Consider the following 108,487-nt stretch of genomic DNA (forward strand, 5'->3'; position numbering starts at 1 on the left):
TGAATGGAGCCATGATACTACGATTCACCATACGGAAATACTCGTGCGCACATACAGCGAGCTTGAACATGTATTTTGTTAAAAAAGCAACACAGCGGCTGCTGCAAAAGAGAGAATTTGCGTGGGAGAAATTTGCTTCAAGAGTAAATGCGTAAGTTCCAATATAGTGCATTAATATATTTAATCATAAGTATAATATTACTGGTGAAATGGTATTTAACCTGTAATCTATTTCATTTAGGTGCAGCCCTGTGTGTGAAGAAGTCCTAGGCTACTAATCCCATTCTGAGGCTGCACCACCATCATTAACAGAATCATAATTCATAATCTTTTATTTCAAAGGGGTTTACATCGTTCACCTGCAATCCTGTGGAACTCCTTTTAAATGGCTCTCACTGGTTTGTGTCCAGGGAACACTGACGGCACTTTGCTACACAGTGGCTTTACTGATATGCTCCGCATCACCAATGTTGTGAAGAAAACTGCCGTTTGCAAAAAAAACGTAATGCGACACAAATAATGTGCTGGCATGTAAGAGCATGTCCGTTAGCGATATGAGGACGGATAAAGTTACGTAGGCTACATAACTGATCGACTGGGAAGAAAAACGATACCGCTCAAATAGGTAGGCTAGTATCTGGAAGTGATAATGCCATCTATAGTCGGGGCCTCAGTCTCATCTCCCGACGTATGGTTAACTCCCTGCGAAGTAATACAGCTTCTTCATCAACGGGATCGTCGACAAAAGGAAATGCCGTGTTTTGAGAAAAATGTTCCACCAAAACAAGTTCCTTCCCGAGGCTATTTTGCAGCGGCACCGGCGCTTTTTAGCCCTGCTCAAGACTATTGTGATTGGTTTAACCCTTGTGTGGTCCTTCGGGTCCCAGTGACCCGAAGGACAACACAAGGATTATGTACTTCCCTTTACTTTGTTGAGAATTGCTCTCTAAATCCTGTTTCTTGTAAAGTAAGTAAGTAAAGTTTATTTCTAGAACACATTTAAACACAGTTTAAGCTGACCAAAATGCTGTACAAACAAGAACTAAGGTGCTGTATTAACCCTTGTTTAGAGAGCAATTCTCAACAAAGTAAACGGAAGTACATAATCCTTGTGTGGTCCTTCGGGTCACTGGGACCCGAAGGACCACACAAGGGTTAAAGAAATGCCGATAAACCAGAGCAGGTTTTCTCCCCTCCCAGAATGCTGTGTGAACTAGACCCTCCTCCGCAGCGCTGTGGAGGAAGGTCTGGCAAAGCGAGACTACATGAAAACTGAAACAGTCATTTTGATGCTTAGGCTACATGTTTATTGAGGTTACTTAGCGTCCGCGTCAGACAACTCTCCTACGTCTGTGAGCGGCGGGGGGGCCTGCGAGGTCTTCTACGTCTGCGAACGGGGCCAGCGGCCTCTCGGCGTCTGCGTGGCATCGTCATAAAACAAGCTCTGGGTGTGATGGGTTTGTATTTATATAGCATTCCAGGCTGGGTCCCGAACACAGCTAGGGCTGGGCAGGAGGAAGGAAAGATCTCAAATAGCCACTCCTCAGATATCAAGAGAGAAAGAAATGCAAAGAGACCGAGAGGGTGAAACTATTCTCTTGAGATCAAAAGAAAAAGAACGTAACAACATATGAAGAAATAGTAAAAGAAGATAAAGAAAATTAAACAAAAAAAGAACGAACAAGCGACGGTTAAGCAGGAAATGATGCACATCGTAAAACGTAAACGTAATCCAGACAGTTAACAGCCCTTGGTGTGTCCTGTTCAAAGGTCAAATTGTCACATGGAATTTTGCCTCTGTGGGATCATAAATGCTGATGTCACATGTGTCAACTGTGACGTCATCAGTGACATCACAAAAGATAGACTTGAGATTTTATAAATGGGATCCCTTACTACTTACCTTTTCTTTTTTAAACAATGGCTTTATTGGTTTTCCATTGCACTTATAATACTGTTATTGTGTGGTACATACATTATTAGTTTAATGTGATTGTCAAGACTTTCTGACATTTGCACTGTGTCTGATCTATGTCACCAGACTGATCTCAAACTAATTAATCGCAAAGTACTCGAAACATAGAACTACTGCTGTTGATCTCTGTGAGAAATCGTTGACTTCATCAGAGGAACTACATGATGACCCCGATGTCATGTTCTTGCTCAAGTCCAAATCTGGTCTCTTGCTTTCTTCTTTTTTGTTTTTTCTTACCTGATGTTGATGTGAAATGGAAAAAATGAACTGATGAATTTGAAACCGTATTGGCGCCTCTGTCTCATACACAAATATCCAGATGCCATCTTTTCTCACTAGTCTTCACTTGTCCCCCGCCCCCATAAGAAAATGCAAATGTCAGGATGTCTTGACAATCAGATTAACCAAACTTCCTAGAAAATGTCTCTATTTCTCACTGCTGATCTAATTTACCTGGTAATGTCACTTGGTCCTAGTTCCATCCATCCAGCCGACTCATAATGATGATGATTAGTAAGTGTCTTGAAAGCTCAGAATTCACGAGTTGTTACCATAGACTGTAAAAATGAGATTGAGACATCTACAATTATGACTAGAAACAATGCAATTGAAAATATCCACAAATGTATTGTTGGTATATGTTTTTCATTTTGAATATAATGAATATATTTAAATTATGACCAGTAACAGTTGGATTGTAGATGTCTAATAATTCTAGTTTTAACTATAAGAATTCTATTACATAAATCTAGCATGTTCATTCTGGATCAGAAGAATGACGTATAGCCTATTTACATAGCCCCACATAATTGACGAAAGTGACGTCATTTGTCCTAGGAAGAATGAAGTTGTGGATATCTGAAATCACAATTTTGTGACACAAATTATTGACTTCATCAGAGGTCAGAGAACACACTTGCTGGCAATATATACAGTATCAAAATCTCTGTATAATGAGAAAAACGCACAAACTCATATGCAAATACAGCTTTCAATACACAACAACATAAACATTCTAGTTTTAGTTTTCCCAGATTGGGTCAGCTGACATCCCGACCCGAAGAAATACCCAAAACAGCTGGATGGATGGAACTACGAACATCACCAGGTAAGTTAAATTATTATTTAGAATTTCTTTTTTAAAACATACGCAACATCATCATCACTTTTTCACTACTACCGATTCTTTATCTTTTTTTAACAATGTCTTTATGGATTTTTCATTACACTTAGAATATAATATATAGAATATCCTAAATTAAAATTATGACCAGTAACAGTTGAATTGTATGTCTATAAATGTAGTTCTAACTAGTAAGAATCCCATTGCATAAATCTGGCATGTTCTTTCTGAATAAGAAGAATAATGAGCAAGAACAGGGAGCCCTCATGACCATAGAATAGTTAAAACGTTCTACTTTATTTAGTTTTTTAAATTAACATCCACATATACATATTAGGTAAGGAAACCCCAAAAAGAAGAAAAACATCTGAATTTTGACTCAGCATGAACAAGAACAGCGAGCCATCATGACATCAGTGTCATCATGTAGTTCCTCTGATGAAGTCAATGATTTCTCACACAAATTAACAAACTCAATCAACAGCAGTAGTTCTATGTTTGGAGTACTGTGTGATTAATTAGTCTGAGATCAGTTTGGTGTCAGCGATTTGAGACATTGGACTGTGCCAGAGTCAGATTAAACTAACTTCAACACTTGTTAAAACACTGGATATTGTAATGAAACAATAAAGTCAATGTTAATATAATAAAATAATGGGGGGGCGTTCATATGGTGGACGCTAACCACAAACAGGTGACATCACCACGTTAGTCAAATTAATATATAATACAGGAAAACATTTTTTAAAGGTGGTTGGGACCGAAATCACTCTGTGTTCACTTATTCACTACTTCCTATGTAACAGATCAATAGTTTATTCAATAGTGAGCAGTACATTGAGATTCCAGACACCAATCATCATCATTATGGAGTCATCATCGCTGTAGACTGGATGGATGAAACTAGGAACAGATGAAATTACCAGGCAATTAGATTAGATTACAAACATTGTTTTCTTTGCAGTTAGCTTAATCTTAATCTCATTGTCATGACTTCCTGTAATTTGCTCTGTCCTATTTCTCAATCTCTGACACCAAACTGATCTAAAACTAATTAATCACAAAGTACTAACATACAACAAGTGCTGTTGATTTCTGTGAGACATGGGAGGACCTGCGAGTCCTTCGACGTCTACGAACAGGGTGAGCGTCGCTTCTGCGTGTACTAGGTTATCCAGTCAGTGCCCTTGATCAAGGCACTGGCTCAGATCTGGAGTTGGTCCCCGGGCGCTGTCATTGGCTGCCCACTGCTCCCTTGAGGGATGGGTTAAATGCAGAGAATGAATTTCGCTACATGTACGTGTATGTGACAAATAAAGTACCTTATTATTATTTATTTATTTATTATTATCAAAAAACAACCTGTTTGTGTCTAAGTGACTGATGGGAGCAACAATTTTTGGAATTGCTCTAGTATTAAAGCTTTAGTGCGTAATTTTTTTATATTAATAAACATCCGTTACATTCAAGCCATTGCCACATGAGTTGCTACAAAGCTAATTAAGACTATCAGCTCCACACAACTCTCTCTGTATTTCTCAGTAGGACTATGTTCAGAAGATTGTGGCGTCTGGCGACTTTTGCGTGCAGAAACTCAAGTGAAGATAATGACCTCTTCTGAAGAGTCCATCATGTTTTTTTAATCCTCCGTGTCTCCTTGGCTACCAGCAACTGTGTGGAGGAGGAGGCGCGATCACGGAAGGCTTGTATCATGCGGATACACCGATCGATTCCAACCGACGTGAGAGGACGCTGGCGCTGGTTATTCGCCGCTTCTCCGTCTGCTATTCATCTGCTATTCGTCTGCTATTCTCTTGTGTTTGTGTTCGCTGTACCCCCTACCTCTGGACAGCCTCTGTACCTCTGGACAGTCTCTCTGCTGGTTCCCGAAGCCGCCTGGGGCTCCTTGACCGGACTCTTGCCTCGCCGGTTAGCCGCCGCTAGCTGCCCCCGTTCACCAAACGCGTGGCGGCAAATCCTAGCTGCTTCGGCGGCTAACCCGATTGCTGACCTCCTCCTCATAGGCAACCTCCACCAGATGCGAGCCGCGACCAAGACTAGACATTCCTCTCCTTCGGTCATGCTGTGGATCATTTTGGCAATCACCTCATTCATCCATCTCCACCTCCACCTCTGTGCTCCTAGCCCACGGCTAACCACTATCACGGAGCTCTCCGTCCCTCCGCTCGGCATCATGATCAAATATTCAACTCTGCAACTGGTCCAATCTCCAACTACTCCATTCCATCCTGCATCCCAGTCATCAAACAGCTCGGACTTCTACGCCGACGCGCGCATCCACAGAAGCTCGCGCCGCAAGTTTGTTTTCTTCCACCACGGACAATCCATTCCATCCATCTGGTCACCTGCACGCTCTGTTGCACCTGTCCCACGTCATCAGAATGCTTCACCCACTGGTTCACATAGGGCTGAACGCATCATCAGGCTACACAGAAAACCCGGACCGGACTGCAGTGCTTTCCCCACTTCACATACACTCAATCATACTCTCCAATCATTTGCTAATCGGCTCACTGTCCCCCCTCAACTGCAATACCCCCACACCCCAACGACCACACGCACTGCTAACCGGGACAACCTCAGATCTCTCCAGCCTGCCCCCATCCCACCACCCTCTCACCATGCCAACTTTGCCCTCCTCAACACCCGATCGCTCAACAATAAAGCCCCTGCCCTCCATGAACTAATCCTCGACAACACTCTTGACTTCCTTCTGCTCACCGAAACCTGGCAACAACCCAACGACTTCTTCTCCCTCAACCAAGCATCCCCCCCTGGCTACAACTACATCTGCAAACCCCGCCCCTCCCACCGTGGAGGTGGCCTCGCCCGCCATTTTCAATCAGAACTTCCCGGATCACAGAACTCACCCTCCCCTCAGTATCATCGTTTGAATATCTCGCCTTCAAAACTCTTTCCTCCATGACAGTCATCCCCATTTACCGGCCACCTAAACCAAATCCCTCCTTCCTCTCTGATTTTACTGAACTCCTCACACTAGCCTCATCTCTCTCTCCACGTCTGCTGCTACTCGGTGACTTAAACATCCACATGGACTCCCCCACATGCAAGCTCTCATCAGAATTCAAAATTTTACTGGATAACTTCTCTCTCACCCAACATGTCACATTCCCCACCCATGAAAAAGGTCACATCCTCGACCTGGTCTGCTCCACCAACCAACCAGTGCTCGACCTCCATCCATGCCTCTTTCCCCTCTCTGATCACAAACTGATACGGTTCACCATCCCTTCTCCAACCCCACGCCCCTCCTCAGAGAAATCCCCTCCGCAACCTCAAATCTATCAATCCCCACCATCTCTCTGACCTGCTCTCCACCACTCTCCACCTGGACCCAACCCTCACCTCACCCGATGACCTCACAGACCACCTCAACTCCACCTTGTCTACCTCCCTCAACACCCTGGCCCCCCTCAAAACAAAACTCGTCACTTTTAACACCTCTTCACCCTGGTACACACCTGCACTCCGGAAAATGAAACAAACTGGCCGCCAACTTGAACGTCTGACAAAGAAATCATCCCTCACAGTCCATCATGAAGCCTATAAATCCCATCTCATCGCCTACAAAGATGCCCTCATTGCTGCCAAATCTGCCTACCTCTCCACCATCCTCACCGACCCCTGCCAAAACCCCAGAACCCTCTTCTCCACATTGAACAACCTCATCAAGCCTCGGACCAACAGCCTCCTTACCTCTACTCCGGATCTCTGCAACTCATTCCTCCACTTTTTCACTGACAAAATCAATCTCATTTACAAATCCCTATCCCGTGTATCTGACCTTCCAGGATCTACTCCAGCACCTACCTTGGACCCTCCTCTCTCCATCCCTCCAGACCTCCCGACCCCTCCTCCACACTTCCTCCTCTCCCAGTTTAACCCAGTCACTCCTCCTGAAATCTCCAAACTCATCAGCTCTTCCAAACCCACTACCTGCTCCCTTGACCCCCTCCCCTACTCCACTTCTGAAGTCCTGCCTCCCGGTCCTATGCCCCTACCTCACTAACCTCTTCAACTCCTCACTGTCCCTTGGAACTGTCCCCTCTGCTTTCAAAACTGCCGCTGTCACCCCAATCCTTAAAAAACCTGGTCTGGATCCCTCCTCTCTCAACAACTACCGCCCAATATCCAACCTCCCCTTTCTGTCTAAAACCCTGGAACGCATAGTCGCCTCACAACTACAAACCCATCTTCTTGCCAATAACCTATTCGAACCTCTCCAATCTGGTTTTCGCCCACTACAGCAGCACAGAAACCGCTCTCCTCAAAGTCCTCAACGACCTCCTTACCTTTGCTGACACCGGTTCCCACAACATCCTCATCCCTCCTCCACCTGAGTGCAGCCTTCGATACTGTGAGCCATAACATCCTGCTCACCAGACTCAAAGACCTCGGTATCGACGGTACTGCACTCAGCTGGCTCCACTCCTACCTTTCCAACAGATCCCATTTCATCTCTCTCCACAACCACATCTCTGCCACAGCCACAGTCACTGAAGGTGTTCCCCAAGGCTCCGTGCACTTGGCCCCCCTCTTCTTCATCATCTACATCCTCCCTCTTGGTCAGATACTCCGCCACTTCAACCTGGACTTCCACTGCTATGCTGACGACACCCAGATCTACCTCAGCACCAAATCCCCCCACAATCCTCCCTCTCCCACATCAACTCCTGTCTGTCAGCTATTAAAACCTGGATGCAACACAACTTCCTCAAACTCAACAGCGACAAAACAGAATTCCTTCTGATCGGCTCCAAATCCACACTCAGCAAAAACAATAACCCCACTCTCACCATCGACGGCACCATTGTCTCCCCATCTCCCCCAGGCCCCAACCTTGGCGTTATCTTTGATTCCACCCTCTCCCTTGAGCCTCACATCCGTCAAGTCATTAAAACCTCCTTCTTTCACCTCCGCACAACACCCCGAAAATCAGACCCTCTCTCACACCCCCGCTGCTGAAAGACTCATTCACGCCTTCATCTCCTCCCGACTGGACTACTGCAACTCACTTCTCTTCGGCATCAGCTCTACCAACATCAACCGACTCCAACTGGTCCAGAACTCAGCCGCCCGCCTCATTACCTGCTCCAAATCCTGGCACCACATCACTCCAGTCCTAAAACAACTCCACTGGCTTCCCATTTCCCACCGGATCACCTACAAAATCCTGATCCTCACCTATAAAGCCCTCCACCATCTGGCCCCCTCATACCTCACTGACCTCCTCTCCCCTTACCAACCCTCACGGTCCCTCAGATCCACCTCAGCCGGTCTCCTCTCCATCCAAAAGTCCAACCTGTGCTGTTTTGGGGACAGAGCCTTCTCCAGAGCAGCTCCCAGGCTCTGGAACTCCCTCCCCCAAGAGATCCGCACCTCTGAGTCCCTCACCATCTTCCAGTCCCGCCTCAAGACCCATCTCTTCACCTCAGCCTACCCATAGTCCACCTGCCCCCCTCCCTTTTTCATCTGTATCTTGTTTTGTTCTACTTGTTTTGTTTGCTCGTTTTGTTTTGTTATGTTTTTATAATCTACCCTGCCCTGTAAAGCGACTTTGAGTCCATGAAAAGCGCTATATAAATTCAATTTATTATTATTATTATTATACACAGACAGAATTGTCATTACGTAGAATTCCTCATGGGGGAGACAGAAACTATGCACTATAGCTTTAAGCAAGATATAAGCTGCGATGTAACGTTGATGGGCAGTTGCACACCTTCAGTTATCATCCACTAAAAGTGCTGTTTTACCACTGACAGGCTCAGATTGTTATTCTAAATGTCTGACAACATTATGGAAAGGATCCCAACAGAGATAGGAATTATTTTTTCGTATTTTTGTTTAACACAAAAGGGCTCCAAAATTGCCATCGCCAAACCCACCAGACTCCATTTAAATAAACAGTAATTTTATCATCATAAAACACACTTGGTCTTAGTTCGTCTTTCCACTGTTCCAACGATCACCACTCTGGTTTGTTTAATTTACCCATTTACATGGGAACATACAGTATACTGGCTCTATTGCACCTCAGTAGCTTACCTGGTTGAGCCTCATGTGTAAAGGCTCGGTCCTTGCCGCAGTGGCCGCAGGTTCAATTCCATCCTGCGGCCCTTTGCTGCATGTCATTCCCCCTCTCTCTCCCCTTTCACATCTCCAGCTGTCCTGTGTAATAAATATTCTTTAAGAAAATTAAAATATACTGCACGCTAAAAGTATTATTTATTTAAATGGAGTCTGGTGGGTTTGGTGATGCCGATTTCAGAACGGTTTCTGGTTAAACAAAAGGTTTTATTATCGATTAATCTGGTGATTACTTTCTTGACTTATCGATCAAGCATTTGGTTTTTATTTAAATTTAAATTTGGGGGAAATGCCCACAGAGCCATTGTTTTTATTGCCTGTTTTAATCCACTTGTAATACAAAATTATTTATTTTACTATCATAAAAAAACAAAGCACACCAGCAGATATCTACATTTTAAAGCTGTAGTTTCAATAAGATTAACTTTCTGTCGCTCGACTAATCCATTTATTGACTAACTGTTTCAGCTCTAAACGATCTGCTTTTAGAAGAAGCAAGAAGAACATATTGATATTTTGAAAGTCGATACCATGACGGACCTGCTGCTCACTGTCTCATCCTTAATGAGCTCCTGTGATGGATCTATCCCAGAATGTTTAAAGGGTAACTACCATTTTTTACAACCTGGACTCTATCTTCCTATGTTTTTGTGTCTTAAGTGAGTGATGGGAACAACAATCTTTGACATTGGTCCAGTATTAAGCGAGATCGCTGCAGTCGGCAGCGGCGAAACAAGCTACAATGTAAGTTAATGGCCACTGACCAACAAAAACCTGGTCTAAAGTCAATAACTCAGCATTTCATTGTTATTTTAACAGCGCATTGGTAAAATGCGCCTAGGCTTGTGCACAGCGCGCGCACACTGTGCTTGTTACACACACATGCATAACATTAAAAATAAAAATATTACAATGTAAAATAGTATTATGATATGATCTGCTCGCGCGCTTTCACTTCACGCACGAGCAGATCCATTTCTTCACCTGAAAATCTCTCCTTCCTGCTCAGCATATCCTCCATCATAACAGCAATGTGCCAAGGTCCAAACGCGCCTGGCTTTTAAAGGGAATGGGAGATGACCCTCTGATTGGTTTATTGCATTACTCCCAAAACACACCTATGATTAGTTAAGACACTAAGTACAACCCTTTTGAACCATGCGCCTGGCGCACAGACCCTTTTTCCCGCCATCAAACTAGCAAAAGTCACCAATAAAGGCTTCTAAACCAAATACTACACAACCGGAAATGTTTCAAGAGTAATGGGACCTGGAATTGGGGAGATTTATTATTGGCAGCCAAGATGACATCTTTTACTGCCGTTAGCATGTAGCTACATGAGACAATGTTAACACCACATTAGCTTAACAAAAAAACCACTCCAGTCCTACCTGAATGCAGAGATCTGAGGAGCAGTTAATCATAGTCTTTATAAATCGACCAGAGTTTAAAATGCCAACACAAAGAAAGCGGAAGGTGGACACCTTCTTTGTGTTGGCATTGTCTGCAGGATAAATCCAGACAGCTAGCTAGACTATCTAACGTACACACGTTCCACCGAAACAAGTTCCTTCCCGAGGCTATTTTGCAGCGGCACCGTTGCTCCATCCGGAGCTTAGCGCCACCCAAGACAATTGTGATTGGTTTAAAGAAATGCCAATAAACCAGAGCACAGAGCAATAAATCCCATCGCAGAATGCTGTGTGGACTAGCCAGACCCTCCTCCGCAGGGCTGTGGAGGAAGATCTGGCAATGCGAGACTACCCGAGGCCCAAATCTCAGACACAATCTGTTAATCGCGCGTCAAAAGATCAGTGCCGTTAAAAACGGTGTTGGTGTTCTCATTATTGCGATAATTTTGACAGCCCCAATACATACTGTATCTGTAACTGTATCTTCTCCTTGTAATCTGATTCATGCTTGATTTGTTCTAGTTATGTTCGCTGGATGCAACTCACCGGTTTAAAAGAGATCGGACTGTAACATTCATTGAGGAAATGTTTGCTTTACAAAAATATAAAGAATCAGCAGATTTGAACCAGTTTAACCAGTTCACCCTGAAGCAGCCGGGGTCAGTCCGTCTTTGACTCTATTTTCTGGTCATACGATCCATCAGATGGTGCGCTCAATTACGGATAGATTTCCAATACCATCATGCTCCAGTTATTGATTAGAAACCAATTTACCATGGGACCGCTCGGCCAGGAAAGACGACTGTGTTTGGCTGTCAGACTGTGATGAAGCTCCTATATCAGACATTAGGAATGTATTTGTGTCTATGAAACAATCCGATCACGATTGTGATTGTTTTATGGTTCATACCATTTACTGCAGGGGTCTCCAACGAGCAGTCTGTAACGAGCAGGTTTCCAGTAGCTCGTCAATAGGTTGACAAACTGAGACACAAAATTATATATTATATTATTATACTTTTATATTAAAAGTGAGGTAGCTAACTTTGTGGGCCATAGATGTGTAAAGTGGTAATTTTTTTCTTGGACCCTGATGGGAATATTTTCAGTGATGCAGCTAACTATGTGGGCTAAAGAAGTGTAAAATAGTCCTTGATGTGAAGATAAAGTGCTCAAATTATGCTTTTTGGCTTTTCCTCTTTCCTTTATTGTGTTATATATCTTTTTGTGTAAATTATAGGTTTGCAAAGTGAAAAAGCCCAAAGTCCAGCCCAAAGGGACTTACCATTTCCAACAGAAAACACTGTTCACAAACTGCTCCAAACAGCTCTATTGTAGTCCAGCCTTTACTTCAGAGACAAATGTGGTCACTTTGTAACACACGTTATAATGCTCGCCTAGCTGCTAGCATGGCACACCCTCATACTCTGCTTCTGACTGGCTAGTAGTCCTTACCTAGCTACTGTCAGGGCACGCCCTCATACTCTGCAACTGACAAGCTAGCAAAGTACTCTATCCATCACTGTGTATTATATGAAACGGTAGGTTGGCCCTCACTCAACACAAGACGGCTCAGACATTGGTTGACCTTTGTATATAAATCAATAACTGGACACACTCCTTCATATTTAACTAAACTTTTAACACCTAGTAGATCTGAATACAATCTAAGATCAAGTAGATACATACTGTATGATGTTCCACAAACTAAAACAGAGTTTGATAAAACTGCTTTTAGTTACAGTGCTCCAACTTCATGGAATGAGTTGCAAAATCAGCTAAAACTGAGTCCTACTTAAATCAAATATACCAACATGTTTGCGCTTGTTTTTAAAATGTGATTTTCTGTTTTCTATTTCTTATTTATTGTTGCTGTCTATCCCTGTTACTTGTTGTCTGTTAAAGTGTATTCTTTACGTGCTGCCTTCTTGGCCATGGCTCACTTGTAAAAGAGATTTTAATCTCAATGTGACTCTTTTCCCTGTTAAAATAAAGTTAAAATATATATTTTTTTAAACTGCGCATGTGCGACTCCCAACACAGAAGTGAGATGTCTCACTCTGTAGCTATAACAGAGAGCTCAACACACAGGGTGAAAAGAGGAGCTGCAGCAATGTGCAGTACAACAAAAATATGGTAAAACATGTTTTCTGAAAATTAAACCACATAAACCTATTCTGATATAACCGCTAAATACAATTATGAACCTGAAAATGAGCATAATATGAACACTTTAAGATTGTCCATAAGCTTTGGGTAATGCAATTTCAGCAAACTGTAGCTTCATTCAGCTTATATGTGTGTTATGTAAATAAATGTAAGCGATGTGATGCAAGTAGCTCATGGCCACTTTCGTTATTTTAAAGTAGCCGTCAGATGAAGAAAGGTTGGAGACCCCTGATCTACTGGCTTGACCTCTGGGCTGGGTTAAAATAATCAGTTTTCCAATTAAATCTATATTTGTTTGTTAAGTCCCCAGAATTAATCTTTTAATATGTGCCTTTTCACCATGGATGTGGTGAGTTGACCCCCTTTTTGGGGCATTATAAAAAAAACATTTGACAGATTGCTTCTTGCTTGTACAATTTACAGCAGAAGTTCTCTGAGAATCTCTTTTACATCCGAGCAAAGTTGGTTTTGTAACTGAAATGTCCCTAACCTAATTGATATTGAATCAAAAAGTAATCGAATCAGCACCTTGCAAATTGGAATCAAATCGTTTCGGGAAATCCGTGACGATATCCAGGCCTACTGTCCTCTGCGAGTTGATTCTGAAAGCAGATATGAGCTCGGAGGACAAAGCGACACGAAGCAGTGTTCAGTTCACAATGTTCTAAAGGTTTATTGAGACACATGAATGTATACACTCAGGGTGCGATTTGTGGGGGTAGGGATGCGTGGGATTTTCCCCTTTCTGGTCTAAACAGCCTCTGTTGAATTATTTGTATCCCCAGTGGGGACAAAATGTAGCCTGGTCCTACCAGACTCTGGTACATTAGTCTGGTCCTACCAGACTCTGGTACATTAGTCTGGTCCTACCAGACTCTGGTACATTAGCCTGGTCCTACCAGACTCTGGTACATTAGCCTGGTCCTACCAGACTCTGGTACATTAGTCTGGTCCTACCAGACTCTGGTACATTAGTCTGGTCCTACCAGACTCTGGTACATTAGTCTGGTCCTACCAGACTCTGGTACATTAGCCTCGTCCTACCAGACTCTGGTACATTAGTCTGGTCCTACCAGACTCTGGTACATTAGCCTGGTCCTACCAGACTCTGGTACATTAGCCTGGTCCTACCAGACTCTGGTACACTAGCCTGGTCCTACCAGACTCTGGTACACTAGCCTGGTCCTACCAGACTCTGGTACATTAGCCTGGTCCTACCAGACTCTGGTACATTAGCCTGGTCCTACCAGACTCTGGTACTCTGGTATGCAACGTTTTGTTTTTATGGGTCAAAATTTTAAATTGAAACTTTATGGTCGTCTTTTTCCCGATGTTTTTGTTGATTGGGCTTTTTGACTTTTTTTTAATGTGTTTCCCCCGACGTTTTTTAAGCTTTTTCCGACATTTTTGTCACTTTTTTCAATGTTCTTTTTTTGCCATCTTTTTTCAAATCCTATAAAATTTTATTAAACACCCAAATTCAATGAAAGAAGTGAACTGATCCTTTATTTTATTGAGTTGTTTTTGACAATTTGGTTAAAGAAAACCCCAAAATGGGTCAAATTCGATCCGAGGACAACAGAAGGGTTAAAACAGGACTTTTTTCAGAGTTTTTACAGAATGTCATATCGTCTCCATATTTTGTCCTATAAATTTTCTTTCATTAATCAATGCTATTGGTCACCCTTTATGTCGGTTAGTAGGGTTTACAGATAGTTTTCACTTCCTGAAAAACAACAGTTTTGGACATACACGGTTTTTACCTGACAGCAACAACAATTTGTGCGTGCAAAAGTCAGTCTGGGTGTAATAAAGCTTACTCAAGTGACAGCTACGGTCTATTGGTTTGCCTACGAGACGACAGTGAAAGAAATATCAATGAATGAGCTAACAAACCTCCAGTTATCAGGAAAACAGACTGCTGACTGACCAGATCTCAGTCTGGGAGGAAGAAGAGAGAGTGAAACGGGGCTGGATAATTAGGAGAAGCAGGCTGTATCCCCAAAGGGAAAGAGGAGAGCCAGCTCTCCGCGCATGCAGCTATTCGCACCATCCCTCCATCTCTATCTCTTTAAGAGCCGAGGGAAGGAGTGTGTGTGAGTGTATGTGGGGGAGGGGTATTGGCTGGGGTGGAACAGTCCTGTAATGAGCAGATTTTAGAGAGAGAGAGGGAGAGAGAGAGAGGCCAAAAAAAACAAGAGAGGACAGATGACTTGGTGGAATTGTGATACAACAAGAATCCAGGTTTTAGGCGAGCGCTGAAAACGGAGAGGACAAAGGGAAAGGGAGAGGAATAATTCTTTTTTTTTTCTCCTTCGCATCCTCATCTCCAAGGACAGGCTCGTCTTCAGATCACAGCGGAGCAGAGGGGAGATATTCCCTCTCCGTTATGTCTGCCGAGGTGTGTGTGCCAGGCTGAGGCTGTGTGTGGTTATGGATGTGTGTCTTTGAGCCTTGTTTCCAGGCCATGCTATAGAGCTCCAACTTCTTTTCTTTTTTTTTTAATGGCGTACCAGTGCAGCAGCATCCCCGTCCTGTCTCCCTCTCTGTGTGCTGGTGCGGCAGGGATGTGTTGATGCTGTAATGTCTGATTGAGCCGAGCTCGGCCGCTGCTGCTGCTGCTGCCATTGCTGCCGCCGCTCTGTGGGCCTGTGGGACTGCTGGAAAAAAGCCTAGGCCTCGCTTGTCTGGAGCGCCCCGCTGCACCGGCTGAGGCGACAGGCCGGCTGCGAGGCTGCTCGGAGCAGGAAGGTGGAGGAGGAAGTGGAGGAGGCGGAGGATGAGAAGCACTCTGAGCCTGCATGCCCATGGGAAGCAGCATGCACAGCAGCTGCTGCGTTCGTCACTCCAGACCCGTCGCTGAGGCTTGGACTGCTTCTCCATCGGAAGGCGATGCTCTCCGGGCCGCGTCCTGTTGCTTTCAAAACGAGGAGCTGGTGTTTTAGGTCCTGAACTAACAGGAGAGGGAGAGTCGAGGCCCTGCACCTCCATGCTACCGGATTCAAACGAGGCCTCCTCCCTTTTTGGCTCCTCCTGAGTGAACCAGGCCTTTGTTTTTTTCTTTTTCTTGACATTCTAAGGATTTGCCTAAACCTGTTTCATGCATGTCCACTGGAGGCAGGTTTGACTTTGATGACGGGGGGTCGTACTGCGGGGGGTGGGAGCAGGGTAAGGCCCATGGACGAGGGGTCTGCACGGGGCCCCAGGGTCAGGGCGAGTATGCGGGCGCCTGGAGCCATGGCTTTGAGGTCCTGGGCGTGTACACGTGGCCCAGCGGGAACAACTACCAGGGCACCTGGGCACAGGGCAAGCGGCATGGGATCGGAGTGGAGAGCAAGGGCCGCTGGGAGTACAGAGGGGAGTGGACGCAGGGGTTCAAAGGTCGCTACGGGCAGCTGGAGAGCACGGCGAGTGGGGCCCGGTACGAGGGGACGTGGAGCAACGGGCTGCAGGATGGATACGGCACTGAAACCTACTCCGATGGAGGTAAGGCTTCTAAAACTCATTTTCTGTCAGAGCCAATTTGCCCTCCCTGTATCTTCTCACAAACTCCAGTTTAGAGATCAGATGTAGTCCCGTTGGACTTCTCCGAATAAAACATCACTACTCCCGTTCCACAGATGGATTTTCAGGCTGAAAGTGGAGCGACTCGCTTACTTAGCCTGCTGCTAAAACCCACTGTAACACATCTCCGATGTCGGCTACATAAATAACATGTAGGTCACATCCACATGCATGGATGGATTACTGAGCAGGCCTACCGGGCCCAGGCCTGGGGGCCAGAGGGTTCAGGGGGCCCACATATTATACAGTGTGCTGTAGTATTTAGTATCTGTGCAGAAGAGTGACGGCGTGGATCTGCTGTGGCAGGAAGCGTTAGACAGGAGTCAGACAGCCTCTGCTTATCTCCAGCATGAATTAAATATTCAGGATTATATAAAGTACATAAAGTTCATCTGCAGTGTTTCACCCAAAAGCACCTGAGAGTTCGACTGCACCTGCAGAGCTAAACTGAAAGAGACACAAAACAACCACAAAGAGACACAAAATGACGACAGAGAGACTAAAAGTGGCTACAAAGAGACACAAACAACTACCGAGAGATGAAAAACGACTTAAAAGAGATGCAAAATGCCTACAGAGAGACATAAGATGACTACAGAGAGATGCAAAAGGACTACAAAGAGACAAAAAGTGACTACTGATTAACAACGCAGCCACGTCTCTTTGAGTCTGGGCGTGTTGCGCCGGTGTAGCAGGGTTGGGGCCATCTGACATGTCGCGGTGACCAGGAGCATATAATCATATAATCTGTCCATGTCGTCCACATGAATACATATGGGGGTCTGCTGCCTCTGGCCGACTGACCCCTGATTATTATTATTGCTAATATCATTAGAAATCAGGCTGTGTGTGTTGATGTTGAGGTTCTCGCCACTTCTTGTGTTTAGAGCAATTTATAAAAACAAATCCTTCACCCCTCTCTCCTCTGCATCACACCCTCTGTCGCCATGGTAACGCACAGACAGCGGGTCAGCGTGTCACTAGAGACCAGAACTTGCCTGCGCTTCTGCCTCTCTGATTGGCTCTCGGCCTCCGTCAGTCTCGCGTGTAAATCTAGGCCGTTTGATAACCGATTCTGCGCGGGACCCGGATGATGGAAGCCAGGTCAATGAGTGATGCAGGTGGAAGTGTGTGTGTGTGTGTGTGTGTGTGTGTGTGTGTGTGTGTGTGTGTGTGTGCTGCATTGAAGGTGGAGGTTGTTTTTACCGGGAGGTGCACTAATGCTCACGTCCTCACACACCTGCTGTTTTAACACGAGACTGTAAAATATAAAACAAAGATGGTGAAGAGAGGAAGACATAAAAAAAAGACTGCGTCACGCGACAGCTCTGCTTCTCTCTTCCGATCACGTGGAAGACCGCCGACAGATGAATATAGAACGCACGAGCTGACACATTTTCCACAACCCAATAAACGCTGTTTTACACACATACACACACACACACACACACACACACACACACATACACACAGCACTTATTAAAAATGATAATAAAAACATATCATAAGCCACATGAAGTTCATTTTTTGTTCTTTTTGTGCTTTTATTTTCTGAGAAGCTCGATAGAGTAGAGCGTACATTGTAGTAGTATTTATGTTGTATTTTAAAATTGTCTGTTTAGTTTTATTGGGTTGTGAACTTGTCTTTGGTAAAGACTGGAGGTAGGACTTGACAAGCCTAGGCTTGTTCTCGTCCCTTCTTGAAGGAGTCCAGAGGGTGTATGTTATTCATTCTTTTTATTCTTTTTGTAATTCTTTTATTCATTTCATGTTTTGTTTTTTTAAATTGTTCAATGTAAAGATTTTATTCATTCAATCTTTGTGCACATGCAGAGGAGGTCCGCTGAGCGCGAGACTTTCAGCACCGCAGACAGCTCCCGATCGACAGACTGATCAATGTTTTTAGTTTGTGGAGCCTTAAAAAGCTTTAAAAAAAGAAAATAAATGTTGGTAAATAAGATGCAAAGGCAACAGGAAAATACAAAGAATTACCTGCAAAAAAAGTTATAATTTGAGGCTTGAGTTTAGTTGGTCAGTATCCACAGGATTCACCTAATAACAGATGTGTACCAATTCCACACAACATACTAATTATATACAGTTTATAGCCCGGAAAAATGTAAACCTCCATGTATCTTTTAGGGTTTTGTTTCAGCACCACGGACAGCTCTAGTCTCACACTACACAACACAGTATCAGTTATTAAAGTGTTAAAAGTACTCTGTTTAACTATTCTGAACTAACAGGAAATTATGCAAGACTTAAAGATGCAGTAGGTAAGCCTTATAAAACTAACTTTCTGTCATATTTGCTGAAACTGACCCTATGTTCCAGTAGAACTACATGAAGCAGGTCATTTAAAAAGAAAAATCTGGCTCCATCAGACCAGGGGGGGTGTCTAACTGCGTGTCAATCACTGCTCATGCACACACATTCAGTCTCCCTTGTTAGCGGAAGGGGGGAGGGACTAAGAAGTTGTTGATGTTCAAATTTTTTTGGCTAAGTCCTAGAGCTTCCCAATCCTACCTACAGCACCTTAATGTGAACAAAAATGCAAATTTAGAAAACTATTGCCATTTAAACAAAAGGATTTCCCAAAGATTTAACTCTTAATTATTGTTTTCTGCTTACTGAATATTATACAACTGAGTTGTAAGCTACTTATCTGAATCTTGTGTGAATAACAGCACACTATGAAACAAACAATGATGACACTGTAGTATCAGTTATTTCGCACAAAGATTCTCTATAACTGAAGATTACATGCTGTACCTTTGGTATTAAACAGTCAACACTTCCTGTCTCCTAAAGGGGCGCTGCCTCATTTAAAAGTGTAGGGAACGTCATGTGGATGGATGAAAAGTTATATTTGCATAATTTATTAATATTTTCTTTTGCTAATATTAGATATTTACACAGCTAAAAGACATATTTAGCATTATGAACATTTGTTTCGACACGGCGTTCGCAAACTTGTTTTTGACGTTAGCTTCTCTGTGTTCTCTGTGTCTGTCCTGAGACAGAAACGGGTCTCAAACAAAGTTCATTTTCTCCTGAAAAATGCCATTTCAGTGTCAGAATGTTCTGGAGATATGTCGTTTGTGAAAAATGGGGCCAAGATTTACTTTGGTGACTACGGGGGAAAAGTATCGCTCGTAATCTGTGTTCACGTCCGCTTCTCCCATTGGAATCAATACACTCAGGACCAGCCGCTAGTCTCCTAAAGGGGCGTGGCCGTGGAGAACCCCATGTGACAGACACAGGAAGTAACTCTGAGCAAAGAGCATGAAATATCTATAAAAGCGGAAGTGAAGTGCTCTTGTACAGCACAGAGTCCATCACTGCAATGTTTCGTGAAGCTAAGCACCAGACAGAGCCACGGTGCCGCTGCAAAATAGCCTCGGGAAGGAACTTGTTTTGGTGGAACATGTGTACGTTCAAAAGTTGTTTTAGTCATGCAACAGGAAACTCAGATTGGACAGATAGTCTAGCTAGCTGTCTGGATTTACCCTGCAGAGATCTGAGGACTATGGTTAACTGCTCCTCAGATCTCTGCAGGGTAAATCTAGACAGCTAGCTAGACTATCTATCCAAGGTAGGTAACGGACATCTGGCCGATAAGAGTGACATCCGGCGTACTACTGTAATACTTACTTACTGTGGCTTATTTGGAGATGTTCAGGGCGCGACGACACACAGCCCTTTCGTATGCCTTGCTTATGCAGCTCATGTTAGTTCCATCCTCGGGCACGTTTAGCGATCCCACTGATGCTTACCATGCTTACTTTGGGGTCAAATGTGCTCGGCCACTGTTTAACTGGGCCAAGTGTGAGTAAGCCCTTTTACTTCGTCACCTTACTTCCTGCTTTGCTCCTGTCATAATTACTGTGGCCACTAAAGTGCACCGCCACTAGAAATGTAAATAAGAGTCGTAATTGCTGCTTGAACAAAATGACTCATTGGGTTGTTTTTCATGGGAAGGACAGTCTCATAAAACAAGGACATAACTCTGACTGTCTCTGTGTCTCTGTTTGTCTCTCAGGAACCTACCAAGGCCAGTGGCTGGCCGGGATGCGTCATGGCTATGGCGTGCGGCAGAGTGTACCGTACGGCATGGCGGCGGTCATCCTCTTCCCTCTGCGAACATCCATAAACTCCCTCCGCTCCGAGCACAGCCACGGCCCTCCGGCTGTGCTGGAGGACGGCTCCGTCACCACGCCCACGGATGGAGTGGTGGCTGGGCTGGCTGGGAGCCCTGTGGGGCGGGGTGGGTTCGCTCTCACGGCTCCCAGTGAAGCTGAGCGCCAGAGGAAGAGGAAAGGTCGCTTCCGGCAGTCCATCCTGAGCGGCCTGAAGCTGCGCCGCTCTGAGTCCAAAAGCTCGCTGGCCAGTCAGCTCAGCAAGCAGAGCTCCTTCTGCAGCGAGGCCGGCATGAGCACCGTCAGCTCTGCTGCATCTGACATCCACTCCAACGCCAGCGAGAGTGAACAGGGCGCCCCTGTGGACGCCACCGTCACTGAAATGTACGCTGGCGAGTGGCGGAGCGACCAGAGGGCCGGCTGGGGTGTAAGCCGGCGCTCGGACGGCCTGCATTATGAAGGGGAATGGGTGGGGAACAAGAGGCACGGGTATGGATGCACCACCTTCCCTGACGGCACCAAGGAGGAGGGGAAGTACAAGCAGAACACGTTGGTGAGCGGAAAACGCAAGAACCTGATCCCACTGAGGGCCAGTAAGATCAGAGAGAAGGTGGATCGAGCTGTGGAAGCTGCGGAGAAGGCTGCAGACATCTCCAAGCAGAAAGCAGAGATCGCCATGTCAAGGTAACAGGTTCACTTTTTAACCACGCTGGAAGAAGTATTCAGATCCTTTACTTCAGGAAAAGTACTAATACACACGGTGAAAAATAAAAAGTAAAAAGTAAAAGTCCTGCAAAAAACTTTACTTAAGTAAACGTTTGAAGTATTATCAGCTTAATGTACTAAAAGCCTTAGTGCGTAACTTTTTGATATTAATGAACATCCGTTACATTCAAGCCATTGCCAAATGAGTTGCTACAAAGCTAATTAAGACTATCAGCTCCACACAACTCTCTCTGGATTTCTCAGTATGACTATGTTCAGAAGATTGTGGCGTCCGGTGACTTTCCCGCGCAGAAACTCTGGTAGTGAAGATAACGACCTCTTCTGAAGAGTCCATCATGTTTTGTTAATCCTCCGTGTCCTCCTTGGCTACCAGCAACTGCGTGGAGGAGGAGGGGTGGCTTGTATCATGTGGACGCACCGACAGTGTTGTTAGTAATTAGAATTCCTCATGGGGGCGACAGAAACGACGCACTATAGCTTTTACTTTTCAGCAGCGGTAGAAGAAGTATTCAGATCCTTTACTTCAGGAAAAGTATTAACACACACTGTGAAAAATACTTCAAGTAAAAGTCCTGCAAAAAACTTAAGTAAAAGTTAAGTATTATCAGCTAAATGTAGGCTACTTAATGAAGGCTACTTAAAGTAAAAGTATTGATTGCGCAGTAAAATGTTCCCTGTCTAGGGGTGTAAATCACAGGTTTTATAATGATACAATATTATATTGATTCTTAGGACAACAATACAGTATTTACTGATATCACAAAGTCTGCCACGGTACGATTTCGATGCATAAGCCCATTTAACACAATCAGTTACATTTATTTTTATATATATATATAAACAAACTACTCTTTACCAACATTTTTCGGTTTAGTTATGACGTTGTATTTCCACCACCACTAGGGGCGCTATTTTTCTCCTGTAGGTCGTATTAGAGTAGAGTATATAGAGTGTAAAACTCAACTTCACTAAGGGCCACATTGAAAATGAGAGTCACATCAAGGGCCAGCCATGTAGAGTTTATTGACATGCTTTTATTTAATCGTAAAAGTAAAGTCTTTTTGATTGTATTGTTGCATGTCTCATATACTCTTCTCACATACAATTTGCTCTGCATAAAGCCCTACAAAAGTCAGTAAAAAAGTTCCTTAGCCATCATAGAATTTTGCAAATCAAGCACAACAATGAATACATTTTTTAAAAGCAGGCTACCCGACAACCTGTTTCACATCCTGAATATGCAGACTCACAGTTTCAGTCAGCAAATCTGCCAAATTCTGCTTTGAGTTTTTACGTAATTGCAGTTTGAAAAACAGTTTCCTGTCTTTTTGGTTACCCACACAACTAGGCAGGCCAATATTTATTGTGAGCCTAAATTGATATTAGGGTAGAATCAAAAGTATCGAGGCACCGGTTTTGGCCTGCGGGCATTACGTTTGACACATGTGTATTAGAGTTTAGGACTTGTTGTTTATCCTGTGTGACTGCAGTGTTTCCCACTGTGCTGCATTTGACACTATTGACCATACCATCCTGTTACAGAGACTGGAACATTTAGTTGGCATTAAAGGAATCGCACTAAGCTGGTTTAAGTCCTATTTCTCCGATCGATCTCAATTTGTTAATGTTAACAATAAATCCTCCAGGTACGCTAAAGTTAGCCATGGCGTTCCACCTGCTTGGACCAATTCTATTCTCCTTATATATATATATATTGTGTTGTTTCCTAATAATATTACCTAGAGGAAGCATATATATATGCTTCCTCTAGGTAATATTATTAGGAAACACTCAATTAACTTTCACTGTTATGCGGATGACACTCAATTATACTTATCAATCAAGCCAGACGAAACCAGTCACTTAGCTAAACTTCAAGTATGCATTAAAGATATAAAATCACAGATGGCCTACAATTTTCTGATGTTAAACTCAAACAAAACTGAAGTTATTGTGCTGGGCCCTAAACACCTCCGAACCTTGGAACGCTGGAATTGTTGGGTCTTTGTAAATTATAGAGTGTGGTCTAGACCTACTCTATATGTAAAGTGTCTCGAGATAACTCTTGTTATGATTTGATACTATAAATAAAATTAAATTGAAAAATTGTTCAGGATGAGCCACGCTCGTGGGAAGGCGGAGGCAGCTGAAGGCGTGGCGCAGAAGGCCATGGAGGAGTGTCGACTGGCCCGGATCGCTGCCAAAGAGCTCTCTCCCTCCTTTCACATCTACGGCAACGGTGAGTGGAAAACAAACACAGAAGTGTGTCCAATTTTAGGTCCAGTAAATTCACAGCTTTCACACGTGCTGCTCTGATTTATCTCCGTTATTTCATTTGTATGTTTACAATGCAGAATTACATTAACATTTAACAGTGTCTTTGTTTTATTGTAAACACTGTCTTAATACTGTGTAAGCAGATAGATTCGCTTGTATTTAATGGACATTATTTAGAGACTGTTCTCTCCTGAAAAACACCCATATAAGTTGTTTGTTCGAGCAGCAATTACGACTCATATTTAGTTTTATAATGTTGGCGCCCTCTAGCGGCCGTAGTAATTATGACGGGAGCAAAGCAAGAAGTAAGAGGACGAAGTGTAAAGGCTGTTTTATGCTTCTGCAATTTAACTACACGTCGCGGCGACGCACGTCTCTCGGCCGTGGCTTGGTAGCGTTGTTTCCCCCCCCCCCCCGACTCATTTCCTGGTTCTCCTTCTCCATGAACATGAGATCAAGGAGAGGGTTAACTTCTTCCTGCTCCAGATTTCCCACCATGGTCAGAAAGAACAGAGGAGACACTTTGTTTCTCTCACCACGACTCTGGAGTCGCTACTCGCTCCGAAGCTAACCGCCTTCACTCTCTCACTTCTCCCTCGCTCTACCACACACTCCACACACACATGCCGGCTCGACGCACACACCAATGCGCAAGTATAAACTTCAGGCCATTTATGTAGGCTACAGCGAAAGCTCTGCGTGGAGCCTCCGCAGAACCATAAATCAGCCTTAAGAGCAGCAGGTTGGGGGGGGGGATGTGTCAAACAAACACAGGTCACCCTGGAGACAGCGGTTTGTGTCTTGTTTGAAATTAAAAGTCAACGCCGAGTTTTGTTTTTGAACTTTTAGAGCACAAACAGAGCCACGTCACATTCTCGCGTCGCGTGTGTAACCGGAAGCGAAGTAACGTCTGATTTTTAAACCCAAACATGAGTAAGTCATTTTGTGCCTAAACATAACCAAACTGTGACCGTTTTACAAGTAAACAAAGTTTAATTTTTGTACTTTACGGAACAAACAACATTTGATTCGTTGTTAACATAAAAATATTGATTAGTGCAGGTTTAAATGTATCCACCACTGTAGTTTGTTTTACAGTTTAGCTAACATATATATGTGAAAATGAAGAAGTAAATGATAGTAACACCCTTTCCTATACAAATGTAATTTATGTTTTATGCTTTTAGTTTCACTTACATTTAGGAATATGATTCTCAAAATATGTGTTACTTTTTCTTTTTTCCCTTTAGGTTTTATTGCCAAATCTCTGCCCACTTTTATGTTGCTTCTTCCCCCCCCAGAGGGATGTAACAATTAGTCATAAGTCGTGACTAAATAAAAAAGGCAGCAAATTGTGAAAATGATGGAGTCACCTTCATGTATAAGTACCAGAACCTTTACAGATTTATTTAAAAATATAGCAGACATGTGGATTAAAGTGTTTACGTACATATTTTGATCCAGATACAGAGCATTAAAACCTCTGAGAATTCAAACTAAATTGAGTGTATTCACTCAGTTAATCCTCTCTCAGCCAACAGTGACTGCCAGCACAAGGTCCAGTTTGTATGCAGCTTTTCTCTCCTTTTGTTACCCTGCATGCTAATAACACTGACACACACACACACACACACACACACACAAACACACACACACACACACACACACACACACACACACACACACACACACACACACACACACACACACACACACAGTAGGTCTGATGGACTCGCTGTGGATTGATGCCAAATCACTTCACTGGTGTTATTCTCCAACTGTTTTTGTAGGGCTCGAATGTCAGAGGCCCAAGCACCAGGACGCCAAGGACAAAGACCACGAGGTGATCTCGACAGGAACAGACAGTCCGGAGCTGTGCACGCCGGACACCACGCCGCCTGTGATAACACCTGATCTCAGCCCCGTGCTGAGCGTTCCCACCTCGACCCCCCACAGCCCGCCCAAACACGGCCATCGCCCCAGAAATGCTTGCTTCATGCGCCAGAGCGCCGTGGACGATCAGGGCGGGGCTGAGATCCAGGTGCTGGTGGAGGGGCGGGGCATGGATCTGCCGAGGGGAGGGGCTAACAATTGGACTGATGACATGTATCCGGACCGCGGAGGCAGCAGCCGCTCCACCACACCCTCCCTTCTGGAGGAGACGGAGGGCCAAGTGAACGGCCACGAGCAAGCCCCTTTGTCCAACCACAAAACGCGGGAGAAATCCTCGTCCAATCACAAGTCCCGGGAGCACGCCTCCTCCTACAGAGCGTGGGAGCACTCCTCGTCCAACCAAAAGCCCTCCAAGCAAGCCTCTTCCAATCACAAGTCAAGGGAGTACTCGTCCTCCAATCACAAGACATGGGATCATTCTTCCACCAATCACAAGGCCTGCGAGCACGCCTCTTCCAACTACAAGCCGCAGGTGCACATTTTATCCAATCACAAGGCCTTGGAACATAACATGTCCAATCACAAGACTTCTGAGCATGCTTCTTCCAATCACAAGTCCCAAGATTATATCCCCTCCAATCACAATTCAAAGGACCACGTCTCTTCTAGTTACAACCCTCGAGAGCATGTCTACTCCAACCACCATCCAAAGCAGCACAACCCCTCCAACCACAAGCTAAACGAGCATTCTGTAATCGACCAAAGGCTAGATGCCGTCACCGGTGGGGGCTGGACAGCTGAAAGCACCCTTAGGTGGAGCCCTGCCCACTCGCGCCTCACGGAGCAGGACGAGGAGAGGATGAATGACTATACGGTTGATATGAGGCTTCAGTGTCCGGACTCGCAGACATCTCGGGGGCTGGGCCCAGAGTCCCCGGCCCCCAAAAACAACCGGCTGCGATCCCGAGGCCTTCGGCCGGTCAGAGAGGGATCCATGGACTCCGTACAGATGCTGGACAACCTGAATGTGGGGGCAGAGCTGGAGGAGTGGCCGCTGCACAGGGACCTCACCCTCTCCCCACCCCTCAAGTCTCAGCCCATCACTCTGGAGCAGGAAGGAGAGCATCTCATTCTCAAATCAAACTCAGTGAGACATCACAGTTACTGTCTGTCTATCTGTCTGTCTGTCTGTCTGATTGTTTAGTACGGATCCACATTTTCCACAATCCCTTTAATTGCGGAAGGTTAAATATATAACAATTGAATCATAAATAATCATTAAAGGAGTACTTGGAAATACGCAAATTCACCTTGATGCCAAAAGTTTGATACTTCCACAACTTGTATTCTTTGCTAGGTCTGCAACAGATTAATAACAAGATTATTTTCCCGATTAATCAATTACTTTTTACGTTTGTTAAAATGTCAGAAAATGGTGAGAAATGTCAATCAGTATTACCCAAAAGCCCAACGTGACGTTCTCAAATGTCTTGATTTTGCCCACAACTCAAAGATATTCAGTTTACTGTCCCAGAGGAGAGAAGAAACTAGAACAATATCCACATTTAACAAGCTGACGTCAGAACATTTTTCAAAATTTATTCATTTTCATAAAGAATTACCCAAGCCATCAATTATCAAAATAGTTGGCAATTAATTTAATAGTTGAGAACTAATCGATTAATCGTTGCAGCTCTAGATAATTATAACAATTGAATCATCGATAATTTTCAAAGGAATAATCTTTACGTCTCTGTTTTTGCATGCAGATTAAACGTTGCTTAATAAGAAAGGATTATTACAACCAATAATTTATCACTTTTTTTAACTTCCATTTCTTTTAATATGGTTTTAATCAATTTGCAACAGTGGAGTCTTTGTCTGTTTTCTATTTCCCAGCCTTCAGTTGAGTTTGAATTGGAGAATTTGTGCATTAACTGAACTAATTTCTTCTTTTCTTCTGTCTTTTAGGGCTCCAGCTCTATCCTGGTGGTTATGGTCATTTTACTCAATATTGGAGTAGCCATTCTTTTCATTCACTTCTTTATTTAAGCTTATACAGGTATGATCTACTAAGACTTATTGATAACTACGGTATATTATATTATTACTTACTGAGACGGACATTCTGCCAACTCGACTGGAGCCCGCAGCTCGAGTGACGGACACAGCAGAGCCTTTCTATTGTTGCTTCTGGTCTTTTCACCTCTGTTGAAGCCCGTTTCAGTTTTCTCTGAAAGCACCGTTTCCTTTTCAAATGCTTATTTTGAGCTTGCAAACCATAGAAAAGAAAGTAAGAAAGTTTAAAAAAAAGAAAAGAAGAAAAAAAGTGCAGCTTTAAACTAGCGTGGTGTATCGGGACACACGTGCATGGGTGTCCATCGGTTAATGTGCAATGGACTGGAGATGGCACAGGCAGTTTTGCCCATTTTTCCATCACTTAAGACAAGAATATAGCAACCGCTGTTTCCTGGTTATCGTGAGAAACATGCAAACCAAGATCATGACACACTCCGTCCTAAAACCCCACAGACAATTACCCTTTTTGCCTTTTAACCCTTTCCCCCCTGTTGCCCTGCCATCCACAAATCTCTATAACCCACCTATTCGCACTATGCGCTACATACAGAACTATGCTGCAACAGTAGATCCATTTTAAAGGGCTCCGTCATTATTCTTTTCTTTTTTTTCCACTACGAACTATACACGCAACCATTGCATGAGGCTGTGTGGGGGTTTTAAAAAGTGCATTTTATATCCCTTTAACATCACTGTCCTGTCCCCATTTGTACGCTCTCCATCCCCTGGTAGTCACTTCCAGAGATTTTTTTTGGGGAAAAAAAAAAATCAGCCGCCACGCCAGCTCACGTGTCCAGTCGAAATCACAGAATCTGACCGAATCAGATTCATCAGCGACCAACAACACACTACAAGACCCATGAGTCGAAAAAGCCTCGAGGAACTTCCTGAATTTATTAAGTGAAACACATTCGCACGCAAAAAAAAACCAACACATACACATTTAACTGCTGACATACTGGGGAGGGTTCGGCCTTGCCCCTTTGTACAGCCTTGAGACTGTTAAGTTATAACCACTAATTCTACTATATATGTGTATGTGTCATTATTATTCAAGTTTGTTACTTTTTTGCAATTTGCAAGACAGAGAGAATGCTGAGTGCCTCGTATTTATTCATTTTCCGTCTCAAATTTATTTAAAAAAAACCCGACCAGAGATAATAAAACACCCAGGCTAAGGGGAGACGAAAAGCCTTCAACATTTAGAAAGGTGACCCCCCCCCTCCCCTCCCCCCCTCCCCTTCCCACCCAACACACACACACAGGTTTGTGGCACTATCTTTGTGGGGACCCGTCATTGACATAATGCATTCCTTAGCGCCTTACCCTAACCTTAACCATCACAACTAAATGCCTAACCTTAACCCTTACCCTAACCTTAACCATCACAACTAAATGCCTAACCTTAACCCTTACCATAACCCTAACCCTAACCTAATTATATCCCTGATCCTAAAACCAAGTCTTAACCCTCAAACTGCCCTTTAAACTTGTGGGGTCGAGCATTTCGGCCCCACAAAGCTGTCGGGACCCCACAAGTATACTGTATTCCCAGCTTTTGGACCCCACGAATATAGTTAAACAAGAACACACACACACACATATATATACACACACACACACACACACACACACACACACACACACACACACACACACACACCAGCATAAAACCCAAAGCCCAAATTTGCACTGAGGATGTAAAATGTCTTGTTTTGTCCACAACTTAAAGATATTCAGTTTACTGTCACAGAGAAGAGAAGAAAGTAGAAAATATTCACATTTAAGAAGCTGGAATCAGAGAAACCGATTATTCAATTATCAAAATAGTTGGCAATTAATTTAATTGTTGACAACTAATCGATTTATCTTTGCAGTTAATTGACATATTTGGTGGTTTAGGGGTCCTCCCTCGAGAAAATGTGTTGTTTTTCCAATTGAAAAAAGCACCAATTTCAAATCATTTTGGACCGTTCTTATCACCATATCTGTGTTTAAAACGTTGGAAAAGCTAGAGCAGATGATAAATAAATAACTACTAAAGACAAAACTTGCTAAAGAAGTCCACTGGGGACCAATTACCATCATCAGATCTGAGAAAAGACATTTAGTTAGTTTAGATGCTCGCATTGATTTTCACCTTCATTAGGTTTGGGTGGAAAACACTACGCACACACACACACACACACACACACACACGCACCCACGTGCGCACACAAGGGCGCGCACCGCACACACACACACACACACACACACACACACACACACACATCCATCCTCCCTTTCACCCTGAAATGGCATGCACTGTTTTCTCTCTCTCCCAGTCGTCCCCCTTTTGGACCAGTCAAAAAGGGAAAAATGGGGTTTCTACGGTGTCATTTCCAGACACGTTTTGGGCCGGATGAGATTTTTTTCAGCATGTTTGTTCAGCCTGCTCAATCTGGTGTCAGTTTGTGAGTTTCTCCCTCTCGTCTCTCTTTTATTCCAGCAACACAAGGCTACGTGAGACACGGAGAGCAGTGTAAAATAAAACGCTAGCTTTTAAACTCTCAGCGGATTACCGAAACGTCCCCGAGTTTATGAATGATATTAAAAAGAAACTCTCTGCTACTGTATGTTTTATACTTCGCACCCAGTGGCATCATCATGTTGTGACATCATTGCATGCCCGAGCATGCTCTTTCTTACTCTTTGGTTTATGAGGTTGTTTCGAAGTTAATGTGGAGAAAATAATGAAATGTTTGAAATGAATGACTTTGGTGTGGTTCATTGTCTCGCCTTTCCAATTTAATGATTCAGTGAAAGAGCATAAAACATCCAGACTAAGAGGAGACGAAAAGCCTTCAACATACACTTCAAACAGGCACAATACGTGTAAATATTATTTGGTTTACACCACTGTTAATCTTCATGACCATTTAGAACGGTGTATATTAACTTCTAACTTTTAACGTCTTGCAATACTGACCTAATGTTTAATTGAGAACTGAAGTGTGTTAAGCTCTCAGTTAACCCTTTTTATTCCTCTTTTAAACTAAATAACTTTTAGTCAAATTGCATTACTAACATTTTTGTTTCCTACACATACTTTATGTAGAAACTAACTGGTTTTAATCCCTTAGATTTACACCAGGGCTACATTAAGAAAGGTGACCCCCTTAAATATGTTTTTATAATGCAGCAGGTTAACGTTTACATTAAGAATTGACCCCCAAAAAGTTTATTTAAAGTACTTCTTTTACTTATACATCCATGGTGAAAAGGCAGAACTACATTTCTGTAGTTCATTCCAGTGATGAAAACCACGGTTATTCAAGGTTACAGTAGCTGATATTACTATTGTTTGACAGCAAAGAGACCTACAAATATCTCTAATTAAATTTTTTTATATATGAAGAGTTTATTTGCAAAATGAAACATATCCGGTTGTTTTTATTTATTTAGCTAAATTATAGATTTTTGCATTATGTAATCCAGGGAATATCAAACTGATGTTGGGTTGTTTTGATAAGATATCTCAGTCAAATGTCAATCAAACTGTTGTTGATTTATTCATTTTAAGAATGGCTTTTATCCAACTTTTGAAAATGAACTCTTCATATATTATTGGCACTTAGACAAGACCGAATAAAAGCAAAGAGTTCAGTGTTGCATTATCTGGTTTAGTAATGAAAGTTCCACATCTGTAATCCTAATGTTGATCTTAAAGGAATGGTTCAACATTTTGGAAAATACGCTTATTCCCTTTCTTGCCTCCTGTCTGGACAGAGCCAGGCTAGCTGTCTCCCCCTGTTCCCAGGCTTTATGCTAAGCTAAGCTAACTGTCTGCTGGCTGTAACAGACAGAGTTGAGTGTGGTATCAATGTTCTCATCAGTGGTGGAGGAAGTATTCAGATCCTTTACTTAAAGTGGCCATATTATGCTCATTTTCAGGTTCATAATTGTATTTAGAGGTTGTACCAGAATAGGTTTACATGGTTTGATTTTCAAAAAACACCATATTTTTGTTGTACAGCACATTGCTGCAGCTCCTCTTTTCACCCTGTGTGTTGAGCTCTCTGTTTTATCTACAGTGTGAGACAAATCACTTCTGTTCCATCTTTGTTGGGAGTCGTACATGAGCAGTAACTAGGTAAGGACAACTAGCCAGTCAGAAGTAGAGTAGGGCGGGCCCTGACAAGCAAGCTAGTGTGATCCAAAACAAAGCCGCTTCAGCCCATTGACAGTGAAATAAATTGACACATCGTCATAGACTTTGACGGAGACCAGTGAAGTTAATTAGAAGGAATTAATTAATATTAGAATTAGAGATTAGAGGAGAGCGCGTGTAGCTGACCATGAGCGTAGGAGCAGTTGCTGAAATATTTTGTTCCGATGCTTTCATGGACTCTCTATGGGCTTCTCCCTTGACTGTATGCCTCCACGTCTCCCCGATTGCCTGCAAGCTTCTATACATTAATTAATACAGTAATTTCTCTACTGTGTGACAGAAAGTTGCGTGGTTATGAAACAATCGTTAGCCTATTTTTACAAAAACGCCTGCTACGGGGCTATAATTTGAGATACAAGGTAATGGAGCCTTTAATACGTTGTTGTGTTTCTTTAGAAATAAACAATGGACATATAGAGTCTTTAAACGCTTCAGATGTAAAGTTATTCGCTGTCAAAGTGACGCCAAAATGAATGGGAGTCTATGGGATGCTAGCGGCAGGTGATGGCTTGTTAGCCTCAGAGTCTCCCCATAGGAGGTACGCTTTCCGAATGCTCGCTTACCCCCTTGCTTCAGCCAGTAACCATGGCTTCGGCTCAGGGTAAATGCTAGATTGAATCCGCTAGACGTGTTGACGTAGTTAGGTTTAGGCATGGGGAGTGGTGATTGGTTAGGGTAAGAATACCAGGGTAAGCCAATCAGAGGCAGAATAAGGCGGGCCACGAGGCACGTCCTGTGACGTCGGCACGTCTAGCGGATCCAATCTAGCATCTACTTAGGCTCAACTGTACATGTTCAGAGCCGAGTCTGAGCCCGAAACACAGGCAGAACAACCCGAACCAGCTTCACAACCTAGACTGGAGCAAGACGTTTCAGAGTGGTAAGTTATTTAAATGTTGACAAATTAATTAAATTCCATTTTATTTATAGTATCAAATCATAACAAGAGTTATCTCGAGACACTTTGCAGATAGAGTAGGTCTAGACCACACTCTATAATTTACAAAGACCCAACAATTCCAGTAACTCCCCCAAGAGCAAGCAGTTAGTACAACAGTGGCGCGGTAAAACTTCCTTTTAGGGAGAAACCTGGGACAGACCCAGGCTCTTGGTAGGGGCTGTCTGGCTGTGCCGGTTGGGGGTGTGATGAACAGTGGCAATATCAGTCACAATAAAGATAATGGAACTAAGACTATAAATAGTAGTTGTAGTAGTTCATGGCGTAGCAGGGCACAGCAGCACGTAGCAGGGCACGGAGCAGGACCACCATGATTTAGGTGCCACACTAATCCATGGAAAACTGCGAGGCGAGAAAACATTAAGACTCCGGGGAATAAGCTCCCCAGAGCTAAGTTAGTAACAAGCATTTCTGGGGCATGAATGCACACAGATAGCCAAGGAGGATACAAAGGATTAAAAAAACATGATGGACTCTTCAGAAGAGGTCATTATCTTCACTCCAGTTTCTGCGCAGGAAAGTCACCGGACGCCACAATCTTCTGAACATAGTCCTACTGAGAAATCCAGAGAGAGTTGGGTGGAGCTGATAGTCTTAATTAGCTTTGTAGCATCTCATTTGGCAATGGCTTGAATGTTATGGACGTTCATTAATATAAAAAAGTTACGCACTAAAGCTTTAATTTTTCACATTCACAGCATGAAATCGGTTAACAGTTATCTTATCATCTTTAAGTTTGTTGATGACACGATCAGGTACATTTCGTTGCGTTTTCAGGAAGATGAAGACCTCCTCGGCAGCCATTCTGACTGCGACTCAGATTGGTTTTTCATACACACAAGATACTTTCAGGTGGTCATGACAAGAAAAATTACCCATGTCCCTTTAGGGGCTCCGTAATATAGCCTACATAAAGTTTTGAAACAAAGTTTACACTTTGCTCATGCGCACCTGAAAGTTTTTCATGCACCTCAGAAAAAGGAAAAAAATCCCCATGTCCCCCTTAAGGGGCGCCGTACAATATATGTCAAAATGCTGCAGAGCATTGTGGGATGTGCTGGGACGAGTGCACTCTGTCCAGATGAGCTAAAATAAATCAAGTAAGCTCAGATCTGTTATCCATGCACGGTTCACAGGAATATATTCCAGAGCTGTACTTTTGCAGCATCTACACTGAAATACAATAAAATCAGAACACTTAACAAGGTAAGTGAAGGCAGCACGGCCACATTATTCAAACCACTGATCTTTAACAACAAAGATATTGTTTACAATACTGCAGCCAGCCATAATCTAACTTTCCAAAATGTCACGTTTTCTGTTTTCAGTCAGACTGCTGCACTATATAATTTTAATGAAAAGTTCACTTTAATATATATATATATATATATATATATATATATATATATATATATATATATATATATATATATATATAAATAAATAAATAAAAGAATACACTTTAAAGGGACCATTGTTAACTGTAGCTGTAACTCCAAAATAATGAGGTTTGTGTTTTTTTGCACTGAGATGCATTCAAGATATATTAATATAATAAGGCTATATATATATATATATATATATATATATATAAAGTAGAACCACTTCAACTTTGGCAGTGACTAATCCATCACTTTTATAAAGTAGTGGAAGAAATATTCAGAGCCTTTACTCTAGTAAAAGTATATCACACATTTAAATACTACATTACATGTTCACATCCTGCTTTTAAGTACTATCAGCTAAATGCACTTAAAGTTAGAAGTTAAAATACACATTATGCCATGTAAGTAATATTATTTTATATTCGATTAGATTATCATCACGGATGCATTCATGTGTAAGAGGAATTTCAATGTTGCAGCAGGTGCACGTTTCCTATTTTACTGTTGGGTAGTTTAAGGTACTGAAAAACTATTATTTGTTGTATATTTTCTCATCATAGGTTGATTTAATTATAGTGACAAAATAGCTGTTGTAGCTCCAGAAATATAAGGTTCGTGGGTCCTTTTTCTGGACAGAGATGATACATTCCAGATATATTAATAATATAGTACGCTTTTTTTGTTGATTTGGTAATGGTGTGTAATGACAGGTGAGACTTTCCAGCATTAGATTGAAGGAGAGAAACACTCCCCCCTACTGTCATATTGAAGAAATATATTTGCTAATATCTTTTCGGCTCGTATTGTGTTTGTTTGAATGCTCTTCAAACTAAGTCAGAGAGCAGTATATCTCCACCTCGGCTTGTTTTGGGGGCTCTTGGGTGTACCTCCAGCAGGGAGCGGCTGTAGAGCCAGCAGCTCCGCGGCGACAGCTCACTGCGTGGCGGTTTCCGGTGTCCGTCCGTCTGCAGGAGGATGGCGTCCGGCTTCAACCGCATCCCCTCCACCGCCGGTCCTCCGAGTCCTAAATATACCTAAGGTTGTCGAACTCAGGCTGAAGACGTCAGTGAAAACCATCGATAAGCGGCTCCAGTAAGTTATCATGAATTTTTTTTTTGTAAATGGTGTTTTTTTGGCAGATGTGCGAGGCTCCGCTGAAGGAGGTGGGTTTCCCCCCGCAGCTCCGGGGAGGCCTAGTCTGATTTGGGGTCCGTTTGCAGCGAAGGCTCGAAGACCAGTTATTGTGGCCTTTCGGCGAAGCGACGGTCGCTCACAGGCTGCGTCGCTTCGGTCGCGTTTGCCTATTATTAAGTTATAATGTGATGTTTATAGCCCGACAACACCGGAGATTAATATGTTTCATGATGTGAAATAGCAGGAGATAATCTCGAAGGAAGTCCAGTTGTTCAGTAACTGCTAGCCGTTAGCTGTTAGCTTCGCTTCGAAAGCTAACCGCTAACGTTTGGTAGCCACATCCTGAAACAGTAACAGTACCATTAAATAACCATGTATGAAAAAACAAATATCTCCAGCTAAATGATATGGATCTAATAAAGATATTTACACGGTGTAGCTAACGTTTAAACTACAGAGTTAACTAAGAAATGGGACTATTGCGTGCCTGATTCGCTTTTCAGGAAATAGACCGAACCCAATGCTGGGTTAGCGTAATTTTCTAAATGTTATTTTTTTTGCGGGTTTCCGTTTAAGCACACACCACAGGAAATAAACATCATTTTGAGGTTTTGGGCTATTTTGCTTCCTTAACATGTTTTCTTACAGACTAATAAAAAAAAAAAACATACACATTAAGGGGTTTTATTTTACTACAACTTGTCTATTTGCGTCTGTAAATTTCCCCTAAATTCACCAAAACTTAGCATTAGATAATGCTAGCAAGTTTTAGGCCACTCAAGCTGGCATAGGTGGTTTGTGTCAGTTTTATTCCTACCACAAACAAGACTTGATTTACACCAATCACACACATTATTCTGACACTGGATACCGGACCTTCCCTTGATATAAATAAAGGAAAGACAAAAAAAAGAAATAGTAAACATAAGTTTCTTTGTGATTGTTGCTGTCTCTTACATTGTTATTTATAATGGATCACGTTGGAAACTGGCAGCTCATCCACCCTGCACTTTCGTATAACCACCCTGCATTGTATTTACTCACATTGCAACTATTGTTTATGAATTAAACTTGATATTTTGTTGTGTATGTTTTTTCCATTTTTTTTAGGTTTTCTCACCTATCTCAAAGGACGTGCAGAAACACAGATATAGAACTCAGCTACTCTGTGTGCTGGTTACCATTTCTAAAACCACATCACCCTCTTCAGTTCAGCACTGAAACCCCCCTCGTCTGCTGAGAGCTGAATCCCTTCATGCGAAGTGGAAGAATGACGGAGGCGTGGCAGCAGCAGCAGCAGCATGCAGTGGCTCCACCCTCTGTTGTACACACACTCCCCCAGGGAACTGACAACCCTCTGGGCTGCACTGTGTACGGAGTCGTCCTGCAGCCAGATACTTCCCTGCAGGTGGCCCAGCATGGCCAGCAGCACTCTGTTCAAGCCCAGCAGCCCTCTTTACAGGTAGGGGGCGAGAGAGGGCACAAGTGTGGAGCCTGTGGCCATGACATATCTCACCTGGCTAACCCTCATGAGCACCAGTGCATGGTGAACCAAGACAGATCCTTCCAGTGTACCCAGTGTATGAAGATATTCAGCCAGGCGACAGACCTGCTGGAGCATCAGTGTGTGCAGGTGGAGCAGAAGCCGTTTGTTTGTGGTGTGTGTAAGATGGGCTTCTCTCTGCTCACCTCTTTGGCCCAGCATCACAACTCGCATGGCAATGGAAACAACCCAATGAAGTGCTCCATCTGTGAGAAAACATACCGGCCGGGTTCTGGAAACGTCACCCCAACCTCGTCAGCTGCCAACCCCCAGCAGCCCTCCACTGGTGAGACGTCCAGTGGCGGTGCAGCGATCAGTGCCTCGTCTCCTCCTGCGTTTGAGGCCTCTGCCCCAGACCGGCCGTATAAGTGCTCCGTGTGCCATAAGTCCTTCCGGCATTTGTCAGAGCTGACCCGCCACGAGAGAGTACACACCGGCGAAAAGCCCTACAAATGTGACACTTGTGATAAAAGCTTCAGCCAGTCTTCACATCTGGCGCACCACCAGCGCACGCACAGCTCCGAGCGGCCGTATAAATGTGCCGTGTGCGAGAAGAGCTTTAAGCACCGCTCTCACCTCGTGCGGCACATGTACGCTCACTCCGGCGAGCACCTTTTCAAGTGCAATTTATGCGAGATGCACTTCAAGGAGTCGTCTGAGCTCCTGCACCACCAGTGCCAGCCGGAAGGGGAGAGACCTTTCCGCTGCGGTTCTTGTGGAAAGAGCTTCAAGCGCCCGTCTGACCTGCGGCAGCACGAACGCACTCACTCGGAGGAGCGACCTTTCCAGTGCGAGGAGTGCCAGATGAGCTTCAAACAGCAGTACGCTCTCGTACGCCACCGTCGCACTCACAAAAATCCAGCCGATCGCCCTTTCAAGTGTAACCTCTGTGATAAGGGGTTCCTTCAGCCATCCCACCTGCTGTACCACCAGCAGGTTCACGGTATGGAAAGTCTGTTTAAGTGTGCGTCCTGCCAGAAGTCTTTCAGCCAATCAGGAGAACTGCTGAGGCACAAATGTGGCGGCGAGGTGGAGAAGCCCTACAAGTGCGACGTGTGCGGCAAAGGTTACAAAAAGAATTCGACACTGCAGCGCCACCAAAACTCTCACTGCACAGAGAAGCCGCTGAAATGCTCCCTGTGCGACAAGCGCTTTGTGTCGTCCTCCGAGTTCGTGCAGCACCGCTGCGACCCGACCCGCGAGAAGCCGCTGAAATGTCCCGACTGTGAAAAGCGATTCAGGTACTCGTCCGAGCTGCAGCGCCATCGCCGAGTTCACACCGGCGAGAAGCCTTTCAAGTGCGCCAGCTGCGACAAGAGCTTCAAGCAACGCGAGCACCTGGCCAAGCACCAGAGCGTGCACTCGCGGGAGACGCAGTTTAAGTGTGTGTGGTGCGGCGAGCGTTTTGTTGACCTCACAGCTCTGCAGGAGCACACAGTCCAGCACACTGCTGAGGGGGAGAGTTTCCCCGAAGCTCAATGCATCCCATGAATCGAACTGCTCTTAAGTCCTGGGCAGCAAACATGACATTCACCTTCAAAAGCAACGTGTGCCAGCCTCCGCTCTCCCATTTGTAGTTTAGAACATGCACCCATTAATTATGTTTAACGATTCTTAGTTTCAAGACTCTACTCGGTAAAATCACAAACACCCTAAATCAGTAGGGGCGATTTAGGATCCCTCGTCTTATTTTGGAACACATGGAAAAAATCTTGAACAGAATGGAAAAAGGCATGAAATGTGTGAAGATCTTAGTTTAGTTTAGTGCTGAGTGTGGGACCTTTTTCTGTGGTTGCATATGAGGGTCTGTTTTCTAACTCTTGATTACGTTGTTGAGAAAGATGGACAGAACTTCCAGACAGCTGTCAGATGTGCGTGCTCGTGTGTAAGCTCCTCAGAAAAATCCATGTGCCTTTTTTTTACCGATCGCTTAATTTTGCGTTTTCGTTCATTTCATGTCCAGTTTAGCCGGAAAAAAACCCCCCTCCCATCGTATACAGCGGCTGGCTTGTGCAGCAGTATCTTTTTTCACATACTAGATCTTAGGTAGTATCATCTGTTTGTGCATGAATATTTATCACACTTTAATATCACTGTTGTATTATAGGTTTGGTTTATTTAGGAAAACATCCTAAGAAGAAGAAGAAGAAAAAAAAAGTGGATTTGTGAAAATGTATAGCCCGTGTCCTATGAAATCTGTGTTGTTGCATCTTTGTATTAAAACAAATGACATCTAGGTAACTAACCCATACCTATCATGTCATACAAACACTTGACATGTGCAATAATAGTACATGCACAATGTAATACTGTATTTATGACTACTGATTCATGGCATAGTCTTCTCTGTTATATTATAGATTGTGTGTATACGCTTATGTAAACATTGAAAACTGTATAGTGCTTATGTTACCTGCTTTTGTATTCACTATGAATGAGCTTGCAGTATTTTGCAAGTACTTTTAGTTGCAGTTCCAGGTGGATTATCACAAGTTTTAACCCGACAAGACTTCAAAGCATTATATTGCTCACTTGCCACAAACTAGCTGCATTAGTTAACTGTGCGATAGATTTAACAAAAGTTAATGTTTTATTTTTTTGTTTTTTTTTCTTGTTTTGGAAGAGAATTGGCCTTGTAACATCCTCTCGGGATCCTAGCCTCGTCCCGGTCTAGACCGGACCTTCAGCAGATTCATCCGAGCAGCCTCAAAGTTGCGATCTATGTGTTGGTTTATGCCAGCGCGTTAAGTGAAACAGTTGTGTATTTTAGTTTACTGTGTGGATTTCTATATTCACAACATTTGCAGTATATTGAAAAGAAGGTTTTTTGGAGTTTAGAAATCATGGGCAAAGGGAATGACAGTGGGTGGGATGGGACTGTGTGGTTGTGCCATGGTTGAAGTCCTGGTAAGTCTGCTTCCAAACCTCCTGTTGGAGGTGAACGAGTGTAATGAAGCGTTGTATTATTTACACATATGGATATCAATATAGACTCCTGTTCATACTGTATACAGACAATTAAAATAAACCACCCTTATGAAAACAAAGGTGTACATTATTTTCATCATAGCTAAGGTAATTCTACTAATTGGTTCAAATGGATGGTAATTCTCATTATTTATGAATGATCTGTAAAATGGCAAATGCCTGTTATTGTTTCCCAGAGTTCAAAGTGACATATTCAAATGTTTTGTTTTGTCTGACCCAACAATCTAAAACCCAAAAATATTCAGTTTACTTCATATAAATCAGACAAAAGCAGCAAATTGTTATATTGAAGAACCTGGAATTAGCAAGTGGTTGGGGGTTTTGGTTAAAAAATTTATAAAACTAACAATTGATTATTAAAATAGTTTCAGATTAACTCAACTAAACTGCCACTGCCTTGGTTGATACAGACATGTAGATTTATTGTAAATACTGTAAAATAAATAAATATTAAAAGTAGGTATGTGTGAATACTTGAAAGGGCCCAGATGTTGCTGCATTAATGTCTTCAGTTGAAAGCTGACGTTGCTGTCTTTGATAAAAGTGATCACGTTTATTAAGCTGTTTGTCAATTTCTAATTACATTTTTCAATATGTAATCACAAATTCTTGCTAAAGATGAAATGTTCCAAAACTTAAAACTGGCAGTGCAGCTAAATTCTCCACAAAATAAGATTACCAAGCATTACTCCTAGCAGAGATGGTTTTCAAAGCCCTTTTTCTTGTTTTAATTGAAAGATTAAGTTCTATTTTTTTATCCTTTAAGAAAACAGTAAAGAGGCTCCAGACAATATACATTTATGTATATGTATATACTAATATGTAATAACATTAAAATCGACATGGTAAAGTTGTTTATCTTTAGGTTTGTGAACATTGTGGAATCCAAAAAGGCCCTTATGATAATATAGAGATACAGATATTTATGGTATTTTGGGGCTTTCTTGCTTTTATAAGATAAGGTAAGATGTACTTACAAATTTGTTTTGGACTTCCGCAGCTTTACAAAGACAACACAAAATACAGAAAATAAGCATCTCTCAACACATAGTCTCATGCAACACAAAACATGCTCTCATATACAGTACATTAGACAGATACCTATATAGTAAGCACATTAACTCCTTTCAGTATCAGGGATGTGATATATCAAATGCTATAAAACTAGGGGACATTTTCAAGGCCCCAGCACATTCAGGTATCCTCGGAAAATGAGAGGGCGGGCAGGTTAGAAAAGAGGCAGTCAGAAAAAGCAATTGTTGATAATAATAAGCAGGATGATAATTGGACACAGCAACCTAACAACACACATCACATTACAAGGAAACTGGTTTTTGGGATCACTGTGAGTTCCTAAATACCGTAGAGCATGGGCTGGTTAGTTGCAGGAAATATGTATCCGAGAGAAAGGACATGATGGAAGAAATGAAACGATTTGGCATAACCGAAGCAGGAGTAAAGAACATACTGGGGAAAGATGCTTGGTCAGCTTTCTGGAGGACTGATCAGGAAAATCTGACATGCAGGAAACTGTAAAAAACAGAAGATGGCAGTGGTGCAACATTAAGGATGCAAGCTGATACGTTGTGAGATGCGTCTCTGCCGCCGCCATATTGAGACGGAGTAAGACCCGTTCTGACCGTAGAGACTCCTAGAAAAAGACCCGACTTTACAGTCTATGCTTTTGTGCCGCTTTTGGATGTTCCTGCGAAGTAATTGCTAAACCTAAGAAACGTGGAATAACATTTCACTGATGAAAATGTGTTATAATATTGTACTGTTATGAACGTGTTGAATTTGATATCACAAAAGGTAACGTTAATCCTTCTTTAAAGCCAACATGAAGTTAAGTGTCTTTGCTTATACTTAATTACACTAATGCTAGATTGTCTGTAAGGTATAATAAAGTTAAGTAAATAAAGTATTTTTTATTTAATTAGAAATATATCAGTAAGATGCTGACCATTACATTTGTCTTGTGTGTTATTGAAGTGGCAGCTCCGTGCCGAACTGCAGTTGCTCAATTGGCCACTTTACAGCAGAAATAAACATGTTTACAGCCTAGTACAACAGAACGGTTTTGGTCTCTATAGCTAGTTTCCCCCTTCATGACTAATGTACGGTGGTGAATTTTTATATAGGCTATCCTAACTCTAAAGCGGCGCACTGTTACTATCTACACAATATAATGTATTTTTTGGTATGAAACCCCACATTTAATTTAACCAAGTATCATCTATCATAAATTCATGTCTGGCGTTTGTAGCACAGCAATCCGCTTGAAAATCGATTGGAAATTCAGCGAGAAATTATAATTTTTATTTACTGATATGCATAGGAGGCGCGGCTACTCCGTCCCAACATGGCCGCCGCGTTGACGTATCGCTTCAGTGAACAGCAGCCTCTTTGATTCACTTCCGGGTGATGTTTACTGCAAAAGGGAAGAGCATCCTGGTTCTGCTAACGAACCGCTGCTAGATGTACGTCCACCACCCATCCGATGAAATTAATATATCACCGATACTGCTGACATACACGCCCACGTTATCAATAACTAACCCTGGAGGTGCTACATCAGCTGCACCGGAGAGCAACGGACCGCTAACGGGGTGCTAACGAGTTATCGTACATGTCGGGCGGACTTCGCCTGAGCTCGGATATTTCTACGACGAGGTTAGCGGCTAACTTTAGCCCCGTTATTGATTTCACATTCACTCAAATGTCGACACTAATGAATAGTTTATAGTCCATAAATGTGTATAGAATGTGTACATACACGACTTACGATGTATGTAAATCTGTACGGCTGCTTTCAAGGTTCACATTTTGTGATTTTAATTTTTTGCTAAGTAAGCTAGGTCACGTAACGTTCACTAACGTAACGTAACGTTAAATAGCGTTAGCTAGTTAGCGTTAGATGAAGCTGGTCCTCGCAGATTCGATTAAATGTTGAGATAATTTTGGCAGGAACCAGCAACATTAATGTTAGCGAATCTTTCTTTTAAGGGAAGACACTAACGTTACAGGCAGAAACATATATCTTTCCATTTTGAGATTTTGGGCTATTTTGCTTCAATAACATGTCTTCTTTCAGACTAATTGGGGGGGAAAAAACATCTAAATTACACATGTAGGTGTCTATTTTACTACAGTTTATTTATTTGTTTGTAGTTTTCTAAAAAAAAAAAATGTCAGAAAACATTTAATACAAAAGATAGTTTTTGTAAGAAGTTCCATGGTGATATTATGAGTTAATATTTACACTATTCACCTGTAGTGTATATAGTAGTAGCTTTGTGGCTGGTAAAAACGCCCCGCATATTTTTGGGGGATTATATTTAATGTTTTTTGGGTAAATAGCTTTGAGGCGTTTAGGGTTATAAAAGAAGAGTGTCCATGTTAATCTGGTTCAGGTTTGACGTGTCTGAATACAGTGTTTTTTTAAGTTAGGCCTGGTTTAATTTAGTGTATTTATGTCATTCTGGACCAGGTTTGACATAAAAAAAAAAACAAAAAAAAATATAAACTCAAAAACACACACAAAAAAAAAAAAAAAAAAAAAAAAAAAAACAAAAGATAGTAGTATACAGCTGTTATACATCATATCACATCCATACAGAGATAGTAGTATACAGCTGTTATACATCATATCACATCCATACAGAGATAGTAGTATACAGCTGTTATATATCATATCACATCCATACAGGGATAGTAGTATACAGCTGTTATATATCATATCACATCCATACAGGGATAGTAGTATACAGCTGTTATACATCATATCACATCCATACAGATAGTAGTATACAGCTGTTATACATCATATCACATCCATACAGGGATAGTAGTATACAGCTGTTATATATCATATCACATCCATACAGGGATAGTAGTATACAGCTGTTATACATCATATCACATCCATACAGGGATAGTAGTATACAGCTGTTATACATCATATCACATCCATACAGGGATAGTAGTATACAGCTGTTATACATCATATCACATCCATACAGGGATAGTAGTATACAGCTGTTATATATCATATCACATCCATACAGGGATAGTAGTATACAGCTGTTATACATCATATCACATCCATACAGAGATAGTAGTATACAGCTGTTATACATCATATCACATCCATACAGGGATAGTAGTATACAGCTGTTATACATCATATCACATCCATACAGGGATAGTAGTATACAGCTGTTATACATCATATCACATCCATACAGAGATAGTAGTATACAGCTGTTATACATCATATCACATCCATACAGGGATAGTAGTATACAGCTGTTATATATCATATCACATCTATACAGGGATAGTAGTATACAGCTGTTATACATCATATCACATCCATACAGAGATAGTAGTATACAGCTGTTATACATCATATCACATCCATACAGGGATAGTAGTATACAGCTGTTATACATCATATCACATCCATACAGGGATAGTAGTATACAGCTGTTATATATAATATCACATCCATACAGAGATAGTAGTATACAGCTGTTATATATCATATCACATCCATACAGAGATAGTAGTATACAGCTGTTAAAACATAATAAAATATATGACACACTGGTATCGGCCGATACGCAAGTTCAGGTATCGGTATCAGGAAGCAAAAAACGGTATCAGGCCATCTCTAGTTTGTTCTGACAGTGTTTGACATGACATATCTGTCTCAAACTGTTCCGTCTGCTTTTTTAGACGCTTCATCCAGTTCAGGTTTGACAAGTCAAAGTACAGTTGTTTTCAGATTTATATTGGTTAAAGATTGCCCCTTTTTCTGTTTTCTCAAATAGCAAACGGAAGAAAAAGAGCGTCCATGTTTATCAGGTCTAGGTCTGACAAGTCTAAGGACAGTCAGTGTGTCTTAAATTAAAGTCCAGTGTGGTGTGGATGGTGAGGAAGCAGTGATATTTCCATCTTTTTCTGTTATCTGATGAGGGGATTATGATAAAAAGGTCCGTGGGCGTCGGGAGGCTGTGTTCTCACAGAATACACAATTTTTCAGGACACTGTGTCACAAAACGGGCTGTTCGTTCTGTCTGACAAAGGTATTTTTAGACCGTGTTTGAGGTCTCCGTGTTTACCTAGTTTAGGTACGGTGGTTTTTCAGGTTTTTGTCGTTGTCTCATATGGGCCTGATGGAGAAAAAGCAGCAAATTCAATTCTTCTTCTTTTTTCTGTGTTTACAAACAGGATAACAGTTCCACAAATCTGAAACTGGGTTTCAAACTGTCTGTAGAGTCCCCGTGTCAATGTAGTCCAGGTTTAACAAGTCCAAGACAGGGTTTTTAGTAGGGCTGGGCTATATATCGATATTATATCAATATCGTGATATGAGACTAGATATCATCTTAGATTTTTGGATATCGTAATATTGCATAAGTGTCTTTTCCTGGTTTTAAAGGCTGCATTACAGTAAAGTGATGTCATTTTCTGAACTTACCAGACTTTACTAGCTGTTCTATTATTTGCCTTTTCCCCACTTAGACATTATGTCAACATTACTGATGATTATTTATCTAAAATCTAAGTGTGAAGATATTTTGTTGGAGCACCAATTGTCAACCCTACAATATCGATATCGAGGTATTTGGTCAAGAATATCGTGATATCTGATTTTCTCCATATCGCCCAGCCCTAGCTCTAGGATTTAGATTTTTACGTTTCCGATGCCGGCCCGGTACTGTGTATCCTGGCTGACACCAGTCTGGGCAAGCTTCATTCACAGCCCATTTCCAAACGGCACCAACGGACGCCGCTCAAATGCCTCTGGGCGCAATTGGATAGTCCTTCAACCAATCAGAGCAACGATCCTGGTGACGTAGCAGCGACCGCGGCATCAACGGGCTGCTGCGCTTCGCTGGCCGTCATGTTGAATGTAAACCAAAAGCTGCTCGCCGTCGCTGCGCTATCGTCATCGTGTAAAGCCCGCCTCAACGGTTGTGATTGGTTCCTCGATTTGGAAAAATTGGAAATGGCCAGACGGACTTGCAAAGCAAACCTCAAATTTGCCAGAAGTTCGTCAGGCTTTTCCCAGGCTATGTACTTCTAAAACGATTCCAATTCCTAAACCTATTCTTGAGAAAACTGAAAAAATGACATCAACGATGTAATATGTTTACTAGCGATCGCCTGCAGTGAACGGTTAATATCCTTTTACGTCCGTTTTGGTGAGCCCAGAGGGGGAAATATGGCATTTTAAAAGTAGCCTACATTTACGGTAGCTAGCTAACGGTAGACTACAGAGAGAGGGGGATATTTTTACGTTCGTTTCGGAGCTACGGAGGGAAAATATTTCAGTCGACACATCAAGTGGAACCGAAATGAGGAACCGAAATTTGCTAATCCGATCCGATTTCCAACGGTTGCATAGGAACCGGGTTTCGGTACCCAATAGGGCTTTGACTCCGAACTTCGTTATTCGAATATAATTCGAATATAAAAAAAAATAATGATATTCGAACGAATATTAGCCAGCCCTTAATATTCGAACCTGTTATGGGCATTATTTTTTGTAAATGCGTTTGCTTGTAAACGTTGTTTTTGCTTGTAAACGTTGTTGCTCCTCAGTCACACAACAGAAGAGAAAGGTGACTGTTTCGGCGGCCATAGGAGAGAAATACTGGCGCTGTCTTTTCTACAGAAAGTCGCCAGATTTGTCGCTAGTCGCTTTTGTGAAAAAAAGTCGCTAAGTTGGCAACACCACACACACACACACACAGACACACACACACACACACACACACACACACACACACACACACTGGCTCGACGCACACGAGTATAAACATCAGACCGCTTACGTAGGCTACGGTGAAAGCTCCGAACTTCCTGTCGAAAGCACACCGTTTGTGTTTAATCCAGGGTCTGACTTAATTTTTTTTTTTTAATGAAGGCATTTAAGGGTAAAAATATTATTAATAAATATTCGAATATATTCGAATATTAATATACAAACGAACTTCGAATATGATTTTTGGGCAAAAGTCAAAGCCCTAGTACCCAACCCTAGTCTCTACACCTGTTGGGGAGGTTTTTCCTCGCCGCTGTCCCGCCAAATGCCTGCTCTTTGGGTAATTGTTGGGTCTCTGTTAATGATCCAGTGTGGTCAGACCTACTCTATCTGTGTGTGTCCTCTGTGTCCTGAGGTAACGTCTGATATGATTTGACATCTGATATGATTTGACACTGAATTTTCTGAATGGAGGAAAATCCCCAAGTAGGTTTTTGTAAGAGGGTTAACGCTGTTACTCTACTGCCTGTTTTTAAAAACGTGCGACAACAGAATTATACAAGTACAGCGGCAAATAACAATTATTTTCATTGTCAACTATTTTCTCGATTAATCGATTAGTTGTTTGGTCAAAACTGTGGATCAGTGTTTCCCCAAAAAGGCCAAGATGACGTCCTCAAATGTCTTGTTTTTGTCCCCAACTCAAAGATATTCAGTTTACTGTCCCAGAGGAGAGAAGAAACTAGAACAATAATCACATTTAACGAGCTGACATTGGAGAATTTCTAGTTTTATTATCATAAAAAAATGCCTCAAACTGATTGAGTATCAAAATTGTTGCCGCTTAATATAATAGTTGACAACTAATCGATTAATCTTTGTAGCTCTACGATTACTTGATGCATTGATCAGTCAATTGATAAAAATGGCAACTATTTTAATAATTGATTACAAGTTTTAGTCATATTTTTTTTTAAGTTTCTCCTGTTTCAGTGTTATGAATGTGAGGATTTTATGCTTTTCTTTGTCATGTATGCAAGTCAATTAAAGATGGTTAGGTTTTGGACTGATGGTCAATAAATAAAACCAGTAATTTCCAGGGCTGTGCTCGATTGAAGAAATTCTTAGTCGACTAACACTCATTCAATTGTATCGACTAATCGATTAGTTGATTTAATCGACAGATCTGTAAATCTGAGTTTCTCCGCAAAGAGGATGCAAAATGACCACTTTAATTCTTGTGTTTACCAGAGATGTGCTCGTACGTTTCTCGGAAATAAGTCATTCAGCATGAAAAAACATAGCATAGCATAAAACATGACTAATGGACTAAAGAAATCTAAGTTGACTGAGACCAAAACGACCGATTAGTCGACTAATCGACTAAGAGGGAGCAGCCCTAGCAATTTCAATACATCATCTTGGGCTGAGGGACATTATATCCTTTTATTATTTTAACATTTTACAGACCAAATGATTCCTAGCGATAATAATGAAATTATTTATACTTGTATAGTTAGTTTAGGGTGACCAGATTTCCCGGAACTAAAACCGGGACACTTGTGCACGCACACGCTTTTTAACGTGACCATGTGCCAGCCCAGGTCAGACATAGACACAGACAGATTAGACACAATTTTGCCAACCGCACACATAGGCCTACTGCTCATATTCATGAATTGTCTTGGTATGAATCCTACATATCTAAGAAATAATATTAAAAGACATTGAGTGAGTTTGGTGGGGGACCAACTTTATTTTTCAGAATTAAAACATTCTTTTGGAAAATGCACCCCACTGAACTTTGTGAAAAGGTATTTTTCATTGCATGGCACTAAACGAATTATTTGGAACTGCTGCCACAGGCTTGAACTAAAGTTATGCTAACACTTTACAGGAAAGGGCACATGAATTATGAATTCATGCATGAATTAATTCATGATTTTCTGCATTACTTCATTCCTTTATGAATCACCAGTATTTGACATGAGTTCACAGCCTCTGATTCATGACCTCATGCATGAACAACACATCAACTGAAGCATTAGGTAAGGTGGGTACATCGTTATGCACAAGTTGTGTTTGAATCAGAATTAAAAATTAATAATAATAATACATCATAATGATGTGCCCACGTACCTAATGCTTTAGTTGTGTTGTTCATGTATGAGGTCACGAATGACCGACTATGAACACGTCAATTCCTGATGATTTATGGGATATTAAGGAAGCCAGTAACACAAATCGTTAATTACATAATGCATGATAATACATACAGTACAGGCCAAAAGTTTGGACACACCTTCTCATTCAATGTGTTTCCTTTATTTTCATGACTATTTACATTGTAGATTCTCACTGAAGGCATCAAAACTATGAATGAACACATATGGAATTATGTACTTAACAAAAAAGTGTGAAATAACTGAAAACATGTCTTATATTTTAGATTCTTCAAAGTAGCCACCCTTTGCTTTTTTTGATAACAATGCAAACCCTTGGTGTTCTCTCAATGAGCTTCATGAGGTAGTCACCTGAAATGGTTTTACCTTCACAGGTGTGCTTTGTCAGGGTTAATTAGTGGAAGTTTTTCCCTTATTAATAAAAAAGCAAAGGGTGGCTACTTTGAAGAATCTAAAATATAAGACATGTTTTCAGTTATTTCACACTTTTTTGTTAAGTACATAACTCCATATGTGTTCATTCATAGTTTTGATGCCTTCAGTGAGAATCTACAATGTAAATAGTCATGAAAATAAAAAGGAAACGCATTGAATGAGAAGGTGTGTCCAAACTTTTGGCCTGTACTGTACATCAATTAATTCATGCATTAATTCATGATATTTAAAGTAACCTTACCATAAAGTGTTACCACTGTTATTCTAACCAACAACACACACACACACACACACACACACACACACACAAATGTAATCTCATTTGATAGAGCAGATAGCTTCCCTATTGGAAACATTCATTCATTCCATATATTGCGCACAGGTGTCCGCAAAATTGGCCGTGTGACGAGTAGTGCCTTTTAAGGTGGGAATGGTCATGTGAATCTAAGCTGGGCTTTTATTGTGAAGGGTGGACACGGAAGAGCCAGCGTTATGGCAGCACACACACACACACACACACACACACAGAGAGAGAGATTGACAGATTTATTAGAGACATAACAATGGTAAAGAATTCCATGTTTTCGTTGCTGTAATTACAGCCTTCTGTTGCCTGTCTGGTGGCCTATGTATGTGACTCTAAATTGTGTTTTTAATTGACTACACTGATATGATGAAGTGTTTTTGGATTGTAAAACTTCCCATGTTGAAAGTCTGTGCTCTTCCTCAGCCTCTTCTCTCTCTCTCTCCTTCCTCCCTGGGCTTTCAGCAGCTGGCGGGTCTTCATCCCATCCTGCCTAACATCCTGCTCAGGCGCTTCACACACTCGGTGATCGTAGCTCTGTCAGTCTGCACGGCCGCTGCGTCAGACCGGCCTGACGCCTTTCACCAGAGGGCGCAAGCAGCCAACGCCGATGGTAAGGACCGCACCGGGATCTTCTTAGAGCCTCATTTCCTGGAGAGTCGCTGCGCCGCCTTCCAGTATCGAGCCAAGAAGTACTTAGCGGGAGGGGACGGTCCTCGACACGGAGCCGCGAAGCTAGCGATGCCCGGATCCACGCCGGCCAGCAGCAAGGCTCGGGTGTACACCGATGTCAACACACAGAAGAACAGAGAGTACTGGGACTACGACGCACACGTGCCAAACTGGAGGTACAGTTACACTGCCGCAGCGCTCTAGATTCAGCGATTATCGGTGTTAGGGCTGAACGATTAATCGTGTTCAGATCGAAAATGAGATTTGAGAGAATGCAATGAGCTAATTGTGAAGACTGAGCAGCGTGGCCAGCAGATGAGACTGTGGTCGTACCGGGCAGCTTCCAGGTATGAATGTGGAACTGTGTGACTGTGACAGGTCGTCGTTGCAAATGAGAAGTTGTTCTCAATTGACTTACCTGGATAAATAAAGGTTAAATAAAAAATAAAATTTAAAAAAAAGACTGCGATTAACCCTCCTGTTGTCCTCGGGTCAAATTTGACCCGTTTTGAAAAAGCGTCTATACAAATTTGGGGTTTCTTTCAACCAAATTGTCGAAAAAATAACATGGATGCTTCCATACAACGCTCTTCACAAGTAAAGTAAGTGATCAGTTCACTGCTTTCATTGAGTTTTTATTTTCAATTTCATAGCATTTGAAAAAAGAACGTTGGAAAAAGGGACAAAAATGTCGGAAAAAGATTCAAAAATGTGGGGGGAAAAAATCTACAAAAATTTGGAAATAGTGACAAAAGAAATTGGGGAAAAAAGTGGCAAACGTCTGGAAAAGCTTCAAAAACATCGAGAAAAAAGGGACAAAATCAGGGAAAGCGACAGAAGTGTAGAAAAAGACGACCAAAACGTTGAGAAAAAAAAGTTTGGATTTAGAATTTTGACCCAGAAAAACAGAAAGTTTCCTGGAAATGTTTAGTTGAATGTTTGTTTGGTTTAACATTTTTTATTTCTCTTTTCCTAATTATATTTTCTTTATAAGATAAATGCGGGAATACTGTTGCATATCGCAGATTGTTTACAGAAATGTTCTAGCTCTGTGGATCTTTCTTTTTATTTTTGACTACTTTAACAATTCATGTTAAATATATGGTGCAACATGTAGCTAAGAGAAATCGCAAATCCAATCGCAATATCTGGCAGGAAAATCGCAATTAGATATTTTTTAAACAATCGTTGAGTCATAATTAGTGTTCAGCTGTCGGTCGGACAAAACAAACACTTTCAAGAAATCACTTTGTGCTCTGGGATCCTGTGATTGTCTGACGTTTTACCAACTGAACAATTATTAGATTGATTGATGAAATAATTAAGAAATTAATAGATGACGCAAATCCTCATTAGTTCCCAGAAGTGATTTTCTTTCAGGTTGAAACTACGGAATATTTTCATTATCAAATAATCTTTTATTTATTTTCATGATTCAATTACTAATCTTTTAGTCTGTAAAGTGTCAGAAGATATAAAAATAAAATAAAAATGGCTGTTATAATTTCCCAGAGCCCATGGTGACGTCTTTGAATGTCCGATCAACAGTCCAAAACACAAAGATGTTGAGTTTACAATCCTTTAAAACTGAGAAAAGTAGCAAATCTTTGTATCGGAGAAGCCGGAGCCAGCGAATGTTTGGTGTCTTAAATGACTGCTTGTCTTCTGACTGAGGAGCTGGTTGTTTGTGGTCATGATTTGGTTTGTCCTTGGTTTAGTTTCTGATAAATGTTTCCACTCTTTCTCAGCAATCAAGACAACTATCAGCTGGTGCGTAAACTGGGTCGAGGGAAGTACAGCGAAGTATTTGAGGCCATAAATGTGACCAACAATGAGAAGGTGGTGGTGAAAATCCTCAAGGTGAGCCGTTTACGTCTTCTTTTGGCGCCTTGTAACTTTTATTATTTGAGCTTTTCTTCCCTCGTTTCCACCTGACGGAGTTCAGCGGTGAGTCTACGTTTTAAGTTTCAAGTTCATTTCATTCATAAAGCACTTTAAGAGCAAACCGGTTTTCCACCAAAGTGCTTCACAAAGACAAAAATATACTCACACGTACACGCACACACACACACACGTACACACACACACACATACACGCATACATACACACACACACACACGCATACACACACACATGCACACACACACACATACACATACATGCATACATACACACGCATACATACACACACACGCATACATACACACACACATACACACACACGCATACATACATGCACACATATAAAAAACACACGCATACACACACATACACACACACGCATACACATACATGCATACATACACCACATAAATGCATACACACACACGCATACATAACACACACATGTACACACACAACACACACATACATACACACACCATACATACACGCACACATACACACACACGAATCACACACGTACACACACATGACACATGCACACACACATACACATACATGTATACATACACACACACATACATGGACACGATACACACACACATACACACACAGATACATACACGCACACATATACACACACAACACAACAACACACACACACACACACGCATACACATACATGCATACATACACACACACATAATGCATACACACACACGCATACATACACACACACATGCACACACACACACACACATACATACACACACTCATACATACACGCACACACATACACACACACGCATACATACACACGCATACACACACGCACACACACGCATACACACACAATACATACACACGAACACACACACATACATACACACTATAACACACACGAACACGCATACATACCGACACACACCATACATACACACACACGCATACATACACATACACACATACACACACAACAACACAACAACACACATACACACAACACAACACACACACACAACACAACACATACCACACACAGATACACACACAATACACAAAATACACATAAAACACATATACAATACATACCAACAACATACAAACAACAACAAAATACACAACAACACACCATATACAAACAAACATAAACATACAACATAACAATACAATACATAAACACAATAAAATACAAACACAACAACAACACACAGGCATACATAAATATAAATATGTGTATTAAATGTGTGTATTTAACCACTTCGCTTCCAGTCCGCCAAGAAGAAGAAGATCAAACGGGAAATCAAAAAATTTTGAGAACTATGAGAACAACATCATCAGTACCAAAGACCGGTGGTGAGTCCGGTTCCTGACCACCGTTGCATGTGCAACCCACCTAGGTTGTGTGTGTGTGGTGTCCGTGTGTGCCTGTGTGTGGTGTGTGCTTGTGTGTGTCGTGTGGGGGAGCCGTCAATAACAAATTCGAGATAAACTGTCCCAGAAATATTACATAAAGATAATATGTCATCGAGACCATTTGCCAATATAATGATAATGTCCAAATAATAGCAACACAATACTACTACTAACTCTACACTACAGGTACACCTTTCAAAGATCAATACACTTTATTTCTAAAGAAATTAAATGAAGAATTTAAATATCCACAATATGTCTTTGATCCCTTATATTCGCCTTCACGCTGATGTACAGGTGGAGTGCCAGGTCTACCAACAAACATTTAAATAATATATAATAAAAAAATAAAATCTAAATGTATGCTAGCTGCCAGATGGCCAGTAAATGTACCAAAATAGTTCTGTTTTTCAGCCTTCATTTTGGCTAAGGTGCGGGCTCTACCTCTCAGGTGGAGCTTCAGGTAGGGGCAAAAAATAATAAAAACAATAAACATACACACAAACACAAAACAAACACACAAACAAACAAAAAAAAAAAACAAACAGAAATACAACACAAACACACAACACACACAAACACAAACACATAACAAAACAAAAATATACACAATAGACACAAAACACATAACAATACACAACTACATCACTAACAATAACACACACACTTTCCACACCGTACCGAGGACAGCTGTGGCCTTGTACCGCCAACGTTCGGGCACACACACCCACCAAACCCCCCCAAACCCCCCCCCCCCCCCCCCCCCCACCCCTCTGTGTGGGTTGAAAAAAAAAAAACAAAAAAAGAACCCACCAACCCCAAACCCCCCCCCAACCCCCCCCCCTCCCCCCCCCCCCCACACAAACCACACACCAACAAAAAAAACCCCCCCACCACAAAAACACAACCCCAAAAAAAAAAAAAAAAAACCAGTGGGTGGGTGGCTGCTGCTGTGTGATGTGCCTGTGTGAAGCCCTGTGTGGAGGTGGTGGGGGGGGGGTGTGTGTGTGTTCTTGTGTGTGTGTGTGTGTGTGTGTGTGTGCTGTGTGTGTGTGTGTGTGTCCCCTTGTTCTGTGTGTGTGGCGTGTGGCGTGTGTGTGTGTGTGTGTGTGTGTGCGTGTGTGTGTGTGTGTGTGTGTGCCTCTTGTGTGTGGGTGTGTGTTCTTGTGTGTGTCTCGTCTCTGTGTGTGTGTGGTGTGTCTGTGTTCTGTGTGTGTGTGTGTGTGTGCTTTGGTGTGTGTGTGCCCTGTCCTGTGGCCTGTGTGTGTGGCGTGTCTTGTGTGTGTGTGTGTGTGTGTGTGTGGTGTGTGTGTGTGGCGCGTGCCCTCCGTGTGTGTGGTCTGTGTGTGTGTGTGTGTGGGTGTGTGTGTGTGTGTGTGTGTGTGTGTGTGCTCCTGTGTGTGTGTGTGTGTGTGTGTCTTCCTTGTGTGTGTGTGCCCCCTGTGTCGTGTGTCTGTGTGTGTGTCTGTTGCCCGTGTGTGTGTGTGTGTGTGTGTGTGTCTGTGTGTGTGTTGTGTCTCTGTGTGTGTGTCTGTGTGTGTGTGTGTCTCTGTCTCTGTGTGTGTGTGTGTGTGTGTGTGTGTGTGTGTGTGTGTGTGTGTCTGTGTGTGTGTGTGTGTTCTCTCCACCTACCTGCTGCTCTCCTCACTTAAGCCTGGTCTTGTCCTCTCTTTGCAGTCCAGAACACCAGCGCTTGTCTTTGAGTGCATCAATAACACAGATTTTAAGGTACTTAAGTTTGGCCGACATCACACGTGCGGAGCTGCCATTGATATCCATTATTATTAACGTGCATAATAACCCTCCAGTTCATGCTGTGCCCGGTGTCTTGTTATTGACGATTTTTCTGAACATTTTCTACTTCATGTCGTTCCACAGGAGCTTTACCAGAAGCTGACAGACTACGATATCCGTTACTACATGTATGAGCTGCTCAAGGTAAAAACATCTTGTTTACGTCACCAATCATTCATTCATTTACTCACGGTTATTTACTGGGGGTGTTAGGATTTCAATTTTAAATAGAAAATCCATCAAAATTAACTTTCAAAAGCAAAATCACACACACACACACACACATGCACACATGTTTACAACAAAGGTAAAGCATGTGGGCTCCGACGGGACTCCATGGTGCGTTCATGTACATGTCGTTAAACTAATAGTGCATACAACTGTGCCGCTAAAAAAACCTTCGAGACATTATTTCAAAGAACCCTTCTGCCATCTAGTGGCTGTCAATGCCGCTGTCACTCCCGAAAAATGTTTAAAATGAGTCGAATCGTGACCTTAAAATCAAAAGTCAAATTGAACCCTGACACCCCTGTTATTTGCCCCCTTTTTTTAAATAAAAACTGTGAACGTGACAGTTGAATTTGTGTGGTGACGTTTTTAGGAGTTATCTGCTGCGATTGACAGGAAGCAGAGTGCAATGTAATGCTGAGAAAATTGGAAATATATGGAGGCTATGGAAGGTTTGTTGTAACTAAATTAGTGCTGAACCAATTAAATGGAGCGAAACTGAATCAACAACAACAGCTCTGATAATTTCATATATCATTTAAGTCATTTAGCGAAGAAAACATCTGCTGTTTCCAGCTTCTGAAATGTGAAGATTTGCTCTTTTTCTGTTGTTGTTTTCAGGGTTCATACGTTTTGAAAAAACCTGGAAAAGTATGGAATTTGAAAAATGCAAATTCCAGGCCTGGAAAGGTTTTGGAAACATAAAAAGACCCAGAAAGTTTTGGAAAAGTCATGGAATTCTTTTGATTGTGATTAATAAATGTATTTCATGTCGTCCTAACCTCAGCGTTCTATACGACTCCCACTATGAACCAAAGACATTGTCATTCATTTTGTAGTTAAACCTCTGAGGGTAAACTCTTAACACAGATTTTTATTCTTATTGTATAATGTCGACTGACATTTTCAGGAACACATCAGTCATGGAAATTTTGCCGAAAAGTATTGGTTAAAATGCGTATGAACCCTGTGTTTTGTAACTTGAATATCTGTCAGATTTTGACTGTTTGTCACAAAAGAAAACGAAAGTAATTTGAAGATGGTTTTATAGAATATCAAAAAATCATGTAAAAAAATTTTTTTATTGATAATGACAATAATCTGCGGAGTTTGTTTCCTTCTTATCTTCAATGAGTCCGGACTTTGTGAAGAAAATAAGAAGTGAAAAGTGGCCCAGTGAAACGTACTGGGAGGAAGAAGCCCCAGGGCAGAGCAGATGATGGTTGCAGAGCGGCTTTATTTTCATTTCATTTTCATTTTTCATTTATTAAACAGGAAAGGATTAAAAGTAACATGAAGTTACAGTTAAAACGGGCCTGACTCAGTTTAAAAACTGGTTTCCAGCAGGCTCCTGTTCTGCAGAGACATAGAACATTGAACACAGTTACGGCACACGAGGACAAGGACACTTGTACGGGACATTAGCGTGGGCTAGACACATACAGACAACTAGAAACAACAATACAGACAACTAGAAACAACAATACAGACAACTAGAAACAAGACAACAGAAACAACAATACAGACAACTAGAAACAACAATACAGACAACTAGAAACAACAATACAGACAACTAGAAACAACAATACAGACAACAATACAGACAACTAGAAACAACAACTAGAAACAACAATACAGACAACTAGAAACAACAATACAGACAACTAGAAACAACAACTAGAAACAACAATACAGACAACTAGAAACAACAATACAGACAACAATACAGACAACTAGAAACAACAACTAGAAACAACAATACAGACAACTAGAAACAACAATACAGACAACTAGAAACAACAATACAGACAACTAGAAACAACAACTAGAAACAACAATACAGACAACTAGAAACAACAATACAGACAACTAGAAACAACAACTAGAAACAACAATACAGACAACTAGAAACAACAATACAGACAACAATACAGACAACTAGAAACAACAACTAGAAACAACAATACAGACAACTAGAAACAACAATACAGACAACTAAAAACAACAATACAGACAACTAGAAACAACAATACAGACAACAATACAGACAACTAGAAACAACAATACAGACAACTAGAAACAACAATACAGACAACAATACAGACAACTAGAAACAACAATACAGACAACTAGAAACAACAATACAGACAACAATACAGACAACTAGAAACAACAATACAGACAACTAGAAACAACAATACAGACAACTAGAAACAACAATACAGACAACTAGAAACAACAATACAGACAACTAGAAACAACAATACAGACAACAATACAGACAACTAGAAACAACAATACAGACAACTAGAAACAACAATACAGACAACTAGAAACAACAATACAGACAACAATACAGACAACTAGAAACAACAATACAGACAACTAGAAACAACAATACAGACTTGGACAACACATGAACAATCAATGTGTGCAAGTGTAACTGTTGAGAAGGAACAGTTTGTCTGCCTTTTCGAAATATGTGATGATGGTATTGTTCTGATGTGATGGGGAATGTCGTTCCAGATGTTGGCGTATGTATGAAAAAAGGATTTCTGTCCATAGTTGTTTTTGTATGGGGGGAGGGGGGCCTGGAATGAGTGCCTGAGAGACTGACCTAGTGAGGCGTACTGGCCTCATATTGTGTGTCGGCAGAAGTGCAGCAAGTGCTGGTGAAGTGCTGTTTTGAATCTGAAAATAAAATGCAATAGCGTGGCTGTTTCTGTAGTTCTGGTCAGTCAGAGTGTGTGAGTGCAACTTTGGAAGATTACTGTGGATCTTGAGAGCTCGATTGTATAGTCGTACTATTGGTTCAGTAATGTCCTTGGTGGTAAGAGACCAGATTGGAAGACAGTAGGACATTGTTGAAAACACAATTGCATGCAAGTAGACCGGCTTTAGTGTTGAATAGTGTGTGTGTGTGTGTGTGTGTGTGTGTGTGTGTGTGTGTGTGTGTGTGTGTGTGTGTGTGTGTGTGTGTGTGTGTGTGTGTGTGTGTGTGTGTGTGTGTCTGTCTGTCTCTCTTCCTTCAGGCTCTGGACTACTGTCACAGTATGGGCATCATGCACCGGGACGTGAAGCCCCACAACGTGATGATCGACCACCAGATGAGAAAGGTACCGAGCAGCGTGAGGCGCACTTAACAGGCTTTCATAATGAAATGATGCACACAATTCATAAAACCTTCAAACAAACCACGGCACCATCATAGGATGGAAATGCTTGAATATTTAAAACGACGGCAGCAGACAGGAAGCTCCAGGCTGCAGCCGTACGGTCTTGCAGATTTTTGTCCAACTAGTGTGAAACGCCAGTCGTGCGTGCATTAGAGCCTGACCGATGAAGGATTTTTAAGGCTGATAGCAATGCAAATATTTGGTGATTTAAAAATCTGATATATCAGCTGATATATATAAATAATATTTATATATATTTTTTTTTATCCAGAAATGTGTAACAAAATATAAACAGATTTCCTTAACATTAGTTATCTGTAGTTATTTGAGTTGTCACTAAAATATGATAATTCAGTTTAAAAATAAACTAATTTGTTTTATTGTCATAACAGAACAGAGGAACATCGTGTGTGTGTGTGTGTGTGTGTGTGTGTGTGTGTGTGTGTGTGTGTGTGTCTCAATTAAAAGTGCTCTATAAATAAAGTCTGATTGTGATAGTAGTGATGAAATGTCGTACATGTTTTATTTCTCTAAATCCCCGCCTTGTTCTCCCTCTAATGGTTCATCATTTTGATAATTTAACATTCCTGAGAGCTCCAAGTCTGCATTCTCTTTGAAGCGGTTTGAGTTTTGAGGTGCTTTGTTTTGAATTAAAAAGGAAGAACAAATTACTTTTATTTTTATTTTTTTGGGAAAGTTCCTAAAGTTTAACCATGCACGAGCCTGTGACATGAACCAGATGAAGTGATGAGTGTTTCCTCTCTGTGTCTCAGCTGCGTCTTATAGATTGGGGTTTGGCAGAATTTTACCATCCCGCTCAGGAATACAACGTCAGGGTGGCCTCTCGGTATTTCAAAGGCCCTGAGCTGCTAGTGGACTATCAGGTATTTATTTCAGAGGGTGGAAAAACACCTTTCAAAACGTTGCATAATAATTGTTGATGTGTGATTTCCTTTCCCCCCCTCCCAGATGTATGACTATAGTTTGGACATGTGGAGTCTAGGCTGCATGTTGGCCAGCATGATCTTTCTGAAGGAACCGTTTTTTCACGGCCAGGACAACTACGACCAGGTAACGGCTCCGATAAAGGTTCATGTTCGCTCAAGCTCGCTCTTTAAGTCGTCTTGTCACCTCTAGCTGAAATCAAGAATCACATATTGGGGCAGAAATGTATTTGTTTTCATATATTATACTTTGTAATTCTAATGAAATGTATCGGCAGGATGTAGCTGATGAATTTAGGGCTGCAAACAACGGTTATTTTCATTGTCGATTCATCTGTTGATTATTTTCTTGATTTAATAAGTTTGTTTGGTCTATAAAATGTCAGAAAATGGTGATAAATGTGGATCAGTGTTTCACCAAAAAGCCCAAGATGACCTCCTCAAATGTCTTGTTTTGTCCACAACTCAAAGATCTAAGAGAAGATACTAGAACATGTTCACATTTAAGAAATAGGGCTGCACAATCGATCAATCGATTGATTGAAATCGCAACATGTGTTATATTAAATGCGCGTGTATGTTGTTTTCCAGCTGGTCCGCATCGCTAAAGTTCTCGGCACAGATGAGCTCTTCGGTTACCTGCACAAATATCACATAGAACTGGACACTCGCTTCAAAGACCTGCTGGGACAGTGAGTACCAGGATGTTCACACCCAATAGTTAACCAGCAGAAATATTTCTTTAACATTCAGATGCATTTAAAACCACTTGAAGCTAGGGCTGGGCAATATATCGATATTATGTTAATGTATGGGGCTAGATATCGTAATATACTGTATATATATTATAGTATATCTGATATGACTTTTTATTTTATTGTATTTTCCTGGTTTTAAAGGCTACATTGCATTAGTGATGTCATTTTCTGAACACACCAGACTGTTCGCTGTTCTATTATTTGCCTTTACCCCCACAGTTATTATATCAAAATAACTGATGATTATTTATCAAACATCTCACTGTGTGCATATTTTGTGTCAACCCTACAATGTCGATATTGGGATATTTGGTCAACAATATTGGGATATTTGATTTTCTCCTTATCGCCCAGATGAAGCCCAGGCCCGCTGTCCTAGTAAGTAAAGAGTGAGTTCAGTCATGTGACATGTTTCTGTGTCCAGGCAAACGAGGAAGCGCTGGGAGCAGTTCATCCAGTCGGAGAACCAGCACCTGGTGAGCCCAGAGGCTCTGGACATGCTGGACAAGCTGCTGCGCTACGACCACCAGCAGAGGCTGACGGCGGCCGAGGCCATGCAGCACCCCTACTTCTGTTAGTACACACCCCTACACACGTCTGGCTGGCAGAGCCACCGCTAAAGCTAGGTTTATGTGTCAAAAATATTGAATTGTTTTCTCACTACTGTAACCAGTTTATTACAGATTATTATAAGACCTCATAAATAGTTCACGAAAGTTTAAAAAAATAGCAGGTTTTGCCTTTTAGCTGCCAAGATAGTGATTTCGTCAAATTGAATCAAAGAGTTTGAGCCTGAATTTCAGTCGATTAACTGGTTACTTTCATTCTTAAACCTTCTTGGTGTGAAAAGAATTGCAGCCGACTTAAAGCTATAGTGTGTAGTTTCTGTCTCCCCCATGAGGAATTCTAAGTAATGACAACAAAACTGGGCGCGTCCACATGATACAAGCCTTCTATAATCTCTCTGTTATAATCACACACACACACACACACACACACACACACACACACACACACACACACAGTTGCTAGTAGCCAAGGAGACACGGAGGATTAAAAAAACATGATTGACTCTTCAGGTCATTATCTTCACTTGAGTTTCTGCGCGGGAAAGTCACCGGACGCCACAATCTCCTGAACATAGTCCTACTGAGAAATCCAGAGAGAGTTGTGTGGAGCTGATAGTTTTAATTAGCTTTGTAGCAACTCATTTGGCAAATGGCTTGAATGTAACGGATGGTCATTACTATCAAAAATTACGCACTAAAGCTTATACTAATATGTTAGAGTGTTTTCGGAGCAGGTGAGGAATCATCTTTCAGTATTCACAACATTTGCATTTAAATGAGAGACGATTAATACTCTGACACCCTTACAAGTTACATCAACCCTATAATAACCCATCTTTTTGTGTATGTTTTCTTCTTTTTATGGATTGTGCTGCATAAAACCTTAAAACCAAACTGTATAAACACTTCAGCTGAACACACGTTACCAGTTAACTTCCGGCACCAGGACAAAGACATGCTCTTCTTTCAGCTGAGACCAGGTGGAGTTTGTCAGATAAAATGTGCGTTTGTCCCTCAGATCCTGTGGTGAAGGAACACGCAAACGCCAACACAGACGGCACAAAGGCCATAAGCGGCTCCAATGCGACATGATAACCAGAGAGCAGGTAACGCACACAGCACGTTTGTTTTAAACTGAATGTGTTTAACGTATACGCTCAGTATGTTTGGTACTAGCTAAAACTAATGCAACACTCCTTCATGAAAGTTACGATGTTCAGTTTGTGTTTATCGTTTTGAAGGCTACAGTTTGTGATGCGGTTAGAATGGTGTTACATTATACGGAGGGGTGTTTCTATTATTTTGTCCACCCCATTGTTAATGAGGGTAGACTAAAAAACAGGAACACCTCTCTGTATAATGCAACACACTCCCAACATTGCTACGATAATAAAATCAGATGATCAGTGTTTAATCTCCGATTGTTCTGTTTTCCTTCTTTGTTCCTCTTTCGTCCAATCAGGAAGAATCTTTGTTACCTCAACTTGTGACCTTTTCGTGGCAGAAACGTCTGCCTCCACATCAACAGCCATACTGGAGCAAGATGTCAATTTTGCAGCATACACAAACACGCACGGATTAAACTTCTCCCAACAAAGCCCGGGGGAGTGGGGGGGGAATCTACGCTGCTGAAATCAGATCTGAGCCCCTCCTCCTCCTCCTCCTCCTCCCTCCCTCCCTCCCTCCTTTCATCTTACTCTTCCTCCTGCCTCCCAACACTCCCCTCTAACTGTTTTTAAAATGAGCAAAGTGACTGTCGTTGGATCAGTATCAAGCCGGTGTTGTGCTGTAAAGACGTTTGTCCGTCATTACGACGCTGTGGTGACCCGAGATCCAGTTTTAGCACTGAGTGGCATGGCGGCTCTTTTCTGCTACGGATAGAACAAAAGCTATATTGAAAGAGAATAAACCATTTTTATTTAAAGATGTGTGTGTCTGATTTTTATTTTAACTCAAAGTGTGAAATTCTTCCTTCCGTTACCATATAAAAAAAATACATCAAATGGCCGTCCCCACAGACGAAGGGCAGGGCTCAGACAGAGATCAGGGGGAGGGCTCAGACAGAGCTCAGGGGGATGGGTTAGATGGAGCTCAGGGGGAGGGCTCAGACAGAGCTCAGGGGGAGGGGTCAGACGGAGCTCAGGGGAGGGGTTAGACGGAGCTCAGGGGGAGGGCTCAGACAGAGCTCAGGGGGAGGGGTTAGACAGAGCTCAGGGGATGGGTTAGACGGAGCTCAGGGGGAGGGCTCAGACAGAGCTCAGGGGGAGGGGTTAGACAGAGCTCAGGGGAGGGGTTAGACAGAGCTCAGGGGAGGCTCAGACAGACTCAGGGGGAGGGGTTGGACGCCAGAGCTCAGGGGAGGGCTCAGACAGAGCTCAAGGGGAGGGGTTAGACAGAGCTCAGGGGAGGGGCTCAGACAGAGCTCAGGGGAGGGCTCAGACAGAGCTCAGGGGGAGGTTGGCGCAGACTCAGGGGAGGGCTCAGACAGAGCTCAGGGGGAGGGGTTAGACAGAGCTCAGGGGGAGGGGTTAGACAGAGCTCAGGGGGAGGGGTTAGGCTGGTTACACACTGGATGTGTTGCGCGAGCGTGTCATCTGCGTGGCGTTTCCGTTTATATTTCGGCTCCCATGTTAACAGGTTAGAGCTTGCACACTTCCTGCGAATACGAATCGCGCCGAAAACTCATGCCAGAACCGACGCCCATTTTTCACGCGACACGCAAGCGTGTTGGAAGCGTTTCCAGGCAAAATAGAATAGGAAAAGATGTTTATATGTCATTTAGACATAAATGACATGTTTGAAAGTGTCTAAGTTTTGATATAAAAATGATTTTCTAATATCGCACCTGTCAATACAGAAGGAAATATTCTGCAGCCTATCTTGCCGTAAATACTGCCGACGTTGTCTTTGCTGTAATCAAATCAGTATATATTTATGTTTAACATGGTATTTAAATTTTATCAATGGGAAACATCCATGTGTACAGACAAGGCTAGCAGCAGCAGCAGCGCCGCGTCAGACATGTTTCTGGTGTGTAAAGACAGAAAAATCCACGCCGCGGACACGCAACAGAAACGCCACGCTCACGCCACGCAGCCAGTGTGTAACCGGCCTTAGACAGAGCTCCGAGGAGATGGTACTTTTAAATCTCGCTAGCTTTTCAACATTACCAACTCTGCCTTTAAAATACCAAAAGTTAAAGTACTCATTATGCATAATGGTCTCGTTCAGTGTTGAATTCTGGAGCTCCCAAGGTCCTGAAAGATGACTTTCTTTTTGTCAATCTCATGAACACAAGGAACATTTTCCAGGTGAATTAAGTTTGTCAGCTGTGTTTGTTTTGATGCTTCAAGAACCAGACCAGAGACGTCACTAAGTGTGTGCACTTTTTAATAAATAAACTGGAACTTCAAGGTGTTGTCCAGAACATAAAACACGTGTGCAACATTCGTGCGTTACAAATAGGTGCATTCGTTTAGGCGAATCCAGGCCGAAGGTTTGATGAGGTCACCACCTGCTCAAATTTAAAACTGCTTACCAAATGGCTGAAATTGTAAACACAGCAGAGTAAATTTCAATTACATGTCAATATTCAAATCCAAAGTGTTTAAAATGCAACACAGGAGTAGAATTCACCTTTTGGTCATGTGGTTTTTCTTTGTAAGTTTAAAAACTGGAACTACTGCGGCTGTTGAGCGCACATCCTGGTTTTAACTCTGCTCACAGACGGCTTGGCCCAAAATGAATGCCCTGACTGACATCTGAAGTTTTTTTGTGTCAAACACAGTAAGAAGCAGCCTACAAACACACAGATAGCTACAGCAGATGAGCTCTACACCCATCGAAGGCACGCCCACAACGCCCCCGCTTCCCCCTCAGCTTCCCCCTCAGCCAGTGACCCGTGTCTGGGTGAAGAACTACGGAGACTCGCTGCAAAATGCCCCTTTTGGCACTTTGTCTACATGTTTAAAGGAATAGTTCTACATTTTGGTGGCGAGTTAGAGGATAAGATTGATGCCAATATGAAGCAGCAGCTAGCTTAGCCTAGCATAAAGACTGGAAACAGCTAGCTTAGCTCTGTCAAAGCCCGTGGCAAAGTGGCAAATTGAGAGTACGCCAGGGCAGGAATTTAATGTGGGTCGTGAGGGCTTTGGCTGTATCAGTTTGGCCTTATGCCCCACAAAAAATGATATGCCCTGCGGCAAGGGTAAGACTTTGGGTTCAACGTTTAGGGGGTTGAGATCTCTACTTTTGAGCATAATTAAAAATTTGAACGTCAAACACAATTTTCTGCTGAATTTTTCTGCAACAATGTGTGCCTTTTCTGCATCAATTTATGGTTCAAATACCTTTATGTAAAGGAAATTATATTTTTTTTTGGGGGGGGGCGATGGGTTGTAACCGCCACATCCCCCTTATAAATTACACCTATGCCCTGCAGCCATAGTGGCCTTGATGCTCCGCCCACACTGCCCACAGTTTTATCTCCTGGGAGGGGTTTGGAAAACTGTCAATTGTCGTTTTTTAGATTTCGGACGGAGCCAGACGAGCCCGCTTTCTAGTCTCTATGCTTCCGCTACATATTGAACACACAGACATACTAATCAGTCACTTAGTAGTCTTGGACTAGGGATAGACAGATTATCGGCCCTAGACGATTATCGGGACGCTTTTTTCAGTTTGTAGATTATCTGTATCGGCATTTTATTTGCCTGATAACCGATAAAGTCAAGTAATTAAAAAGAGTTCTACTTTGGTTCCGCCACAGCTCTGTGTCTGTCCCTCCGATTTAAAAATCTTTTTCATTTTCACTGTGAATGCATATCGGTTCCAAATATTGGCTATTACTACTAATAATCAGTATCGGCCTTTATAAGCCAGAATCGATCGATCCCTACTTTGGACACATTATGTTAACTCTAACGAATTGTTTATCTGTGGCGAGAGGGGATAGAGCTTACATCATCACTGGCTGCTCACTAAAGGTTTTTAGTGAATGTCTGCAGGCTCCTGAACTTTCGTCGATTCAATCTTCGGCACCAGAGACAAATGTACAAACAATAACAATCTTCTCTTAACTTTCTGCAGCACGAAATGTCCGTTGATGTAGCGAGAGAAAAGTCTGGCTTCTGCAGGGGGGGGAGCTCGGGGACAGGGTCACCATCACAGTAGCATATTGATATTAAAAGACCACCAAGGACACGGTTAAGACAACACAGCTGATTAGCTCCTTAATAACACTGATATATTTGTTTTTAAAAGCACCCTGGGGAATGTTTGAACACTTGACTGAGTCCACTGGCACTTGATTTGTTTTTTTAAAGGTCCCATGACATGCTGCTTTTCGGCTTTTTGTGGCCTTGACCAACTGCCACTTTGCTCGTTTGAAAGCCATGATGTCTCTCTCTCTCTGTCTCTCTCTCATGGGTGGGCCAAATTCTCTGGGCGGGTAAAGCAGAGAAAGGGGAGGTAACCTTGCATAAGGAGAAGATTCCAGATCGGCCCATCTGAGCTTTCATTTTCTCAAAGGCAGAGCAGGATACCCAGGGCTCAGTTTACACCTATCACCATTTCTAGCCACTGGGGGACCATAGGCAGGCTGGGGGAACTCATATTAATGTTAAAAAAACCTCATAAAGTGACATTTTCATGCCATGGGACCTTTAAGATTCATGGTCTCAGCTACAACTTCCCCCGGAGTTTTTGAAATGTGTGTCCTTGGTGTCCCTTTTAAAAAATGCAATCTAAGGCAATAAAAACAATGTCGTCTAAAATAAAAAGGTATAAAGCTAATACCAGAGACATTCAGTTTGTTCTCTCAAAAAAACAAAAAAAACAATACTTAAATAATTGCATAAATAAAGCATGAGATTATGTTTGATTCTGTACGCGAGGTGTCAGCTGGATGCAGTGGTTAGGAGGGAGTCTACATAGATCGTGTCGGTTACATCGCGGAGTCGCAGTATTGAGGTAACTTCATAGTAGGAGGAACGGCGAGTGGGGGGGGGGGCATGCACGAGGCCAAAACAAAACGTGGAGATGTAGAAAGAGGTGTTAGTGTGTACGTCCCTTTTTGTTCGTTATCATTCAAGTTTTACAAAAAACTAAATTGCTCGTACAAGTAAAGCATTGGGTAATACTGGATGGTTTTATACGGCATTAAACGCACCGCGCTACAGTCCGTTTCCTGCCGGGAGGAGGGCGGTCAGGGCAGCAGGTGTCGCAGCGTCGCGTCGTCCAGTTCGTTGACGGCGACGATGTGGTCCAGGTAGCGCAGGTAACGCTCCGGGTCTCGCATGAAGTGCGGGATTCTGGTCCGGGGGAGCACCGCCAGATGACGCAGCCTCTCCACGTCTTCAAAAGACACCTGAAGAGGTGAAGAAGAAGAAGAAGGTTCAACAATGGAGGGAAACAGAAGACAGAAGTTGACCTTAACCCTTGTGTTGTCTTCCCGTTGACCATGCAACTCGCTCGATGGGGTTTTAAGCCCCCAACGTCGACTTCAAGGCAACCCTAACCATTGCCTAATCCTAGTGCCTTCCAGGTAGCGTTGCCTGGAAGACAACGTTGGGGGCTTAAAACACCAAACACCATGCAACTTGTTGTACCCCCAGGTATAAAATTTTAATTAAGTGCTTTTTTTTTATGTTTCTGGGGATTTTTTTTCAAGATTCCCTTTTTTTTTTTCTTTTTTTTTTTTTTTTTTTTTTTGCTTTTTTTTCCCCACTACCACCGAATTCACCACAAACATCAAGTTGTTACCGCTAGTTTTATACTTTTTTTTAGAATTCATGATCAATAAACCTCATTTATATGAAATTATACCTCATTTTTGAGTTAAAAAAATCTGAAACGAACTATTTTGACAAACAGTTACGATTTAGGGGACAATCATAGACCGTCACAGTTTAGTCAGGACACTGTTTAGAAAGGGAGAGATTTCATAGTTTTTTTCAAATGCTATAAAAATTGAATAAAACACCCAAAATTCAATGAAAGTAGTGAATTTATCCTAAATTTGACCTGCGATGAGCGTTGTATGGAACCATCCGTGTTATATTTTGGGGCAATTTGGTTGAAAGAAACCCAAATTTCTGATGCGGAAACTCAAATTTGAGCCGAGGACAAAAGGAGGGTGAAAGGTTTATTAGTAAGTGATGTTAATCTAATACACTTTCTGTCAAATTCAGCCAATATTTCCTCACGGTCACCTGCCTAGCACTACGTTTTCTGTGTGCTAAAAGAAATAAAAATATATCTGGTGTTAATATACAGGCCTGGCTGTGTAAATGCAAAACAAACAGAAAGGAGCGCACGTGTGTGTGTGTGTGTGTGTGTGTACCTGTTTTACTACATTCGTGGGGTCCAAAAACCAGGGACTACAGTATACTTGTGGGGTCTGCACAGCCTCGTGGGGACCAAAATGCTGGTCCCCACGAGTTTAAAGGGCTGTTTGAGGGTTAAGACTTGGTTGTAGGATTAGGGTTAGAATTAGGTTATGGTTAGGGTGAGGGTAAGGGTTAAGGTTAGACATTTAGTTGTGATGGTTAAGGTTAGGGTAAGAGTTAAGGTTAGGCATTTAGTTGTGATGGTTAAGGTGAGGGTAAGGGTTAAGGTTAGACATTTAGTTGTGATGGTTAAGGTTAGGGTAAGGGTTAAGGTTAGACATTTAGTTGTGATGGTTAAGGTTAGGGTAAGGGTTAAGGTTAGACATTTAGTTGTGATGGTTAAGGTTAGGGTAAGGGTTAAGGTTAGACATTTAGTTGTGATGGTTAAGGTTAGGGTAAGGGTTAAGGTTAGACATTTAGTTGTGATGGTTAAGGTTAGGGTAAGAGTTAAGGTTAGACATTTAGTTGTGATGGTTAAGGTTAGGGTAAGGGGCTAGGGAATGCATTATGTCAATGATATGTCCCCACAAAGATAGTAATACAGACTTGTGTGTGTGTGTGTGTGTGTAGGGTTTTCCACCCAAACCCAATGAATGTAAAATCAATGCGAGCATCTAAATGACTTTCCTCACATCTAATTGTAAGTAATATGATGGTAATTGGTAGGGATGCACCCAATCCAGATATTTTGGGGGTTCGGCTGACTCCTCCTCCCATCCTCAGTCCATGAACCCAGTGAACACATGAATGAAGTAAACAGGGACTGTCCTTCCTTTGCCGTACCTCAAGTTGCTGCATTCTGGCTGCTGTCTGGAGATTCCTTCATGCACAACTCGTATTCTTTCAGAGGTTTGATACCAGATGTTGTAACAGCGGCCATGTTGTGTATAGTTTAGGGTCCTCGCCACCACCAGACCAATCAGCATTGAGCAGATTGAACATGTAGCTGGACTTGAATGGCCTTCTTCTGACTGAAAGTACTGCCAAACAACAACTTGTTCTGCTCACCAGTTCCATGTCCAATATTCGGCCAAATCCTGGATTCGGTGCATCCCTGGTAATTGGTCCCCAGTGGACTTCTTCAGCAAGTTTTGTCTTTAGTCTTTTGGGAGTTATGTAGTTAATATCTGCTCTAGCTTTTCCAACGTTTTAGACACAGATATGGTGATAACAACGGTCCAAAATGATAACTGGAATATTATGTGCATGTAAACATCATCCAGTCAGTTAGAAGGGAGACGTTTCTGATCCATCCAGTCTTGTCTTCGCCATTTCCACTTCTCGTCGATCTACTCGGGAATTTTCTTTTTTCTCCTTCCTGTCCTTTAGAGCTGCCCCATCTTATGTTGTGTATGTATAGTTATGTGTACTGATGTGCTGTGTATATTTATATGTTTTGTTTATGCTTTTGTATCTTCTGTTAAAGCACTTTGTGAGCTGATGTTTTTAAAAAGGTGTTATTTTTATTATTTTTATATTATTCTGCCTCACAGAGACATGAGTGACAGCAGGTTGAATCTGACCGCTTCACCGTTTATTCTTTTATTAAAAAACCTTTTCCATCACAGAGTTTTCTGAATCAACAGATCAGGAAGTTGTGGCTCTCACCAGAAACCCGGTTCTTTACCTAAAGCGGCCTGCAGGGGGCAGAAGCTGCCCAATATCTCCCTGAGCTCAGACTAGAAACCTCTTTAACCTGTACCACAGGCTGCATTACGTTAAAATACTTCAAAACAAGCAGACGAGACATTTACATGATTTGCTTATTTTGTATATATATATATATATATATATATATATATATATATATAATTTATTTTTTTAACTATTAGTGCAGCGGTTTAATGTTAGGCATTAGTTATATATATATATATATATATTTTTTTTTTTAACTATTAGTGCAGCGGTTTAATGTTAGGCATTAGTTATATATATATATTATTTATTTTTTTGACTATTAGTGCAGCGGTTTAATGTTAGGCATTAGTTATATATATATATATTTTTTTTTAACTATTAGTGCAGCGGTTTAATGTTAGGCATTAGTTATATATATATATTATTTATTTTTTTGACTATTAGTGCAGCGGTTTAATGTTAGGCATTAGTTATATATATATATATTATTTATTTTTTTGACTATTAGTGCAGCGGTTTAATGTTAGGCATTAGTTATATATATATATATATATTATTTATTTTTTTGACTATTAGTGCAGCGGTTTAATGTTAGGCATTAGGCATGCATGCAGTGGTTTCTTTGCACCTAGTCTCTTGTTATTTGAAGGTACTGACACTGACCTTGCCCAAACAAGTCAACATCTTGAAGTCGATGGTGGTGCGATGTCGGAGGATTCGGAGGATCCCGTCCAGATAAACCTGGTCCTTACTGAAGCAACCTGAGAGCCAAACACACGACTTATGGACTTACTGTAGAACACTGGAACACTTTGGTTTACTCACTCAAAGCTCTCACTTTTATTTATCAGTTTTCACAATGATGTATTATTTGTCATAAACGTACATTTTATGGCAGAGAGCTTGTGTGGGACTGTAACAGGATGTGTGTGTGTGTGTGTGTGTGTGTTTCTCTGTCTGTGTGTGTTTGTTTCTCTGTCTGTTTGTGTGTTTCTCTGTGTGTGTGTTTCTCTGTCTGTGTTTGTGTGTTTCTCTGTCTGTCTGTGTGTGTGTGTATGTTTCTGTGTGTGTGTGTGTGTGTGTGTGTTTTTTCTGTGTGTGTGCGTGTGTGTGTGTGTATATATGTTTCTCTGTGTGTGTGTGTGTGTGTGTGTGTGTATTTTTCTCTGTGTGTGTGCGTGTGTATATATGTTTCTCTGTGTGTGTGTGTGTGTGTGTATGTATAAATATATGTTTCTCTGTGTGTGTGTGTGTGTGTGTGTGTGTGTGTATGTATGTATAAATATATGTTTCTCTGTGTGTGTGTGTGTGTGTGTGTGTGTGTATGTATGTATGTATAAATATATGTTTCTGTGTGTGTGTGTGTGTGTGTGTGTGTATAAATATATGTTTCTCTGTGTGTGTGTGTGTGTATGTATAAATATATGTTTCGTTGTGTGTGTGTGTGTGTGTGTGTATGTATAAATATATGTTTCTCTGTGTGTGTGTGTGTGTGTGTGTGTGTGTGTGTGTGTGTGTATGTATAAATATATGTTTCTGTGTGTGTGTGTGTGTGTGTGTGTGTGTATGTATAAATATATGTTTTCTGTGTGTGTGTGTGTGTGTGTGTGTGTGTGTGTGTGTGTGTGTGTGTGTGTGTGTGTGTGTGTGTGTGTGTGTGTGTGTGTGTCCACCTGGCTGCGAGGTGTCCGTCTGTCCCCTCTTGGCTCTCAGGCAGTACTCCCAGCGGACGTCGGGGTCCTGGACGAAGCGGGCGATGTGGCTGAAGAGGCGGCTGAAGCTCATGCTGGTGGCGTGGTACACCGTGTAGTACAGCAGGGCCGCGCGCCACAGGTACGGCTGTTTCCGTAGCAACACGCTGTGCAGGCTGGCCAGGCCCTCCTCCGTGGGATTGGCCGGTTTGAGGCCGAACTGCTTCCTGCCCTCGGCGGTGGACCACGGCTGCAGGTTGTTGTTCACCCCTCGCAGGTAATGTGTGCCTGAGGACACGATTAACAACCGCAGAATATCAATCTCACTATATCTTACTTTGTATTTATTCTATTTTATCTGATCATTATTATATATTCATTTTCAGCTATTTTCTTTTCCTTTTATTTTGATCATTTACATTTTTCATGAATTTGTTTTATTTTATATTATTTTTCATTGATGTATTTTCCTTCTATTTTATCTAATTATTATATTTCCTTCTTTCATTTTTTTTGAATTATTATTACATTTTTCAACGTGTTTTGTTTTTATATTATTTTTCATTTATTTGGAGTATATTTGTTAATTATTTGTGTATTGCTCCGTGGTATTTTTATGTTTCGTTTTTAATAACATTTGCAATATATTTTTTGATTATCTGAGGTGGCTTCGCCTATTTCACACACCTCCATGGCATATTACTAATCCATACATAAACTGTGTACATTAACTCAATTTCCAAGTCATAAAACTCGTAGTTACGATTACTCTGATAGGACATGAACGCAACGGGAGCTTTGGGCCCTTATTGTATATTTTCATGATCCCGATGAAGCGCCGAGTGAAACATGATGCTCTCGCCAGCGTTAACAAAAGATGCTTCATTATATTTTTATGGTTTTTGAGTGTGTGTGGTCTCTTACTAAAAGATCACCGTATGTTAATAAAGGCATTGAAGTAGGAGGGGAGGACAGCATCCAACTGCGTGCGTGCGTCTCTCTCTCTCTCTCTCTCTCTCTCTCTCTCTCTCTCTCTCTCTCTCTCTCTCTCTCTCTCTCTCTCTCTCTCTCTCTCTCTCTCTCTCTCTCTCTCTCTCCTCCCCCCACCCCCCCGACATGGGGTGACACCCACCCACCGCCACAAGTTGCTTCCTAATCGGTTGGAAACACTGTACACATACTTCACTCTTCACTCTCCGGTGTCTTTGTCCGTGGTAATTACCGTGCGAGAAACACACAAAGGAGGAACAGAAGAAACAAGGTGTTGTGGCTTCAGGCTGCACAGCTGGATCGTGTGTCAGTCGGCTTGAAACTAAACCGTAGTATCATGTTACCATGACTGTAGTATCATGTTACCATGACTGTAGTATCATGTTACCATGACTGTAGTATCATGTGACCATGGAGTCTGTGATGTCACGTTCAAACGATGAAGGCGCCACAAAAGGACCACTCAGACCGTGATCCGTCTTATTGTTTGGCTTCCTTTAGATGAGCATTACCACCTCACAGAGCTGTTTACGTGGCTGCAGACGCTCAGCCTTGTTTGTATGTATTGTAATATTATTCATGTACCGCAAGGCTACAGTTTTTACAGTATTTTTAGTGGCTGCTGCGAGACGCAGGTTGTCTGTCCCTCTGAATCAAACTTCCGAGAGCCGCCGTCATTATTCGCCGACGTTCAACAATCAGATCAGTTTGTTGTTTATTTTTTTGTGGAATAATTTTACATTTTAAAGATTTAGGTCATGATTAAACATGTATCAAGTTTTAGGTCAGACGCGTCGATGTTATTTCATATACTGCAATAATAAATAATACTATAAAATTACTTTACTTATCTTTTATATTATACTTGCTATATTATATATGTCTGTCTGTCTATACATATATACATATATATATATATACACACACATACATATATATATATATATATATATAGACATACATATATATATATTTTCAATTTCAATTATTTTCAATTGCTCTATATGTCATATATATATATATATATATATTTTTAAATTTCAATTATTTTATATATATATAGACATATAGAGCAATTAAAAATAATTGAAATTGAATATATATATATATATATAGATAGAGCAATTGAAATTATATATAAAATATATATATATATATATATATATATATATATATATATATATATATATATATATATATATAGCAGAATTGACATTAAAGTTGACTTGACTTGAAAATCAGCATGCTAACATTATAAGCAAAGTTACAGGTTTCAGCGGTGATCCAGAATGAAAATCTGCGGATTTTAGCGGATAGTTTTTTTGGCTTGGGGTGGCGATGTGTTAAGTGTTTTATTCAATTTGTTTTTTAAATTTGTTTAAAATCTGTGAAAAACATTTGTACAATTCTGCGTCTGCAGATTCCGTGTGGCCCCGGTTATAACCAAAATGGATTCAGATGTGATAAAATGCGGCTGAACCATGCTCCTATTATGCTCATTTTCAGGTTCATAATTGTATTTAGAGGTTATATCAGAATAGGTTTACATGGTTTTATTTTCAAAAAACACCATATTTTTGTTGTACTGCACATTGCTGCAGCTCCTCTTTTCACCCTGTGTGTTGAGCTCTCTGTTTTAGCTACAGAGTGAGACATCTCACTTCTGTTACATCTTTGTTGGGAGTCGCACATGCTCAGTAGCTAGGTAAGGACTACTAGCCAGTCAGAAGCAGAGTATGAGGGCGTGCCCTGACAGTAGCTAGGTAAGGACTACTAGCCAGTCAGAAGCAGAGTATGAGGGCGTGCCCTGACAGTACCTAGGTAAGGACTACTAGCCAGTCAGAAGCAGAGTATGAGGGCGGGCCCTGACAGTACCTAGGTAAGGACTACTAGCCAGTCAGAAGCAGAGTATGAGGGCGTGCCCTGACAGTACCTAGGTAAGGACTACTAGCCAGTCAGAAGCAGAGTATGAGGGCGTGCCCTGCTAGCATTATAGCGAGCATTATAACGTGTGTTACAAAGTGACCATGTCTGTCTCTGAAGTAAAGGCTGGACTACAGTAGAGCTGTTTGGAGCAGTTGGTGAACAGTGTTTTTCTGTTGGAGATGGTAAGTCCCTTTGGGTGGGGGGACTTTGGGCTTTTTCACTTTGTAAACCTATAACTTGCACAAAAAGATATATAACACAATAAAGGAAAGGGGAAAAGCCAAAAAGCCTAATATGACCACTTTAACAGCCACTGAATCCTTAATATTGAAATATTTTATCTGAATTTATTTGTTCTGATTATGACATTTCTTGATTTGAAATTTCAAAAGCTGAATTTTAAATTATTATTATTTTTTTTCCAATGGTCACGAATTTAGTCCAAACACATATACAAAAAATGTATATGGTTGCTCAAATTCAATTAGTGAAATTAAGATCCCAAAAATTCAAGATGAAATAATTCACATAGCAACATCCGGGCTACCCAGGACAGGACCAACTGACTTTGACTGACGATGTATTTGAATTTGTTGATCTGAATTCGACCAATCAAATTTAAGCAGCCTGAATCTTTTTTTCTTTTTAATTCTGAATTCTAAACCTGAATTTTTGGATCTGAATATGTGACCATTCAAAAAACATATGTATTCAAATTCAGCTTTTGAAATTGCAAATCAAGACATTTTCATATCGTAATTCCAAAGAGGTGAATTCAGGACACCTAAATTCAGTGGCTGTTAAAATGTAAATACTTATGTCTCTCATTTGCTTCCATACGTCTGCGTGAGCGGCAGCGTACCGATTTCGTGCCGCAGCATCCCCTCCAGCCAGTGCTGGCGAGCTCCGGCCAGGTTGATGGTCAGAGTGGGACGGCAGCTCTCCACCACCATCACCGCCTGGGACAGCAGCTCGTCAGACAGACGCACCACCACCTGAAACCACACACAAGTCAAGCCAACTTTATTTATACAACATAAGTTGACACAAAGTGCTTTACAACCAAGGCAGGTGGTTTGAAATCTGCCTTGATAGACAACAGGGATTTCCCCGCCATTATAAGGCTTAGGTGCAGCACCCGAGGCCTTTTGGGCATCGCCTTAGCCGAATGACTGTAACTAAAAGACTTTTCTAAGATCTAATGATTGTAGTTGGTCCCCAGTGGACTTCTTTAGCAAGTTTTGTCTTTAAGATATTTGAGTGTTATTTATTTATTATCTGCTCTAGCTTTTCCAACGTTTTAGACACAGATATGGTGATAAGAACGGTCCAAAATGATGAAAGTCCATCCATCCATCCATCCATCCATCCATCCATCCATCTTCCCCTTTCCCGAGCCACAGTAACCAGCTCTGACTGGGGGATCCCGAGGCGTTCCCAGGCCAGGGTGGAGATATAGTCCCTCCATCTAGTCCTGGGTCTTCCCTGAGGCCTCCTCCCAGCTGGACGTGCCTGAAACACCTCCCTAGGGAGGCGCCCAGGGGGCATCCTTACCAAACACCCAAACTACCTCAACTGGCTCCTTTCGACGCGAAGGAGCAGCGGCTCTACTCCGAGCTCCTCACGGATGACTGAGCTTCTCACCCTATCTCTAAGGGAGTCAAATTCTCCAGTCACCTGTGAGGCCTCACAAATTAGCCTTTCTCATCACCCCTCATAACTTTACCATCCCCACTACCACCTCATCTCTCTCCTCACCTAAGCCTTTCAGCTCCTCTTCGTTTAACTGCCGCCACTGCTGCTGTTCCGGGCAAGTCTGCCTCCCTCCCTCCTCCCTCCAGCCTCCCTCCTGAGGAAACCCATGTCGGCCGCTTGTACCCTGGATCTCGTTCTTTCGGTCATGACCTCCAGCCTTCATGACCGTAGGTGAGGGTAGGAAAAGAAACTGACCGGTAGATCGAGAGCTTTGCCTCCTGACTCAGCTCTCTTTTCGTCACAACGGTGCGATAAAGCAAATGTGATGCTGCTCCGATTCTCCGACCAATCTCCCGCTCCATTGTCCCCTCACTCGCGAACAAGACCCCAAGGTACTTGAAAATGATGTGAAATTGCACATTTTCTTGAGGGAGGACCCCTAAAACACACTCGCAATAAACATGCACCTAAGTCTTCCACAAACCGAGGGGAAACACTCCACAACATTGCATAGATAAAAAGTACATAAAAAACACAAAACAACAAACAATACAAAATATAATACAAAACCAGTGACATGAAGACACCAAAGCCAAGTCACTCAAACACCACCCATCATCACCATCAGTGACATTTCCCTCATCCTCTTCCTGATTGGATTACACCCAGTTACACTTTGTACATTTCTGTTTAGATTGAACAGACTGACTGAACAAACGCTCCCCACCTTAGGACAATATTAACTGTTACACACTGTGGGATCGTTGCCGTGTCACTTGACAGGTTTAACTTCTTCAGAAACAAGTTCAAAGTGTCAAGGTGCTTGTTCTGTCCGACCAACCAGTCTAAAACTTAAAAGTTTATAGTTTAGAGCTGCAACGATGAGTCGACTTATCAATAAGTCGATCGATAGAAAAAGCAACTTTTTTGATTATTAATTGAAGTCATTTTTCATGCAAAAATAGCAGAAAATGCTTTTTTTCAGTCACTCAAATGAGAGTTGTCCTGCTCTTTTCTGTTTTATATCATATTAAACTGAACATCTTTGGATTTTGAACTGACAAGACAAGACCTTACATTACCTTGGACTTTGAGAAACTGGAATGGACATTTTATAGACCAAACGATTCATCGATTAATGGAGAAATGAATCGGCAGATTGATTGATGAAACGCAAATAATCGCTAGTTGCAGACTTAATTTAGTTTATGATTACATTCTCTCATTTGAGAAGCTGCGACTGCAATTTTCTGGCATTTTTTGCTCATTAAAATCGACAAATTGTTTCAGCTCTACTGTACTTTGAAACGTGTTCTTCGCTGGGCCGTGTTTGTGAGTTAGTGGTCGCGTGTGCAGGTTCACGCGGCGCTGCATCAAACAAACAGGAAGGTTAGCGGGGGACTTCAGCAGACGCCTGGGGGACAGGGCCAGGCAGAAGGAGGGTAAACACAATCAACTGCCTCTGAATGACGCCGCCTTCACACTGGCAGTTGAAATCAGCTCCGATGCGGCTTCGAAACGACCGGATGTCATTCATTTCCTGTGGAGATTCACAGACCGCATGGCGAATGGGTCCGAACCGGGTCCGAACGAGTGCGGTGCGAAAAAAAATCGTGTCAGTTGGTCATCCGGATGCGTTCAAAAAATGTAACGGCGCCTTCACACTGGCAGTTGAAATCAGCTCCGTAATACGCAATACGCTCCAATTATTCAGTACTGCCATGGTATTCTCTCCCTCTACTTTGCGGAATATGCAGGTCATCAACTGCATAGGGACCAAAATGAAAAACTGACAGACTTTGGGGGTCAGAGGTGCAACTGATGGTTTCGAGTGGGGGGGGCGGGGCGTAGCTAGGGGGAACGAGGGAGAGAATACCATGGCAGTATTGAATAATTGGAGCTCAGACGCAATTTTGTAAATTTTCTCAATTTTTGATCCTCTGAATAAAAAACTGAAAATTGGAAAAACAGTTTTTTTTGTCAAGGTGGAAAAAAAATAAAAAATTGGATATTTGAACCCATTTTTCTGTTTTTCCAAACGTCCGTTTGTGCTTAGAAAATGTAACCGATAAGCGTTACACTGGACCATTGGACCAACTGTTGCGGCTGTAAGCGGTCCAACAAAGTGCTTCCACGAGGGACTAAACACTGACCCACAATTTCCACCGGCTGCAGAACGGCTGCGTTCCGACTCCGGCACAGCTCCGGCGATCCGCAGCCCTCCGGAGCTGATACGCAGAGCTCCTATTGTTGACGGACGCCGGAGAGCTCCGCGGCAATTCAGCACACGGCAGATAGTGCGGGACAGGAAGTCGAGCACGGAAACAAAATAAAACATCCGGTTAATTTTCAAAATAAAATGCACCGTGCTCACGGCGGATCATATTTCCCTGCACCACACCTTGAAGACACGGCACAGAGCTGTTTCCCCTTTACTCCTCTGGATGGAAACTAACTGGTGGTGGTTTTGTGGTTCTATTCTACGTGAATTCGAGAGATTTCGTGGGTCCTCGTGACTTCAGCTGTCAGTCATGGCCGCAGCCGTGCCGCAACACATCCGGACCTGGTGGGTATTGACGGACAGCGGAGCACGCAGCAGACACGCAGCGGAGCCGGTCCGCAGACGTTCTGCATTCAGTGGAAATCCGGAGTGAGGGAGGCATAAGCACACTGTGACGCACTCAAGATTGTATTGCAATGATTTATTCCTCCACATGTAAAATACAACCACACATTTACACATTTACATTTGGTAACCTGCAGTTACCAAATGTAAAGTTACCTTGTGAGTCGAAATAAGCGCGTTAGTGCGGCGGTCAACAGAAAGCGTTCGCTCCCAGGCTCACCCACTCTCTGTCACAGCCCAAAAAAAACAGGTGAACAGGTGACGCAAACAAATATGTTATCACTAAAATAATATGTGGCTCCTACACCAACAACTTTACCATGCAGGATTAAAACTGCCCACACTGAATACATTTTACAAAACAACAAGTCAAGTTTTGTCGACTAGTCAAATAGTTGTTTGGTCTCTAAAAATGTCTGAAAATTATGAAAACTGTGGATCAGTGTTTCCCAAAAAGCCCAAGACGACGTCCTCAAATGTCTTGTTTTGTCTACAACTCAAAAAATATTCAGTTTACGGTCACAGAGGAGAGAAGAAACTAGAACATATTCACATTTAACAAGCTGACATCAGAGAAAGTTTAACTTTTTATTTCCATAAAAAAGAACTCAAACAGGAGCTGTCAGTTTGGGAGGGGTTAATTAGCTAATGGGCTGACACCTGGGTAGGCCTCAATAGACGCCTCAACCAAGGCTACATCTACATGCCATGTCACATTCTGTTAGTCGCTCTCCAAGGCTCCACATCTCCTGGTTTTGGGTTCGTTTTTGCCAATTTTGTTGCAGTTTCCATACATTCCTCACTCATCCATACCTTCCACACACCACTGATACTATTTACTCACCACACCTCATGTTTTTTGTAAATAGTTATCCTTTCATTGGCACTTTAACCTGTCTGGACTCCCCTCTTTGTCAGATGCTTTGAGCCGGTTTGTGACAAGTGGGAGCTCGTCTAAGGAGTAAATTAGTTTAAGCCTAATTTAGCCTAATTGGTAATTTGGCCCATATTGAGCATGTTTGTTGCTACTGCCTGTGGCAGACCGCAGCTATTGTTTGGTTTAGTGGGAAAGTAGACTGGTGATGTTGTGGGCTATGTTATGGTTACTTACCAGTTATTTTGAGGGGAATTGAAGGTTGTTAGTGCCAGTCAGTTCGGGTTAGTGGCAAGTTGTTGGAGTTAGGTATTTATACTTTTTTGTGTGGAGTTGTTGTGTATCTGATTGGACTTGATTGATTGGGGCACTCACCTCTCCCACGCAGCCTTCTTTCTGCAGATATTTGCGTACAGCCGCCCAAACTTGACTTTTAGGGAGGATGCTGCCGCCCGTCACCTCCTCAAAGTCCTCATAGGAGCCAAACTTCCTTAGGACGCACTCCATGATACCAACCGCCTGCAGTTGAACAGAAACACCATCACGTTAGTCTGGATCAACTGTAGTACATTTCCAGGATAACTGCCTGACATCACGCACGTGATGTCCCTCTCCTTCCGCTCTCGGTGTGTTGCCGTTCTCATAATCCCTTCGCTTCGGACAACAACAACACATTTCGAGTCAGCAAGCTACACGCTGAAAATGTCAAGTTTTGAAGAAAATTTGGATGGTGCCTGTCAGGCCTGCTTGTTATTTTCAGGGAAAGATTGTAAAGATTCACAAAGAGTATGTTTAGGTCATTTCCTCTCTAACTGGGACGTTTTGGGACCGATTGGTGGGGTTGCTGTGGACGTAGAACACACAGAGATACACTGGTAAGAGCCAATGAGGTTTAACCATGGATCAGCTAATTTAAATAGCTCACGTTACTGTATTGTGTCAACGGTTAACTTCATTTAATATTTTTAGTGACGTTTTTCTTTTGTGGGCTGCAAATGTTCCACCAAAACAAGTTCCTTTGAGACGATTTTGCAGAGCTACAGTCTCTGCGTCTGTAACTTGGCACCACCAAAGACGATTGTGATTGGTTCAAAGAAATTAACAACCCAGAGCGATTTTTAATTTTATTTTTTTTATCCCAGAATATATCTGTGGTGAGGCCTGACCTTACTCCACAGCGCTGTGGAGATGGAGCTGGCAATGCGAGACTGCCATCATGTGAACTCACAGGTGATCAGTAGATGTTTGGTACTGTACCTGTTCCAGAAAGAGGCCTGAGCCCTCTTGGTACTTCTCCAACACACTCCTCGGCTCCGGCTGTGCGTACTCAAACTGAGGCTCGTACTTGTAGTCGGACTGGAAGAAAGTCTGCTTCTCCTGCTCCAGGTTCAGAGGCCTGAGGGCAACGAGCAGACAGGGCCTGGAGGGTGTAGTCGGCGTCCTGCCCGTCACCCCCTTAGCTATGTGTGGCAGGGAGGTGGCAGGTCGCATTTGGCCCTTGCCAGCCCGGAGCCCCGCGGAATAATTGACCGAGCAGGTGCTCTCGCTGCGGCGCATCCAGCCGCCTGTGCCCAGGCTGGGGCTGGTCAGGCTGCGAGCTGGGGGCGAGGGGGCGGCCAAACCACTGCGCCAAGGAGGCTGTATGATCCGCCTGTCTGTCATCTGCTCCAGGGACCCTCGCAGGCGCTGGGGCGTCATCTCCAGGCTGAGGGGGCGGCAGAACGGCGGTCTAGGCGTGGCCCCGCCTTTCGATGAGGACGATGATGATGTCCACCTCCGTACTACCTGGCTGCTGTTCGTCTGGGCCGGAAGTCCGTTGTGGGACACGCTCTCTTTACCTTTCTTGGCAACATTGCTCCTTGTCGGTCTGGGCGTCGGATCGGTTTTGGGTGGATCCGCTCGGACATCTGGCTCCAACAGGTCCCTGCTGCTCCCAACGCTTTCACCCTCAACCTGATCCATGAAGACTTCCCCCGAGTCCAACACCATCACCACGGCCGCTACGCCTCAGCCTTTCCTCCGGCCCCAACGCTGTGGACAAGACGGACTGGTTAATGTAAACTGCTTTTTACGGTTGATGGTGGAGGGAAATGGTTGTGAAGTCACTCACTGCCAGTCGTGGAAGAAGTATTCAGATCATTTACTCAAGTAAAAGTATGTATTATCAACTAAATGTACTTAAAAGGACAATTCCGGCACACAAGGAACCTAGGGGTTAATAACGCATAGGATATGTTTTCATGTTAATCGAATGGGTCTCTAGCTTGAAACAAGATGGCGCAAACCGCTGATTAGCTTATAAGGCTTAATAACGTCTTTGGGGCAGAGGGTAAAGTAAAAAGAAATCCCTATTTCTATACCACTAATAAGGCTCAAAATAGCACCACACTTCCACGGTAGCATAATGAGGGTTCCTACATGTAAACTGAAGCATTGAGAACTTTGTAAGTGTACAGACAGTTTATTAAAGGTCCCATGGCATGGTGCTCTTTGGATGCTTTTATATAGACCTTAGTGGTCCCCTAATACTGTATCTGAAGTCTCTTTTATATAGACCTTAGTGGTCCCCTAATACTGTATCTGAAGTCTCTTTTATATAGACCTTAGTGGTCCCCTAATACTGTATCTGAAGTCTCTTTTATATAGACCTTAGTGGTCCCCTAATACTGTATCTGAAGTCTCTTTTATATAGACCTTAGTGGTCCCCTAATACTGTATCTGAAGTCTCTTTATATAGACCTTAGTGGTCCCCTAATAGTACTGTAGTATCTAGCTCTTTTATATAGACCTTAGTGGTCCTCTAATACTGTATCTGAAGTCTCTATTATATAGACCTTAGTGGTCCCCTAATGCTGTATCTGAAGTCTCTTTTATATAGACCTTAGTGGTCCTCTAATACTGTATCTGAAGTCTCTATTATATAGACCTTAGTGGTCCCCTAATGCTGTATCTGAAGTCTCTTTTATATAGGCCTTAGTGGGTCCCCTAATACTGTATCTGAAGTCTCTTTTATATAGACCTTAGTGGTCCCCTAATACTGTATCTGAAGTCTCTATTATATAGACCTTAGTGGTCCCCTAATGCTGTATCTGAAGTCTCTTTAATATAGACCTTAGTGGTCCTTTCTCTCTTTTTCACTGTAGAGTCTCTTTTATATAGACCTTAGTGGTCCCCTAATACTGTATCTGAAGTCTCTTTTATATAGGCCTTAGTGGTCCCCTAATACTGTATCTGAAGTCTCTTTTATATAGGCCTTAGTGGTCCCCTAATACTGTATCTGAAGTCTCTTTTATATAGACCTTAGTGGTCCCCTAATACTGTATCTGAAGTCTCTTTCCCATAATTCAGCTTTGGTGCAGAATTACAGCCACTAGAGCCAGTCCCACAATGAGCTTTCCTTAGGATGTGCCATTTCTGTGTCTGTAGCTATTGAGGAGGAGAGAGGGGGGGCAAGGTGGAGGGTGGGGGTGTGGCCTTGACCAACTGCCACTTTGCTCGTTTGAAAGCCATGATGTCTCTCTCTCTCTCTCTCTCTCATGGGTGGGCCAAATTCTCTGGGCGGGCAAAGCAGAGAAAGGGGAGGTAACCTTGCTCCTTATGACCTCATAAGGAGAAGATTCCTGATTGGTCCATCTGAGCTTTCATTTTCTCAAAGGCAGAGCAGGATACCCAGGGCTCGGTTTACACCTATCACCATTTCTAGCCACTGGGGGGACCATAGGCAGGCTGGGGGAACTCATATTAATGTTAAAAAACCTCATAAAGTGAAATGTTCATGCCATGGGACCTTTTTTAAAAAGAGTTTAGAAAGACCATAGCGTTCACGTATGACCAGTCGAACGCCATGCAACCAGTAACAAAGGGGCTAAGCAAGCGTAGCTCCTATGGCACCATTCTAACGCTAACAAGTACTCGCATCATTTTGGCCATAATCGTGCAGCCCTAATCTGAAGCGTTTAAAGACTATTTGTCCATTGTTCATTTCTAAAGAAACACGACAATGTATAAAAGGCTCCATTACCTTGTACCTCACATTATGGCTCCGTAGCAGACGCTTTTATAACAATAGGCTAACGATTGTGTCATAACCACGAGACTTACTGTCACACAGTAGAGGAATTACCGTATAGTACAGGAGAAGCTCTCAGGCAGATTGGACTTCCATTAGCTGTTTAGGTTTAATTACTAATGTTAACTAGCATGTTAGTTAGCAATAATTAGCCTGTGCCTATGTTATCTCCTTACATATACCTACACTCTCAGTCTCTGTAAGATTGGGAATGATTGAGATTTCTCTGTCTTGGCACAGCTACCAGAAGACTTCACACTTTCAAGTACTCATTGTGCAGTATAATGTCCCCCGTCAGTGTTTTCCTCTTCTATCTGATGTTTCTGGATTAATATTCCTGCTGCATTAATATTCATGTTGCATTTGATGGCTGTAGATGTTTAAGATTGTGCTCATTTTAACTCCTTTTTAAATACTGTTTGGTAGTTTAATCTACAGCAATGCATCATGGTCTATAAGATCGTCATATATGTTTGTAGTGTCGCAGTCCTGTGAGAACCACGTATCTCTAAAAAGTCAACTTTTCGGTGAAAAACAGCCCTGTATTCAGCTTTGTGACGATGCATTTCCCAGCTGATCCAAGAGGCTTTTTATATACAGTATTTAGCTTAAGAAGCAGGAGAACTTTCTCAACACAAAGGAACACTTCATCCTTCAGTTTATCACAAACCTTCAACACATCTGGAGATGGACATGGTTTTCACCAGGCAGGAATGGGATGGAAAAACTGTCATCTGAAAAGTAACTAAAGCTGTCAGACAAATGTAGTGGCGTTCAAAGTACAATATGTAGCTCTGTGATGTAGTGGAGTTAAAGTAAAGTTAAATAAAATGTTAATACTCAAGTCAAGTACCTCAAATTTCGTACTTGAGTAAATGTACTTGATTACATTCCACCACTGATACTTCTCATTGTTGCTGGTGGTGTGTGAAAGAGGAGGAAAATGGAGGTGATGTCAGACACTCTTGCTGCTTTTTTAATGAGATTACAGTTGAGTAAATGAATGGCAGCAGGTCAGCAACATGTCAGTGGACGTGTCAGTCAGTGTTTATGGAGGAGACACGGATTAACAACCAGAAAACAGACCGTCCACATGATGTCCGAACACAAGCTCCACATGAACAAAGATTTTAACACAAGTCAGTTCCCATTAAGTATCCAGCGTGTCACTAATCACTTAGTACGAAGCTAACATTCACTTTTATATGAAAGGAAAACACACTCAAACGTTTAAATTTGAATTCTCCATGGAGACAGCCGAACAAATAACTGACAGTGATTCATTCTGACCACAAAACAAATCAACGTTTCCAGTAAAGGAGCCCTTTAAACTCCCAAACTCCAACAAATACTCACCGAGCAGCGTGTCCCAGGACTTCTTTAAAAAGGTTTCAGTCGTTTCATTCACTCATACCGGCGGCAACTCCTCACGGACCGAGCGGAGGAGGCGGTGTGTTTTTCACCGGTGAATGATGATGATGTGCGGATAACGGTTCAGTGTTGGAGCGGGGCCTGAGGCGCCTGCCTGGGCCGGCCAGGAAGCGGCGGTTGTGTTGGAAGTTATGACGCGTTACGCTACGCTGGGTACACCGCGCATGACGTTCCGCTGCGTCATTACGTACAACATTTTATTTATTCATTTATTTATTTATTTATTTATTTATTTATTATAGTTTATGTAAAGAACACATGTACATGCATGTACAAATATAATATAAAATATAATAAAAAAGATATATATATATTAATGAAATATATATATTAATGAAATATAAATATATATATATTAATGAAATATAAATAAATAAATAAAAAAGCAAACCCAGTGATGAACCAGAATCTTTAACGCATTTATTTCACCATTGTACATATTGGGTTACTTTTTGGACTTGAATGAATATATATTATTATATTGTGTAAAACTAATCTAAATATCAAAATGTATCGTACAAATGTCCTTTTACATTTAGAACAAGAGAAGTATAACATTGAATTTGTATGATGATTTTAGATACCTAAATGCAAAATAACAAACGTTACCTCCAATGTTACTGGTGTTTTTATTTGAATTCAAAGAATATATTAACATTATCAAACTTATCAACACTGGAAAAAAGTAATACAACTGTCAAACAATAGGTAGAGTTGAGGTATAATAAGAGTTTGCATAAAATAATAGTTTTAATTTATTACAGGTTTTCTCCAACACATAAAATGTGTTAGTTTGGAAATATGTTTGAATAATTTAATTTCTACAATACTAAGGATTGATCGTGGGTTTATGTCAAATGACTGTAAAATTATTATTTTATACAGTCATTGGTTGATACCGGTTGCTGCTAGAATAGATGGTCCGGAAGGACGAGCGAAGGCATGTCCCGCCCTACTCTGCCTCTGATTGGCTTACCCTGGGCTTGTTACAAAACCTTAACCAATCTTACTCCTCATGGCTAGCCGATCAACCAATCAGAACCGGGTCATGACTTCGCTCGGCCTCCGGACCATCCATTCTAGCATCAACCATGGCTGAGGCAGCTACGGTTCTCCGGTCCAAGGGGGCTGTGGAAAACTTCGTAAAAACTTTGGAGGAAACTACACGTACCAAGTACATCGTTCATAAGTCTGACAAGCATTTCCACGGTACTGGTAAGTGTTTTCTAACCGGCAAAAGCTAACGTTGACGTCTGTTTTTATCGCTGTAACGTTAGCTTTCGTTAGCATTTAACTAGCTTGGGTAACGTTAGCTTTAAAAAAAGAAAAGTTCATTAGTAACACCCGTTCTATGGTAGCTAACACTTCTACAATTTAACAGCTCTGCCATGAATTTAACATTTAATGTAACTTTTCAATGGAATTCCATTGCTAGGCAACAGCCTGCATGGCCCCTTGTTGTCAGTTGATGTCATTCACACTGCAACAGGAACTTGGTGCCATTTACAATGTTTATGTTTACAACTGTGACGTCTATAGGCTAATTCTTCCGTTTTTGTTGACACTGGTACTGTCAGAAAGGTTTTAATACTACTTTATGTTTATTAATGAAGTCATAGTGGTGGTGTTGTACTGGTGTTCCTAATATTCTGTCCCTCTAATTTATGTGAATGGAGTGGCCAAACTATTAGGAACATATCTCTGCAGTCCAGTTCAATACCTCTTACCTAAATAATACACATGTAGTTAAATTAACCACACTCTTTACCGTGTCAATCAAAACTGAACATTATTTTCTTTACAAAGGCAGAATGTATTTGTACCGTATCACATTAGATTGTGTAGCCTACAAGTGTGCCTAATAAAGTGGCCGGTAGATTTTGATTTAGCGCCTCTGTCCGTAAGCGTCACTGAAGCCTCCAAAAGACCTGTCGTAACGCTATTCTTTCTTAACCAATATCTAGCATGGCAGCCATCAAATCCGATGAGAGTGCGATGGGAGTGGAGTCATGAAAGTGCCCAAAAAACGGCCAGTATCCCCTTTGATGGGGTGCCTTTTGTTTTCATTGCCTATCAGCATTTGGGCTGTCACCTGGGGAGAGACAGGTCCAGACAGCAGAAGATGAGATATGCTGTGGCGAAGCAGAAGGAGGTAGGCTGCTGTCTGTCTGTCTGTCTGTCTGTCTCTGTTATTCTTATGATCCGTACACTTGACTGTTCATCCTCAACATCTGTAATTCATAGGGATGTAACGATGTATCGGTTAAAATCGATATAAATGTGTGAAGATTACAACCGGTTGCGATAAAAACTGAATCACGATGCAATTTTTAAAGTGCTCATATTATGCTTTTTGGCTTTTTCCCTTTCCTTTGTGTTTTTATATATATATATATATATATATATATATATATATATATATATATATATATATATATATATATATATATATATATATATATATATATATATATATATATAAATAAATAAATAAATAAATAAATAAAATATTTGTGTGCATGTTATAGGTTTACAAAGTGAAAAAGCCCAAAGTCCCCCCCCCAAGCGACTTACCGTCTCCAACTGAAACCACTGTTCACCAACTGCTCCAACCAGCTCTATTGTAGTCCAGCCTTTACTTCAGAGACAAACATGGTCACTTTGTTACACATGTTATAATGCTCGCCTAGCTGCTAGCATGGCACGCCCTCATACTCTGCTTCTGACTGGCTAGTAGTCCTTACCTAGGTACTGTCAGGGTACGCCCTCATACTCTGCTTCTGACTGGCTAGTAGTCCTTACCTAGGTACTGTCAGGGTACGCCTCATACTCTGCTTCTGACTGGCTAGTAGTCCTTACCTAGGTACTGTCAGGGCACGCCCTCATACTCTGCTTCTGACTGGCTAGTAGTCCTTACCTAGCTACTGTCAGGGAACGCCCTCATACTCTGCTTCTGACTGGCTAGTAGTCCTTACCTAGCTACTGTCAGGGCACGCCCTCATACTCTGCTTCTGACTGGCTAGTAGTCCTTACCTAGCTACTGCGCATGTGTGACTCCCAACAAAGATGTAACAGAAGTTGAGATGTCTCACTCTGTAGCTAAAACAGAGAGCTCAACACACAGGGTGAAAAGAGGAGCTGCAGCAATGTACAGTACATCAAAATTATGGTGTTTTTTGAAAATTAAACCATGTAAACCTGTTCTGATATAACCTCTAAATACAATTATGAACCTGAAAATGAGCATCATATGAGCACTTTAAACGTCCTAGGGCGGAATCTACTTTTGGTTTCGCTTGGTTGTTCAGTCACTACGTCGGAGCGTCTGTGGCTTATGTGGTAGAGCAGTCGCCTACCACAATCAAAAAGGTTGGTGGTTCAATCCCTGGCCCTGCAGTCCTATTTCGAAGTGTCCTTGGGCAAGACACTGAACCATGAATTGCTCCTGATATTGCGCCATCAGTGTGAATGTTTATCTGATGAGCAGGTGGCACCTTGTACGGCGGCCTTGTGTGTGTGTGTGTGTGTGTGTGTTGTATAAGATAAAGCATAATTTCAGTGGCAATTTTGATAAGGACACCTCTGTTGTATTCCACAAGGAATATCTTTGTCTAATATATTATACTATATTTCTAAATATATTTAATATATTTGTCTGCAGCTCATTCTGTTTAAAAAAAACATTCATACGAGAAAATCGTATCGTGAACTTAAAATCGTGAATCGTAAGTTGAGTGTATCGTTACATCCCTATTAAATACATAAAAATATAATCCACTCTGTTTACAATGATATGACCACTGCATTGTAATGTAAATTCTTTATTTCAAGTTCAATCAGAAGAACAGACGTCTTATTAAGACCACGAAGAAGCTCGGGTGTCCGGCAGTGCTCAACATTTCAAGGATTGCCAAATTCCCTGATTATAAGGTTAGACGGTTGGCTCCACCCTTTCTTCATTTAACCCTTGTGTTGTCGTCGGGTCAAATTTGACCCATTTTCTAAATTTCTCTTTAGAAATATGGATTTCATTTTAACTACCTAATTTTATTTATCCAAAAATAACACAGATGGATGATTCCTTACAGCGCTCTTCGCAAGTCCAACAAGAGATCGGATCTTTACTTTTTTTATTGAATTTTGGGTGTTTTGTTGAATTTTTTTGCATTTGAGAAAGAAATTGAAAGGTTTTCGAAACAGTATCCTTCTGAACTTCCGTATAAATTAGGTTTATTGACCATGAATTCCAAAAATAAGTGTAAAACTAATAATAAGTTGGTGTGAGTGTTGTTTATATATGGTAGTCTAGTGAAAAGAAGCATTAAACTGCAAAAAAGCGCCAAAATGTAATGGGAGTGGCGAAGCTTGGACCCAAATGCAGAGAAGCTGGAGCAGTGTGGAGTTCAAAGATTTAATGAGGCAAAGGGTACAACAAAAAGAGTCCTGAAGAAACAGGCGTACAACAACAGAGTACAAAAGACATACAATATCAGGCCAGAGGAGCTCGACACGACAGTACCCGACAAACCAGAAACGGAACAGAAAAATGATCCGACAAGACACAAAGACAACACAGAGGCTAAATACACAAGGTAACAAGGTTAAACAATGGACAGGTGACACAAGGTATCAGGAACAGGTGTAACACATCAGGGCGGGGCAGACAATCCTACAGGAGGGCAAACACAAGAGACAAGTAAAACGAGACACAACTAGGAAGAAAAACGATACTACAAAATAAAACAGGAAACACTACAACAGACCCTCCCAATCGTGACACAAAAACATTGAAAAAAGTGCCAAAAGTGTCGGGAAAAAGGGACAAAAAAAATGTCCGAAAAGGTGTTGATTTTAAGTTTTGACCCGGGAGGACCTGCGTGCATCGTCCAACGGAAGACAACACAAGGGTTAAGAATCTTGATTATCATTAGTACATGTATTCTCCAAATGTATTGTACAGTTTTAAAGGTCCCATGACATGGTGCTCTTTGGATGCTTTTATATAGACCTTAGTGGTCCCCTAATACTGTATCTGAAGTCTCTTTTATATAGACCTTAGTGGTCCCCTAATACTGTATCTGAAGTCTCTTTTATATAGACCTTAGTGGTCCCCTAATACTGTATCTGAAGTCTCTTTTATATAGACCTTAGTGGTCCCCTAATACTGTATCTGAAGTCTCTTTTATATAGACCTTAGTGGTCCCCTAATACTGTATCTGTAGTCTCTTTTATATAGACCTTAGTGGTCCCCTAATACTGTATCTGTAGTCTCTTTTATATAGACCTTAGTGGTCCCCTAATACTATATCTGAAGTCTCTTTTATATAGACCTTAGTGGTCCCCTAATACTGTATCTGAAGTCTCTTTTATATAGACCTTAGTGGTCCCCTAATACTGTATCTGAAGTCTCTTTTATATAGACCTTAGTGGTCCCCTAATACTGTATCTGAAGTCTCTTTCATATAGACCTTAGTGGTCCCCTAATACTGTATCTGAAGTCTCTTTTATATAGGCCTTAGTGGTCCCCTAATACTGTATCTGAAGTCTCTTTCCCGAAATTCAGCTTTGGTGCAGAATTACAGCCACTAGAGCCAGTCCAACAATGAGCTTTCCTTAGGATGTGCCATTTCTGTGTCTGTAGATATTGAGGAGGAGAGGGGGGCAAGGTGGAGGGTGGGGGTGTGGCCTTGACCAACTGCCACTTTGCTCGTTTGAAAGCCATGATGTCTCTCTCTCTCATGGGTAGGCCAAATTCTCTGGGCGGGCAAAGTAGAGAAAGGGGAGGTAACCTTGCTCCTTATGACCTCATAAGGAGAAGACTCCTGATTGGTCCATCTGAGCTTTCATTTTCTCAAAGGCAGAGCAGGATACCCAGGGCTCGGTTTACACCTATCACCATTTCTAGCCACTGGGGGACCATAGGCAGGCTGGGGGAACTCATATTAATGTTAAAAAACCTCATAAAGTGACATTTTCATGCCATGGGACCTTTATATATAAGTAGCTGAAAAGTAGTCATCCTCAGGTTTGTCTTTCAGGTGGCAGATAACAAGGACAGTCAACGGAGGAAAATGGTAACAAAACTCAAGGAGGATGTGAAGAATGATCCCTCCTCTGTCCGCTGGGAGGATTTCTTCTATGTGCGGACCCCTGCCATCGAAGACCATGTTGGCCACCCTTTGTGTGGACAGGTACATTCTGAAAAAGGAAATACTGAAATCACTTGACATCATGACAAAAAATCTTTACCGGGCGCACACCTAAGCCATACTCATCTGATGACCATCTTACAGAAATTGTTTCTTCATAAGAAAGACTGTATGTTACTGTGCTTAGGGCTGCACGATAAGAGGAAAATATGCAGTATGTGATCACATTAATGTCGCGATAACGATATTACTTGCGATACATAAACAGATATTGAAGTCTACTCGTTTCTGCATTTCTGCTGCTTTCAGTATTCTGCTAAAATACAACAAATTGCTTATTGAATTTAAAACAAATGACGGAAAATTATTTCCAACATTTTATTGAACAAATTGAATATAAAAGGCACCACTAAAAAAAAATAAGTTACATTTTAAAGTGCAGTTTTCTACTGGTATTTTCTTTCAACTAACACAAAAAAAAATCGATTGTCTTTTGCAATATGCCTTTTGCGATGTATATATTGCACCAATTGATATTGCAATAACATAAAAAAAAAAAAATTGTGCAGCCCTAACTGCTGTATGATATAGAATAGTAATGCAACACCGAAGGCTGTCGTGAGGTGCAGATCCCTGGAAGTAGACTTGAAAGTAAGAAAAAAGTCTAATTTCTCTATTTATTCTAAAGACGTTTCAGCCCTCAGAAATCAACAATCCACAGCAAAAGTTTAGGGAAGGCCTGAGGATGGAAACGTCATCAGAATAAATAGAGAAATGCATATGGAGCCAGCCTGTGGGACCATTTTCTTTTTTTTTTTTCTTCCTTTCATGTTACTGAGATGTGCCAGAGTTAGTAGAAAAGTAAGAAACATATTCATAGCAAGTTGTTATTTATTTAAATAGCAAACTTTTGTGCGTCCTAAGCCGCCTACACATGATCAGAGGTAAAAACTGAGGTAGGGCACAGAGCTGCCCCTTTTTAAAAGTCAGGAGCAACGATGTCAAAGTTGGAATAATTTGAACTTTGAGAGCAGCGCTTGGCGGCAATTTCAAGCGCTGCATCACGCCATGGGTAGCGCTTCCTTGGAGTTATTAGCACTGCTCTTCTCATAGGAAAACAGTGGCACAGCAAGCGAAGAGCGGTTTAACTGTGGATCGTGTGTAGGCGGCTTCACCTTTTTAACTGGCAAAACAAAGACAATACAAACTTAAAAAGTCACAGCTACTAAATCACAGTCTAACCCTGGCAGATGACTAACAACAACTTTTTCAGAATCAGCTTTCATGGCCAAGTAAGTGTGAACTACAGCTGTAATCGGGCCTTAAAAGTTAGGCCCGGCAAGCCCCGAGCCCGACAAGTACATTTTGATTGACAGCTTTTTAAAAGCCCGAACCCGTTTACAGCCCGACATTATTCAGATGTGCGTATGCACACAGCTCTTTGGCCTTTTGTCAAGAGTGAGTCATTTATACATTTTTATAACATAATTTATTCATGACTAACGTCGGCTATAGGCCACTTGGAAGTTGGAACAAAGAAATAAAATAAGTCCTCCAGAGGCCAGCCTCCGTTTCACCTCCTCAGCATCCATTTTGCGCTAATCGAAACGCATCACCTGACCGCTCATTTACTGCGCAACCTAGAGCGCAAGCCCGAGCTCGTGGAAAATTATAGAAATTAAGACCGAACCGGGTCCCGTTGGGTCCCGTCAGGTTCAGGCAAAGATCTTCAGCTCTAGTGTGAACACATACAGGAAAATTTACTCCGGCTTTTTGTTGCTCTCAATCTCATTCAATGTGTTCCTTTATTTGCATGACTATTTACATTGTAGATTCTCACTGAAGGCATCAAAACTATGAATGAACACATATGGAATTATGTACTTAACAAAAAAGTGTGAAATAACTGAAAACATGTCTTATATTTTAGATTCTTCAAAGTAGCCACACTTTGCTTTTTTTGATAACTCTGCAAACCCTTGGTGTTCTCTCAATGAGCTTCATGAGGTAGTCACCTGAAATGGTTTCCACTTCACAGGTGTGCTTTGTCAGGGTTAATTAGTGGAAGTTTTTCCCTTATTAATAAAAAAGCAAAGGGTGGCTACTTTGAAGAATCTAAAATATAAGACATGTTTTCAGTTATTTCACACTTTTTTGTTAAGTACATAATTCCATATGTGTTCATTCATAGTTTTGATGCCTTCAGTGAGAATCTACAATGTAAATAGTCATGAAAATATAAAAGAAAACGCATTGAATGAGAGTGTGTCCAAACTTTTGGCCTGTACTGTACATACACAGAAATAGATGTATGGCTAAATAAAAGGACAACAAAGCTGAACAAGGTAAAAGATTTGACTACAATGTACAGATCTGAGTATGTATATAAAAAGATAATATATACATGCATGCATGTAAACAGTAATACAATAGGATTTTGGATCTATTGCCCAGGTTTAGAAGGTGGAAACATCCTTTTCTTATGACACATTGTGCAGGATGCCGGTATCCATGAACCTGTGGATGAACGTGTGAAGAGCCACATCATAGAACTCACCAAAAGCGGGGTGAGACGAGTGAGCGAGATGAGACAGCACTCTAGACAGTTTGTGGAGAGACACCTCTTCAAGGACGAAAGGCCGCCATCACCTACAAGAAGAAGGTTCTACCCCACCGATAAAGATATCCGCAACCTGATGGGGAAGGCTAAAGAATCAGTGAGGCACTCCAGTATTGATCAGGAGAATCTACAGGTGAGATTGAAGCTTTAGTGCGTAACTTTTTGATATTAATGAACGTGCGTTACATTCAAGCAATTACCAAATGAGCTGCTACAAAGCTAATTAAGACTATCAGCTCCACCCAACTCTCTCTGGATTTCTCAGTATGGCTATGTTCAGAAGATTGTGGAGTCCGGCGACTTTCCTACGCACAAACTCAAACTTGTTAATCGATTATCTAAATAGTTGCAGATTAAGTTATAGTTGACAATGTAATGGAAAATCACATATTTGATTATTAACGTATGATTTACTTATTTTAGCTGCTTGAAGTGTTGTTGATGTGGGGGCCCTGACAGTCCAAGTTTTATGTTCACCTGATAAGCCAGGTGCAGAAAGTGATTTTAAACTGGCATTCTCTACCTCCCCATGCATACTCTACCTCCCCATGCATTCTCTACCTCCCCATGCATACTCTACCTCCCCATGCATTCTCTACCTCCCCATGCATACTCTACCTCCCCATGCATTCTCTACCTCCCCATGCATACTCTACCTCCCCATGCATACTCTACCTCCCCATGCATTACTCTACCTCCCCATGCTGCTCTACCCCCCATGCATAATACTCTACCCCCATGCATACTCTACCTCCCCATGCATTCTCTACCTCCCCATGCATACTCTACCTCCCCATGCATTCTCTACCTCCCCATGCATTCTCTACCTCCCCATGCATACTCTACCTCCCCATGCATACTCTACCTCCCCATGCATACTCTACCTCCATGCATACTCTACCTCCCCATGCATACTCTACCTCCCCATGCATACTCTACCTCCCCATGCATTCTCTACCTCCCCATGCATACTCTACCTCCCCATGCATTCTCTACCTCCCCATGCATTCTCTACCTCCCCATGCATTCTCTACCTCCCCATGCATACTCTACCTCCCCATGCATACTCTACCTCTCCATGCATACTCTACCTCCCCATGCATACTCTACCTCTCCATGCATACTCTACCTCCCCATGCATACTCTACCTCCCCATGCATACTCTACCTAAGCCCAGGATCCACCATATAGATAGATAGATAGATAGATAGATAGATAGATAGATAGATAGATAGATAGATAGATAGATAGATAGATAGATAGATAGATAAGATGGGGAGCGGAGGCGTCTTCTTCTCGATGACTGATTTTGCCTGCTTCTTTATCATTTCAGCCTTTTCGGCCACTCGCATCAGCCGCCGCCAGCCAACCACCAGCCGAGGCACCGGCCGCCAGCAGCCAATCACCAGCGGAGGCACCACCGGCCACGAAAGCCCTCAGGAGGGAGTGCATCGGACATCTCAAGGCTATAATGGATTACGTGAACCTTATAAAAGATGACACATACCTGAAGGAACTAAGAAACACTATCAAGGACCTGCACGGTCAGGTTGCGTTGCAGGCGCCGGTGGAAGCGGGACCGCTCTTGCTGCCGGAGGCGACAAAAAAGAGAAAGGCGATTCCCTCGAACGCCGTACCGCTGCCAAAGCAGCCAAAAGAACACGCTTATGCTAACAGAGGGGATGAAAAGGCTGAAATGATAAAGAATTAGACTCCTCCCACCCACATCTTTTGAAATAAAAAAAGATGTGCCTACTATTTGTATTTAAAGCTAAAACATTTCCGAGTACTAATCACTCATTTCATCCAGATGGCCTGCGTTTATAAGCCCTTTGAGATGACATACGTACTGTGGGGGCTAGCTAAATATTTTGCGGTCGGAACCGAACTCACGGCAGCTACGTAGAGGACTGAGCCTCTGTATATGGGCGCGCGCTCTACCAGGTGAGCTACCCCCGGCGCCCTTGAGGCTAGCTACATAAACATGAACTTGAGTTAGCCGCAGTAGTGAGATAGGGTTAGCAGAAGGCTAAACTACCAGCTTGTCTAGCGCTAAATGAAGCTTATTTTCTGGAGAGGGGGGGGAACGCGTCACTTTTAAAGCTGCTTCTGTTATTTCCTTACAAGCAGTGCAGTGCTCACTCCACGTGAAACGCTACGTGACATAATTTCCAGCTAATTCACGGGGAACAATGAGGGCAAAAACATCATCATCGACTTGTTTTCATTGAATATTTTTTGGTCCAGCTCAGCTAAAGACACCGTACAAACACTGAATGGATTCACGGCAGTGCATCGCTGCAGGATGGATATAAGGGAAACCTAGTCGCATAGTCCACATCCACGATGTTCCACTTCAGGGATTGCTCTCGTTCTGCCGGAAATTCTGCCGGATGTCCGTCCCCTTCCTCTTTCTCTGTGTTGGCGTTCTAACCTCCGGTGGATTTGTGAGGACTATGGTTAACTGCTCCTCAGATCTCTGCAGGGTAAATCCAGACAGCTAGCTAGACTATCTGTCCAATCTGAGTTTTCTGTTGCACGACTAAAACAACCTTTTGAACGTACACACGTTCCACCAAAACAAGTTCCTTCCCCGAGGCTATTTGGCAGCGGCACCATTGCCCCGTCTGGCATCCAGAGCACGTTTTTCTCCCATCCCAGAATGCTGTGTGGACTAACCAGACCCTCCTCCGCAGCGCTGTGGAGGAAGGTCTGGCAATGCAAGATTATTTTTGCATTAAAAAAAAAAAAAAGGTACAGGGGAAACTAGATGGCGCTCTCTGGTTAACAAAGGGTTAAAAGCACACTGAATTAGATAGATTGATGACAAAGTCTCTTTAATGGTCTAGCCTTGAATTATTGAATTACCTGCACCTGCACGTGCATTTGCAGAACAGCCAATAAGAACGCTCCGTCTCTCTCTGAAATGACCTGTGATTGGCCGAAGTCTCTCGTCACAGCTAGATTTACTGAGTAAATCATTTACTCAGTAAATCTAGCCAAGAAAACCGAGCCAAGAGGAGGTGCAGAAGTCGGTTTCTCTCTCAGAACACTTTGATCCTTTGCCCAACGACGTCAAAAATAAACCGCCTATCCCAAATTTAAATTAATTTGTAAAAGAGATGACAGGATTACATTTTTCTACACGTTTGTGTATTGTTAAAGCGAAGCCTGGCTTCCTGTGAGTCGGTTCAGGCGTGGCTGGATGCCTCCAGGTACACTTGCTTTCATCATCGAATTTTCATTCTTTGATGCATCGGCTTGTGTTCTCCCATTAAAGTCTCCGTTCCCTGAGCCAGGTTTGTGTTCGAGTAAAGAAATATGCTGTTCATGTTTGACAAACTGCCTGTCGTTCTGTAAAAATGTTGAATTGTGTTTTTAGGCACTGGTCGTGCCCGATCAGGTTACAGTTTAAAAATGAAACTACTTAAATTACTCATTTTGTTCCTTATATCTCGTGTTACGACCCCGCCTCTGCAGTGCAGGGGAGGTTCCTCCTGCAGGCAGGGGAGGGTCGTTAGTGATTGGAGCCACCTGGGCTCAGGATATTTAAGCTGCTTCTAACCACTCTTCTCTCTCTCTCTCTCTCTGCTCCTCCAGGTATGATCCTTTATAGTTTTACTTAGTTTACACTCAGTCATTTACACACACACAGACTCACTCATCCATGCACTTTACAGACACCTTACATTATGACATTCTCACACATCATTCCTTTTTCTTTGTTTAAAGTTAATAATTTTGGTTTACAATAAAGTATCTTCTTCATTGGCCTATACTTGTTGTTGGTGTCCCCTATTTTCTTTGCCACAGGCTATGAGCCGGTTTGTGACACTCGCCAACTATAAGGTTGTCAGCTGCCATCAGTCTGCAATAAAGAAATAAAGTTGTATTTGTTTTTACGGCACTCCTTCTGTAAGATATTAGAAGATAGACTTTATTAATCCCAGGTCAGGTCTCGACAGTAACGGTTGGCAACCATTTCATGACCTCTTTCATGCCCCCTTTGGCAACCACCTGTTCAATATTTGTGTTTTAAAAAAAATAAAAACTCAATACAACATTTCAGCTGTTGTGCGACCGCCTTCCACACACGTGCGTTTGCTGTGAAAACATACAAGCAACGCGATTTTCTGTTCACGCTAACGGCGCATGTTAAAATGCCCGGTATCTACCGGACGGAATAGCAACGCGGATTTCGGTGCCTCATTACGGTGCCACCTAAACATCTGCGCTGCTCTCTGATCAGTGGTGGAGGAAGTACTGAATCTCAGTACTTAAGTAAAAGTACAAATAACCAGAGATGTATTTACTTTAGTAAAAGAAGTACAACAATGACAACCCTACTTAAGTAAAAGTAAAATGTACCTGATTTTAAATGTACTTTAAGTATTAAAAGTACTTGCATAGCGATTTATTCTCTTAATGTCTATATTCTAATAATAAAAAAAAAAACGTATGGGCTGTGGCATTGTAATGAAGTTAGTTTTAGGTTAATGTAATTGTGCATACCATCTGTGGCCCAGTTTACATTCTGACTTACAATTCTGGTTATCTATCAGGGTGATCTGCATGAAGCTCTACTTTGCATTATTTCCCACGGGACAGTGAATGCTGCACACATTTATCTAGCGAGAACACACAGGCTTGGACATCAAGTATGTGGTGGCTTCACAGCTGAGGAGGACCGGGAGTGTTTTTAAGATAAATATACAGGTTGTATATTAACCCTATGTGAACGGATGCTTCACATATGACCGAGCAGAGTATCGGGAGCAGCGGCAGTGACAGGAGCAGCGGTAGTACCGGGAGCGGTACACGCCTGGCCAATGAATGCTATTGAAGGGCGGGTCTTGGCGTGGCCATAGAGGGATTCGTAATATCGCGAGCGGCACCCAAGGGGGTAAGCTTCGCTTCAGAACTCGAACCTCCTATGGCGCCATTTTGATGCTACAAAGCGATCACCTCCCGTTAGCATCCCATTGACTCCCATTCATTCTGACGTCACTTTGCGAATAACTTTACATCTGAAGAGTTTAAAGACTCTATTTGTCCGTTGTTTATTTATAAAGAAACACGACAATGTATAAAAGGCTCCATTACCTTGTACCTCACGTGATGGCTCCGTAGCAGACGTTTTTATAAAAATAGGCTAACGATTGGGTCATAACCACGAGACTTACTGTCACCATTGACATATATATAAGACCCGCAGCTATGGATCGGAGACCAGTGAAGGCGTTAGAAGCACTTTTCGGTGTGATAGCAACAGCTTTATCCAACTGAGAGAGACGGCGTAAATGTGACGTGAGCAACGTGTCTGAAAGTGTGAAGTCTTCTGGTAGCTGTGCCGAGAGAAATCTCAATCATTCCCAATCTTACAGAGACGGAGAGCGTAGGTATATGTAAGGAGATAACATGGTCACAGGCTAATTACTGATCACTAACATGCTAGTTAACATTAGCAATTAAACCTAAACAGCTCATGTAAGTCCAAACTGCCTGCAAGCTTCTCCTGTACTATACGGTAATTCCTCTACTGTGTGACAGTAAGTCTCGTGGTTATGACCCAATCGTTAGCCTATTTTTATAAAAGCGTCTGCTACGGAGCCATAACGCGAGGTACAAGGTAATGGAGCCTTTTATACATTGTTGTGTTTCTTTAGAAATAAACAATGGACAAATAGAGTCTTTAAACGCTTCAGATGTAAAGTTATTCGCTGTCAAGTGACGTAAAAAAAAAAATGGTGGTCAGCGGAATGCTAACAGGAGGTGATGGCCAGTTAGCAACAAAATGGCGCCATGATGGCTCGAGTTCTGAAGCGAAGCTTACCCCCTTGACTGTCACACAGTAGAGGAATTACCGTATAGTACAGGAGAAGCTCACAGGCAGTTTGGACTTCCATTATCTGTTTAAGTTTAATTACTAATGTTAACTAGCATTTTAGTGATCAGTAATTAGCCTGTGCCTATGTTATCTCCTTACATATACCTACACTCTCCGTCTCTGTAAGATTGGGAATGATTGACATTTCTCTCGGCACAGCTACCAGAAGACTTACAACTTTCAGACAGGTTGCTCACGTCACATTTACGTTGTCTCTCTCAGTTGGAGGCTGCGCAGTAACGCTCAGCGCTCACCGGAAAAGTGCTTCTAATATCCTTCACTGGTCTCCATCCAGAGCAACGGGATCTGTTGGTCCATTCTTATATCCTGTCTATGGTGGCACCTGGACGGCCGCTGCTGAAGGCTTCCCTGCGGACTGCAAACATGCGATGGTCAGGAAGGCGTTTTGGCAAGGGGAAAAACTGATCCGAAAATGTAACGGAACGTTGTAGAAATGTAGTGGAGTAGAAAGTATAGATAATTGCTAAGTAAAAGTCAAAAGTATGCACTATTGATTGTACTTAAGTAAAGTACAGATACGTGAAAAATGTACTTAAGTACAGTAACGAAGTATTTATACTTTGTTACATTCCACCACTCTCTCTCTGATGCTCCAAAAAAGACTTTGGGGGGCAACAGAAACATCGCTGCATGTCACGCTGGTAAACGCTAATAACGCGTTACACTTGGCAGCAGGTAACGTTCGCCTACCGTTAGCTACAGTAGTAACTGGATACAACACGGTTAAAATGCTGACCGCTAAACGGTGTAAAAGTGTGACTGTATTTCACTGGAGAGGATTCCAACACCGGCACGTACAACTGTCTGACTGCTGCTAAAGCTATGAGCTAAGAGAGAAACTATAGTGATATAGTGATAATAGTGATACAAACAAACTGTATTTGTAGCTTTGTCAAAAAAAAAAGTGTTAGGTAGAGACAATATATACAATAAAACAAAGAAAATAAAGATACTGGGGGTCTTTTTAGTCAAGTAGGGCATGTAAGTCCAACGAATAAAAGAGTCTCTTGGCGTTTTCCTTTGTCATGCATTGAAGAGATGTAGCAAAAAGGGGACATTCTAAAACGCTTAACGTGAAAAAGCTTAACGTGGTTTAATGCATCTAAACAACGATCAATCCTCACCAAATTCCTCATGGTCATATCTTGTCATGAACACTTAAGCCTCTCAAAAAAACTAAATCGAACTCCAACGATTATAGAAGTTATCTCACGTTAATGTTTTCTTCTTCATTGGCCCTGTGGCGAGGAAAAAGCTTAACGTGGTGTAATGTACCTAAACAACGATCAATCAGCACCAAAATTCTCTCTCATATTGCTCATCCTAACCACTTAAAACTGTCAAAAATCTGACCAATTATTGTTTTTATTTATATTTATTATACGTTATCTGACATTAAGCGTTTCTGCTTCATTTAAGGAAAAGGCTTAACGTGAAAAAAGCTTAACGTGGTTTAATGTACCTAAACAACGATCAATCATCACCAACATATTCTATCTCCCATATTGCTCATCATAGGGAGAGAATTTTGGTGATGGTCGATCGTGTGCGTAATACCATCCTATCAGGTCTGACCTCTTCAACCCACTGTAATGCAATGATGGCTGCCACTATTTCTGCTGTATATACAGATAACTGGTCAGATAATCTTTTGGGGAGATTTATTTTAAATTCTGGGATATGTATACCAACTACCACACATTCCTGTTTGTTCTTGGATCCGTCTGTGTAAATCTTGAGATAATTATAATAACTGTTTCTCAGATAAATGCTTGTTTTAACTCCCACTTCCTCCATTCTCCATTCTCTTTTCTTTCCCAGGATATTAATATCTGCCTTTATTTCTGGAAAAAAAAAGCCATTGTGTAATGTTACTAACTGGGTTTGCCGTGGTGAAATCTAAGGCTTCCATTTCATATTCCCTCACTCCCTTTTCCCTCGTCCATCCAAACCCAAGCCCCTGAAACTTGGAATACTCCCAACATTCCTGTATTGTCTCTTTTGTTGGGTTTTCTTTCCCACTTCCTTTTAATCGGATCCAATAAGCCAGCGCAAGTTTCGCCCTTCTTAACTCCAGTGGTGTCTCTCCTGCTTCTATGAGTATTGCGTTAATTGCGGTTGACTTAAAAGCTCCAATGCATACACGTAATGCTCTATACAGTAATCTATTAATTTTTTTCCAATATTGTTTTTGCCACTGCTCCATAAACTACACAACCATAATCTATTGATGACCTCATGCATGCCCTATATATGTCAATTAATGATAAGCTGCACCCCAATCCCAGCCACAGCTCTCGGCAGGTTTATAACTTTTTTGTATTTAGTTTCCAAGTGCGTATGTGTTATGTGTGTTTTCCATGTATACTTACTATCAAACCATATACCCAGGTACTTAAATTAATTTACTTTCTCCATTGGCTGCTCATATAATGTTAACTTTTCAGCATGGCACTTGCCCTGCTTTGTGAACATCATGTAACAGGATTAGCTTGTTGATATCTTGACCCCCACACACACACACACACACACACACACACTCATATGACCACTTCTCTACTTCCCTTATTGCTTTCCTTATATTTTCTAATACATATGGCACATTCCTTTCTCTCATCCAAATGGCCCCATCGTCCGCATATAGTTCCGATTTGATGTATCCATCTAAGTTTGAGATCATTTATCATGATATTGAATAGTACAGTCAAAATTGCACTCCCCTGGGGAATACCATTGTCTACATCTAAATCCATAGACACCTCTGATCCAACCTTAACTCTAATTTTTCTACCTGTTAAAAAGTAAAATAATCCAATTATACAACCTTCCTCCAATACCCATACTACTTAGTTTAATAAGCAAACAAATACACTATTGTCATCAGCGCTTTCATTTTCAATGCCTTTTCCATCTCATTACTCACTCTAACTAGAGCATCTGTTGTGGAGCGTCTTTTTTTAAATCCACTTTGTATATTAGTCAGTAATCCTCTCTGTTCCAATACCATATGAAATATTATCCTCTCCACCCATTTGCATAAGTGAGATGTCAAAGCTATGGGCCTATAGTTCCCAGGATTAGCTGGGTCCTTACCAGTTTTGTTAAACGGTATTATTACTGCACTTTCAACTATTCGGTATCATTCCATCCCTCCAGATTTTATTAAAGAGTCTCAATACTATCTTAAATGATTCTACTGGTAGCTGTCAGAACATGGCATTACATGATTGGTCTTGCCCTAGAGGTGTATATCCAGTGCCTGGCAAAGCTATGTTGAGTTCAGGCATTGTAAAATCCACATCCAGGGTTGATATACCATTACAGGTGGGACTACATTTTGCATTTACTTAGATAGAGAAACTTTATTTATCCCGAAGGAAATTAAGGTGTCCAATAGCTTATACACATCATACATACACATAGGCACACAGACATAAGACAAATGACATCCACGCACACATACATACTACAAAAATACAAAAGAAGCTATCAATAGTGCGCCTTTATAGTAAAGGTAGGATGTAGCATGTTTAAAGGAGCAGTGTGGAAAAAATGCAGAAAGGTACAATGGTATCATAGTGCAAGATAGTGTCAGTGCAAGTACATTGCCAGTGCAAACTCTATATCTATTCAAGTACAACTTCAAACTGGTAAACCTAGTGGTGCATTCAAAGTTATTGTAAAATACCATTTTCTCATCAGATTTTGTCTTTTAACAGCAATTTACTGGTGAAAGACGTAATTATTGTTAAAAGTTATTGTCATCAGTTTTTTAATAATCATTTAAATTATTACATTTTTGTGTTCGGATTTTTGTGCTGATCCGAAAAATGACCCGATCCGTGACTCAAAACTGCGATCCGTCAAACAACAACTGGAGACTGGGGTTCATGTCCTGTTCTTGTCCCATGTGTCAATGAAATGTAAATTTTTTAACCCCACCCACGATCTTTTCCTAAACACTGTGTACAGACACAAATATCATTACAGAACATACGTACTTTAAAAGAGTCCATTTTGGTATACTATAGGTCAAAGGATATTGATATGGATATATATCACAGCTGGCAATGCCATAAATTATAGCACACTACAGTCTGTGTCCTCTGTGCAAATCTTTACTAGTTAATTTTAACTCAGCAAGTGAAACATTATGTAACAAATAGCTGTTGCTTGACTAAATTCTGTAATTTGCATGTTGCAGTTGTTAATTCCTGCAAGTGTAAAAAAGACACAATGACCTGAAAAGCTAGATGATATTAATGATACTCCCACAGTACAAAAAATGCTTGTTATTTACTCATACTCCTCAAGGGACTTTGGTACAGTCCTCGGTTTAGACTCAGAGCAGTATCAGCTAAAGAGGGTTATCTTATCGTTTGACTTTTTTTCTCGCCAGGGTCTAATGCTTCGTTCCAGGCAGTCCGTAACCTGTGTTTTCACGACCTTCTACCCGTGAAAGTGCCCTGGAACGGCAGTCAAACCCGTAACTTACTACCCATGAACTCGTACCAGATGGTTGTACTCCCAGTTACAGTTTTTGACGTCACAAACACCTAAACAACAATGGCTAACCCTGATGCTGTCCAGACGCCGGTGATTAACGGTGAGAAATAGAAATAAATAGACATAAATAGGCAACGTAAAGTAATTCCGCACATTGTAATCAAAACAATACACATACTATTGTGTACTACTACAGGCTATGTTTATTAAATGAAGCCCAAAATATGTCGCCGACTAGAAATCGCTAGTATCAGCTAGCGCTAGCTAATGTCAACGTTAGGTAGCTAGAAGGGTTTGTCGTGACTTTGCCTGGAACGCTACCAGTTCGTGAGTCATGACTTGAAGTCGTAACTTACGGGCTAAAAATTGTGTCTGGAACGCAGCATAAGTCCCTGATTGCAGTGAAATTTGTAGTGGTGTCAGCAGCCATCTTCCTGAGTCTCCCTGTCTGATAGAGAAGCATGAATTACTTGATAAACCAAAGCTATGGTGTTTTATTTGACAACCCCCTAAAGGTACACATGGTCCACCTCGCATTGTGTTTGCAATTCTTTTCAACTTTAACTTTTGTCTTGCAGCCAGGTAAAATATAGAACAGACTGAGATACACAAAACACGATAAAATACATGAAACATGAATATCAGTCATCAGTAGTTATCAGCTAAGTCTTCATTAGTATTTAACAAAGGCAGCGCCGGCCCGAGCCTTTTGGGGGCCCTAAGCAGAATTTGATTTGGGGGCCCCCCTCCCAACACGCGGAGTCCCCTGTGCTTGATGATTATTGACACAAATGTCACAGTGAGGTTATGTATCAATACAGTGACGGATTATGAACTACTGTCCCCCTGGGCACAGATGCATAAGGACCCTCCCCCCCTAATCTATTTGTGCAAAAGTGGGTGCAAACGGTGAGGGGGGGGGGAGATATTTAGAATTTGGTAGATGTAATTTCCTGTATTCTGGTGCATTTTGGGGATGGTCAGCTGGAGAAGGGCAATACCTAAATTTGTTCAGATTCATAGAGTTTTGCTTTTTGATTTAGAAAGGTTGTCACTTCTCGCAACTACATGGGCTTCAGGGCCAAACAACACGTTCTTTCCCACAGGACTTTATGTTTGAGTAAAATATTACATCTATTTATCCTGTTAGGGATGCATATTTGGATTTTTTTTCCTGATCGATAGCCCGCCCGTGTTAACCGCTTATTAACAGTTAACAATCAGCCGACTAAGTCAAAGTCCACCCTTCTGGGAGAGTTAGCAGCCACAGTGTTGCGTACATTGTTGTTGACACATGCAGCAACTTTCCCATTCCCCAAGTCTCCACCACATCAATTAGTTTAGCTGGTTGTCAGCTGTGGGTCTGCCTCACATACTCTGTATTAGTAGGAAGTAGGGCTGGGCGATATGGCCTCAAAAAAAATACCTGATTGTTTTCACAAAAAAATCTGATTACTGATTTAAATCGATTCCCCCCCTACTTAAAATCAATCTGCAGATGACAAATAAATGACAAGATCACACACACACACACACACACACACACACACACACACACACACACACACACACACACACACACACACACACACACACACACACACACACACACACTTTGGATTATTCATGCCAATTTCATGTAAATATATTGGTTTTGGAGTGTTTTCCCTACCATTGTATTGGCGCCCTCCGTGAAATAATGACAAAATGATATTATGCTATATATTCAACAACCACTAAATGGATGCGTGAGATAAAGCTGTTTTCACACATACAGGTAATTCACTTCTCGTTCCTCAGTAAAAGTTCAAGTCATTTTGACTTTAGTCGCGCAACCTTGCCCCTATTTTCACCTGTTGCTGAGTAACAGACATTAACATGCCATGGTCTCATGAGTGTAGCATACCTGTAGCAAGCTCCATCGTAGTAATTAGCGGTAAAACATTGAAGAGGAACTCCATGCTACAGAGCGGCGATTGCTAGTTGTTAAAGCCGCTACAGACCTCTGTCACAGTTCGGTCGTATCAGCGGCTTTTAGTAGATGTGTTGAGCCGCATCAGAGTTCCTCAACACCGGGTCCGGTGCTCCGTCAGGTCAGCGGTAGTTCATGGTTCAGTTATCCAATAATAATAGGTGACTTTGAGCCGGGTACAGAGCACAATGAGATGCCGGTCATTTCGGCGGATATTACGGTTAAGTAAGTAATGAAACGACTAGTTAAGAAAATAACTAATATTAGCCGCTGTCGCTGCCATGTTGTTTGTGTATCTCCATGGCAAACGCGCGGGGGGAGGGCGTTTGCCAGGGGGCCCCAAGCAGCCGCCTAGTTCGCTTATGCCTCGGGCCGGCGCTGAACAAAGGTTGTACTGACATATGCTCACTGGCAGTGACTTGGGAGGGATTCTTTTTAGTATTTTGATCTTTCTTTTACTGTTGTTGTTTTGATACATGTGGCATACGTTTTTTTCTTTTCATTTATTCCTTTCATATAACCTATAATCTATGCCAAATATGTAACTGAAGCTTCTGTTCAGCTCTTCTTTAACTTGATGAGATGCAACGTGATCTGCGGCTTCACACCTGTGCTGAACAATTTGTTGGCAGAAATCAGGAGCTGGATGATCCAGTATCACAGATGCTCTGTTAGCTTGGGTGTCTCTCCGAGAAGAAACTGGTTTCTTTATTATATGTTGAAACGTTTACACAGCGCCGGCCTCCACCCGTCACTGTTACCACTGTTGTCACTGTCAGACATGCAAACACACATGACCTGGTTAAACAAATAACAGTCGACAAGCTTGTTGGACTGATTCGTTTGGATTGAATAGTTTGAGTCTAGTCTCGCGTTGCCAGGCCTTTGAGATCTCCACACACCACCAACGTCTAATGCTTCATTTTCTGCATTGTGGAGAAATGTTCTGCAACAATTTGGGCCTTTTCTGCATGAAGTTATGCAGCAGATGTCTTTATTTATGTAAAGGGAGGGGGGAGGGTGCACTGGCCAGTTTTCATTATTGTGGGTGGGGGGTTGATGAACATGACCGAAATGGTGCTTACCCACTGCTAGTACCAGCTCTACTGTACTTTACTCGGCTCGGCTCTGCTCGGCCGCGCTGCCCCGTCCTCCATTTTCCATTGCAGATTTGGTACCGCCTCATGCGTGAGGCGAGCGTGGCTGGTCGTCATAGTGACGCCGCAGGAAACTGCCATTGACAAACGCGACACACACACAGAACGTCGAAGGTGTGTTGTTTTTGACTCTCGGCATACGGCTGTTTGCCACAGCCAGAAGACACATTTTGTTTCTAAAGAAGCTGGAGGCAGCAAAAAAAACAAACCGCACTGGCTAAACGTCTGTCTGTCGCTATAGCAATGATGACGCAGTGATTAGTGACGATTCTCTCCGACCAATCAGTAGTCTGCAGGTTTTCACGTCACCTTTTGGTATCGCCTCAGCCAAGGGGGTAAGCTTCGCTTCAGAACTCGAACCTCCGATGGCGCCATTTTGTTGCTACCTGGCCATCACCTCCCGCTAGCATTCCACTGACTAGCATTCATTTTGGCGCCACTTTGACAGCGAATAACTTAACATCTGAAGCGTTTAAAGACTCTATTTGTCCATTGTTTATTTCTAAAGAAACACGACAATGTATAAAAGGCTCCATTACCTTGTACCTCACGTTATGGCTCCGTAGCAGACGCTTTTATAAAAATAGGCTAACGATTGGGTCATAACCACGAGACTTACTGTCACACAGTAGAGGAATTACCGTATAATACAGGTTGCTCACGTCACATTTTCGTTGTCTCTCTCAGTTGGAGGCTGCGCAGTAAAGCTGGCCATCACCGGAAAAGTGCTTCTAATATCCTTCACTGGTCTCCGTCCAGAGCAACGGGCTCTGTTGGTCCATTATATACACTGTCTATGGCCTCAGCTCGCTTGGAACCTCGACGGAGGTGATACTAAATAAAAGTACCTGTTGGCAGGTAACAGGGATTTTTTTTGCTTTCTGGATTTACCCTGCAGAGATGTGAGGAGCACTTAACCAGGGGTGTCGGACTGGGGGTGGAAAAGGGGACTGAGTACCCAGAGCCCTCATGTGAGGAGTGCC

General features: G+C 42.0%; 5 protein-coding genes across 7 annotated transcripts; 4 read left to right on the forward strand and 1 right to left on the reverse strand.

The window, feature by feature from the left end:
* Positions 1-15,896: 15,896 nt before the first annotated feature.
* On the forward strand, positions 15,897-28,286 carry jph3a (junctophilin 3a). The gene is made up of 5 exons (XM_039795870.1): positions 15,897-16,297; positions 20,418-21,198; positions 23,355-23,479; positions 25,308-26,557; positions 27,382-28,286. Exons 1-5 carry the CDS (start codon positions 15,916-15,918, stop codon positions 27,460-27,462), a joined length of 2,619 nt encoding a protein of 872 aa, XP_039651804.1. The 5' UTR covers positions 15,897-15,915; the 3' UTR covers positions 27,463-28,286.
* Positions 28,287-34,819: 6,533 nt separating this feature from the next.
* On the forward strand, positions 34,820-39,766 carry LOC120556267 (zinc finger protein 319). The gene is made up of 2 exons (XM_039795741.1): positions 34,820-35,134; positions 36,287-39,766. Exon 2 carries the CDS (start codon positions 36,432-36,434, stop codon positions 38,208-38,210), a length of 1,779 nt encoding a protein of 592 aa, XP_039651675.1. The 5' UTR covers positions 34,820-35,134; positions 36,287-36,431; the 3' UTR covers positions 38,211-39,766.
* A 2,357-nt stretch (positions 39,767-42,123) lies between these two features.
* On the forward strand, positions 42,124-62,788 carry csnk2a2a (casein kinase 2, alpha prime polypeptide a). Its single transcript, XM_039794408.1, has 13 exons — positions 42,124-42,380; positions 49,873-50,252; positions 51,825-51,936; positions 53,252-53,286; positions 55,030-55,123; positions 55,274-55,333; positions 58,450-58,533; positions 59,367-59,477; positions 59,563-59,664; positions 60,129-60,229; positions 60,720-60,868; positions 61,883-61,970; positions 62,327-62,788. Exons 2-12 carry the CDS (start codon positions 50,146-50,148, stop codon positions 61,954-61,956), a joined length of 1,029 nt encoding a protein of 342 aa, XP_039650342.1. The 5' UTR covers positions 42,124-42,380; positions 49,873-50,145; the 3' UTR covers positions 61,957-61,970; positions 62,327-62,788.
* Positions 62,789-66,418: 3,630 nt separating this feature from the next.
* On the reverse strand, positions 66,419-85,323 carry LOC120555595 (uncharacterized protein KIAA0895-like). 2 transcript variants are annotated; one of them, XM_039794409.1, is made up of 7 exons: positions 85,118-85,323; positions 80,950-81,723; positions 80,068-80,211; positions 75,360-75,492; positions 71,564-71,869; positions 70,554-70,651; positions 66,420-67,231 (listed from the first exon to the last, which is right to left on the reverse strand). In XM_039794409.1, the coding sequence occupies exons 2-7, from the start codon at positions 81,679-81,681 to the stop codon at positions 67,070-67,072; spliced, it is 1,575 nt and encodes a 524-aa protein (XP_039650343.1). In that variant the 5' UTR covers positions 81,682-81,723; positions 85,118-85,323; the 3' UTR covers positions 66,420-67,069. The 2 variants fall into 2 exon arrangements, with proteins under 2 accessions (XP_039650345.1, XP_039650343.1); XM_039794411.1 differs by lacking the exon at positions 80,950-81,723 and having other exon boundaries at positions 66,419-67,231; positions 85,118-85,322.
* On the forward strand, positions 79,517-95,740 carry LOC120555596 (calcium-responsive transcription factor-like). 2 transcript variants are annotated; one of them, XM_039794413.1, is made up of 6 exons: positions 79,517-79,577; positions 87,157-87,344; positions 89,024-89,122; positions 91,231-91,383; positions 93,840-94,094; positions 95,295-95,740. In XM_039794413.1, exons 2-6 carry the CDS (start codon positions 87,177-87,179, stop codon positions 95,670-95,672), a joined length of 1,053 nt encoding a protein of 350 aa, XP_039650347.1. In that variant the 5' UTR covers positions 79,517-79,577; positions 87,157-87,176; the 3' UTR covers positions 95,673-95,740. The 2 variants fall into 2 exon arrangements, with proteins under 2 accessions (XP_039650347.1, XP_039650346.1); XM_039794412.1 differs by lacking the exon at positions 79,517-79,577 and adding an exon at positions 86,219-86,407.
* The last annotated feature ends 12,747 nt before the right edge of the window (positions 95,741-108,487 follow it).

This window comes from Perca fluviatilis, chromosome 3 (genome assembly GCF_010015445.1).
Source record: "Perca fluviatilis chromosome 3, GENO_Pfluv_1.0, whole genome shotgun sequence".
NCBI lineage: Eukaryota > Metazoa > Chordata > Actinopteri > Perciformes > Percidae > Perca > Perca fluviatilis.

Coding starts and splice junctions, on each gene's coding strand:
- LOC120555595 (XM_039794409.1), bottom strand. CDS start 81,681: ATGGTGTTGGACTCGGGGGAAGTCTTCATGGATCAGGTTGAGGGTGAA. Junction 70,652..71,563: donor GACGGACACCTCGCAGCCAG/GTGGACACACAC, acceptor TTTGGCTCTCAG/GTTGCTTCAGTAAGGACCAG. Junction 67,232..70,553: donor TGTTGACTTGTTTGGGCAAG/GTCAGTGTCAGT, acceptor TCACCTCTTCAG/GTGTCTTTTGAAGACGTGGA.
- LOC120555596 (XM_039794412.1), top strand. CDS start 86,284: ATGGCTGAGGCAGCTACGGTTCTCCGGTCCAAGGGGGCTGTGGAAAAC. Junction 86,408..87,156: donor CAAGCATTTCCACGGTACTG/GTAAGTGTTTTC, acceptor ACCAATATCTAG/CATGGCAGCCATCAAATCCG. Junction 91,384..93,839: donor GCCACCCTTTGTGTGGACAG/GTACATTCTGAA, acceptor CACATTGTGCAG/GATGCCGGTATCCATGAACC.
- csnk2a2a (XM_039794408.1), top strand. CDS start 50,146: ATGCCCGGATCCACGCCGGCCAGCAGCAAGGCTCGGGTGTACACCGAT. Junction 53,287..55,029: donor AAGATCAAACGGGAAATCAA/AAAATTTTGAGA, acceptor CTCCACCTACCT/GCTGCTCTCCTCACTTAAGC. Junction 59,665..60,128: donor GCCAGGACAACTACGACCAG/GTAACGGCTCCG, acceptor GTTGTTTTCCAG/CTGGTCCGCATCGCTAAAGT.
- jph3a (XM_039795870.1), top strand. CDS start 15,916: ATGTCCACTGGAGGCAGGTTTGACTTTGATGACGGGGGGTCGTACTGC. Junction 21,199..23,354: donor GCAGAGATCGCCATGTCAAG/GTAACAGGTTCA, acceptor AAAATTGTTCAG/GATGAGCCACGCTCGTGGGA. Junction 23,480..25,307: donor CTTTCACATCTACGGCAACG/GTGAGTGGAAAA, acceptor CTGTTTTTGTAG/GGCTCGAATGTCAGAGGCCC.
- LOC120556267 (XM_039795741.1), top strand. CDS start 36,432: ATGCGAAGTGGAAGAATGACGGAGGCGTGGCAGCAGCAGCAGCAGCAT.